The sequence below is a fragment of the Lissotriton vulgaris genome, chromosome 6 (genome assembly GCF_964263255.1).
Source record: "Lissotriton vulgaris chromosome 6, aLisVul1.2, whole genome shotgun sequence".
Lineage (NCBI taxonomy): Eukaryota > Metazoa > Chordata > Amphibia > Caudata > Salamandridae > Lissotriton > Lissotriton vulgaris.
In genome coordinates, this window is record NC_141694.1 from 616,378,070 (window position 1) to 616,512,996 (window position 134,927).

The window sequence follows — 134,927 nt, forward strand, 5'->3', positions numbered from 1 at the left end:
CATTTTATTACCGCTATCCCTGTGTATAATTGTATTGCTTTTAACAAGATCCTTACTAAAGGACCATTTTTAATAAGGCGCCCTGCTTCTGTTATGAATCCGTGATACTTCCACAGCTGGCCACAAATAAGAACTGAAAGCATAATGTGAGTCAGTGTAAATGTTAACAGTTTTACCCTTGACTAGTATTCATGCTTTGTTACAGCATACAGCTCATCTTATTGGGTAGATGCTCCAAGTGGCAGAGCTGCACTTCAGCTATTGCTATAGCATACCCTGCTCTGTAATCAGTGTCTATCATTCTGCTAGAGGAACCATCAGTGTATCACTCCTGTAGTCTGCCTTTTTTAATGGTGTGTAATCTTGGTGTGGTGCCGTTTTCTACAATCTCAACACCAACTTACTTAGGGGTCTTATTGTGAAGAATCAGTTCTCTTCAGAACAGGCAAAACAGGACTATTGCACACATTACCTCTTGTTTCCTCAATGACACCCTTGTCAATCAGATCATAAATAATCGCTAAAAGTGCACGCTCACCATCACTCAAGATACAATACTGTGGAATGCGCGGTAACTTATCATTCGCCTTCAGTGTCACAACATATGGGGGAATTTCCAGTAAGCCTACATCATTCGGACCAGTAGCCCACAATGAATTTGGTAAAGAAGACAATTCAGATGGAAGACTATCTTTCGATATATACATCGGAGAGATCACTCTCTCACCCAAGGTAAGATGAACTCCTGACGGAGAACAATACAGTGTCGCATACAATCTCTTCAATAAATCCAATCCCAACAGATTCTCATTACAACCTGTAGTCAAAAGAAGGGGTGCTTCGATCTTACACGGTCCAACAGAAAGAGACAATGGAGCAGAAATCGGATTCGTAACGGGGGCGCCAGAAAAACCTACAGACACATTATCAAAGCCAGACAAAGGTGCGCCAGGGAGTTTAGAGTGCATAATAGAACTCTTTATAGCACCAGTATCTATCAGAAAAGGTTCTGACACACCTGATGCAATCACTTCAACATAGGGTCCACTCTGATCTACTGGAACTGAAACAACTCCCTCTCTTTGTCCATGGCTGTCCTAACAATCATTACCATTTACTTCATCACCTTCAACATAGTAATCATCCATATAGTAGTGCGCTGTCCTAGAAGAACCTTGCTGCTGATCAAAACTATTCATTGAGTTCTGTGGAGGCAAAGGACGTACGTTCTGTCCGCGACCTCTACCTCTAGGCACTTATTGAGCACCTCGACCTCGTACACCAGAAGCACCATTCGTGCGCTGTAACAAAACCGGACAACTATTCTTGAAATGACTCTCTGCTTTGCAATACGCACACTGATTAGGCCCATACGGGAAACACTTTTGAGAAGACTCGTTTCTTTGTGAGGTTCTCGAGTATTGCTGAGGTTGCTGATAATCACGCTGACTATTAGTACGGGGTGGATAAGCTGTTGTAGAAGAACTTTAGTCTTCAATTCCTTAGTCTTCTTATCCGCTTTCTCTAACTCATCTTTGCGCCTATTTTCATAGTACTGGGCTGTAGCTAAAATCTGTGCTGACGTGGAAACAGCCCAAGCACTCTCGGAATCCTTCAACTTAGTGCACAACTCGAGAAGCAAATTATGCACAAATTTGTCAACAAACAATCTCTGGCCACCCTCGGTAGCCATATCCTGACCACTATGATCTACAAAAGTCTCTTCAAACCGCGTGAAGAAATCAGATACAGTCTCGTCTTTCTTCTGCTTACATGCAGACAACTTGTCCCAATTAACACGCACTTCTGGCATCAAAGTCTTCATGAAATTAATAATTCTACCAGGGAGTTGAGCAATTAGATCTTCAGGCTTAGCACCTCCAACTTGTCTATCATTCGCAGCAACAATGTTAACCCATGTATCACCCAATTCATTATCATGATCCGTATGTCGAATCACATTCCAGATAGGCTGTGGAACAACATTGCCAAACAACATGTCTATGTCTGCTAAATTCATGATGCACAAACCCACAGTTTGAGTGAGCTCTTTATAATATCCTGCCGGATTTTTGCGCGGATCAGGAAAAGTCTGCTTAATCACTAAAACTTCAACACGCTTCCAAGGAACATGCACCCATACTCGCTGAAAATGCGCAGGCGCAGCTACAATACCCTGTGCAGCATTAGCCTGGACTGCTTCCTTCCACACCGGAGGAGCCTCACGCATCGGATATTGACACGCTTTTCTCCTAACTGACGAATCAGGCTCAAATAATCGCTCGGAAGGAGCATTATTACGAAATGACAATAACGTCGACACCGCTCTCTCAATGTCGAGAAGACTCACAATCGTCCCTTTCGCAAACTCGAAACGCACTCAATATAATTCTTCAGGCGCTTTACCCACTTCGTCCATCCACTGTTCATGGAGGAACACACACATCATTTCAAAAACGTATCGTTGCTTTGGTGCTTTCCATTGTCGGAAACATCCATAATACCTTCAAGATCATACTGGGAAGTGTACGTAACCCATCTACGTGCCATGTGATCCAAAACTACACGCTCATCTGTGTCAGGCAATTGACTACGTGATTGTCTATCCTCATCCACTGGAGACATACCCAATTGTCCCAACAAAGGAGTCAGAAAACCAGAAAAAGCAGCAGTCATTCGCTGCCTAGTAGAAGGAGAAGATGGAAGAATAAGGGAAGACGGAACAATAGTAGAATAATCCAGAGTCGGAACAGAAGGAGTATTAGAAATAGGCGTAGGAGTAGCAGACAAAGTGGAAGGCAAAGTTGGAGGCCCCTGAGGAGGCTGCGCCAAAAGAACAGTAGCCAACGGAAGAGGCTGGCTGTGGAGGAATTACGGGCGGCACAACAATCGGATGTTGCACAGCCACAACTGGTGGCGGTGGTGCCGTAGCACTCTGTGCATAAGGGGGTGGCGAACTCAATAGATGCGACATCAAAGGATCTTTTGCAAGAACTTTCTTCTCTTCCTGCTCTTTAGGCGGCTTAACTGGGTAGCATCTATCTACCGCTAACTTCTTCGCCCTAAACATCTGTTCGCTCTCTCGCTCTTCCTCATTATCCCTAAACGCAACAGCAGCTTGTACCATTGACATACCTCGTTCTCGTTTATTCTTCTTCGCTAATTTAATTTCTTTCTGTTTGGCTTCTTTGCGCCATATGTGGAAAGAGTCAAACATTGCTGGCCGGGCTTTCTTCTTGAACAGCTTCGCTTCGAGATTATCTAAAATCTCACTTTCAAAACTACCGTAACGGGGCCTCTGTAGGACACAGTCTTTTCTCGTATACTCTACCCAGATCTCATTATAACTAATAGGACCTACACCATGCTTTACATATAATTCATATGTAGGAGTTCCAATTGGAGGAACCCGACACAAATCCTCTAACCGGGAATCCTTAGAACAACCACAGCCAAATATCCTTCCAAGTATGCTAAGACCAGGCATCTTGCTCACTAGTCTAGCTTCAAACAACAAGGGAAATCTCAAAATGATAGTCTCCCGAATACATGAGTCCCTTGGCTTTGGGGCCTGCAGGTACCAAATCAAAGCGATCCACTAAAGGGATACCAGAAACAAACTAAGGACTAGGAGACGCTCCACTCATACTTAACTGAAATGTCGATGGCGTCACCAGAAGACCCGTCAATCGTCTCGCTCTACAAACGTCTAAGGCTCCAAGACAGGGCGACAGTCAGGGCAGCAGTCCTTCGTAGCCATCGGAAAGCGGGAAACCTCGCAGCAAAGACTTTCGGACCACGCCGACATACAGGGGTCGATGAAGTGGTTGGCCTTCCTCCAGAATTTTCACAAGAAGCTCCTCACGATCTTCGGGCTTGGACCGGTACCGCTGAAGTCGCCCCACGTGGGGCGCCAACTGAAGGACCCGGTTTTAGAACCCAGCGGCGTCAGGGAAAAGGCCTGATGCCTTTGAGTTCCCCTGCCTTGGCAAACAGAGACACGGGATACTTCTTAATGACGTCAAAGACCAAAGTTTATTGGCTGCAACCAGGAACAGAGATCTACGAAGCACACACGGGTGGTTCGCTAGAGACTGCACAAATTCAATGAGAGGAGCATGGTCTTTTATGCCAAAAATCAAGCCTCAGGCAACATTCAAAATTAGCATTGGGTTCATACAAACTGACCAATGACAGCGTGACAATTTAAAAGTAGCGTATGACGACAATCCCACTTTCCGTTGTCCGGCCCACCAGAAATGACCAAGCATATTCCATTATCCTGTTCAGTCAGGCCGGACAAACCCATCATAAAAACCCTCAACCCAAATCAGTGATTATGTCGTATAGGAAGGAACAGAAATAGATTGGAAGCAAGATAGAAAGATGGGAGCAGTGTACTATAAACTCGGGCATTTCCTACCCTTTGATCTTTATCTGACCAGCTGCTTAACAAGGAACTGGCTCAGCGAGGTCAGCCTCGGGCAAGGAGTCAGTTCTCATAGATCGATAGTGTTCTCATAGATCGATTCATGCGAAAACACTCGTACACGCTACACTCGCCATTCGCGGTCTGCTGACACCAAAATCGTCTATTTCCGACGACCTTTATTGAACGGGTTTGGAACCACCGAACCAGACCCACAAACTCACAGGACTACATTATCTGTTTCTAAGAGAATGGATCTCATCAGAATAACCACCTATTGCAGGTAATACTTTTGCCAAATTAACAGGTGGACATCTTATTATGACAATTAGACAACATGGTGCCATTATTAACTTGTGTGCCAGCAGAAAATGTTGTGTTGACCAAGACAACAACAACAACCATACCAAATGAATGTAGCACCTAGACAATACAGGCATAGTCCAACACAATGAGAGCCGTCCTCTCCACCATCACAGCTGCTGACCCCTAATCACTGCAGAAAGCAAAGTCACATAGTTCTGTCCCACAGGCCTTTCTTTTCCAGCTGTTTCCGCACACCATTGGCAGCATCACTTCATTTGCAATTTTATTTTGCTCTGAAACAGAGATGTAAAGGCAGTTTGTAGTCAGGCGGTCCCCATAATGGCGCAGTACACCATGTCTTTTTCAATTTCTTGACACAGTTTGCAAGTTCATTTTGTAAAAGTCATAGCATCCACATTCATTGACCCATTGGTGGCAGCAGTTCATTATCCCCAGGAAGGACATCATTCCTTTCTTGGTGGGCAGGAGCTGAATGCCCTGAAACAATTTAATTCTGTCAGGTTATATGCGGTGTGTACCTTGGAATATCACAAAACCCAGGTAAGTCACCTCTTTGTGGCAGTACTGGCATTTTGACAATGAGGCGTCTCTTCTGGAGGTAGTTCAGCAGAGCTACAGTGTCTTTTTCCCAAGCTTTCACAGGCCTCGAGTGATGGAGATGTCACAAGGAGGTCATCAGCCTACTGCAAGACAATGCTACCACCTTCCAGGCATAGGTGGTCCAAGTCTCTCTTTACTGCCTGCGCATTGACATTGGGACTCACGGTGAACGAAGTGTATGATGGCAAAGAGGCTTTCACCCTGTGGATGGACTTTAATGCTAAAACCTACTGAGGAGAGAAAAATACTCTGCCTCTACAGGTATACATAATAATATAGAACTGGTGTCAGGCACAACAGGCTCTAAGGGAACCAAAAGTTCATAAGGTAATCATTTTATGGGGACAGCATAATATCACCACCTTCTCTTTTTTTATTTTATTTATTTTAAATATCACTTTATGGTGAGGGCATTTATCCAAAACCTCTCTGTTCCCTAGATCTATAACCTTATTGTTAGTTATGTGTACATCCATCCATTTCCTTTTCATATGTAACAAACTGCAGTCTAACAGCATCATTCATCATCTCTCAACACATCCCTAAAAGCGCTACAGAGGTTGTATACAACAGAGAATCCTTACAGAAGCTGTAAGCAGTACTTGCCCAGTTCTAACCTATCCTTAGGTATTTGCGAGTATATTCCATTTATTAAAATATATATATATATATATATACTGCTGCAAAAATTATATTTATTTATATTAAAATTGGGAAATGTATCCCTTTATCTCCCACATTAGTGGAAATTTCTTCCACCTTAGTGGAAACATGATATTCTCCTTGGGCATGTCTGATATCTTCATCCTGAAACACTGTGCAACAATAAAACTGATACCATTCTCTTATCTACTCTCTGGTATTTGCGCTGCACCCCTTGATAATGTTATTCAGTGGAATAAACCCACCCTGCATATCTCCTACAAAGATATTCTTTCTCAAGAAAACAGTGAATTCCTAAACAGATCTGTGGTGTCCAATCTAGTTCCAGGAAGTCTTAATCAAGGCCATAATTTCATTGCAACAACTAGGTAAATTCTTTCATTAATTAAATGTAGTTAAATTACTAATGGTGATATCCCTAATATTATTACAATGAATTGAGCATTAATTTGACCCTAACTTCTCTAGGCACATGATAGCCTCAGGCATCATCAGAGCCAAGTGTATTTTAACATTCTCATAAAGGAGCAATTTTTTAAAATGCTATGATCTTATTTGTAAATTACCAGTAGTGTTTAATCCTATAATGTTAGAATCAGGAAAATTAATTAACACAAAGGAACTTAGGTTGTTTAAACTACTCTTCAACATTACAAGCAGGTATTATATCTATGTTTTTTTCTATTTAGAACAAGTTGCACTGGAGTTTGCATTTGCTTAACACGTGTTATTTGCTGTAGGCCAAAATAGAAACAAATCTGCTGAAAAGGAATATGTTCTCCGTTCAATCAAACACATGCCTGTACACACAAACAGTTGCTAACCTCAGATAAAAATGCTCAAAAACTCCCTGCATGGACATTTTGCTTTCAGTAGTGGTGGTCACTTCTAAATATAGAACTTGGCCATGTGACCCTTAAACCTGTTGTCCACTGTCTGAGAGACGTTACCCCATGTGGCTTATTTGTTCAAAGAAACTTCTCCAGAAGCAAGACTGAGGGTGCGTGCCTCCGTGGTGATATTTTAAAAGGTACAATCCCATTTGAAAGTATCTCTCAGGAAGCATGACTGAAAATCTTTCCTGCTTCGTGCTTGTGTGCTCATAATTGAAAGGTATGGTGCACTTTTATATTTTATTTATTTCTTGTGCAAAAATTGGCTCAACATTTCAGTTTTCCACAGAAATGATCTATCAACAGAAAGGATAGTCTTAGAATACTTCCTAGTCTTGGGGGCGCCCCATACATTAGCAAGGCACCCAAGAACCACTTTCATCTATGTGAGAGTAAAAAAAAAACAACAGCCTGGACCTATTGGCAAGTATAAAAGAAACGTTTTGGTGAAGAGTAATAAGTCACCCAATCCCAAGCACCCAAGGAAGTCTGTGTTCATTTACTAAGTTCTGAGGTAAAGAGAAAAACAATACAGACATACTCCAAATCCTTACATATGTGTATTCCCATATTACTAATCTGAAGACCCTCAAGAAAAAGGAAATGTTCTACACTCTTACTCATAGACTTTACATTACTTGTACAGGACTGCAGACACTTCTAAAATTATTTCTCTTAATAAAAGCAACTACATGGTACGCTTAGAACCATGCTCTCATGTTATAGGATCAGCAGGAAAATCTAAAACTGCTAATTTTACAGATATTCTAGTGGGTACATTTTCTCCAGCAGAACATATTGTGACGAACAAACTCCTATAAAACAATATTTTCTATAAGAATGTTTGCTAAGGATCACATGGGCGTCTTTCCTGCATTCTACTTTTCACAATCCAAACTATGCAACATCAGCTACACTAAGGGCGGTCAGCTTATTTACACAGACTATCTAATAAAAACTAGCAATGCCCTTGCGAAACTATGTAGCATGAGAATAACCTACAATAATGGTGTTATCATCTGAGAATGTTAGAACAAAAAGTTCCCCTTAAAGGTAAAATAAGGGAACAGCAATCTAGACTACTCATCCTTTCATAATTTCATCAAACAGGATGGACAGTAACAGTTCATATACATTTATATTCATTTTATTAATGCTAACAATTTTTTTTTCTTTAATTCTTTTTATTAACACACAACAAGAGAAAAACAAAAAACATTGGGTGACACTCAATCATGTAACAACTGATGCTACCACTTCCAATTACAAAATACTTATCCCAGGATTCTGATAGGGATCAGATCGATTCCGACACTACACTGACTTCCTGTACAACTGGGGGAGCACAAATATCTCCTCTGTAAACATTCCAAGCGCGCCAGATTTTCCCCCATTTCTGGGGCCTCCCCCTGGTGATATATACTGATCTTTCTCTAAACATGCACCAGTCTAAGTCCTCCATCCATTTTCCTATCTGGGGGCCTGGCTAACTCCCCACAGCTGAGCAATATTACGCTTGGCTACTGCACATGCCAATGTAACCCATGTCTTTCGGTGTGAAGTGAGATCAGTCGGCTCCCAAACATTGAGGAGACATCGGCGTGCCTCCACCTCCAATTTCACACCCTACACTTCTCGTATCTTATCGTGGACTTTGACCCAATAACACCGTATGTCTGTACAATCCCATGAAATATGCATGAATGTTCCGGCCTCCCCGCAACCCCTCCTACACTCTCCATTCGCAGCCAAACCCATTTGCACCAGTTTCAATCCTGTTACATAAGAGCGATGAAGGATTTTCAACTTTACTAACCTAAGTCTCATTTGTATTGCAACCACTCTCGGGGAAGATACAGCCTCTCTCCAGTCCTCATCCTCCAATACTAGACCATCCGCCTCCCACTGTTCCCTGATAGTTACAAGTGGGTCCTCAGTGTGGTTAATAAGCTTTTTTATAAATCAAGGAAATCGTTTTAGTCGGAAGTGTCCATCTAGTACCCAGTCCTCCAACGGAGAGGCCTCTGGGGGAGTAACCCCAGGGGCGATATTGGCAAGCAACACATGGCGAATCTGCAGATACCGATACCGCTCGCTTTCCTGCAGTTGATGTAATTCCTGCAGAGCCTCAAATGTAAGAATCCCGTCCTTCCCCCACATATCTCTGACCTGTGAGATCCCGATGAGATCCCACTTGTCAAAACCTTTCATCTTCTATAATCCTCCCAAACAATCCGAGTTCCATAGTGGCGTAGCCAAAGTTATTTTCCCATCCCATTTAAGAGACCTAGTAGCCTCATGCTACACCCGTACCGCAATTGCTGCCGGCCCGACCAGGGGAACCCGCCCCCTGCTGTCGTAAAGAGCTCTAGTATAGTCACCACCCGGCAGCTGTCCACGGTCCATCGTGTATCCTGGGTCTAGTTGTGATCCATAGATTGCCTGATTGATAGGCGCCAATTGGGAAGCCCAGTAATACTTCTGGATGTCTTGCAGGCCAATCCCCCCATCATACCAGGGTAGCGTAAGTTTGGTAAACGCGATCCGTGGCCTGCCGTCCCAGAGAAGCTACTGCTGAAGGGACTTAATTTCCTTAAAATACGCGGGGGTATCGGGTCCAAGGTGTTTTGGAGTGCATACAGGAAACGGGGAAGGGCCATCATTTTGAACAGGACAGCACGTCCCAGCAGGGAGAGCGGCAGGGACCTCCATCTCGCCACATCCCTCCGGAACCTAGCCAGTTGTTAACAAATTGACCAACTTCCACGGGAACGAAGAAGAATCCCTCCACCTCCAGGACACAGAAGCAAGATTGCGATATGAAACACACTCCTGTCTACTGTCCCCTAAAAGTATGAGGGAATAACCCAAGGAGTGTCCACCACTCTCCTCATACGAGGGGGTCAGCTTGCAGTAGGAGGAGTCTCAGGTGGTGGTCCAGGCTAGGAAACAAAACCAGGTTGCACTATGTAATATACACTCTATCTAGATATTGCTGTAACTTTTAAAACATTGACATGCGTGGTTGTACCAGGTATTCTTACCCCAAATGAAGGTCAGGATCGCCTTATCGATGAGTTCAGTGAAGAGGGAATTCAGAAGACCCATATAACAGGTCAAGAAGGACAGAACTCACGAAGGACTCACACACGAAAAACAATAAGGAGTGAGGTGCACCGACCGGCTGTGTAGGGGTATGAACTGCGGAGCAGTAACACACTCAGGAGGAGAGACACCCGTCCCTGAGGGACGACCAGGGTGGAGCGCTCTCTCTCAGAAGGTATCAAATTCAACGGGGAGAAATAAAGGTTGCTTAGTGCCACAAAGCTGGAGGTTAAAGAACGGAGTCGAGCAGGACGCCCGCAAAATGCGTGAGGAAAGGTAGGGAAACAGCAAAAGCTTGCTCGAGCGATAACAGAGAAATGCCGAAGATCGGTGAGAACTTTCTCACAGCGCACAAGGAAAGCGGGACACTGCAGGAAGGGACGGCAGCCAGAGGCAGGCAGGATAATCTCCAAGAACGCCCGGAGGGATCTGTAGCACGCCACAGAGGATGTGATCAGGAACCAGGAAGTGGAGAGGGGGGCGTGGTACCGGAACAGTAAGCCAAGCAACGGCTACATTCCGCCACGCCTCTTTTACTCGCGCTAGGGAGCGTCAACAAATGTAATGAAAATTAGGGTTAGGGCTATGGGCTAAATACCGGACTTTCTGCAATCCCACATGCCAAGGTTTCTAATTCCTAACAGTACCCTTCCTCAAAGGCCTATTCCCAGGACCAGGCTTGGAGGGATGGAGTCTGTGAAATTGTCTGATTAATCTGGCTGCATGGATGTTTTCAGCAGGCTCCCAAGATCTGTCTTCCGGGGGGTACCCTACCCAATCTATAAGGTATTGGAGTTTGCCTCTAGATTTCCTGGAATCCAAAATTTTACGTACTTCGTATTCTGCTTCTCCATTGATTTGTACAGGGGGAGGAGGGATCACAGGGACAACGGAGGGGAGGGATTTTTTGATGAAGGAACTGTGGAAGACGGGATGTATTTTCATGCATGGGGGTAATTGCAGTTTCAGGGTGACAGGGAATATGATTTTCTCTATAGGAAAGGGTCCTATGAATCTAGGTTGGAATTTTTTCGAACCTTCCATCCTAAGGTTTCTAGTGGACAGCCACACTTTCTCTCCTACCGTGTACATGGGCTCTGTCCTTCTGTGTTTATCAGCTTGTTTTTTCATGGCTTCTTTGGCTTTGCCTAACTCTGTCTTTGCTGCTTCCCATACTTCCTGGATGTGTGCATGGTGTTCATCTAGTGCTGGTACAGATGTTTCATTCTGCTGTAACACAATAGGAATCATTCTAGGGTGTTTTGCATTCAAAAAGATAAAAGGGGAGACGTCTGTAGCGGAGTGACTAGAATTGTTGTAAGCAAATTCTGCCAATGGAAGAGCTTGAACGCAAGTAGAGGGAATGGCTGTTAATAAACACCGCAGGAACTGCTCTAGTGTCTGATTGGTCCTTTCTGTTTGCCCATCGGTTTGGGGGTGATAAGAGGTGGAAAGTCTGTGATCAATACCCAGAACGGAACACAGCCCCCGCCAGAATTTCGAGACAAACTGGGGACCTCTATCAGAGATGATGACTGTGGGTAAACCATGCAGTTTTACAATATTGTCCAAGAAGACAGACGCTAGTTCTTTAGAGGAAGGCAGTTTTTTCAGAGGAATAAAATGCCCCATTTTTGACAACAAATCCACGACCACATAAATAGTGGTGTAACCTTGACAGGAGGGCAGATCAGTCATAAAATCCATGCTTATGGTGTGCCAGGGTGATGGAGGAATGGCTAGGTGTCTAAGTAGCCCTGTAGGCGCAAATGCAAAGCCTTTTGACATGCACAGGTGGCGCAAGATTGCACATAGGCTAACACATCTTTTGACATGGATTCCCACCAAAACCATCTGTGGCACAACTCATTTGTTTTACGAATGCCAGGATGTCCTGCCAAGGTGCTGCTATGACACCACTCTATGACCTTTTGTTGAAGAGCGGGAGTAGGGACATACAGTTTGTTTTCATGATAATACAACCCTTCTCTGATGGTATGTAAGGGATTTTGCAACCATTCTTCAGATGGCCTGGCGAGGAGATGTTCCTTGATATCGTCAAGAAGTTTGAAGTCTTTTTCTCCCACCCCAAGTATCTTGTTCTCAGGAATAATAGGAAGGGGTTGTTCCTTGTCTGTGTTTTTTTCATGTCCTAAACGTGACAAAGCATCTGCCTTTCCCTGCTGCGACCCAGGTCGATAAGTGATAAGAAAATCGCATTCACTAAAGAATAACAGCCACCTCATTTGGCTGGGCGTAAGTGCTCTTGCTGATTTAAAGAACTGAAGGTTCTTGTGGTCTGAATAAATGGTGACCACATGGGGGGATCCTAACAAATGGTGTCTCCAATCCTGAAAGGATAGCTTGATGGCCAACAGTTATCTTTCTCCTATGGTATAATTTCTCTCAGCAGGCAATAAGGTTTTTGAGAAATATGCTATAGGATGCATTTGTCCTGTCTCTGTATCTCTCTGTGAAAGAATTCCCCTTACAGCATATTGAGAAGCATCCGCCTCTACAAAAAATGGTTGTGTGTTATCTGCGTGGTGAAGGATGGGTGCAGTGGTGAACTTGTCTTTTAAGTCACAGAAGGCTCGTTCTGCTTCGGCCGACCATACAAAAGGCACCCCTTTTCTCAAAAGTTTTGTCATTGGGGAAACAGAATCAGAAAAGCGGTCGATAAATCGCCGATAAAAATTGGCGAAGCCTAGAAAAGACTGTATTTCTTTGATGGAGGTAGGACTCGTCCACTTAACCAAGGCTTCCACCTTCTTGGGATCCATCTGAATGCCCCCCGGCTTGATTATGAAGCCCAGGAAGTCTACTTCGGTAGTGTGAAACACACTTTTATCCAATTTGGCGAACAAATGGTTTTCATGCAAATGGGGGTGGGGTCGCACACTACTCACACACCGGCGGTGTCGCCCCTAAGGACTCTGGTCAATGTAGGAAAGTGTTTGCGATGCATCATCTTTCGATCTTCTGCTATCTTCGCTGTCTTCGCCATCCCTGGACACGTGTTTCGGGGTATTACCCCTCATCAGCAGGGATAGGCAGTGTTCTGGGGTTGCCGATGGCTGCCAATATCTGCCAGGTATAGTACCACTCCGGCGCGTAGGTGCGGGATCCCAGGCTCGTCAGCCCGCTGCTCAAGGGAGCTTTAAAGTTACAAATGGGGGTGGGATCGCACACTACTCACACACCGGCGGTGTCGCCCCTAAGGACTCTGGTCAATGTAGGAAAGTGTTTGCGATGCATCATCTTTCGATCTTCTGCTATCTTCGCTGTCTTCGCCATCCCTGGACACGTGTTTCGGGGTATTACCCCTCATCAGCAGGGATAGGCAGTGTTCTGGGGTTGCCGATGGCTGCCAATATCTGCCAGGTATAGTACCACTCCGGCGCGTAGGTGCGGGATCCCAGGCTCGTCAGCCCGCTGCTCAAGGGAGCTTTAAAGTTATAAATGGGGGTGGGGTCGCACACTACTCACACACCGGCGGTGTCGCCCCTAAGGACTCTGGTCAATGTAGGAAAGTGTTTGCGATGCATCATCTTTCGATCTTCTGCTATCTTCGCTGTCTTCGCCATCCCTGGACACGTGTTTCGGGGTATTACCCCTCATCAGCAGGGATAGGCAGTGTTCTGGGGTTGCCGATGGCTGCCAATATCTGCCAGGTATAGTACCACTCCGGCGCGTAGGTGCGGGATCCCAGGCTCGTCAGCCCGCTGCTCAAGGGAGCTTTAAAGTTACAAATGGGGGTGGGGTCGCACACTACTCACACACCGGCGGTGTCGCCCCTAAGGACTCTGGTCAATGTAGGAAAGTGTTTGCGATGCATCATCTTTCGATCTTCTGCTATCTTCGCTGTCTTCGCCATCCCTGGACACGTGTTTCGGGGTATTACCCCTCATCAGCAGGGATAGGCAGTGTTCTGGGGTTGCCGATGGCTGCCAATATCTGCCAGGTATAGTACCACTCCGGCGCGTAGGTGCGGGATCCCAGGCTCGTCAGCCCGCTGCTCAAGGGAGCTTTAAAGTTACAAATGGGGGTGGGGTCGCACACTACTCACACACCGGCGGTGTCGCCCCTAAGGACTCTGGTCAATGTAGGAAAGTGTTTGCGATGCATCATCTTTCGATCTTCTGCTATCTTCGCTGTCTTCGCCATCCCTGGACACGTGTTTCGGGGTATTACCCCTCATCAGCAGGGATAGGCAGTGTTCTGGGGTTGCCGATGGCTGCCAATATCTGCCAGGTATAGTACCACTCCGGCGCGTAGGTGCGGGATCCCAGGCTCGTCAGCCCGCTGCTCAAGGGAGCTTTAAAGTTACAAATGGGGGTGGGGTCGCACACTACTCACACACCGGCGGTGTCGCCCCTAAGGACTCTGGTCAATGTAGGAAAGTGTTTGCGATGCATCATCTTTCGATCTTCTGCTATCTTCGCTGTCTTCGCCATCCCTGGACACGTGTTTCGGGGTATTACCCCTCATCAGCAGGGATAGGCAGTGTTCTGGGGTTGCCGATGGCTGCCAATATCTGCCAGGTATAGTACCACTCCGGCGCGTAGGTGCGGGATCCCAGGCTCGTCAGCCCGCTGCTCAAGGGAGCTTTAAAGTTACAAATGGGGATGGGGTCGCGCACTACTCACACACCGGCGGTGTCGCCCCTAAGGACTCTGGTCAATGTAGGAAAGTGTTTGCGATGCATCATCTTTCGATCTTCTGCTATCTTCGCTGTCTTCGCCATCCCTGGACACGTGTTTCGGGGTATTACCCCTCATCAGCAGGGATAGGCAGTGTTCTGGGGTTGCCGATGGCTGCCAATATCTGCCAGGTATAGTACCACTCCGGCGCGTAGGTGCGGGATCCCAGGCTCGTCAGCCCGCTGCTCAAGGGAGCTTTAAAGTTACAAATGGGGGTGGGGTCGCACACTACTCACACACCGGCGGTGTCACCCCTAAGGACTCTGGTCAATGTAGGAAAGTGTTTGCGATGCATCATCTTTCGATCTTCTGCTATCTTCGCTGTCTTCGCCATCCCTGGACACGTGTTTCGGGGTATTACCCCTCATCAGCAGGGATAGGCAGTGTTCTGGGGTTGCCGATGGCTGCCAATATCTGCCAGGTATAGTACCACTCCGGCGCGTAGGTGCGGGATCCCAGGCTCGTCAGCCCGCTGCTCAAAGGAGCTTTAAAGTTACAAATGGGTGTGGGGTCGCACACTACTCACACACCGGCGGTGTCGCCCCTAAGGACTCTGGTCAATGTAGGAAAGTGTTTGCGATGCATCATCTTTCGATCTTCTGCTATCTTCGCTGTCTTCGCCATCCCTGGACACGTGTTTCGGGGTATTACCCCTCATCAGCAGGGATAGGCAGTGTTCTGGGGTTGCCGATGGCTGCCAATATCTGCCAGGTATAGTACCACTCCGGCGCGTAGGTGCGGGATCCCAGGCTCGTCAGCCCGCTGCTCAAGGGAGCTTTAAAGTTACAAATGGGGGTGGGGTCGCACACTACTCACACACCGGCGGTGTCGCCCCTAAGGACTCTGGTCAATGTAGGAAAGTGTTTGCGATGCATCATCTTTCGATCTTCTGCTATCTTCGCTGTCTTCGCCATCCCTGGACACGTGTTTCGGGGTATTACCCCTCATCAGCAGGGATAGGCAGTGTTCTGGGGTTGCCGATGGCTGCCAATATCTGCCAGGTATAGTACCACTCCGGCACGTAGGTGCGGGATCCCAGGCTCGTCAGCCCGCTGCTCAAGGGAGCTTTAAAGTTACAAATGGGGGTGGGGTCGCACACTACTCACACACCGGCGGTGTCGCCCCTAAGGACTCTGGTCAATGTAGGAAAGTGTTTGCGATGCATCATCTTTCGATCTTCTGCTATCTTCGCTGTCTTCGCCATCCCTGGACACGTGTTTCGGGGTATTACCCCTCATCAGCAGGGATAGGCAGTGTTCTGGGGTTGCCGATGGCTGCCAATATCTGCCAGGTATAGTACCACTCCGGCGCGTAGGTGCGGGATCCCAGGCTCGTCAGCCCGCTGCTCAAGGGAGCTTTAAAGTTACAAATGGGGGTGGGGTCGCACACTACTCACACACCGGCAGTGTCGCCCCTAAGGACTCTGGTCAATGTAGGAAAGTGTTTGCGATGCATCATCTTTCGATCTTCTGCTATCTTCGCTGTCTTCGCCATCCCTGGACACGTGTTTCGGGGTATTACCCCTCATCAGCAGGGATAGGCAGTGTTCTGGGGTTGCCGATGGCTGCCAATATCTGCCAGGTATAGTACCACTCCAGCGCGTAGGTGCGGGATCCCAGGCTCGTCAGCCCGCTGCTCAAGGGAGCTTTAAAGTTACAAATGGGGGTGGGGTCGCACACTACTCACACACCGGCGGTGTCGCCCCTAAGGACTTTGGTCAATGTAGGAAAGTGTTTGCGATGCATCATCTTTCGATCTTCTGCTATCTTCGCTGTCTTCGCCATCCCTGGACACGTGTTTCGGGGTATTACCCCTCATCAGCAGGGATAGGCAGTGTTCTGGGGTTGCCGATGGCTGCCAATATCTGCCAGGTATAGTACCACTCCGGCGCATAGGTGCGGGATCCCAGGCTCGTCAGCCCGCTGCTCAAGGGAGCTTTAAAGTTACAAATGGGGGTGGGGTCGCACACTACTAACACACCAGCGGTGTCGCTCCTAAGGACTGGCAGCCATCGGCGACCCCAGAACACTGCCTATCCCTGCTGACGAGGGTTGAAAACCCGAAACACGTGTCCAGGGATGGCGAAGACAGCGAAGATAGCAAGATCGAAAGAAGATGCATCGCGAACACTCTACTACAATGACCAGAGTCCTTAGGGGCAACTTCCGCCGGTGTGTGAGTAGTGTGCGACCCCACCCCCTTTTTGTAACTTAAAGCTCCCTTGAGCAGCGGGCTGACGAGCCTGGGATCCCGCACCTACGCGCCAGAGTGGTACTATACCTGGCAGATATTGGCAGCCATCGGCGACCCCAGAACACTGCCTATCCCTGCTGACGAGGGTTGAAAACCCGAAACACGTGTCCAGGGATGGCGAAGACAGCGAAGATAGCAAGATCGAAAGAAGATGCATCGCGAACACTCTACTACAATGACCAGAGTCCTTAGGGGCAACTTCCGCCGGTGTGTGAGTAGTGTGCGACCCCACCCCCTTTTTGTAACTTAAAGCTCCCTTGAGCAGCGGGCTGACGAGCCTGGGATCCCGCACCTACGCGCCAGAGTGGTACTATACCTGGCAGATATTGGCAGCCATCGGCGACCCCAGAACACTGCCTATCCCTGCTGACGAGGGTTGAAAACCCGAAACACGTGTCCAGGGATGGCGAAGACAGCGAAGATAGCAAGAGCGAAAGATGATGCATCGCGAACACTCTACTACAATGACCAGAGTCCTTAGGGGCAACTTTCGCCGGTGTGTGAGTAGTGTGCGACCCCACCCCCTTTTTGTAACTTAAAGCTCCCTTGAGCAGCGGGCTGACGAGCCTGGGATCCCGCACCTACGCGCCAGAGTGGTACTATACCTGGCAGATATTGGCAGCCATCGGCGACCCCAGAACACTGCCTATCCCTGCTGACGAGGGTTGAAAACCCGAAACACGTGTCCAGGGATGGAGAAGACAGCGAAGATAGCAAGATCGAAAGATGATGCATCGCGAACACTCTACTACAATGACCAGAGTCCTTAGGGGCAACGTCCGCCGGTGTGTGAGTAGTGTGCGACCCCACCCCCTTTTTGTAACTTAAAGCTCCCTTGAGCAGCGGGCTGACAAGCCTGGGATCCCGCACCTACGCGCCAGAGTGGTACTATACCTGGCAGATATTGGCAGCCATCGGCGACCCCAGAACACTGCCTATCCCTGCTGACGAGGGTTGAAAACCCGAAACACGTGTCCAGGGATGGCGAAGACAGCGAAGATAGCAAGATCGAAAGATGATGCATCGCGAACACTCTACTACAATGACCAGAGTCCTTAGGGGCAACTTCCGCCGGTGTGTGAGTAGTGTGCGACCCCACCCCCTTTTTGTAACTTAAAGCTCCCTTGAGCAGCGGGCTGACGAGCCTGGGATCCCGCACCTACGTGCCAGAGTGGTACTATACCTGGCAGATATTGGCAGCCATCGGCGACCCCAGAACACTGCCTATCCCTGCTGACGAGGGTTGAAAACCCGAAACACGTGTCCAGGGATGGCGAAGACAGCGAAGATAGCAAGATCGAAAGATGATGCATCGCGAACACTCTACTACAATGACCAGAGTCCTTAGGGGCAACTTCCGCCGGTGTGTGAGTAGTGTGCGACCCCACCCCCTTTTTGTAACTTAAAGCTCCCTTGAGCAGCGGGCTGACAAGCCTGGGATCCCGCACCTACGCGCCAGAGTGGTACTATACCTGGCAGATATTGGCAGCTATCGGCGACCCCAGAACACTGCCTATCCCTGCTGACGAGGGTTGAAAACCCGAAACACGTGTCCAGGGATGGCGAAGACAGCGAAGATAGCAAGATCGAAAGATGATGCATCGCGAACACTCTACTACAATGACCAGAGTCCTTAGGGGCAACTTCCGCCGGTGTGTGAGTAGTGTGCGACCCACCCCCTTTTTGTAACTTAAAGCTCCCTTGAGCAGCGGGCTGACGAGCCTGGGATCCCGCACCTACGCGCCAGAGTGGTACTATACCTGGCAGATATTGGCAGCCATCGGCGACCCCAGAACACTGCCTATCCCTGCTGACGAGGGTTGAAAACCCGAAACACGTGTCCAGGGATGGCGAAGACAGCGAAGATAGCAAGATCGAAAGATGATGCATCGCGAACACTCTACTACAATGACCAGAGTCCTTAGGGGCAACTTCCGCCGGTGTGTGAGTAGTGTGCGACCCCACCCCCTTTTTGTAACTTAAAGCTCCCTTGAGCAGCGGGCTGACGAGCCTGGGATCCCGCACCTACGCGCCAGAGTGGTACTATACCTGGCAGATATTGGCAGCCATCGGCGACCCCAGAACACTGCCTATCCCTGCTGACGGGGGTTGAAAACCCGAAACACGTGTCCAGGGATGGCGAAGACAGCGAAGATAGCAAGATCGAAAGATGATGCATCGCGAACACTCTACTACAATGACCAGAGTCCTTAGGGGCAACTTCCGCCGGTGTGTGAGTAGTGTGCGACCCCACCCCCTTTTTGTAACTTAAAGCTCCCTTGAGCAGCGGGCTGACGAGCCTGGGATCCCGCACCTACGCGCCAGAGTGGTACTATACCTGGCAGATATTGGCAGCCATCGGCGACCCCAGAACACTGCCTATCCCTGCTGACGGGGGTTGAAAACCCGAAACACGTGTCCAGGGATGGCGAAGACAGCGAAGATAGCAAGATCAAAAGATGATGCATCGCGAACACTCTACTACAATGACCAGAGTCCTTAGGGGCAACTTCCGCCGGTGTGTGAGTAGTGTGCGACCCCACCCCCTTTTTGTAACTTAAAGCTCCCTTGAGCAGCGGGCTGACGAGCCTGCGATCCCGCACCTACGTGCCAGAGTGGTACGATACCTGGCAGATATTGGCAGCCATCGGCGACCCCAGAACACTGCCTATCCCTGCTGACGAGGGTTGAAAACCCGAAACACGTGTCCAGGGATGGCGAAGACAGCGAAGATAGCAAGATCGAAAGATGATGCATCGCGAACACTCTACTACAATGACCAGAGTCCTTAGGGGCAACTTCCGCCGGTGTGTGAGTAGTGTGCGACCCCACCCCCTTTTTGTAACTTAAAGCTCCCTTGAGCAGCGGGCTGACGAGCCTGGGATCCCGCACCTACGCGCCAGAGTGGTACTATACCTGGCAGATATTGGCAGCCATCGGCGACCCCAGAACACTGCCTATCCCTGCTGACGAGGGTTGAAAACCCGAAACACGTGTCCAGGGATGGCGAAGACAGCGAAGATAGCAAGATCGAAAGATGATGCATCGCGAACACTCTACTACAATGACCAGAGTCCTTAGGGGCAACTTCCGCCGGTGTGTGAGTAGTGTGCGACCCCACCCCCTTTTTGTAACTTAAAGCTCCCTTGAGCAGCGGGCTGACTAGCCTGGGATCCCGCACCTACGCGCCAGAGTGGTACTATACCTGGCAGATATTGGCAGCCATCGGCGACCCCAGAACACTGCCTATCCCTGCTGACGAGGGTTGAAAACCCGAAACACGTGTCCAGGGATGGCGAAGACAGCAAAGATAGCAAGATCGAAAGATGATGCATCGCGAACACTCTACTACAATGACCAGAGTCCTTAGGGGCAACTTCCGCCGGTGTGTGAGTAGTGTGCGACCCCACCCCCTTTTTGGTTTTCATGCAATTTGTTCAAGATTTTCCGGACAGGCTCCACATGATCGGTTTCATTCTGTGAGAATATAAGGATGTCGTCAATATAAACTATGACAAAAATATTGATATATTCCCTTAAAATGTCATTTATAAAATATTGAAACGCAGCAGGCGCGTTACAGAGATCAAACGGCATGACGCAATATTCATAAAGACCGAATTTGGTGCGAAAGGCGGTTTTCCATTCGTCACCCTGCTTGACACGGATCAAATGGTAAGCACCCCTGAGATCAATTTTGGTGAAGATTTTTGCTCCTTTAATTTGATCAAGGAGGACAGGAATAAGAGGAAGTGGGTATTTATTTTTTATGGTGATCTTATTCAATGCTCTGTAATCCAGGCATGCCCTGAGCCCACCTTCCTTCTTATCAATGAAAAACAGAGGGGATGACACAGGTGAAGTAGAGGGCCGGATAAACCCCTTGTTAAGCATGCCATCCAGATAATCCTTCAGATACTCAGTTTCTGAGGGAGTCAAGGCGTAAATGCGACTGCAGGGCAGGTCTTCCCCGGGTATTAAGTCGATGCGACAATCATAGCTCCTGTGCGGAGGCAGCTTAGTAGCTTCTTGTTCACTAAAAACGCCTTTATAATCCAGATAATGGTCAGGTACCCTCAGGTCAGTCCCTGTTTGAACAGCACAATATAACGGGAGTTCTTGTTCTATGGCTTCTTGGTAACAGTGAGCTTTACAATACGGGGATATCAAGGTGACAGTTCTTTTTACCCAGTCTATTAACGGGTTGTGTACCTGTAACCATGGAACTCCCAGAATGGCCCCGAAATTTGGAGCAGCTATTAAATCGAAAACAATACTCTCAGAATGTCCATTGTTAAAGACTATGACCATAGAAGAGGTTTGATAACTTATCAACCCAGAAGATAACTCGGACCCGTCTACAGCCCATATGGATTCAGGGTGAGGTTTAGCAAGAAAAGATAGACCCAGTTGTTTAGCGAGTCTTAGATCAAAAAAGTTTCCAGTAGCTCCGGAATCTAAAAGAATAGACATGTTGTACTGTTTTTGATTCATGTAAGTGAGACTGATGGGTAACGTAAAGTGTTTTACCACTTGGTGTGTTAGTAGTTTGTTGGTAGAGATCTGCTGGTGTTTGTAGCTTGAGGAATTGATCTCTCTGTTCCTCAAGCATTCTAGTTTTCTGAACTAGAAAGGCTACTGGCTGTTAGTCTAGGTGTCTTGGGGCGAACTGGGCAATCTTTTGCATAATGACCCCCTTTTCCACAATACAAGCATAGGTTCAGCTTTCTTCTCGTATCCTTTTCCTCAAGGGATAAAGGACCTCTTATTCCCCCTATTTGCATGGGTTCTGGAGTATCTTTTAGTGGGTGTTTCTCTGGTCTGGTCAAAACAAATCTGGGTACACTACTTCGACTCTTTTCCCCTTTCCTCTCATGTAATCGATGATCCAACTTTATGACTAGATCAATAAATGAGGCACAGTCTTCCGGTGTGTTAACTATTTGTGAGAGTAAGTCTTTTAACTCATCACATAACCCACGGTAAAACAAGGAGGTTCTCTTATCTTCTGGCCAATGTGTTTCAGAGACCAGGCGATTAAAAATAGTAATGTAAGAAATGAGGTCTTTGGATCCCTGTTTAAGATTTAGTAGAGCAGTATCGCTGGCTTGCATATAAGTATGCTTAGAGAAGAGGCTTCTCATCTTCTCTTGAAACAGGGAGAGATCGTATAATAAAGGATCATTATTCTGTACCAGTGGTACAGCCCATTCAGCTGCATTCCCCGCAAGATAAGAAATGATGAAGGCTACTTTGGCGGAATCATCTGGGAACGCTGCGGCTTTGCATAAGAACTGGAGCTGGCATTGGTTCATAAACACAATATGTTTGGTACTATCCCCTGTGAATCTCTCGGGCACGGCTAGAGGAACCGGGCTAGGAGTATGTACTGTGACTTGGACAGGAGATAAGGTGGAATCACCGCTAGCCCCTTTTTCTGGTTCTGTAGAACCCAAAGTGAATCTGGCTGGTTGTATGTAGCTCTTGCGGGATTTAGGGATAATTCCTGTTTCTCTATCAGCTGTTCTTAACTGATGAACCTCTGTCTGTAGTCTTTGGTTTTCCACACCCAATCTACCTACTTCTTACTGAAGGGCCATTAAAGCAGCAGTGAGGTCCTCCATGGTATGGGCCTGGAGGTTAAGGTCAGGAGCACCCAAAGAAGGGTCGGGATTCATCTTCGCTCGAGGGAAAGATATTTCGTGGGCTTGGCTTTCTGTTAACAAATTGACCAACTTCCACGGGAACGAAGAAGAATCCCTCCACCTCCAGGACACAAAAGCAAGAATGCGATATGAAACACACTCCTGTCTACTGTCCCCTAAAAGTATGAGGGAATAACCCAAGGAGTGTCCACCACTCTCCTCATACGAGGGGGTCATCTTGCAGTAGGAGGAGTCTCAGGTGGTGGTCCAGGCTAGGAAACAAAACCAGGTTGCACTATGTAATATACACTCTATCTAGATATTGCTGTAACTTTTAAAACATTGACATGCGTAGTTGTACCAGATATTCTTACCCCAAATGAAGGTCAGGATCGCCTTATCGATGATTTCAGTGAAGAGGGAATTCAGAAGACCCATATAACAGGTCAAGAAGGACAGAACTCACGAAGGACTCACACACCAGACACACAAAAGAAAAACAATAAGGAGTGAGGTGCACCGACCGGCTGTGTAGGGGTATGAACAGCGGAGCAGTAACACACTCAGGAGGAGAGACACCCGGCCCTGAGGGACGACCAGGGCGGAGCGCGCTCTCTCAGAAGGTATCAAATTTAACGGGGAGCAATAAAGGTTGCTTAGTGCCACAAAGCTGGAGGGTAAAGAATGGAGTCGAGCAGGACGCCCGCAAAATGCGTGAGGAAAGGTAGGGAAACAGCAAAAGCTTGCTCAAGCGATAACAGAGAAATGCCGAAGATCGGCAAGAACTTTCTCACAGCGCACAAGGAAAGCGGGACACTGCAGGAAGGGACGGCAGCCAGAGGCAGGCAGGATAATCTCCAAGAACGGCCGGAGGGATCTGTAGCACGCCACGGAGGACGCGATCAGGAACCAGGAAGTGGAGAGGGGGGCGTGGTACCAGAACAGTAAGCCAAGCAACGGCTACGTTCCGCCGCGCCTCTTTTACTCGCGCTAGGGAGCGTCAACAAATGTAATGAAAATTATGGTTGGGGCTATGGGCTATATACCGGACATTCAGCAATCCCACATGTCAAGGTTTCTAATTCCTAACACCAGTGGGGGCACCAGGTTAGCAGCAATCCGCATCTTGGGCTCCGTTGATACAAATATGCCCAGATATCGGAACCCCACCACCTCCAACCTCACCGGGCAGTTTGCGGGGATATCAGGGGGATGACCACTCAAAACAAAAAGAACTGACTTCAACCAATTGATGGCAAAGCCGGAGTACCTCCCGAATATGGCCAGGACATCCATAAATGCAATCAAGGAGTTTCGGGGAGCGGCCAAATACAGAAGGATGTCATCCGCATACAGCGATATTTTGTCTTCCCACTCCGACGTCCATCGCAACCCCCTAATCGACCTGTGCCATCGGACCCACGCCGTAAGCGGCTCAAGCGCCAGTGTAAACAACAGCGGGGATAGAGGACAACCCTGTCTAGTGCCCCTCCCCAAAGGGAAGTCTGCCGACCTGTGATTATCCACCACCACTCTAACCAGAAGACCGGAATACAAAAAGGTGGTCCCAGTTGACAAACTCCGATCCAATGCCCATCTTGCCCAGTACCGCAAAGAGATAAGGCCACTCAACTCTATCGAAGGCCATGGTAGCATCTAATGATAACAGAACTACCGGCTCATGTATTTAGGTTGGACGCACCACCCATGATCCCGTGCAACCTACGTATATTAAGGGCGGTATTGGGGCGCGGCATAAAGCTGGATTGATCCGGATGGATCAGTGTCGTAATGACTTTTACCAGTCGGGTCGCCAGTAGCTTAGCTAACACATTTGGTTCAGTGTTCAAGAGTTAGATCGCCGATAGGACGAACACTCTACCCTCGGTTTGCCCTCCTTGTGTATTACTATGATATTAGCTACTCTCTGATCATACAGAAGCTGACCCTCCTCTCTACTCTCAAGAAACATTTGTCTGAGAAATTGAGCCAGTTTATTGGCGTGCACTTTATTTAGCTCAATGGGGAGCCCGTTCGGACCAGAGGCCTTCTGGAATGGACCCCCCTGATGGCCTGCGCCACCTCGTCGTTCGTGAAAGGGGAGTCCAAGTAATCCCTATCTTCATCCGATAGAGTGGGCATCGGGATATCACGTATCATGTCCGCATTCTCAGTCTCAGTGTAGCCTCCCTCCGCTGTGTATACTGCCTTATAATATCTGGCAAATTAGTCCACTATTTGTTGTGGATCTGTTGTTTTACCCGAGTCTACCGTCAATAACTCCGGCACTAGGTGTGACGCCCACTACCCCTTTTCCAGCCAGGCAATCAACTTCCCGGCCTTATCACCATGCTCTTATATCCTACTCTGAGCATCTGCATGTTGCATCTGAGCCCTATCTCTAGCCAGACTCCTGTACTCATCCCTAAGGAGTCGGAGGCGGTGCATTCCCTCCGAGGTGGCATCTGCCGACACCTCCCTCTCTAAAGCCAGCAACTCTATCTCCACCCTGTTGACCCCCGCCAGGCTCTTCCTCTTTCTCCCAGAGATAATCGACAGTACTTCCCCTCTAATAACAGTCTTGTATGCTTCCCACAGGGAGCATTTTGAGGCCACTGTGCCCACGTTATCCTGGAAGTAACCATCTGTAATTCGCACAATCTCCTTCTCGGTGTTAGGGTCCCTCAGTCACCAAGTGCTAATTGGGGCAACTCTACCTACATCCCTCTGGCCCAACTCAACTCCAAGCCAGACCGGCGAGTGATCTGAGACTCCTCTAGCCAAGTGTCGCACATCATGGATCCCTGCTGCTTGCGACGCCGGCACCAAGATATAGTCTATCCTCGAAAGAGAGTTATGTGCCGCCGAGGCGTGCATATATTGGTTTACCCCAGGATTTTCAGTCTCCACCCATCCACCAGTCCAGTGGTCTCCACATAGTCTGACAACCACCTACGGGACGGCAACAAGGACCGGGCAGGGTGTCTATCCACTTCACCATCCATCACTGAGTTAAAATCTCCCCCCACTATCAATAACCCAACAGGCAATGTAAAAAAAAATTTGCACCGGTCTTGAAAGGTGTCGGACTGCAAGGCCGGAGAGACATAAACAGATACAAATGTGACGGTTCTCCCCTCCCACAACCCCGAGATCCTGATATACCTGCCTCTATTGTCAACCCACGTGGCCTGAATAGTTAGCAGAAAGGAGCTCTTGACTAATATCCCCACCCCTCTTGAGCCAGTAGTGAATCCTGCGTGCTCCACTAGCTTGTATCCTCCTTTATGTAGTGCCATACAACACTTCCCCATAAGATGTGTTTCCTGCAACAACACCACTTCCGGCGACTGTCTTCTAATCAACTGGCCAACTATTCCTCTTTTAATCTTATCTCCAAGCCCATTCACATTCCAACTGAGTGTGGAGATCCCCAATCCCTGTCTACCAGAAGACATTATGATAATACATCATTTCTGAATCAATCGGTGACACCCAATGCAAAAGAAAAAAACAAACATCAAAACCCAAATGAACCCAACATCTCTTCATCGCAACTGCTTTAACAAAACTCCAAATTCTCAACCCCCCACAAACCCCACTCCTCCACCCCCCACCCTGCACCTCTGCCTCTAGCTTACGCTCATCTCCAACTAGCAGTGTGCCTGTCGCCCCCAAACCTACATTACGACTAACTAAAAGTAGAAAATAAAGGAGGGCCCGTAGACAATCCCCCCCTCCCTCGCCCCTCTTCACTGCCTCTGTATGGATCAAAACCAAAAATAAACACATTTACCAACTTGGCAGCATCTATAGAGTGATACAATCCCACCCCACCTCCCGTGCATAGCAACCCAACGTTCAGGCCCGTTCATCCCCAAGTTCAGTTATTTATTGGCCATCCGCTTCTCCTCCATTTCGACTCTCAGATCCAGCTGAATGCGTGCTGTCCAACCAGTCCGCTGCCACCTCAGGATTATAAAAAAAACAAGGCCTTCCCATTATATTCCACTCGAAGAGAGGCCGGAAACATCATGGCATATTTCATACCTCTGTCACGGAGACTACTCTTCACAGACAAAAACCCCTGTCGCTGTTTTTGAACCGCTGGGGTAAAATCCGGGAAAAAGGAAAGTGTCGCATTTTCAAATTTCAACTGGGGCCTAGACCGAGACGCTTGCAAAATCACATCCCTATCGCGAAAATTCGAGACTCTTGCAATCAAAGGATGGGGAGGTGCCCCCGGTCTAGGCCTGCCCCCCGGGATCCTATGGGCACGCTTAACTGTAAAAAAGTTGCTGAGAACTTTGGGTTTGAGGTGATTAAGCACAATATTCTCGACAAACAGGTCAGGCGTTTGTTCCTCAGACTTCTCGTGTTCCCCTAAAATGCAAATGTTGTTGCGTCGCGCTCTACCTTCAAACTCATCCAAATTCCGGTCTGTGAGGGCTTTTGAGGCCTTCTGGTCCCGCATTTCTTGTTGCAACAAATTCAAGTCATCTATGAGGCTAGCGGTCTTGACCTCCAGTGACTTCACCTTCTCACTCGCTTAGTGAAATCCACTATTATCAGCCCGATGTCAATGGAGACGGTGTCAATCTTATCATCCAGAGCCTCTATCATTTGTCCCAGAGACGTATGGACAACAGTAATGGCCACCATGAGATCCGACAATGTTGGCTCCACCGGGGAGTGAGCATCGGTTTCCCCTCTCGCTTGAACACGTTTCGTCTCCGCCGGTGACACTTTGGGAAGGGTGTACCACTCCAACGTATTGGACTGTACAGTCCTGTTTCCTCTGGGGGCTCGGGCAAGGATTTATCCTGATCCATTTTCGTCGCCATCTTGGCGCACCCTCCTGTGTCGCACTACCACACAGTTTGATAGTAGTCCTCTCCACACCCGCACCCCTGAATCTCCGCTGGGCCGCGACTCAACTCCCAGTCCGCTACATAAACTGCACACCTATAGGGAGTAACGGCCACTGCAATGGGCCGACCACTTCTACTCTGAAATACACCCCCCAGAGTCAGGTAGCGGCCAGCTCAGACACTGTGAAATCCCTCCAGGTCAATTGCTTCACAGCGCTGAGTCTCCAGTTGGCCCCCCTGGGTCTCATCACCACTACAGCCATTATATAGGGGGATCCGCCTGGCTCTGTAGAGTAGTTCCTATTTTCCCAATAGGCTCCGCACATCAGAATAACATAAACAACAGTGTAGACGTAGGACTGAGGTCATCTAGGTCTCTACTGACTATGTTAAACTTAATTTAGGTTTGCGCGAGCTAGCTCAGAGGTCACTGGAAACTTTCTTGAATGAAATAGGGAGGGACAAGCTCCCCTGGCTCAGACAAGAAGGGATTCAGTTTCCGACAACCGCATAAACATGACAACTTTGCTCCCTCAGAATAAGAGTATATCTCTAGAGTCGTGTGAAAACAATAGACAGCTCTTTCACTCAATCAGCAGTGCATACTTAGTTTCACCAGAATGCAGAGAAATAGAGAAACGGGTGTTTTCAATAAACAGGTGTTATTTATTGAGCAGTCTTCTTTCTCATGCAAGAGAAATGATTTGCCACAATTGCAATACTTAAGCCCTTCGGCGCTCATGACGAGCCCAGCTCGTCATGAGGCACAGTGCTCGTGTGCTCATGGCGAGCTGAGCTCGTCATGACCACACCCATTAACATTATGGCCCAGCACAGCAGGGGAATATCTTCAGCAACCAAGGTGTTAAAGTAAAGTAAAGTGCGTACAGTAAAAGTAGTATTATGAAATAATACTGTAAAAGCATTGATACGGTTTCTTAGCCATATGATACTTTAAAATGGATAAAATATATACATACATAAATACATTGACTAAAGTACTCAACTGGTGCTTATAACTAAGCCTACCCGGTGTACCTGGCCTAAGCCTAATACTTGGGAAGGGATGAGTAAGTAGCAGTTTTAAGTTAAGTTGGTTAAGATAATTTTGCCAAGAATCTGCATCAAGAATTCTCTTAAGGGTTTAGTCAGCTCCGTACCTTGGTAATAGAATGTGGGAGGTCTAGTATCTCTTTCCTCAGGACTCGATATCCCAGCAACCTGCAAGGGTAGGCTGGAAACACCGGAGCTGGATTTTCTCGGCTGGAGAAAAAGACAGCGTCTCTCTCAGTGCGTCAAACAGAAGGGGCGGCTTCTGTGGGCACTCGTATCAGCTGGGCTCTCAGGCAAGTAGATGGCCGCTCTGCTCCAAAACACCGTGTGTTTGCTTAAGGCAACTGTTGGTATTTTATACCTGAAAGGTGCCGGGTTTGACGTAAGGTTGGACATAAGACGTCACCAAGAACTAACAGTTCTTGCTGAACTTCAGGAGTTCTTGTTCAAATCAAAACAAAAGCAGGGGTTTTTTCATGGGCTGCTGGAGGCTTGGTTTGTTTAAAGAACGCGTTGTGCTTTCTAGGAGTCGATGGGAATAGCCGTGCTGGGCTTTGGATTGCATGGGCTATTACTGAATATGAATCTGATTCTTATGCCTTTATCAGGATATTATTGATTGTAACCTCACAAGGGCATAAATCAGGAATATCGAATTAGGGTCCTAGATATGAACACGACACCCATTCCACGGATTGATGTCCATCATTACTAAAAACTAAGCAATAGTAAACATTCAATGATGCATGTGTTTTTTTCGACCCACCCCAAAATACATATTTCGCATTTGAAATGGTATAAGGTAAATACACGAAAAATTAGTATTTGTACTGTACGCTTTTCAAGCAGTGTCATCATTCAGATAAATGCATATATATATCAGCTGAATGAATTTGCGAAAATTACACATGAAATGGCTCTAAATAAAGAAAAAAAAGGTTGAGACCATTTCATCACATATTTCTACAAATTGCTGTATATGTGCTAGAGGCTGAGGTAAAATATTGTCTCTAGTATCCTAAAATAGAAGCTCTGTACTCTAAGAATAGTTCTACTTTAAGCAGAGTACCATGTGCTATGGGCAAAAATAATTTCGCTTTCAGGGGAAAAGTTCCAAATATTTTCTGTAGCTTTGTTTATCAAAAACTGAAGGCTGAATTCAGAGTTCAGGGAACACTGTGTGCTCATTGTTTTTATTAAGAGTTATTGGGCCAGATGTAGGTCGGTCGGAAACGGCGGAAAATCGGTATTTTCGGCTGTTACCGACCGGTATACATGATTTGGCATGTAGGGGCACAATTTTACAGAATCGGTAACTTTACCGATTCGGTAAAGTTACCGATTCTGTAAATACCGAATCAGTATTTTTACCTATTCGGTAAATCTCAGATGTAGGTGGGACTCTTCTGAGTCCCAAAGGCCCTACAAAATCGATATTTTGCCACACAATCCTATTGTGTGGTAAAATACCGATTTCAGGTGTGCATACACATGTGTGCATGCACAACTAGCCATGTGACAGACAGACATGCCCTTAGGGCATGTCTGTGTGCCACATGGCGCACATGCCTATTTGTGGGGTGTCAGAGGGTGTCAAAGTGACACCCCCTGCACCTTTGAAGCCCATAGGAATCAATGGTAAATACCGATTCTGTATTTACAGAATCGGTAAATACCGAATGTGACAGATTCGGTATTTACACATCTGGAAATACCTACATGTCCACCACATTGATTTACCGATTTTCAATTACCGAATCGGTAAAATTCAGTAATTGAAAATCGGTAAATCAATTTTACCTATATCGGGCCCATTCTCGTTGACTGGAGAGAACATTATCTCAGACAGACCTGCAAAAAATTGGTCTACCACATCAGGTGAAAGTTCGGCTAAGTTTGAAAATATTGCTACTGCGCAGTTCTCTGTGTGAGTGTTATCATCGATGGTTGTATTAGCAATGCTCACAGAAGGCTGTACCTGTTCAGTGCTGCTTTCCTCTCTTACCTCACCGCCACCTACTCGTAGTGGTGAAGTCTCAACGAATGCCGTCATCAGAATCTGTAGCCGCTGGGGACAACACGATGCATGAGTCGTTACCGGACCTAGCAAAGTATCGATATCCATTGGTACTGCTGATTGTAGTGTAAGACAGATGTCCACCATGCATTCTTCTCCACATAGCAGACATCGAAGCACAGGTATGACGCAATCTTGCCAGATCGGTCTGAATGAAAGAAACCAGGTGGTACTTAGATCTCTTAGCCAGGCCAATCCGAGGACCTGAGTTATACGGTCTCGGTGTCATATCGCTAGGATTGTTTCTTCCATCGTTGCTAGAGTCTTGCCTGTGGATTGGCTTGCCATATCGGTGCAGAAGGAGCAAAAATAAAATTCCTGCAGAACGAGCAAAAATAAAATTCCTGCCACGAGTCCCAAGATTGAGGGTATGCCGCCGAAGACAGAATGGACAAAATTCGGGAAGATGCCCAGAACTGTTCCAAAGGGTGCTAACAGTCCCGAAAAAATTGCCTTAAATACATGTGCGATGCCACTGGTATCAGACATGTTTAAGATTTGGCTTAACACTTCTACGAAATGTACGGGCAATTTGTTGATAAAAGGATATGTATCTCTGCTGCTGTCCTTGCAACTTGTAGATCATATGTTTCTTTTGATGACGTTAGAGGCACAGTTGTTTGTAAAAGAATAGACTTCATTCTGCTTAAAGTATCAATTCGAATAGAAGAGATATTCAACTGAGGCCATAACGCAGCCCCCATAGCTGGATTGCTGTGTGGATACAATACTTGCATACAGCAAATGGCCCTGGAAGTTATAGTTGTCAGATAGGCTTTTCCTGGCAGCATGCCACAACAGCTGTGGTCACTTATTAAAATGTAACTACCGTTTGAAAGTGGTCTAAAAAATGTTTTGCAGGCGTGCAATGCAGGTGACATGAAAGGTTGTTTGAAGACCCTTTGCAGGCCCCATGCAAATTAATTCCTTGACACAGAAGTGTACCGCTTAGTGATTTCTTACAATTTTTACCACTAAGAAATACCTCCTTGTTTCCTTCACTGTAACATCTGTGTGTATAAGGTAAATCTCAGGTTGATTTAATGTATTCTTTACCCAACCTTTCATACTGGCTTGCTGGTATATACTCTTGACAGTATTTAAACTGGATAGTTGTGATCGGAATTGTAATCGTTCCATGTATTATCCATTCGATGACAGGTCTCTCTGACATTGTAAATGGTAATCTCTCGAGTTTTTCAATGCTCAGAATCGTATAGTCTGCTCCTTTTTGTGCCAAACTGATTTGTTTATCAGTAAGGTTAAAGATACCGAATAATGACGTTGTGTTGATTAAACGCCAGGGTACGTAGCCTGAACGCAGATTTTGCAACGTCCACCCCAGCTGTACAGTAGAACGTAATTGAGACTGACCATGCTGTAACATTAGTAAGTCCTGCTCTATTATATAGGTCCCCGGGAGCTTGTTTCCTTCCCAGTGTAAGAATTGGCTTTTGTAGTTTGGTTTGCCCTGTTCCCATCATGCACTGGGACAGGAACAGACTAATTTGCATACAGCCAGGTTCTGAAACTGGGATGGTGCAGTGAGCTAAAAAACGGTGTTGGATCTAACCCTGATCTCTTGACTGGGTGAGAGCTTTCTGCTTAATTCAGAGACTCTGTCCCTCACCACCCCTTGTTGTAAATATTTTTGTCCACCCTAAGCGTGGAAGGGTATTCTCAGATGTGAGACCCTTGCTCATTGCACCATCAGGATTCAAGCAAACCGGGCCGAAGACGGCTGTAATGCCAGAAACCGGTCCCCGGGAGCTTGTTTCCTTCCCAGTGTAAGAATTGGCTTTTGTAGTTTGGTTTGCCCTGTTCCCATCATGCACTGGGACAGGAACAGACTAATTTGCATACAGCCAGGTTCTGAAACTGGGATGGTGCAGTGAGCTAAAAAACGGTGTTGGATCTAACCCTGATCTCTTGACTGGGTGAGAGCTTTCTGCTTAATTCAGAGACTCTGTCCCTCACCACCCCTTGTTGTAAATATTTTTGTCCACCCTAAGCGTGGAAGGGTATTCTCAGATGTGAGACCCTTGCTCATTGCACCATCAGGATTCAAGCAAACCGGGCCGAAGACGGCTGTAATGCCAGAAACCGGTCCCCGGGAGCTTGTTTCCTTCCCAGTGTAAGAATTGGCTTTTGTAGTTTGGTTTGCCCTGTTCCCATCATGCACTGGGACAGGAACAGACTAATTTGCATACAGCCAGGTTCTGAAACTGGGATGGTGCAGTGAGCTAAAAAACGGTGTTGGATCTAACCCTGATCTCTTGACTGGGTGAGAGCTTTCTGCTTAATTCAGAGACTCTGTCCCTCACCACCCCTTGTTGTAAATATTTTTGTCCACCCTAAGCGTGGAAGGGTATTCTCAGATGTGAGACCCTTGCTCATTGCACCATCAGGATTCAAGCAAACCGGGCCGAAGACGGCTGTAATGCCAGAAACCGGTCCCCGGGAGCTTGTTTCCTTCCCAGTGTAAGAATTGGCTTTTGTAGTTTGGTTTGCCCTGTTCCCATCATGCACTGGGACAGGAACAGACTAATTTGCATACAGCCAGGTTCTGAAACTGGGATGGTGCAGTGAGCTAAAAAACGGTGTTGGATCTAACCCTGATCTCTTGACTGGGTGAGAGCTTTCTGCTTAATTCAGAGACTCTGTCCCTCACCACCCCTTGTTGTAAATATTTTTGTCCACCCTAAGCGTGGAAGGGTATTCTCAGATGTGAGACCCTTGCTCATTGCACCATCAGGATTCAAGCAAACCGGGCCGAAGACGGCTGTAATGCCAGAAACCGGTCCCCGGGAGCTTGTTTCCTTCCCAGTGTAAGAATTGGCTTTTGTAGTTTGGTTTGCCCTGTTCCCATCATGCACTGGGACAGGAACAGACTAATTTGCATACAGCCAGGTTCTGAAACTGGGATGGTGCAGTGAGCTAAAAAACGGTGTTGGATCTAACCCTGATCTCTTGACTGGGTGAGAGCTTTCTGCTTAATTCAGAGACTCTGTCCCTCACCACCCCTTGTTGTAAATATTTTTGTCCACCCTAAGCGTGGAAGGGTATTCTCAGATGTGAGACCCTTGCTCATTGCACCATCAGGATTCAAGCAAACCGGGCCGAAGACGGCTGTAATGCCAGAAACCGGTCCCCGGGAGCTTGTTTCCTTCCCAGTGTAAGAATTGGCTTTTGTAGTTTGGTTTGCCCTGTTCCCATCATGCACTGGGACAGGAACAGACTAATTTGCATACAGCCAGGTTCTGAAACTGGGATGGTGCAGTGAGCTAAAAAACGGTGTTGGATCTAACCCTGATCTCTTGACTGGGTGAGAGCTTTCTGCTTAATTCAGAGACTCTGTCCCTCACCACCCCTTGTTGTAAATATTTTTGTCCACCCTAAGCGTGGAAGGGTATTCTCAGATGTGAGACCCTTGCTCATTGCACCATCAGGATTCAAGCAAACCGGGCCGAAGACGGCTGTAATGCCAGAAACCGGTCCCCGGGAGCTTGTTTCCTTCCCAGTGTAAGAATTGGCTTTTGTAGTTTGGTTTGCCCTGTTCCCATCATGCACTGGGACAGGAACAGACTAATTTGCATACCGCCAGGTTCTGAAACTGGGATGGTGCAGTGAGCTAAAAAACGGTGTTGGATCTAACCCTGATCTCTTGACTAGGGTGAGAGCTTTCTGCTTAATTCAGAGACTCTGTCCCTCACCACCCCTTGTTGTAAATATTTTTGTCCACCCTAAGCGTGGAAGGGTATTCTCAGATGTGAGACCCTTGCTCATTGCACCATCAGGATTCAAGCAAACCGGGCCGAAGACGGCTGTAATGCCAGAAACCGGTCCCCGGGAGCTTGTTTCCTTCCCAGTGTAAGAATTGGCTTTTGTAGTTTGGTTTGCCCTGTTCCCATCATGCACTGGGACAGGAACAGACTAATTTGCATACAGCCAGGTTCTGAAACTGGGATGGTGCAGTGAGCTAAAAAACGGTGTTGGATCTAACCCTGATCTCTTGACTGGGGTGAGAGCTTTCTGCTTAATTCAGAGACTCTGTCCCTCACCACCCCTTGTTGTAAATATTTTTGTCCACCCTAAGCGTGGAAGGGTATTCTCAGATGTGAGACCCTTGCTCATTGCACCATCAGGATTCAAGCAAACCGGGCCGAAGACGGCTGTAATGCCAGAAACCGGTCCCCGGGAGCTTGTTTCCTTCCCAGTGTAAGAATTGGCTTTTGTAGTTTGGTTTGCCCTGTTCCCATCATGCACTGGGACAGGAACCGACTAATTTGCATACAGCCAGGTTCTGAAACTGGGATGGTGCAGTGAGCTAAAAAAACGGTGTTGGATCTAACCCTGATCTCTTGACTGGGTGAGAGCTTTCTGCTTAATTCAGAGACTCTGTCCCTCACCACCCCTTGTTGTAAATATTTTTGTCCACCCTAAGCGTGGAAGGGTATTCTCAGATGTGAGACCCTTGCTCATTGCACCATCAGGATTCAAGCAAACCGGGCCGAAGACGGCTGTAATGCCAGAAACCGGTCCCCGGGAGCTTGTTTCCTTCCCAGTGTAAGAATTGGCTTTTGTAGTTTGGTTTGCCCTGTTCCCATCATGCACTGGGACAGGAACAGACTAATTTGCATACAGCCAGGTTCTGAAACTGGGATGGTGCAGTGAGCTAAAAAACGGTGTTGGATCTAACCCTGATCTCTTGACTGGGTGAGAGCTTTCTGCTTAATTCAGAGACTCTGTCCCTCACCACCCCTTGTTGTAAATATTTTTGTCCACCCTAAGCGTGGAAGGGTATTCTCAGATGTGAGACCCTTGCTCATTGCACCATCAGGATTCAAGCAAACCGGGCCGAAGACGGCTGTAATGCCAGAAACCGGTCCCCGGGAGCTTGTTTCCTTCCCAGTGTAAGAATTGGCTTTTGTAGTTTGGTTTGCCCTGTTCCCATCATGCACTGGGACAGGAACAGACTAATTTGCATACAGCCAGGTTCTGAAACTGGGATGGTGCAGTGAGCTAAAAAACGGTGTTGGATCTAACCCTGATCTCTTGACTGGGTGAGAGCTTTCTGCTTAATTCAGAGACTCTGTCCCTCACCACCCCTTGTTGTAAATATTTTTGTCCACCCTAAGCGTTGAAGGGTATTCTCAGATGTGAGACCCTTGCTCATTGCACCATCAGGATTCAAGCAAACCGGGCCGAAGACGGCTGTAATGCCAGAAACCGGTCCCCGGAAGCTTGTTTCCTTCCCAGTGTAAGAATTGGCTTTTGTAGTTTGGTTTGCCCTGTTCCCATCATGCACTGGGACAGGAACAGACTAATTTGCATACAGCCAGGTTCTGAAACTGGGATGGTGCAGTGAGCTAAAAAACGGTGTTGGATCTAACCCTGATCTCTTGACTGGGTGAGAGCTTTCTGCTTAATTCAGAGACTCTGTCCCTCACCACCCCTTGTTGTAAATACTATTATATCAAAGGCAGATGATACAATGCTGTCCAGTGAATATATTCTGGAAGACAGAGTTGTTAACCCATTGTCCACAACAGAAAGTGATTTTTCCAAATTTATACGATCAATTTCTCGTATTTTTTCTGCTGTCTCAATTTGCATTACTTTCCATGCTTCGTTGTATGCAGCGTATATACCGGCCGCTATGAAACGTTTTTGACGCTGTTTGTGTGGTCCCATTATGAAATCACGCAAGTCAGCCCCGTCTTTAAGTAAAGTCAAGTGTTGCTTAATTTCAGCCAGTGTGGATTTCTGTAGCCACTCAAGGCATAGTTTGCCTACACTGTATGTTGTAACTATCCCTGGATGTTGTCTCTGGGAATATCTAGGGTCTGGTCTGGTCATTTTGAACCCCTGTGTTTTGTTCAGGAATCTATCTTGACAGTTATTCGTGTCTGTTGGCCAGATCAACCACTTTTTCCAATCGGTATTCTGTTTTGGTGTAAAATATTAGAAACGTCTATCTCCACATCAGTAGTGCTGTCACTATCAGGCATGGGGTTTCGAAATAGACGGTGTATTCAAGTCTTTCATCTTAGCTAGTCCAAGACAAGTAGTTTGTTTAATAGTGTCATTCAAAAATATCATTTGTTCTGGGATCATGAAGGCCCTAAATAGGGCTTCTAGGCCTTGTACTTGCCAATCTTTGGACCCCAGATTGTTTTTGTTTCAATGGTGTTTTTCCAAAATTCGAAACCTAATGTAGACATCTTGTCATAAAATATTTCTGAAAAAAATAAATTTAGTATTAGTCAACATTGTTTTCATTCCTGTTCTATTTAACATTTTAAAATAAAACGTTCTTGGATCACTGTTATTAAACCCTGAGAAGTATTGGAATTTCTCAAAAAATGTTTTCGAACTGCCTTTTGGTGGAGTTGGACAGTGTTCCCACTGGTTAAAAGATAAAACATTTCTAGGCTGAGCAGTTTTATGCACATAGTGATCACCATAATGGTTGTAGCAGTATAGCTCTTCATAATTGGATGAACCCTGAAAGTAATCTTGTTCTGTAAATTTGGCTGATATTACTAAATCTGACATCATATTATTAATGTTTTCAAAGTCCCAGTCTTCAGAGAAGGTACTAGGTGTCACAAAATCACTTAATGAAATCTTGAGCTGGTGAGGATACTTCAAGAGCTCGACCGGGCCAAGAATGTCATAATCAGTTCTGTCCCAAGCTACCCCACCGGGTATTGGAATGGCTGTGATGTTCACTGATGACAGTTCTCTTTTCTCTATGTGAGAGGATGTGTGTGGCTTTAGGACCAAGTTGATGTTCGGACTTGCTGTGTTCATTGTACTATATTTTCCCTCAATGAATTTTCCCAAACATAGAACCATGCATTACTTTCCATGCTTCGTTGAATGCTTCATTGTATGCAGCGTATATACCGGCCGCTATGAAACGTTTTTGACGCTGTTTGCATGGTCCCATTATGAAATCATGCAAGTCAGCACCGTCTTTAAAAAAAGTCAAGTGTTGCTTAATTTCAGCCAGTGTGGATTTCTGTAGCCACTCAAGGCATAGTTTCCCTACACTGTATGTTGTAACTATCCCTGGATGTTGTCTCTGGGAATATCTAGGGTCTGGTCTGGTCATTTTGAACCCCTGTGTTTTGTTCAGGAATCTATCTTGACAGTTATTCGTGTCTGTTGGCCAGATCAACCACTTTTTCCAATCAGTATTCGGTTTTGGTGTAAAATATTAGAAACGTCTATCTCCACATCAGTAGTGCTGTCACTATCAGGCGTGGGTTTCGGAATAGCGCGGGGACACGTCGAGAGACGTCACCAGGCGCTCTATAAGCTCCTATAATAATAAATAATAATAAAATAATAATAATAGACGGTGTATTCAAGTCTTTTATCTTAGCTAGTCCAAGACAAGTAGTTTGTTGAATAGTGTCATTCAAAAATATCATTTGTTCTGGGATCATGAAGGCCCTAAATAGGGCTTCTAGGCCTTGTACTTGCCAATCTTTGGAACCCCAGATTGTTTTTGTTTCAATGGTGTTTTTCCAAAATTCGAAACCTAATGTAGACATCTTGTCATAAAAATGTTCTGAAAAAATCAATTTAGTATTAGTCAACATTGTTTTCATTCCTGTTCTATTTAACATTGTAAAATAAAACGTTCTTGGATCACTGTTATTAAACCCTGAGAAGTATTGGAATTTCTCAAAAAATGTTTTCGAACTGCCTTTTGGTGGAGTTGGACAGTGTTCCCACTGGTTAAAAGATAAAACATTTCTAGGCTGAGCAGTTTTATGCACATAGTGATCACCATAATGGTTGTAGCAGTATAGCTCTTCATAATTGGATGAACCCTGCAAGTAATCTTGTTCTGTAAATTTGGCTGACATTACTAAATCTGACATCATATTATTAATGTTTTCAAAGTCCCAGTCATCAGAGAAGGTACTAAGTGTCACAAAATCACTTAATGAAATCTTGAGCTGGTGAGGATACTTCAAGAGCTCGACCGGGCCAAGACTGTCATAATCAGTTCTGTCCCAAGCTACCCCACCGGGTATCGGAATGGCTGTGATGTTCACTGATGACAGTTCTCTCTGTGAGAGGATGTGTGTGGCTTTAGGACCAAGTTGATGTTCTGACTTGCTGTGTCCATTGTACTATATTTTCCCTCAATGAATTTTCCCAAACATAGAACCATGATGAGCCAAAGCAGGAGGAAAAGTACTCCTAACACAATCCAAAATTCAATCCATGGTGAAAATAGATATGTCTCTTTCAGTTGGTGAAAAAGTTCAATTACTTTGTTTTATAAAAGTTGTTGTAGGAGGCGTTTCTTCATGCTTGCTTGGGTCTTCAGAGAAATTGTCAAAATTGATGAAGTAGCCTGATGCAGTTCTGTCAATTGTTGGAATTGCTTCCGGATTTTCATTTGCTTTTGCATTTTGTTTTGTTTCATTAGAATACTCTGAGGCTACATCATTGTAGATTGGTGTTTCTTGACGAACTGTTATTATTTGGGTGTCAAGAGGCACAAGTTCCATGGCATTACTGCATAGTCCTTTTTTATTCATTGCAGATTTTTCAATTTTGATTAGTCTCTCAGAATGAGCCTCTTGGATTGTAGCAAACTTCGGTATTCTGCTATTTCTTGGGAGGCCACTTGGCCTACTATTTATTATTGGCCACATGATTGTGGTTTTACCAGGTCGATGGATACAACTCGGTTCTCCTTTTTACCAGCAAGGGGCGGTAGTACTACTGATCTTGTTCCGTTGATAGCTAAGACAGGTACTGCTTTTCTGTACGAAGGCCCAAATTCCTTCTTTACCGCGATCTTTTCTCTGACCAGATCCCCAATCTTTGGAATCCAGACAGGTCTTGCTGGGACAGGTGGTTTTTCTTCAGTGGCTGTCGACTGTTGTTTCAACTTTATGTTACTCAGGTTTTTTCTTTTTTCATTTAAATCCTGTAAAGCAGCCAAACGATCTTTCATATCAAAGGTTTTTTCTTCTACCACTGAAGTGTGACTATCAAGGTCCTGAATATGCATTCTAGTTCCGAACAATAGTTTGTATGGAGTGAGACCTTTTAGAGAGTTTCTTGGGAGATTATTAAGACTACTTTGGACACTTATTAAATGTTTGACCCACCCATCACCCGAACCTAATACCCTCGCCGTTATAGATTGCTTTATGTCCCGTTTTTTTCTTTCCACAACCGCATTTCCCTCAGGATGGAAGGGAGAAGTTACCGCAATGCGATGCCATACTGTTCATGGCCTCTTTGTAAGCTCGAGAGTTAAACGCAGGAACTTGATCCGAATGTAGCAAGCCAATTGCGTATGTGCCGATTAAGACTCGCAAATCTTTTATAACAGTTCTGGCGTCAGCCGAGCGCTGGGGCCTATATTTTTAAGTGAATCTAGTCTTAAATCTTATGGGTACACATTTCTCCGACTGGATTTCTGCATTATAGATAGCCTGATACTATCTAATAGTGGTATCCGGGCTACAGGCTGGACCGGTTCACAACTGCGATCTCTGTTGCAGTCCTTGCAATGTTTTGCAAAATAGTAGATATCTACGCTCATTCCCGGCCACCAGTACTCCGATTGTAGTTCCATCAGAGATTTCAGGATCTCTTGGTGCCTCAGATTCAACCCCATATGTGCTTCTTGTAGTAAGAAGATTCTCTGGTTCATGTTTGGAATTACCCTATCCCCCACTCCAGGGATTCGAGCAAATGGAACGGAGTTTGCATCAATTATGTATGTATTACTGAGTGGATAGTTGAGAGGTAATGCTGAATAATCGTCTTTTAATGAGGCTTTTACCGCTAGCATGGTTTCCCCATCTATGTGTTTTTCTGAACGCTTTTCAGTGGCTACTGTAGCCGGGTGAACCGCTTCCACTGTGGCTGTGTTAGCCAATGAATTCCCTGCAACGTGAACGCCATCACGTCGATGAGTTAATGCGTGTATCACGTGAGTCTTTCGTAGTTCTTTCTGTAAAAGAACTACTTGTTCCCAAAGCCTTTTATGCTTTATTGTAGCACCTGTGTCATCTTTGTAACCGTTTTTGATCCATGTCTGCATGTCACTGTTATAGGATTTGACGCAGAAATACGAATCACACACTATTAGTGTTGGGAATTTGCGATCAGCATTTTCAAGCGCCATCTTTAAAGTTCTTATTTCATCTCGCTGAGCTGAACATTTCCTGAGTGATTCTGTTTTGGTAATCATTGGTTTGAATTTACCAGAGCGCCAGCGACCTTTAACAATTGCGGAAGCTGCATCATAGGATTTATTTTCTGCATCATAGTGTTGTGTGAATCTGTCCATATAGATTACGCAGGTATATTTTTCTGGAGGCAGAATTTCAGCTGGCAGAGGATATTCACGTTCATATACTAGATCATCTATTTTTTTCAGTTTTTGGTCAAAATAGTATTTCACGTCTTCTGTAGCAAAAGAAGTTTCCCATTCTATCCATTTTGGATCTAATACCCCTTTAACCAGGTTACGAGGACTTGTTAACCCCTCAAGGGCTGATTCTGCTGAAAAAACAGATATTCTTCTGCCTTGGGCTAGGGCTCTTTCTTTATCTACAGCAGTTCTAACCGCAGTTAGAATTTTTTCTGTGGAGCCGAGTTTCATTTCAGCTTGAGTGTACAAATGTGATTTGTAAGCTATAGGTACCGTTTCTCCCTCATTAGAGGTCAGGTATGTGAATCTGCATCTTCCTGGGATGACTCGGATTGCAAGATTGCGTGTGTTCTCACACGTTTGCAATTTTGTTTTAGTTAACATGTCTGTTTGTAGTGGTCTCAAAATTTCTGTGTGTTTCTGAGTCCAATTGGTTTTTTTGAAATCTGGTTTTATTAATTCATAGAGAGGTTTAACCCTCTCAGCATAATTTAGAAAGTATGTTCTTCCGAAATTCAGGAAACCTACAAGTGATTGCAAATTCTTCAGCGTTTTTGGTGCTTGGAGTACAGCACATTTCTCTAAGAAATTGTCTGCCAGGCTTTTTGACTTCACTTGATAATTCATATCCTAAAAATAGGACAGTTAGATGGGCAATTCGTGACTTTTTAAAGTTGAATTTGTAACCCTCTGAGGCGAGTCCAAGTATTATGATGTTCACCCTTTTTAAGTGAGTCTCCAGGTCATCATCTGTGAGATAGATGTCATCGACATATGATAATGCTTCATCATCATATATCTGTAGTAACTCTGTTACTTGATCCTTCTTGACCTCTCCGCAGCTTTTGATACCATCTCACATAGGAAGCTGGCGGAGAGGTTAGGAGCTATTGGGATCGGTGGGTTGGCCCTCAAATGGCTTCAGAACTTCCTGACGGATAGGTCCCAAACAGTCATCATGGGCCACTATCGGGCAGTTAAAACTCCGTTGGATAAGGGCGTCCCCCAGGGCTCCTGCCTTAGCCCTACCATTTTTAACATCTATATGGCACCTCTGGCTAGGGTAGTGGAGGAAAAAAAACAAAAATACAACAGAGTATTGGGGGGTCCTAGGGGAGTTAGTTTATAGACAATGTGAGTACCTTGTCCCCCAACTACTACTACAAAAAACAAGAGAGGTACTGAGAGTCTGTGAAATGAAGAAATGACAGGACCAGGTTGTGTCCAGTATAAGTGTTCAGATCAAACCATTGATCTTGAGCACATGACACTATTATGTCATAGAGGTGAGGATAGGAAGATACAGGGTTTAGAAAGTAAGAACATAGTACCCATCTGCCCACTCAGTGGAATTTCGTCATCTGGGTTGGTGAAAAGAAAGGTGTCCTATGGGCTTCTCCTCAGGGAGAGTCTGAGGTAGCCAGATGTTGGACCCTTAAGAACCACATCCAACCAGCAGAGGATAGTGTGTGAGTGGAAGGGGCAAATAAATTTGCAGTGCTCAGAAAAGAAAAAGGAAACTAATCCTAGTGATTAAAAATACCTACTTTGATGACATAAGAAGACTTTTATTCGGTGTGACCATCAAAGTGGTATCGTTAAAAACAGTAAGCTGATAGCATGTAAGGAATTGCTATCTATCACGTGTATTAATCGGTCGACATGTTTCAGCCTATACCGGCTTTCTTCAGGACCTATGATAAGCTACTCCAACATATACTTATCGTGAGTTGGAGCTTGAACCTGAACAATCTCCAACAATTGAAGGTGTATCTCCTCCTGTGCATAGAAATGTGGGAAACAAAAAGACACAGTGTTAAATGTATACAAACTATGTAGTGTTTACCTCAACCTCTTGAAATGCAAAGAAAACATAGTCTTCACTCACCCCAATTGTAGGGAGAAAAAACCTCACCTCGCCTGGCAACAGCTCAGGTTGGAAGGAGGCCACGCACTAAAAAGATAAGTGCGAGAAAAGGAATTAGTAATGCAGTAACTAGATAAGTCCTGCATTTTGTTGTAGACTTTTACAAACAGTGACACCAAAAGGCATAAGGAGGCGGCTGGATTGAGAAGCTGATGTGAAATTCATCTCTAAAAATTATATCAAACCCCTTAATGTTTCAAGGTTGTACTATCAGTAGAGTTATTCAAGGGTGGCAAAAACCGCCATATTATGTTGTTAGCGTTAAGTTAAATCAAAGGGAGATGGAGTCTTCCTATTCAGAGCCCTCTCAGAAAGAAGCACAGCATAGAGCGCTAAAGAACTCACCTCTCCGTCGTTACCTCGGGTAGAATCCTGAGCCGAGGGGGAGGTGACTGGCTCACTGAGAATGGCTGTTAATAACAGCCGGTGGCGGACCTGAGAGAGAACTCTCAGTATATGCGTTGTGATAGGTTGTGAGAAATCGACCAATGGTGGCGATGCAAGTTAAGCCTGCAAAGGCACAGACCTCTTGGCGCGTTCTCATTGGTTGAGACTTAAACCAATGACAGCGGATGTAGGCTATTTTGCGGAGCTGTGTAAAATGCGTACCGCTAGTCTTTTTATCAGTCATTTATGGTGATCATAAGTCTGTTTAGGCGAACGACCTCATCTTAGGACTGCATGTAGAGCATTCAGCATGGAAAACGTATATCGCCCAATGACTCTGAGAATATCAGGGAAATGTCTAAATGGGCTTTGGCACAAGGTGCGTGATTGGTGAGCTTGCAACCAATCCCGCAATAACAGCCGGTGGCGGACCTGAGAGAGAACTCTCAGTATATGCGTTGTGATAGGTTGTGAGAAATCGACCAATGGTGGCGATGCAAGTTAAGCCTGCAAAGGCACAGACCTCTTGGCGCGTTCTCATTGGTTGAGACTTGAACCAATGACAGCGGATGTAGGCTATTTTGCGGAGCTGTGTAAAATGCGTACCGCTAGTCTTTTTATCAGTCATTTATGGTGATCATAAGTCTGTTTAGGCGAACGACCTCATCTTAGGACTGCATGTAGAGCATTCAGCATGGAAAACGTATATCGTCCAATGACTCTGAGAATATCAGGGAAATGTCTAAATGGGCTTTGGCACAAGGTGCGTGATTGGCGAGCTTCCAACCAATCACGCACTGTTGAGTAAAAAAGGGGTTTTTGATTTGTTTACTTTACGTAATGCCAGTGTAATATGTTACAGACCAAGTCCGCTTTCAATAAGAGCTCCGCAGTTGCAGAGAAGTGATAGAAAGCAAGGTGATGCACTCCGTGGTTACATCAGGTGGTGTGTAACAAAAGAAGTTATCATGTCTAACCGGTCGTATCCGAGTGTGAACAAATGAATAGACAGATCGACCGGTAAATTGCAACCAAGTCGTGTATACCAAAGGGAAGGCAGTATGTCGGAGGCTTGTCCAATATTATGTGCAATCCCTAGGTTACGGCTGCGTGTGACAGTAAAGTTGGGCAAGATTAAATTAACGTGGTGTCAATACCAAATGGGAAGTCAATTCTATGGACCAAAGAGAGCGGGCCTAGACGCTGACAACCTCCCGTGTGGGACCAATGAGGTGGAGGTGGTGTGCAACCATGTTTGAGATGTTAGCCCCAGGTGCCCAAAAGCCAAGGTGAACTGTAAATCTGATGATGTTTAAGATGGATGCTCACAGTTGCATCCAGGGTATATCATCGTTGAGCCCTTGTGTGTCGCTTCGCAGTTTGTAGACCCACCTTTGCTCTTTTCTTAGAAGGAACAATGAAATGTCTGTGATGTGACTGGGTATGTGTGGTTGTTCCAGGATTAGCCACCTCAGTTCATCAGGATGATGTTTTTTCTCCAGAAAATGTGAGGTAAGGCGGGTAGCCTGTTTTGTGCGTCTGATTGTACTTTTGTGCTCTTGGATGCGCAGTTTGATTTTTCTTGTTGTCATCCCTATGTACCTTAAGCCACAAGACAGGTGATCTGATAGATGACTTTGTCACTATTACAGTTTGTGTGACGTTTTAGTTTCCAGGGTGTAGTGGTGCCAATATCAACTTCCAGGATTTTGCTGGTTTGGGCACACACTGAGCAGTTGCCACAGGGATAATGGCCCTGCACTGGAGGAAGATTCCATAGGTTAGGAGTGGATTCTGCAATGTCATCACGAGGTCTTGTGTGTACAAGAGCATCTCTAAGATTAGCCCCTCTCTTAAAAGAGAACAGTGGTAGAGAAATGTGTTCACCAGAGCTATTTAAAATGCGCCATTTCTGTCTAATCATTTTCTGTATTTTAGACGAAGAGGTGTTGTATGTGGTGACACACACTATTCTGTCGAGGGGTGGTTTAGCAACTGGTGGTTCAAGTAGGGCCTCACGATGATTGTTGGCAGCACGTTTGAAAGACTTGTGAACCAGAGATTTAGGATATCGTTGCATTCTCAGTTTGCTAGTAAGATCCTTAGCTTTTGCACGGAAGTCTGCAGTGTCAGAGCAGTTCCTCCGGACCCTGAGGAACTGGCCAAAAGGAAGGTTTTCCCTCAGGGAGCGGGGATGATGGCTGTCGAATCTGAGCAATGAGTTCCGTGCCATAGGTTTTCGATATAGAGAACTGGCCAAGTGCCCTTCTTGTGGAAAGATTGTCAAATCAAGAAAGGGTAGTTTGGTTTTACTATGCTCTACAGTGAACCGAAGGTAAGGATTTTGTCCATTCAACCAGTCTTGAAAAAGCAAAAGGGATTGTGTATCTCCTTGCCAGACCACTATGATGTCATCAATGTACCGTTTCCACATCTTCAAATGATGAAGATGTGGATTGATGTTGTTCAGTACCTGTTGGGTCTCAAAATGATGGACATAAAGATTCGCTAAGCTGGGTGCGAATTTGCTGCCCATAGATGTCCCTGAGATCTGTAAATACAGAGAGTCCTCGAAGGCGAAAAAGTTTTCGGTCATGGCAATCCTTGCCAGTTCCATTATAAAATGGATGGGGGTTCCAATATCTGCCGAAAAATCTTCAAGAAGTGTTTTAACCGTCTCCAGTGTCTCAGTCTGTGGTATACACGTGTAGAGTGATTCGACATCAAAACTTGCTAGAATGTCAGTATTGATGTCGAAAGGGACATCGGGTAGTTTCCGTAAGATGTCCTTGGTATCTTGGAGATATGTTGGCATGGTTTTCACAATCGGACTGAGAAAAACATCAACAAAGCTTGATAGAGGCTCTAACAAAGATCCAATCCCAGAGATAATTGGACGGCCAGGCGGTGGTCTGGCCGGTTTATGAATCTTTGGAAGGGTGTAGAAATACGGAATGACGGGGCATTTCGTGACTAGAAAGTTGGCCTCTTGTGGGGTAATCCATCCCTCAGTGCTCGCTTCTTCCACTAGACATTTAATCTCATTGGAGAGTCTGGCAGTGGGATTGTCAGCAAGGAGGGTGTAGAACTGTGTATTGCCTAATTGTCTGAGACATTCATTACGATATGTAGTGATGTCTTGAACGACAATGGCTCCCCCCTTGTCCGCCGGTTTGATCACTATCGTGGTGTCTTTGGAAAGCGAATTAAGGGCGGCTCTGTCTTTCTTTGAAAGGTTCTGGTAGTTACCTTCTTTGGAGAAGTTTATAGAATTCAAATCTTGCAACACTGCTGCCTCAAAAGTGCCAACCTTGGATGGAACTTGTTGGAGTAAAGGCATGAAGTTGGATTTTACTTTCAGTCCTGTATTCGTGTCATTGTTCGGTATAGCAGGCTCTTTATCTTTGAAAAAATAGTGTAGCCTGATAGTCCTGAAAAATCGTTCGATTTCATTCCTTAACAGAAAGGGTTCTCCACGGTTAGTGGGAACAAACCCGAGACCTCTGTTGAGAACCTCTTGTTCACTGGGGGTGATGATCCGGCTGCTCAAGTTCACAACCAGATCTTCTTCAGGGGGCTGGGGTGTGTCGTCTACTGGCCTCGTTTGTTGTGGCTCGTCGAAGGATCTTGTTCGGCTGCCCATTGTACATGGCCTTGTCCCTGCCCTCTTCGTCTGCCTCGGTTCCAACCACGGCCCTGTCCTAAAAAAGCCTGGTTGTCAAAATACTGAGGCTGCATGGGGTAGTGAGACATAGGTGGGGGAAATTGAGGATAACCCCATGGGGCGGGTGGCCACCATGGTCCTGTCTGATACATATTGCCCCGTCCGTTATATCTCTTATTGGCTCGATTGTTACGGCCTCTGCCCCTAGGTTGGCTGGTATCCCCACTGTCTGAGCTAGAGGAATCAGTGTCTGTTGATGTGGCATAGGAAGAACCTTGAATGTTTTTCTGTTTATGAGAGTCAGTGGGAGTGTAATTATCACTGGTGTATGGGTATATTCTCTCATGTGAAAATTTGGCCAGGTCTTTCTTGAACTTCTCTATCTTAGCCAAAAAGATTGGTTCTTTATATTCCTTATTCGCCTTATTGGAATCTTCTTGTTGTTTCTCGAATTTCTTAGCTGTTAAGGTAGTCTGGATTTGTCCTTCAAGGACCTGTATTTCCACCAAGATGGCGTCTGCGATACGTTTGGCTGTAGTGATAATTAAAATCAGCCAGTCTCTTGTACAGCGCCATGCTATTAGCGACCAGTCCTTGATAAAGGCCTTGTCTGTGAGAAACAGCCTTGGCGCATTGGTCACTATGAGACCTGTAGGGGCACATTTTCCATGCAAATACTCCGCCATGATCTGTCCATGTATGACTGTGCGAGAATGGCTTTTCTTAAGGTTAAGGACTGTCTCCCAGTCTGCCACTACAGTGGGTGTCGGGGTTGGGAGTTGATCTAGCATGCTCGGATTCTCTGATAGAATGGATGATAAAGTCTCATCATCAAAACCCAAACCACCAAAGTCTGCCATGGTATCACTGAATGAAAATGTCAAGTAACATTCGCACAATGGTGCGAGATTATGGAAAGGTACGGACCCGCAGCCTGAGCTGCACAAATGAACAAAAATACAACAGAGTATTGGGGGGTCCTAGGGGAGTTAGTTTATAGACAATGTGAGTACCTTGTCCCCCAACTACTACTACAAAAAACAAGAGAGGTACTGAGAGTCTGTGAAATGAAGAAATGACAGGACCAGGTTGTGTCCAGTATAAGTGTTCAGATCAAACCATTGATCTTGAGCACATGACACTATTATGTCATAGAGGTGAGGATAGGAAGATACAGGGTTTAGAAAGTAAGAACATAGTACCCATCTGCCCACTCAGTGGAATTTCGTCATCTGGGTTGGTGAAAAGAAAGGTGTCCTGTGGGCTTCTCCTCAGGGAGAGTCTGAGGTAGCCAGATGTTGGACCCTTAAGAACCACATCCAACCAGCAGAGGATAGTGTGTGAGTGGAAGGGGCAAATAAATTTGCAGTGCTCAGAAAAGAAAAAGGAAACTAATTCTAGTGATTAAAAATACCTACTTTGATGACATAAGAAGACTTTTATTCGGTGTGACCATCAAAGTGGTATCGTTAAAAACAGTAAGCTGATAGCATGTAAGGAATTGCTATCTATCACGTGTATTAATCGGTCGACATGTTTCAGCCTATACCGGCTTTCTTCAGGACCTATGATAAGCTACTGCAACATATACTTATCGTGAGTTGGAGCTTGAACCTGAACAATCTCCAACAATTGAAGGTGTATCTCCTCCTGTGCATAGAAATGTGGGAAACAAAAAGACACAGTGTTAAATGTATACAAACTATGTAGTGTTTACCTCAACCTCTTGAAATGCAAAGAAAACATAGTCTTCACTCACCCCAATTGTAGGGAGAAAAAACCTCACCTCGCCTGACAACAGCTCAGGTTGGAAGGAGGCCACGCACTAAAAAGATAAGTGCGAGAAAAGGAATTAGTAATGCAGTAACTAGATAAGTCCTGCATTTTGTTGTAGACTTTTACAAACAGTGACACCAAAAGGCATAAGGAGGCGGCTGGATTGAGAAGCTGATGTGAAATTCATCTCTAAAAATTATATCAAACCCCTTAATGTTTCAAGGTTGTACTATCAGTAGAGTTATTCAAGGGTGGCAAAAACCGCCATATTATGTTGTTAGCGTTAAGTTAAATCAAAGGGAGATGGAGTCTTCCTATTCAGAGCCCTCTCAGAAACAAGCACAGCATAGAGCGCTAAAGAACTCACCTCTCCGTCGTTACCTCGGGTAGAATCCTGAGCCGAGGGGGAGGTGACTGGCTCACTGAGAATGGCTGTTAATAACAGCCGGTGGCGGACCTGAGAGAGAACTCTCAGTATATGCGTTGTGATAGGTTGTGAGAAATCGACCAATGGTGGCGATGCAAGTTAAGCCTGCAAAGGCACAGACCTCTTGGCGCGTTCTCATTGGTTGAGACTTGAACCAATGACAGCGGATGCGGAGCTGTGTAAAATGCGTACCGCTAGTCTTTTTATCAGTCATTTATGGTGATCATAAGTCTGTTTAGGCGAACGACCTCATCTTAGGACTGCATGTAGAGCATTCAGCATGGAAAACGTATATCGTCCAATGACTCTGAGAATATCAGGGAAATGTCTAAATGGGCTTTGGCACAAGGTGCGTGATTGGTGAGCTTGCAACCAATCACGCACTGTTTAGTAAAAAAGGGGTTTTTGTTTTGTTTACTTTACGTAATGCCAGTGTAATATGTTACAGACCAAGTCCGCTTTCAATAAGAGCTCCGCAGTTGCAGAGAAGTGATAGAAAGCAAGGTGATGCACTCCGTGGTTACATCAGGTGGTGTGTAACAAAAGAAGTTATCATGTCTAACCGGTCGTATCCGAGTGTGAACAAATGAATAGACAGATCGACCGGTAAATTGCAACCAAGTCGTGTATACCAAAGGGAAGGCAGTATGTCGGAGGCTTGTCCAATATTATGTGCAATCCCTAGGTTACGGCTGCGTGTGACAGTAAAGTTGGGCAAGATTAAATTAACGTGGTGTCAATACCAAATGGGAAGTCAATTCTATGGACCAAAGAGAGCGGGCCTAGACGCTGACAACCTCCCGTGTGGGACCAATGAGGTGGAGGTGGTGTGCACCCATGTTTGAGATGTTAGCCCCAGGTGCCCAAAAGCCAAGGTGAACTGTAAATCTGATGATGTTTAAGATGGATGCTCACAGTTGCATCCAGGGTATATCATCGTTGAGCCCTTGTGTGTCGCTTCGCAGTTTGTAGACCCACCTTTGCTCTTTTCTTAGAAGGAACAATGAAATGTCTGTGATGTGACTGGGTATGTGTGGTTGTTCCAGGATTAGCCACCTCAGTTCATCAGGATGATGTTTTTTCGCCAGAAAATGTGAGGTAAGGTGGGTAGCCTGTTTTGTGCGTCTGATTGTACTTTTGTGCTCTTGGATGCGCAGTTTGATTTTTCTTGTTGTCATCCCTATGTACCTTAAGCCACAAGGACAGGTGATCTGATAGATGACTTTGTCACTATTACAGTTTGTGTGACGTTTTAGTTTCCAGGGTGTAGTGGTGCCAATATCAACTTCGAGGATTTTGCTGGTTTGGGCACACACTGAGCAGTTGCCACAGGGATAATGGCCCTGCACTGGAGGAAGATTCCATAGGTTAGGAGTGGATTCTGCAATGTCATCACGAGGTCTTGTGTGTACAAGAGCATCTCTAAGATTAGCCCCTCTCTTAAAAGAGAACAGTGGTAGAGAAATGTGTTCACCAGAGCTATTTGAAATGCGCCATTTCTGTCTAATCATTTTCTGTATTTTAGACGAAGAGGTGTTGTATGTGGTGACACACACTATTCTGTCGAGGGGTGGTTTAGCAACTGGTGGTTCAAGTAGGGCCTCACGATGATTGTTGGCAGCACGTTTGAAAGACTTGTGAACCAGAGATTTAGGATATCGTCGCATTCTCAGTTTGCTAGTAAGATCCTTAGCTTTTGCACGGAAGTCTGCAGTGTCAGAGCAGTTCCTCCGGACCCTGAGGAACTGGCCAAAAGGAAGGTTTTCCCTCAGGGAGCGGGGATGATGGCTGTCGAATCTGAGCAATGAGTTCCGTGCCATAGGTTTTCGATATAGAGAACTGGCCAAGTGCCCTTCTTGTGGAAAGATTGTCAAATCAAGAAAGGGTAGTTCGGTTTTACTATGCTCTACAGTGAACCGAAGGTAAGGATTTTGTCCATTCAACCAGTCTTGAAAAAGCAAAAGGGATTGTGTATCTCCTTGCCAGACCAATATGATGTCATCAATGTACCGTTTCCACATCTTCAAATGATGAAGATGTGGATTGATGTTGTTCAGTACCTGTTGCAACTGTGAGCATCCATCTTAAACATCATCAGATTTACAGTTCACCTTGGCTTTTGGGCACCTGGGGCTAACATCTCAAACATGGGTGCACACCACCTCCACCTCATTGGTCCCACACGGGAGGTTGTCAGCGTCTAGGCCCGCTCTCTTTGGTCCATAGAATTGACTTCCCATTTGGTATTGACACCACGTTAATTTAATCTTGCCCAACTTTACTGTCACACGCAGCCGTAACCTAGGGATTGCACATAATATTGGACAAGCCTCCGACATACTGCCTTCCCTTTGGTATACACGACTTGGTTGCAATTTACCGGTCGATCTGTCTATTCATTTGTTCACACTCGGATACGACCGGTTAGACATGATAACTTCTTTTGTTACACACCACCTGATGTAACCACGGAGTGCATCACCTTGCTTTCTATCACTTCTCTGCAACTGCGGAGCTCTTATTGAAAGCGGACTTGGTCTGTAACATATTACACTGGCATTACGTAAAGTAAACAAAACAAAAACCCCTTTTTTACTAAACAGTGCGTGATTGGTTGCAAGCTCACCAATCACGCACCTTGTGCCAAAGCCCATTTAGACATTTCCCTGATATTCTCAGAGTCATTGGACGATATACGTTTTCCATGCTGAATGCTCTACATGCAGTCCTAAGATGAGGTCGTTCGCCTAAACAGACTTATGATCACCATAAATGACTGATAAAAAGACTAGCGGTACGCATTTTACACAGCTCCGCAAAATAGCCTACATCCGCTGTCATTGGTTCAAGTCTCAACCAATGAGAACGCGCCAAGAGGTCTGTGCCTTTGCAGGCTTAACTTGCATCGCCACCATTGGTCGATTTCTCACAACCTATCACAACGCATATACTGAGAGTTCTCTCTCAGGTCCGCCACCGGCTGTTATTGCGGGATTGGTTGCAAGCTCACCAATCACGCACCTTGTGCCAAAGCCCATTTAGACATTTCCCTGATATTCTCAGAGTCATTGGGCGATATACGTTTTCCATGCTGAATGCTCTACATGCAGTCCTAAGATGAGGTTGTTCGCCTAAACAGACTTATGATCACCATAAATGACTGATAAAAAGACTAGCGGTACGCATTTTACACAGCTCCGCAAAATAGCCTACATCCGCTGTCATTGGTTTAAGTCTCAACCAATGAGAACGCGCCAAGAGGTCTGTGCCTTTGCAGGCTTAACTTGCATCGCCACCATTGGTCGATTTCTCACAACCTATCACAACGCATATACTGAGAGTTCTCTCTCAGGTCCGCCACCGGCTGTTATTAACAGCCATTCTCAGTGAGCCAGTCACCTCCCCCTCGGCTCAGGATTCTACCCGAGGTAACGACGGAGAGGTGAGTTCTTTAGCGCTCTATGCTGTGCTTGTTTCTGAGAGGGCTCTGAATAGGAAGACTCCATCTCCCTTTGATTTAACTTAACGCTAACAACATAATATGGCGGTTTTTGCCACCCTTGAATAACTCTACTGATAGTACAACCTTGAAACATTAAGGGGTTTGATATAATTTTTAGAGATGAATTTCACATCAGCTTCTCAATCCAGCCGCCTCCTTATGCCTTTTGGTGTCACTGTTTGTAAAAGTCTACAACAAAATGCAGGACTTATCTAGTTACTGCATTACTAATTCCTTTTCTCGCACTTATCTTTTTAGTGCGTGGCCTCCTTCCAACCTGAGCTGTTGCCAGGCGAGGTGAGGTTTTTTCTCCCTACAATTGGGGTGAGTGAAGACTATGTTTTCTTTGCATTTCAAGAGGTTGAGGTAAACACTACATAGTTTGTATACATTTAACACTGTGTCTTTTTGTTTCCCACATTTCTATGCACAGGAGGAGATACACCTTCAATTGTTGGAGATTGTTCAGGTTCAAGCTCCAACTCACGATAAGTATATGTTGCAGTAGCTTATCATAGGTCCTGAAGAAAGCCGGTATAGGCTGAAACATGTCGACCGATTAATACACGTGATAGATAGCAATTCCTTACATGCTATCAGCTTACTGTTTTTAACGATACCACTTTGATGGTCACACCGAATAAAAGTCTTCTTATGTCATCAAAGTAGGTATTTTTAATCACTAGGATTAGTTTCCTTTTTCTTTTCTGAGCACTGCAAATTTATTTGCCCCTTCCACTCACACACTATCCTCTGCTGGTTGGATGTGGTTCTTAAGGGTCCAACATCTGGCTACCTCAGACTCTCCCTGAGGAGAAGCCCATAGGACACCTTTCTTTTCACCAACCCAGATGACGAAATTCCACTGAGTGGGCAGATGGGTACTATGTTCTTACTTTCTAAACCCTGTATCTTCCTATCCTCACCTCTATGACATAATAGTGTCATGTGCTCAAGATCAATGGTTTGATCTGAACACTTATACTGGACACAACCTGGTCCTGTCATTTCTTCATTTCACAGACTCTCAGTACCTCTCTTGTTTTTTGTAGGGTAGTGGAGGCCCTGGGGTTCGAAACCATTTCGTACGCCGATGTTACCCAGCTGCTGTTCAATATTGGCCCTGACCAGGAGGCGGATAGAGTCCATTTTTCCACAGGTATCATGGAAATCTGTAACTGGATGACAAACAACTTTCTCCAGCTGAACCCAGGGAAGACGGAAGTCATGCTGCTGGGAAAGGCCTCGCCAGCCTGGTCCAATGAGTGGTGGCCTACACAACTAGGGGACCCCCCCACACCCAAAGAGTGTGTGAATAACTTGGGGATCAAGATCAACCACTCTCTCTCCATGCAGAATCATGTAGCGGCCATTTCGGGATCCTGTTACAATAGGTTGAGACTCCTGAGAAAGATTTTCCCTTTTATCCCATTAGAGCAGTGGTTCCCAAACTGTGCGCCGCGGCACCCCGGTGCGCCGTCATGAGCATCCAGGGGCGCCGCGCGCACGTTAGGAAAATCAAGCTTAGTGTGAAACACTAAAGCTGCCAGAGAGTCGGGGAGACGCTTGGTGTGATTCTGCCTCAAGTTTAGCAACATAACCACAGCGTGCAATCCACAGAACAAAAGGTTATAGACTGTTCCCCGCTGGTAAAATAGCAGTTTAGCACCTGCAAATCTGCTTCCCATTTAATGTAAGCCCTTACCCGTCTCTGAGTGAATGGAGTTGCAATGGCAGCAGCGCGGTGCTCACACCGACTGAGTTGTGCCATTGTTATTTTATTATTTTAATCAGTCTGTCAGAAGCATAGCTGGTTGGGTCAGCTGAATCCCGCACGGACCGCCGCGCCTCTGGAATTGTTTCTCAGCAGCAGACCAGCCCCTCTTGTGCAGCTGCTGCTGAGCCATACTCCCTATCCTGCCCGGAAGGTGTTTGCTGTGGTGAGAATTGTTGCGGCAGCGGCGATGTGCGATCGGTAAAATTACTGTTCCTTGAGTTGCCTTAGAAAGTAAGTGTTGGGCCTCAGTGAGTTCTCATTTCTTGAAAATCTGATCTAAATGTTATTAATTGTGCAAGCGCGCCACCAGTGCTGCCGGTCCATTACAATTACTTTCAGCAACAGCAAGGTTAGTTCACACAGCTCACGTGGTCAATGCCTGCCCAAAAAAAATACCTTTTTTGTAAAGCAGCATGAAAACGGAAAAGGGAGAAATGGCCCCCTAAAAATCACACTTTGATTACTTACAGTTCACATATTTCTTAATTACCATGATTGATCGATTATCTGTGTGCAATATGGAATTTTAAAAGACAAGCCTGTTGCTAGCCTGAATTATAAAATGGCTCCTCTTGGATCCCCTTACTGTAACCGTCTGTTTGGAAAGGGACAGTAGGTTTGTGACATTTCAGGGGTTTTGCAGCAGCTTGAAAGTCTTTCAAAGTGAGGTATTATTGTTTTAAGGGCATACTTCCTGATATTGAGCTTTTTCCATGGACTTAAGAGCTTGGTTTTATTCGGGGAGGGGTGAGGGTGGGGAGTGGATGTCTGTGATTAAGAGCCGTCATGCAGTTTGTCTTTGGTTAGTGCCCTTCCGTTTCTGGTGCTTTGATGCAATTTTGAGATACTAGACTTTCTTGTTGCTGAAATGGGTGTAATTTCTGATATTAATTTGTTTCCCTCGTCTTCAATGCTTGATTTTACTTGCGTGAAAGAGTCACTCATAGTCATTGAAATGTCACTCATAATTACACTGACATTGTGGAAATGTCACACATAGCAATCTGAAACCTTGGCAGCTATGCACTAAAACTAATGCAGGTGATAACGGGTGTAAAACGGAGGTTGGGCGGAAGATCGGCATGGCATTTGATTATCATTAATTATTAATCAAATGCCATGCCGATCTTCTGCCCGCCCTTCGTTTTACACCCGTTATCACCTGCATTAGTTTTAGTGTAAAAATGCGGGCTCCACGGAGCTCGTTAAAGACTCAGAAAGAGGGCATTATGTCTCCCCCCCAGATCCTCACAGTGTACAGATGCACATTTGGCTCCCCTAGCATTTATTGGAAATGACCTGGTAGAAGAAGTTTTGGATGTTATGGTTGAGCAGCACGTATTGCAATCCTATTCTAACATGTTTGTTGCTTGACTTATATACCAAATATTGTTCAGACTTAGCTTGTGTGCAGGCTGTTAGAGCACACTCTCGACTCCCCTCTACCTCAACCCTTTCTGTTAATTTATTGTCTCACTTTCCTCAACTCTGAATGCTCACTGTCATCTGAATGCAGCCTCGGGTCTGAGAACACACTGACCTCTGCCTGAGGACTCCTCGATATTCATTATACTCCCACGAGGCTCTGCGGACACACTGTCCTCTGTTTGACTGCAGCCTCAAGTCTGAGGCCTCCTCTCCACATGTCTTGCTTCCACAAGGCCCTGCTGCTTCAGCTCTGAGATCCCACTGACCTCTGTCTGTGGTCTCCTTCGTTCTTGTCATACTCCCACAAAGCCCTGAGTCTCAATTTTGAGGACACACAGTCCTCTGTTTGACTACTACCTCAGGTCTGAGAAGCCACTGACCTCTGTCTGAGGCCAACTGAGGCCTACTCTGTGCATGTCATGCTTCCACGTGGCCCTGCTGCCTTATCGCTGAGGACATGCTGTCATCTGTCTTGTGCACCTAAAGATCTTCAAATGGTTGCCTCAGAACACCAGACGGACCTTCGTGCAAGCACTCATCACCAGCAGGCTGGACCACTGCAGCACTCTCTGTGCCGAAATCTCTAAACAACTCCTTCACAGACTCCAGACCACCCAGAACACTGCTGACTCAAACTCAATTTCCCATGCCGCACCCAGATCACACTGCACCTCAAGAAGATTTACTAGCTCCCTATTTACAAACACAGCCAATTCAAACATTTTACAAACACATACAAAGCCCTACACAACACATTAACAGAATATGATTTGTTTATCACTTAACAAGTTTTTATTAAACAAGTTATATTTTAGTTTTGTTACAAATATGATTATAATACCTTCATTCTTCGTTGCAACCCAATTAATTTACGGAAGACAACAGGAAGTACTCCAGAGGTCGGGCTTACATCCCCTCCCACCCGCCTACTGGTAAGAAAATAGTGGGGAGCCACGGCCAACTGCCAATTAGGTCAAGGGAGCCACAGGTCAAAAAAGTTTGGGAACCACTGCATTAGAGCATCGAAGAACCTTGACCCAAGCGATGGTCATTAGCCGGCTGGATTATGGCAACGCACTGTTAGCAGAAGCCGGAATAAAGTCCCTGAAAAAGCTGCAGGTGATCCAGAATACGGCAGCTAGGTTGCTGTTGAACATGCCGGCTAGATCCCCCTCTCTGCCTTTGTTGAAGAAATTGCACTGGTTGCCGATAAAGCAAAGATCGTTCTTCAAGGTCTACTGCCTAACTTTTAGGGCCCTGCAGGGTCTTGGCCCCAAATACTTGCAAAACAAGCTGGCAAAATATATTCCTAGTCGGCCGTTGAGATCAAGCTCGCAAATACTACTGCGGGTCCCCCGAATCAAACTTCATAGATGAGGAGGCAAAGCTTTCTCTTACCTCGCCACCAAATATTGGAACAGCCTGCCTGTCTCTTTGCGTGAGATTCCATCTTATCAAAGCTTCGGGAAACACCTAAAGGCTTTCCTATACTAGGGGTCTCTTTTTCTCCTTTCTTCTGTTCCCTCTTCTTTTTTTTTCACTTTTAGTGTGCGTTCTGAGTAGGCGCCGAGATGCCTCACGGTGATTCGAGCGATATAAAAGAAGGCATAACATAACATAACATAACTTTCTGAGAATAATCCTGGGCAATTCTTGAATCCCTGTGGGAGTCGGCAAAATTGTTTTTACGATCCAAATATTGAGAAAGTGGTCAAATACCTGCTTTCAGGTGCTATGTTTTGACAGAAGAATCCATTAGAGATGTCTAATGTCGTTTTATATTTTTTGCGCACAATGTTATTCATTAGTGCTGCACTATGTGAGTTTTGTACTGCAAATGTTTTACAACAGGAGTTAAGGTGTCTGTAGTCCAAAACTAGACGATATCAATCATCTGGCTTGGAGACAGGAAACAAAGGATTATTCATTTGAGAGTTGCATGTTTCGATCACCCCTTGGTATTCAAGTTGATCTAAGATCTCCCTGACTTGTTTTTTAGCTTCTTGTTTAACTGGGTACTGCCTTTGTGCAGTGGGCTGATTTTTTAACTGGATCTTGTGGTGAGGTGAGTCCTCATCCCATCCTACATGATTTTTGTACAAAGCAGGAGCTTGGGCAACTGCCCATTTTCTTGCATATGTGTATTTTTTTATGAATCGGGATATGATTCGAGAAGGCAGGCATAATCATTTCTTTGCCATGAGGGCACTCCCTGACAAACTCTGGTGGCCAGTATTTCACTTTTTATTTTCCTGGTTTTATCTTTTATCTCCCTCTATACGTAATGTTATTTCATATAGCTTATGGGGCACACTAACTCGTGTGTCTGCAGTTTCCACTTGAATGTACTAATTCGTGTCCACTGTCTCCAGAAGATTCATCAGGGTCTTGTGAGCTATGGTCACTTCTGCTCCACTGTCTAGCGTTGTCTGGGCCCACTCTCCGTTTTTCAGCTGTGTCCTCAGAATTCTCGGCATGTTTAATCTTAATACTTGCTACCTTCTTTCTGGGAAATTGTAATTTTTTACTTTGATGAGCAGGTTCCTTGTCTTTGGACTTGACGTGCTCTTCTCTGTGTTCTGACCGTCCTCTTCTTCCCGATTTCTGTGAGGAAGATCGAGAAAGATTCAGTGAGAAGGATCTAGAGGGACGTGCATCAACATCTTGATATCTGTCTGTTTTTCTTATTTTATCCCTATCTCTAAGGTTGTATCTTTTTTCAGAGGGTTCCCTTTGGGGAGACTTGTCTTCTCGGCCTGGAGATCTCTCTCTATGCTGAGGAGACCTTCCTCTGGACTCGAAACGTTTTTCCCTGAGAATGGTTTGTTTATTACCTTCCCAACTCTTTTTTGGAGTCTTTAAATTATTTTTAATAAATGTTTTTTCAGGATTTTCAGTTAGTTGGGGTTTTACCGGTTTCCCACCCAAGCTATCTCTTCCTAGCTCTTCATAGGATTTTTCTATGATTCTGGCAAGTTCCAATGGTTGGGCTGCTATATCTGTTTCCTTCAATTTCTGGAGGTTCTGTATATCATCTCTTGCCACTTGAACTAATTCTCTATATGCCTTTGTTAATTCTTTTAGTTTAACTAGGTGTTCTTTGCTTGACATTATTTCATAGTCTGGGTGTGTTGCATAATTGCATAGGACCGGCCCGTTGCTTCTGGTCTACCTAGTGGACCGAGTCAGGTGATGTGATCATTATGTTTTAGGGCGCATTTAAACCAGAGCAGGTGCTCTTGGTATTTTAGTGGAATTTCAATCTCCTCGAAAGGAGTGTATTCATCCGGAGGTTCCTCTATTTTGTAATAGTGAAAGTCTTTTGTCGTAGCATGTGCTGCTGGAAAATGTATCCATGAATAGAATACTTCTGTCTGCCGATATTCATGTGCCTCTATCACGAATATGACTGTACCACCTCGAGGTGTCAGTCCATTTTCTATAAGTTTTAGAGTAGTTCTTCTTACATTGACCGCAATGATTATAGCATTCGATTCGGTTTCATGGAGACTTGCGTTTTCCTCTAAGAGTCGAGCTGCTATTCTTGCTTGCTCCCTTTCTTCGTCACTTTCTGCCATTTAACTGACTGAAAGTTTTCTGTTGCAGATCGAGTTTCAAGGAAACAAAGATTAGGTGCACAATATTTTGGAACACTGTATCCTTCAACGTTGATCAAACCAAAAACTAATACATAGGATTCTTATCCTACTAAGTTCCGGTGGATATTAACCTTTCACCCACTGCAGACGTCTATTGGAGTTTTTACGGGGAAAGGGTTCTGTGTGAAAAAGTACGACTGAGTTACTCTAGTGTCTTGCGTTAGATTATCGCCTTACCAAACGTTGGGCGCCATGTAGTGTAGTTCCTATTTTCCCAATAGGCTCTGCGCATTGGAATAACATAAACAGCAGTGCAGATGTAGGACTGAGGTCATCTAGGTCTCTACTGACTATGTTAAATTTAATTTAGGTTTGCGCCAGCTAGCTCAGAGGTCACTGGAAACTTTCTTGAATGAAATAGGGAGGGACAAGCTCCCCTGGATCAGACAAGAAGGGATTCAGTTTCCGACAACCGCATAAACATGACAACTTTGCTCCCTCAGAATAAGAGTATATCTCTAGAGTCGTGTAAAAAACAATAGACAGCTATTTCACTCAGTCAGCAGTGCATACTTAGTTTCACCAGAATGCAGAGAAATAGAGAGACAGGTGTTTTCAATAAAAAGGTGTTATTTATTGAGCAGTCTTCTTTCTCATGCAAGAGAAATGAATTGCCACAATTGCAATACTTAAAGTAAAGTAAAGTGCGTACAGTAAAAGTAGTATTATGAAATAATACTGTAATAGCATTGATACAGTTTCTTAGCCATATGATACTTTAAAATGGATAAAATATATACATACATAAATACATTGACTAAAGTACTCAACTGGTGCTTCTAACTAAGCCTACCCCGGTGTACCTGACCTAAGCCTAATACTTGGGAAGGGATGAGTAAGTAGCAGTTTTAAGTTAAGTTGGTTAAGATAATTTTGCCAAGAATCTGCATCAAGAATTCTCTTAAGGGTTTAGTCAAGCTCCGTACCTTGGTAATAGAATGAAGAAGGTCTGGTATCTCTTTCCTCAGGACTCGATATCCCAGCAACGTGCAAGGGTAGGCTGGAAACACCGGAGCTGGATTTTCTCGGCTGGAGAAAAGGACAGCGTCTCTCTCAGTGCGTCAAACAGAAGGGGCGGCTTCTGTGGTCACTCGCATCAGCTGGGCTCTCGGGCAAGTAGATGGCTGCTCTGCTCCAAACCACTGTGTGTTTGCTTAAGGCAACTGTTGGTATTTTATACCTGAAAGGTGCCGGGTTTGATGTAAGGTTGGACATAAGACGTCACCAAGAACTAACAGTTCTTGCTGAACTTCAGGAGTTCTTGTTCAAACCAAAACAAAAGCAGGGGGGGTTTTCCGGGCTGCTGGAGGCTTGGTTTGTTTAAAGAACGTGTTGTGCTTTCTAGGAGTCGATGGGAATAGCCGTGCTTGGCTTTGGATTGCATGGGCTATTACTGAATATGAATCTGATTCTTATGCCTTTATCAGGACATTATTGATTATAACCTCACAAGGGCATAAATCGGGAATATCGAATTAGGGTCCTAGATATGAACACGACAGCTCCTCATTCATCACTCGAGCATCACCACACCGATGTTCTCTCCCATCGCCTCCAGTACCATCTTAGCCCCCACTGGTGTATCTGGGGTGGGGAAGCGTCCGTCAGGCTCCCCCGACAAGCAGCTGCATCATTGTCCGCCTCCGCCAGTCCCCTGGACCTTCCAAACAGTGGCCAGGAAATCACACCACCGCGTGGGCCCTGGCTCACACACAGTTCTGGGCGGTTCCCCACGGGGAGAGACACTCACCACCACCCTTTCTAGGATCGCTCCTCTCTGGTCATTCAGGGCAGCCCCACTCGCTGTCCCCGACACCGCTTTCAATGCGCTCCAATCATGCGCCAGCTGGGGTGTCACCTGAGCCCCCGACTAGTAGGCAGCAACATGTGACAGGGCTTATATGCAGTCCCGGGGGCCCTAACTACCGGAGGCAGCTCAATCAGTCAAGTATTCTTGGTCTCGAGGCCCCCACCCGCCTTACCCCACTGCAGCGTGGCTTTACGCCAGCTCGTCGTCCTCCAGCCGCCAATTAAGGAGAATTGGGGCAGACCGGGACCTCCCGGCCTTCCACCCCAATGTTATTGCACTCCCGGCGGGCCAGCACACTAATTGAGGCCCCGGCTGGGCCGCCGAACCAGACCTCAAACTGTCCGGTGATGTAGCTTCGCCACCGGACCTCTGAGGTGGGTGGCACAAACCCCAGCAGGGGTCGCTTTGTAAAAGGGTAGGCAGATTTCAACCGATAAACTTTAAGTATTGCCCGGCGATAGCCGCCTCTCAAACCACTCGAGATTATCTAACAAAGAGGCAGGCGCTGGAGACTGGAAGGCAGGAAACAGAAGTTTATTCCGACAGAGCAGAACACATCAAATCAGACAACAGGGTATCTTCTCGAGGTGCTCTAACTGCATCTCTGAGGCCTGGCCTCTTATACACAGGTTTATGGCTTTATTACATTAAACACATTCTTGTCAATACTTTGATGTACGCAATGACATCCTCGGAATCCCCGCTTCAAGCCTGTTCCCACACATATCTACAGTAGAAGTCCCCACCCCGATCTCAATAGTTGATGACTATTGCGCAGCTGGGCATTCCGTCGGTTCCCGGAATGTGTGTGGTTGATCGGATCTCATGGGGTGGGGGCTTTGATCAGTCGTAGATCCTTTGAAGAGGGACAGCTTCCTACTGTAGGGGGCAATAAACTGCATCCGCAGGACCAGGTGGTGGCCTGGGATCGGGTCTGACAATCGGGTACAGAGGAAAGGGGTTCATCAAAGGATGTGTGATCACAAAGTCTAAGTGGCCATCTTGGTCGCTGTTTAAGTTCCTCCCTCAATGCTAACAATTTTTAAAACAGTAATACTGAATAGCCAATTAAATGTCTCATGGCTATTTCATAGACAGTTTAGACAGGCTCGAAAGAGATTGATAAAAAGAGAAAGAAAACATAAATTTGCCTACCCTTAATTTGTAGAGGAGCTAGCCTCCTTCCCCCATTTTGACAGTAGAAAACCTGAAACAGATTTCAGTTCTGTCAACACTATCAACCCCTATTTGTAGCACCTGGGCATAAACAAACTCTGAGGAGGTAAATAGTACATTGAGAGCAAAAAAACATGAATACCCAACCACTCATCTCTTTAGTAAGTATACTAGTTGTAACATGAGGGCACATGAAGTCAAACTAAATCCTATTGCCTCAGCCCTTGTACAGTAATTGCCAAACTAAAAGCATTAGTGCTGTGTATATGGCAAATCTATCTGTTAATCAAAGCTCACATATAAAACTGTATTGCTGTTTGTTCATATGAGTGCATAAGAACTTGCTTTTGCCCCCCCCAAAAGTAAGCACAACTCCTCCTTCTTTCCCAGCGCTGCCAGCTTGTCTTTCAAAAGGTTTCAGAGGTCAAAATGTCAAAGACAAACCTTGCTGTGAGCCCTGCTAGGCTTCTAAATGTAGAACTCGACCTATAACCCATTAGCAGCTGTCCCATTTTGTGTGCAAGGGTTTTCATGCGGTTCTCCCCATTCAAAGTTTCCCTGGAGACAGAGAGCTGGAAAGCAGACCTATTCCCTTGTTTGCCAGTTTTAGAGGTAAGAAAATAACTTCTGCTGGTTTTTATATTAATTTTCAATTGTAAGCAGTGTGCAGTATACTTTTCTAGCAGTATAGAGGTCAGCTATTTGTGTTATACTTAAATGTGTGCATTTACTGAAGCCTAAGGCAGTTTAAAAGCTGCTCCGAATGGCAGAATTGTTTTTAAATAGTGAATTTTGCCCAATTTCGACTTTGGTGTTTGGAGCAGTTAAAAATGAATAACCTACAATGTTTTGGCATATTAGTCATCCCCAGAATGCTCTCTTATTATATGCAAATATTTGCAGATGCTTGAAAGCAAGTTTTATTATTCTTTGCTTTCAAAATAAAACGTTCACAGAAAATGCAAGCAGGAAAACATTTCGCTACACTACTGTAATATTTTAGGTACTATATCTTTGCAGCAATATTTAGTAACATGATGATGTATGCTAGTATTTCCCAAAAATATTCATAATGGAAAATTAGTTTTACCAGTTTAAATACATTTATAGAAAACAAGCATTGCCAAAGCCAGTAGGTCTGAAATTGGAGGTCAGTTTTTTTTTTTTTCAATGCATTACTTGTTTAGGCATGGTTTTTCTAAACCTATATCAGTGTTGGAGCTGCTGGGCCCTCAAAATTCTAACAAGCATTGGCAAACTCAAAAATTGTTTTTGGTCTCAAAAAGTACACATTACCACAGGAGTTCTGGGCACTGTACAAAACTACTTTGTGTGTCAATATGCTCCTTGTGAAAGAGCAGAATACTGTCACTCGCAGTGATGCCAGCTGATAGAGAGAGAGTGACAGGCATAATTTTAATATACACAAAATGTCATGGCTAACACCTGGCCTAGTTAGAGGCCCAATTATTACAGAAAGTCTCAAAAGTGCATGCATGGTATATATCCTTACATATATACGGTTTACTTGAGTTCACAAGAATTTACAGTAGTAGGCCAAGAAATAGTACTCCTAAAAAATATTTGTGAACTGCATTTTTCCATGAGCAAATTTGCATGTGTAGATTTGCTTATGTGAAAATCTGGATGTTTCCAAATTCACTTTTCCTCCAACCACCACTTTTTTCCTAACCCTGGAAGAGGTTTTATGTCACTGTCCTTAGTAGAGTGCAGCCACTTAACATATTTTCTATAATTCATATTCTTACCCTCATTTGAATTTTTATCTCCTGACGGTTTTTTAAACATCTTTCTAGTGAGCTCACCTTTATTTTCATCTGATATCCTGTCTTGTGAAATTTTGCTTTTTACTTACAATGTGCGCTTACATCCTGAAAATAAATTCAAAAGGTCTCCTACAAGGGAAAAGTTGTTAGGTGAGGGATAGAATCTGTTAAAAAGAGGGAAATCAACAGTACTGGACAAGCCAGAGACATCACATGTAAAAGCAATTTCCTTCTCTCATGCACCAATGCGCTCCATTTTTTATATAAATCAAGGAAACATAGAGGTCCAGTACTGAAGATCAATACCATATTCCAATTCAGTGATTCATCCATGACATAACTATGTATATTTCAAAATGATTCCCTGTGTTCCGGTGCAACCAGCAAATCAGAAGTTCCACTCACTATATTCTGGGAGTGTTTCTTTTTGTGGGTAAAATCAATACCCCCTACTAGCATAGGGTCTCCTGAAAATGGATTTTATAAAACCCCCAAAGGGTCTAGCCTTTTGTCAATATTTATTGACATAAAGTAACTTAGTTACTTATCAGTCACCTGCTTCACTACTTCTTATATGTGTAGGTACACATAAATTATTATCTAACCCAGGCTCTCCTGCAGTGTATGCCACATATCAATTAGTGTATTGATACAGAGAATATTTTTAAAAACATTCTCTACAGTCCCCTGTCTATTTTATATGCCAGTCTATGCCCCTTTTATTAATACTATGTGTTAAATACACATTTGAAAGACTGAAAGGTCACTTGCAGCAAGGCAAGTTAGTTATTTAGCTTACATCTCACTTACCAACTGGTGACAACACAGTCCTCCAATGATCCCACTTCTGACACCATTTTGATGGGGGAATACTGGCACCATCCCAGGAAGAATGAAATGAAACTATTTATTTGTACCAAAAGCATGCATCATTTCTAATTAGCAAGGAAGAAGTCAGATCTGCCACCTTAGGGGCTCTCAGACCGCTTCTTCCCAGAGACAGGTTTCTAGGTGTTATATACAGAATGAAATGCCATATCAGCTGAACTAGAAAAAGGCACCAAGCCAAATATGGCTAACATGGATGTGCAATGTTTGCACCATGCAAATTATAAATGCCAGATATGGGCAGACCAGAAAGGCTGGCTCAGCACTGTATACGCAACTTGCACAACCAGAATAAGAAATATCATGTAGTCAGGACAAGCAAGGTGCCCTCTAAGGGGGTACAGAATAGCTTTTTGAAGCTTATACAGTCAAGGTCAGATAGGAAGCCCTTTTGAGCTCCAGGCCTCATGTTAATGTGATCTATCTAAGCATGATATCTTTTGAAGTGCATACACATGAATTTATATGGATATTCATATATATTTTGTAACACCCTAGCTGTCCAAACAAAAAGAGTCCCACTAGTGCACCCTTAGGAAATGCGGTGATAAGTCTCCAGATAGGATTCCAAGTGAGCCCTGACCATGTCAGACAGCTAACCGAAACAATGTTAGTCTCTGAGGGTGGGGTGGACAACAGACACTTATAAATGGGACCAAAGTGAAAGCCCGGAGGCAAACACGTCCAAGTGTCACCATGGTGACTGAAAAAACAGTATCCCCAGGACAATACCTGACAGGTGAGACATACTCAGTTCACAATGCTGATAATCAGGCTAAGGTCCATTCCATGGTGATGCTGTACTTAGAACAAGGAGGGGTGACTGGTCAAAAGAAGGTGGTGGTATCCTCTGCAATTCCTGCAGAATGTCTGCTAGGTAATGATCTGGAGTCCTCAGCATGAACTGAGGTAAAAAGAAAAACCATGCAGTTATGCTAGGTATACTTGAATGAGTGTGTGTGAAAACCCGAGCACGTTGCAATGCACAGAATGAAACACAGACTCGGACAACAGGATGTGGGACCACACCACTGACCTCTCAGGCAATGTTCGCCCTTGGCATTCTGAGAAATGCGTCTCCTGTAGCTTGCTCCGACATTTGCGAGTATTTCGCCAAGTTGGCGCAGATAGTGCTGATCTCTAAACACGTGTTTCTGGTTTATTAACATTAAATCAGTAGAGAATACAGTCTTGTATTTTGGGGTTTGCTGAGTAGGCTGCCAAACATTATATCAGGTCCAGTACCTCTCACTGGCGCGCATGTGATTCATCCACAAGCTTGTCAGCTCAATTACTCACAGGAGTACTTTAAATAGACAACAAGATGGGGGAGCACACCGCTGACCTCTCAGGCAAGGTTCAACCCTGACATTCTGGGAAATGCAGTCTCTTATAGCTCACTCCGATATTTTCGAGTATTTTGCCAAGTTAGCGCAGATAGTGCTGATCTCTAGACACGTGTTTCTGGTTTACTAACCGGCATCAGTAGAGAATACAGTCTTGTATTTTGGGGTTTGTTGAGTAGGCTGCCAAACATTATATCAGGTCCGGTACCTCTCACTGGCGCGCAGGTGCTTCATCCACAAGCTCGTCAGCTCAGTGACTCAGGAGAGTACTAAATGGACAACAGGATGTGGGAGCACTCCGCTGATCTCTCAGGCAAGGTTCGCCACAGGCATTCTGGGAAATGCAGTCTCCTGTAGCTCGCTCCGATATTTTCGAGTATTTCGCCAAGTTGGCGCAGATAGAGCTGATCTCTAGACACGTGTTTCTGGTTTATTAACCGTCATCAGCAGAGAATACAGTCTTGTATTTTGGGGTTTGCTGAGTAGGCTGCCAAACATTATATCAGGTCCGGTACCTCTCAACTGCGTACAGGTGCTTCATCCACGAGCTTGTCAGCTCAATGACTCACTGGAGTACTTTAAATAGACAACAGGATGTGGGAGCACACCGCTGACTTCTCAGGCAAGGTTCACCCCTGGCATTCTGGGAAATGCAGTCTCTTGTAGCTCCCTCCGATATTTTCGAATATTTCACCAAGTTGGCGCAGATAGTGCTGATCTCTAGACACGTGTTTCTGGTTTACTAACCGGCATCAGTAGAGAATACAGTCTTGTACTTTGGGGTTTGTTGAGTAGGCTGCTAAACATTATAGCAGGTCCGGTACCTCTCATTGGCGCACAGGTGCTTCATCCACAGGAGTACTTAAAATAGACAACAGGATGTGGGAGCACACCACTGACCTCTCAGGCAAGGTTCGCCCCTGGCATTCTGGGATATGCAGTCGCTTGTAGCTCGCTCCGATATTTTTGATTATTTCGCCAAGTTGGCGCAGATAGTGCTGATCTCTTGACACATGTTTCTGATTTATTAACCATCACCAGTAGAGAATACAGTCTTGTATTTTGGGGTTAGCTGAGTAGGCTGCCAAACATTATATCAGTACTTAACTGCACCAACCTGGTTAAATACTCGAAAGACTTTTGCAAGTACACACGCTTGGCGAACTGCATGCACCATAATTTTTAGGGGTGAACCTGCTGGGAGGTGAAGCAGTGTGATCCCACATTGGTTTCCTGTTTAAAAGGCTCCCTCAAGCCATTTGAGCTGATGAGCTTGCAGAGAGGCACCTGCATGCCTTGAGAGGAACTGTGGCCCGAGAATACTTTGGCAGCCTGCTCAGCTACCCTAAATATTTGAAATGCCTAATCTCTACTGACGACGGATAATAAGATGGATAATAATCCAGAAACACATGTATAGAGATGGCCAGTACCTATCTGCACCAACCTGGTGAAATACTCGAAAGACTTTTGCAAGTACACACGCTTGGCGAACTGCATGCACCATAATGCTTAGGGGTGAACCTGCTGGGAGGTGAAGCAGTGTGATCCCATGTTGTTTTCCAAACACAGAGTTGGAGCCTGGAAGAATGGCCAAACCCTCCAAGGGAAAAAACAGGAAGATTAGGAAACCAGCTTCAATTCAACCATAAGCTAAGGGAGAAGACCTGTCAGCAACAGAGGGAACTGAACTCCCGGAAGTTGGGTCTTACACTGCCAAGCTCCTGGGTTCAGGGGGAACCTTTTGGGAAGACCTGTGCCACTCTTGTAAGCCTGAGATAGCAACCGGCTGATCAGTTAACAGGAGATGTCAGTGGCTCTCACAGAACCTATTGGGAGGAAGTACTCCTTTACACTGAGGCAGAGCATCCAACCCTGGTGTCACTAGGAGAGTGGTGGTGCCTCAGATGTATAGAGAGTTCTTACTCACTTTTGCTCATGACCTCCCCATAGCTGGGCATCTTGGCCAGGCCACATTTTGGAGTAGGTTAGTTATCCACTTCTACTGGTCAGGTATGTCTCAGAAGCTGAAGGAGTTTTGCAACTCCTGTGCTACCTGCCATGCCAGTGGCATTGCAGGGAGCCACCCAAGGTCCCCCTTAATTCCTCTTCCAAGGTTGGGGTAGTTGGGTTTCTCATTGAAAAGGCAGTGGTTGCTCTTGTTGGTTCTCTAGATCCCCCGACCACATCAAGTAATAGATTTATTCTGGTGGTGGGGGGTCACAACACCAGATACCTTCAACCAATACCCCTTAGGACTACTCCTGCACTTTGTGCCTGGTATTTGATGTGATTTTGACTAGAAGTGCTCTGGTTTCCTGCTAACTTGATCCCCAGTGCCAGATCTCTTTCCCCAAACTGTGCAATTGTTTTCCCCAATTGGCAATACCAACAGTACCCTCAGTAAGCCCCTAGTAAAAAGTACCTAAGGCCTGAGGCACTACAGACGGTTCCCCAAGGGTTGCAGAACAAATTGTACCACCTTAAAGGATCCCTCATCAAGGTCATATAAACTGCAGCTGCATGCCTTGGTGAAGACAAAAGTTAAAACAAGACATGGCACATATCCCTGTGTGCAATATCCCCTAACACGGCATACAATGTTTGAAAGTCACTCCTGCAGCAGGCCTTTCAACCCTAAGGAAGGGTGCCTTATATTACATATGCCCTTGTGTTGGTCAGTTCAATTACTGCCAGTACATGTGAATGGGGAAGCCATTTCAAAACATGTGTTGTACACTGGTAAAAACAAGTTCCCCAACTACATAATAGCTTCACTAAAAATAGGGATATTTGGTATCAAACATCTCGTAATAATAAACCCACGCTGATGCCAGTGTCAGATTTAGAAATACATGCACCCAGAGGGCACCTTAGAGGCACCCCCTTAAAACCTATCAGCCCCTGGTGTTGACTGACTGGCTTTTGTCAAACCGTTACCAGAGACGAGAGTCTGACCCCCAAAGGGGAAGGGTCTTTGCTCTCAGGAGGCCAAAAACCAGGCCTGCTTGGTCAGTGGGGTGCCTTTACCTCATCCCACAGGATGACCTGCAAATTATCATTCCAAGTCAGGGGAGCTTTAAAGAACCTACTGCCTTTGGTTTGGGAATCTGGTTTCTTTCACAGGAAAAGAAGCCGACCCCCCTTGTACACAGTCGTTCTGCACCCAGACAGGTGGGAGAATGATCTGGTCAGTTAGGCATGTCCACCCTCAGGCTAGTGCCACCCCTAAGGTAGGCTACCTGAAGTGGAGGTGACTTTTCAAAGTTAGCTATATTGGTGATGGCAAAATCAGGAATGAATTCTGGGACAGGGTTATGACCACCTCTCCCAGGAAGTGGTCACATAGGGGACAAAGTGACCCCATGGGAATGTTGCTCATTGGCTACTACCCTACACTTCCCTAACCCCCCTAAAATCAGTATTTAGAGGACCCTGGCACCAGAGAATCAGATCCTGCCAACCAAAAGAAGAAGAAGGGCCAAAGAGCCACAAAAGCAAGAACTGTGGAAGAAGCAACTGACTTGGCGAAAACTCTGCTGAACTGTCTGCTGTTCCCGATGATTGCACAAAAGTCAACTCATCCTGCTGGCTGCTGTGCCTCCAACTGCCTGGGAGGACCGCCATCACTTCTGCCAAGACTCAGAAACTCCTGGGGAGCAGCGGAGCCCCTTCACTGCATCTTGAAGGGACCCAAAGGGATCTATGACGCCGGACTGGCAAAATACAACACCAGAAATCTCCACTGCACCCATGCTGCCTAGCCCAAGCTGAAGTGGGCCAACGGTGCCAGAGTGGTCCCCCGGCCCTCTACAGACAAAGCCCACCCTGAACTTGCCCACTTTCCTTTACTGGACTTGCCCCCTTCACAGCTCAGCTCTGTCTGGTAGCTGCTGCTGCCCCCATTGCTGCTGCTGACCTTCAGTTCTGGAGTCCGAGGCCCTTCTACACCTGCAGGCTCCTGGCTATGCCCCATCCCTGGTGGTCTAGTGGCTCAGCATCATTGCTCTGCTGCTAGAGCTGCCCTTCTGTCTCACTTTCAGCTTGTTTGCTGTTTCTGCTTTTTTTGCTCTCTCTTTCTGCCTTTTTGCTATCTTTCTGCTTTTTTAGCTCTATTTACTTTTTAGTTGTCTTTCTTTCTGCTTTTTTCCCTCGCTATTTCTGCTTTTTTGCTGTATTTCTTTTGGCTTTTGGCGCTCTCTCTTTTTGCTATTCTCTTTTGTTATTTTTCAGCCTCTGGCTTCGGCTTTCCCCTTTCCACTTTGCACAGTTTTTCCCTTCATCGCCCCCTGCAATCCCCTGTGCCCCCCTCCAGGGTCCTTTCCTGCTACTGCAATGTTCTGGCTCCCAGCTGTACAGTACCCTAGCAACACTACTTAATGCTGGCTGCCCGCAGTGGGCACGCCGCTGGTGTGCCAAAGGCAAGCCCGTCTGCACCCGGACTCCGCCCAGTGCCAGGGACCCTTGTTCCTGGACCTTCCACTGCTAAAATGCCAGCACCCTCCTTGTCTTCAACCCTGTATGCCAAGCTGCCTGCCATCTAGCATCACCGAAGAAGACCCATGAACCCTTCACCCGCTGGAACTGCAACCGTGCTTTTAGCCACGCCAAAACGCAGCTCCTCTCGCCACCCAGCCAACTAACAGCGCACCTGAACGGCTCAACAGCATCCTCCTAAATGTGCAATCCCTCCACAAACATGCCACAGAAATCTGGGACTGCCTTGACACCACCTCACTCGACATCGCTTTCCTCACAGAAACCTGGACTGACCCCTGCTCTGGGTCGGACATCGGCATTGCCATCCCCGATGGCTACAACATCACCCGCAAGGACCATCTCGACCACCAAGGAGGAGGCTTCCTTATCGTCCACAAGAACACCCTCTGACTAACCACGTACTCTAATGACCCAATGACGACCATGAAACACCTCCATTTCCAGACCAATCCCACCACCACCCTCTTCGGCACCCTCAGCTACAGGCCCCCCGGACCTAGACCGGCAGTCACTGACGCCATGATAGACCTCATTGCATCCCAGGCTCTTGCATCCACCAACTACATCCTACTCAGAGACCTCAACTTCCACATGGACAGCCCTAGTGACCAGAACACTGCCTCCCTACTGGAGAACCTCGCCTGCAAACATCGGACTCAAGCATCTAGTCATCGCACGACCCACACAGCTGGACACACACTTGACCCCGTCTTCTCTGTCAGCTGTAACATCAGCATCAGCACACCACTGAAATCACCTGGAGCAACCACCACTATGTGCAGTTCGCCTTCCACTCCCTCCATACACCACCACCCTCACCGATCCCTCATCACAGTTAGGTCAAGGCCATGATGAACTGCTCGTTGACTCCTTCAAGAACATCAGTACGCCAACGGACACCAACACCGCAGCACATAACCTCCACCAATGAATCTCCAACTGCACTGATACTCTGGCACCCCTCAAGGAAAGACCAGGCAAGCAACACTCCAAGAAAGCCAGCTGGCTCACTCCGCCTTCCACAAGTCCAGATGCACCTGCAGACGACTCGAGAAGAGATGGAGGAATAACAAAACCCCAGAAACCCATGCTACCTTCAATTCCGCCCTCAGCGCACACCACCTACTCCTCAACACCACAAAGAAAACAGTCCTCCAAGACAGAATACGCACCAACGCACACACAGCATAGAACTCTTTGCCAATGTCAAGGAGTTTGCCAGACCCAACAGCAGGCCACAGACATACCTCTCTCCCAAGACCTCTGCAACAAACTCGGCATCTTCATCCACCACAATATTAGACAGATCTACAACAGCTTCAACACCTCATACCCTGTCACTACGCCCGCCACCACCACATACAACCACGCTGCACACCAACAGACTGTGCTCTGCTGAACCCCACTCACAACAGAGGATACACTCAAGAACATGAAGAGCATCCACTCAGGAGCCCGTTGGGTACTTTCCCTTACCACGTCTTCCACAGAGCAGCTGGAGCCATCACCCCTCAGCTTCCCCGCACCATCAACTGCTCCATAGAAACCACCACTTTCCCCGGTGACTGGAAACACACCAAGAATCAAGTCCCTGCTGAAGAAGCCAACTGCAGACCAAACGTACCTCAAAACGTCAAACCCATCTTCCTCTTCTCCTTCCCAGTCAAGGTCATCGAGAAAAACATCAATGCTCAACTCTCCACATTCATAGAAGAAAGCCATGTCCTGGACAGCTCCCAATCTTGCTTCTGAAACAACCACAGCATAGAGACCGCGCTCATCACAGCCACCAATGTCATCTGCTTCGTCCTAGACCGGGGTGAGATATCATAGCCCTCATCCTACTTGACCTATCGGCCGCCTTCAACACTGTCTCCCACTGCATCCTAATGGCGAGACTCCACAACGCCAGCAGCTGCGACAGCCTAGAATCCTAACAAAGTTTCAAGTTGAATGCCTAAAGTAAAATACAAAATAACAATAAAAGGAGATCAAAACAAAAAATTTATGAAGAAAGAAGAATAAAGACAATGATAGGAACAATTTTGCAAGTAACTTTCTCACAAGTGATACCCCTACACAAATTCACAACAATTTACAAAAATTTTAATAGGACAATAATTATCACAAAAATAACAATGGCGCTCAATAAGTTACACAAACAACCATACAGACAATACACTGTGTAAACGAAAAACGTGGCTGTGGAAAGTTACAGGTATGTAGTTTGTACAAAAAAAAAACATAACACGGAATGCATCCTCTACAATCAAGGCCACATGTAGTCGTCCCTGGCGTTTCGATCACATAAAAATTTGGTGGTCATTATTAGGACAGACAATAATGAGTCCCAGAGCATCCAATAAAGAATTCCAGTAATAAAATCTATTATGTCCATGGCGTGGGAACAGGTAGGCCCACTTGCTCCAAACCCAATTGCCCCAAGGCAAATTACGAATGAAAAAGTCAGCATATCCACTAGGGTTTATAATGATTCACAGCTCGTATAGGTCGCGTGTATGGTCACAATATAGTAGCGACAAGAGGCCAAACATTAATTGGCCCTTGAATCAAGCAAAGTTACTCTAACTTCGAACAAGTTTAAGCGGCGGTCCAGTTGTAGAATGGACCGTCCCACCAGTCAGGTTGAGCTGATCAGGCCACAAGCTAATCTACACAGAGTACACCATTCCGGTCGAGTGGCAATCTGGAATGAAGGCCAGAAAGTAACTAGGCACTCAACTGGATCCATTTCTTCCTCACCGGCTGGACTCTTCGAGTCTGACTAACCCTGTTCCACTCAGAACATACAGAGATCAGCTCCGGGGTGCCCCAGGGCTCCTTTCTGAGCACCACCCTCTGCAACGTCTACATGACCTCCCTCGTAGCCATCGCATCGTCAGAAGCCATGGACTCAACATCGCATCCTATGCCAACAACACCCAGCTGATCCTCACTATCACCTCAGATAACTCCACTGGCTCCCAGTCAACAAGAGAATCACCTTCAAGCTATTCACACATGCCTACAAAGCTCTCCACGATGAAAGACCAACATATCTGAACAACCGCCTTTGTCCAACTCGCCCTAGCCTCCGTCTACAAGATATACATGACCAGTACCGGTGGACGTTCATTCTCCTACCTCGCAGCCAATACTTGGAACACCCTGCCCTTTCACCTCAGGCAATCCAATTCGCTGACCCAATTCAAGAAGGACTGTAAGACCTGGCTCTTCGACTGATCCTACACCCAGAGGTACCAGCAGGCCCCCTACCCGTCCTGTGCCTTGAGACCCTTATGGATGAGTAGCTGTGCTTTACAAGCCCCTGATTGATTGATTGACTGTGGACTTCCTGATACCGCCAGCAGCCTCTGTTTGCAGGCCTCCTCTACCACAAGTGCTCCTGGTGATGAAAATCTGATGCCTGAAGACACCTCTGCACCCGTCACCCCTGGATCGTGGAGAAGGGGACCAAAGGTGTCCTCATGCATCTTCAGACCTGAGCCCAACTTGTTGTTCAGACTGCGTGGCTTCCCCGTTCAAGTGTGCAGCCTCTTTTTGACCATACCAATCCCCCTAGGATAACATTGGGCACACTGAAAAGCACCTCTGCACCTGGCTGCCCCAATGCAGCCCGAGATGACCTGCTGGTGCTGCTTTGGACCTTGCCCCATGCTCAACTTAAGTCCAAGAGATTGGCTACGTAGGTCGCTGCGAATCACCCGAATGCAGTACATGTTTTTCCCACATAGGATAACATTGGGCACCTGTCGCTGAAAAGCACCTCTGCACCCGGCCACCCTAGTGTTGTCCAAGATGGCCTGTTAGTGCTGCTTTAGACCTTGCCCCATACTCATCTTAAGTCCAATTCGCTGTACTGTACTTGAATGCCGTACTTGTTTTTCATTCTATAGGATAACATTGCAGCTTCTTAAAAATGCACTGTCAGCTTTTTAAATGCAAAAGTATTCCTCTTGAAAAACGTGGTTACCTGACCATATTGATTCTGGTGCCTAAATATATATATAGATATGGGTTATTTTTATAAATTGGTGTGGATCTATTTATTGATTCGTGTGCATCATTTATTGACTATTATGTTTATTCGCAGATGTCTAGCACTCCTCTCTGATAAGCCTAAGACTGCTTAACCACACTACCCCCTAGAAGCGCGCCTTGGGATTTCTAGAGCAATCTAGTGTCCACTGGTAAAGGAATACCTGGGCTATTTGCACGGAATACCTCTTTTGATATTCCATATTAAGAGCCAACTTCCGAGTTATTTCAACCTTTGTTTTTTTCCGTGAATTTCTATGTTTTTTTAATGAAAGGATGTATTTATAATTCTCAACTATAACGTCACTTCAACCTTTGATTTTTACAGTGAATTTCTAGAGGTTTTTTTATGTAAAGTATTATTCTATTACTATGCATAAAGCCAACCCCACTCCATGCACGGCCAGGCCTGGCATCCATTGTCCGTGCGAAGCCAAAAGCCTGCCACTCATGGCTTGTGTTAAAACCCCTACTGGCAGCCAACCCCCCTCCCCACAGCAGGCCAGGCCCTGTGTCCAACTCCCGCAGGGAGCCAACCCCCGCCATGATTGGCCTTTGGGCATGTGCGGTACAAAAGGAGGTGGTGATGGACGGAGCATCTGAACCAATCAAACACTCACACCCAGTCAAAAGATCTGGGTTTGATCCATCACCGTTCTTTAGCCCACTCTGCCACCCCAGTTTAGACATGGCTATATGCAAATCAGTCTGACCCTGTGCCTCATGGGAACAGTCCAGCCCGAACTGCCAAGCCATGCCTTCCCTGTACCGGAAACAAGCTTCCGAGGACTGGTTTCTGGCATTCCAGCCGTCTTTAGCCCGTCTTGCTTGAATCCAGTGGCAAAGTGAGCAAGGGACTCACTTCTGAGCATACCCTGCCACACTTATGGCGGCCAAAAGTGGTACGAAAGGGGGTGGTGATGGACGGAGCATCTGAACCAATCAAACACTCACACCCGGTCAAAAGATCTGTGTTTGATCCATCACCATTCTTTAGCCCACTCTGCCACCCCAGTTCAGACATGGCTATATGCAAATCAGTCTGACCCTGTGCCTCATGGGAACAGTCCAGCCCGAACTGCCAAGCCATGCCTTCCCTGGACCGGAAACAAGCTTCCGAGGACCGGTTTCTGGCATTCCAGCCATCTTCAGCCCGACTTGCTTGAATCCAGTGGTAAAGTGAGCAAGGGACTCATGTCTGAGCATACCCTGCCACACTTATGGCGGCCAAAAGCGGTACAAAAGGGGGTGGTGATGGACGGAGCATCTGAACCAATCAAACACTCACACCCAGTCAAAAGATCTGGGTTTGATCCATCACCGTTCTTTAGCCCACTCTGCCACCCCAGTTTAGACATGGATATATGCAAATCAGTCTGACCCTGTGCCTCATGGGAACAGTCCAGCCCGAACTGCCAAGCCATGCCTTCCCTGTACCGGAAACAAGCTTCCGAGGACTGGTTTCTGGCATTCCAGCCGTCTTTAGCCCGTCTTGCTTGAATCCAGTGGCAAAGTGAGCAAGGGACTCACTTCTGAGCATACCCTGCCACACTTATGGCGGCCAAAAGTGGTACGAAAGGGGGTGGTGATGGACGGAGCATCTGAACCAATCAAACACTCACACCCGGTCAAAAGATCTGTGTTTGATCCATCACCATTCTTTAGCCCACTCTGCCACCCCAGTTCAGACATGGCTATATGCAAATCAGTCTGACCCTGTGCCTCATGGGAACAGTCCAGCCCGAACTGCCAAGCCATGCCTTCCCTGGACCGGAAACAAGCTTCCGAGGACCGGTTTCTGGCATTCCAGCCATCTTCAGCCCGACTTGCTTGAATCCAGTGGTAAAGTGAGCAAGGGACTCATGTCTGAGCATACCCTGCCACACTTATGGCGGCCAAAAGCGGTACAAAAGGGGGTGGTGATGGACGGAGCATCTGAACCAATCAAACACTCACACCCAGTCAAAAGATCTGGGTTTGATCCATCACCGTTCTTTAGCCCACTCTGCCACCCCAGTTCAGACATGGCTATATGCAAATCTGTCTGACCCTGTGCCTCGTGGGAACAGTCCAGCCCGAACTGCCAAGCCATGCCTTCCCTGGACCGGAAACAAGCTTCCGAGGACTGGTTTCTGGCATTCGAGCCGTCTTCAGCCCGGCTTGCTTGAATCCAGTGGCAAAGTGAGCAAGGGACTCACGTCTGAGCATACCCTGCCACACTTATGGCGGCCAAAAGCGGTACAAAAGGGGGCGGTGATGGATGGAGCATCTGAACCAATCAAACACTCACACCCAGTCAAAAGATCTGGGTTTGATCCATCACCGTTCTTTAGCCCACTCTGCCACCCCAGTTCAGACATGGCTATATGCAAATCAGTCTGACCCAGTGCCTCATGGGAACAGTTCAGCCCGAACTGCCAAGCCAGGCCTTCCCTGGACCGGAAACAAGCTTCCGAGGACCGGTTTCTGGCATTCCAGCCGTCTTCAGCCCGGCTTGCTTGAATCCAGTGGCAAAGTGAGCAAGGGACTCACGTCTGAGCATACCCTGCCACACTTATGGTGGACAAAAGCGGTGCAAAAGGGGGTGGTGATGTACGGAGCATCTGAACCAATCAAACACTCACACCCAGTCAAAAGATCTGGGTTTGATCCATCACCGTTCTTTAGCCCACTCTGCCATCCCAGTTCAGACATGGCTATATGCAAATCAGTCTGACCCTGTGCCTCATGGGAACAGTCCAGCCCGAACTGCCAAGCCATGCCTTCCCTGGACCGGAAACAAGCTTCCGAGGACCGGTTTCTGGCATTCCAGCCGTCTTCAGCCGGGCTTGCTTGAATCCAGTGGCAAAGTGAGCAAGGGACTCACGTCTGAGCATACCCTGCCACACTTATGGCGGCCAAAAGCGGTACAAAAGGGGGTGGTGATGGACGGAGCATTTGAACCAATCAAACACTCACACCCAGTCAAAAGATCTGGGTTTGATCATCACCGTTCTGTAGCCCACTCTGCCACCCCAGTTTAGACATGGCTATATGCAGCGTGGTGTCCAGCCCTTTGCAGGCATACAGCACCACGCTATGCACTGCCTTCGACTGTGAGGTTGGCGCGTGACCAGACCCCTGTGAGCACACTACCTCACCAACTGTGGGCAGTGTTAGGTTGGTCACAAGGCCTGGTCTCCAGCAAGGCCCTTCTCCCAACCCCCTAGAAGTGCCCTAACTACTGCAGCATATGGCCTTCTGGCGGTTGGTCTCTTTGGTCCTGGGCGCACAAAGGCAGACTTACTGACTTTGTCAGAGTCACATCATCAGAATATAAAAAGTGGCCAAATGTCTTTATCAAAGGATGAGCATATCAATATATAAGGCAGATCTATAATCTTTGTCGGAAAAAAATGACCAATATTTTTTATAAAATGTATATTTCAGTAATACACATAATGCAATGTATCATACTTGTGATTATTATGAAAATGTTAAATAAAGTTTTAATTATAAAACATGTGTGCAAGTCTTTTTAACATACTAATTTTGTGATCTGAAAGATTTTAAAAGAAAGACTCAAGATATATTGTTCTTTTTTTAATTTAAATAACACCAACATGTCTCTACGTCTTTCTTATAAAAAATGTCAGCTTACAAAATGCAATCACAAAATCAACCACAAAAGTGCTTTGCATTCCTGCTGAAGAGCTTAGAGCTTCAGCTAGCAATGCTTTACAAAAATAAGGCAGGTTCTCCTCGGGACATGGATTCAATGACCCAGAATACGCATTGTTTTTTTTAATGTTTCATTTTGGGGAGGGCTGCTGCACTTTGCACTTCATGCAGCCTCCCAAAACATTTTAAAAAATTGATGGTGTCAAATCACCTTTTTGGGACACCAACAGGGACTAAAAATAACTATATCAAGCCCTTGCAGGGCATTATGAAGAGCTCCATGGCAGTAGCAGTGAATATTAAATAAGCAGCTACATCCCTCATTTCATGTAAAGTGCTATGGACTTTTTAAGCCAGTGTGGGGCACACACTCCTGTTTTCAAAATGTCTTTGTTTTTTTTTTTAAGCAGTGCAGGTAACCCACTCTTTTTTTTTCTCTTAATGTGAGGTAGTGTGGCTCACTGGTTAGAGGCGGCAGACCCGAGAGCAGAGGACGGCCCGGGACCAGGGTTCGATTCCCGGCGCGGCAGGTTTCTGGACCAGGGACAGCGGACTCGATAATTCTCTCGCCTCGGTGCCCACTCTGATCAGCGATCACATTCGGCAACTCTGGGCATTAGCTTGCCTCATCTTCACTAACGGCCCCACCAGACCGTCGGGGATGCCTGGTCTCACCCTGGAGATACCCATTAAGGGACCATCTCTCAGGGAAGCCAGGAAGGGTTTCGCAGCGGTCGAAGCGCGGAGATACTCCCCCGGGAGTGATTCTAGCGCTATATAAACACGCAAAATTAAAAATTAAAATGTAGGCAGAGCAGGGAGCCCGCTACCATGTCTTTTTAGGTTGAGCATTTAGTATATTCCTATATATATATATATATATACTTCTTTGTGGGTTCACAGCCCACCCACTGCTTTCATTTGTCTGTTTCACTGTCCTTAAAAAATCATTGCTTGCTAGTGGTCAATCCTTCCTCTTATCACTCCTTGTTCTCTTTAGTTTCCTTCCACTTGGAGCTTTGACTTGGTATCATATACTTACGCTTTTGGGGAACTATTGTTTTTAGTTCTACTGTTTGCCTGTGTTCATGTTTGGCGCCTGTAGCTGCTTGCATTTTAATGTAGCATTCGTCCCTTCCAACTTCCTCCATTTCCCTCTACAGACAAATGTTCCTGTGTTTCACTTGATTAGCACAGCGCCGCTTCACAGATGTCACACTTCAGCTATGACCTGGGGCCCGCTTTCGGATACCCTGCCTTTTCTTGATTTATGCATGGCATGGTGGCCACTTCAGCCATCCCACCACCCCATAAAGATATAAAAAATTGGCAAAATTAAACATCGTTTTTATTATTTCTTAGCAGTCAAAAGGTTAACACTCCACAGCTTCTCCCGATTGCCGTAGCGCTCAGCGATGTGGAGCGGTGTGATTTTATCGTCTCTTTGTGCATTCCTTCGCTCACCTCAAGCATGCACTTACAGTACCCCTGACCAGTGGTTGAAGTGGGGGAAAAAAAGTAGGGGAACTGTGGGCGGAGAATCAGAGGGCGGGAATAACCCATGGTTTGGGTCAGTGGGCGGATTCGGAGGTGTGGCAAAAGAGCAAAGTATCCCAATTTTTAGGATTTGTTTCCCATTTCACTAACCGGTTATAGATTGTTACATTACTTAATTTAGCCAATGGACACACATGTTTATTTAAAGTTTAATTTGAATTATTGACATTAAAATACATTCACAAAGTGGGATACGTTTCCAATCACAGAATGTCCCAAATATCTTTAAAAGTGGAATCGCAAGCCATTTGTCTCCCAGCCATAGAGTTTCTGTCATCATCACTTCTCCCTTTTTCCACAGAGCAGTTCTAACATGAATGGCAAAATATCCTAGTTTGCAAATGTTTTCCACAAAATTATGGCTTTTCTATATTTGCCACATAATACATCATCTGCTGCATAATATGACGATTTTAACTAATAAGTTGTTTATAGCTCAAACGGATCAAAAGTTACTAAACATTTTTACTTGTGCTGCTGTGAAGTGGAGGGCCCTTTGCAAAGGTTGACTGGTCATCTTTCTCACTGCTGCAGTTGTATGTTCCACTGGTACTAATAAGGAAAAATCTTTGCAGAGAGTGTTAACATGTGTAAAAATGTAAAAATAAAGTATCAGAAAATTTACATCACCACTAATGCGAGTGTAGGGTGTCAGAGCACTTTGCGTCACACATATTACACAGAGACAATCAATCATATGTATGTAAATAACTGTATAATTTTTTTTAAATAAGACAAAGGCCTACAAGGTGAAGGAGTCACATGACAACCATGCTAGTAGCCAGCATAGTTTAATAGTGATTGGTCTGGAGAAACACAAACTCAGAATTTAAAACGTAATACCATGGTTAGGGAGTCTCTTTAATAATCAGAATTGATTTCCACCCAAATGAACCCTTTTTTGCAACATTAGGGTAATCAAAGACTGGGGAAAAAACATAAAGCTCTAATTTATACCTTGCAGTTTGAATGCAGCTCTTACATGACAGTTAATAGCTACCTGTTCTATGTTAGAGTGTTGACTTATCAACTGCAAGTAACAATAGGGTCTCTCTGTCAAAAGCAGTAACCCACTGATCTATTTACATTATGTGCCCTTTGTGATCTGCATGGTACATGTTCTTAGCAGCAGGCACATTAAACCTCTGCGCTTCCTTTCTATGAGTGAAAACGTCCACTAGACAAAACACAATCTCTCTCTATTAAAAACATTAATCACTGGGGTTATCATGACATTTTTATTGTTGCCGTAAATTGTTGGAGGCCAGGAAGGAGGCAGTAAGTTCTTTTAAAACCATATTATACTTGCAAACATGACGCCCCCACTTGAAGTCAGCGCCAGCCGTGATCCTTGCAGGTAACAGCGATGGGGCGGTGGGGCAAGGTAAGGGGAAATTTCGAGGGACGACGCCGAGGGAAAATTATTTCTTTCTTTAATTTTTCCTCTGCATCGTCCCGCGAAATGCCCTCTTACCCGACCCCTCTACCCCACCGCTGTTACCTGCATGGACCATGGCTATTCAGCGCCTTGTGCGGTCGCACAGCCCTACAGCCACCCTGCTCAAAGGTCCTGTGACCTCAGTGACAGAGTCACTGTCACTCTATGGTGTGCTGCTTCCTAGGCCGACCTGCAAGACTAGAGGTGAACTTCAGAATGAATTGTGGCGGACAGGCCTTCAAGATTAACCCACATTTGCTGCTGCTAGGCTCCACCTGCTGGTGCTAAGACACCAGGGCTTTTAAGATCTTGCGGGCTTTATAAGATCTAGCAAGGGAATGTGCTCCCTCAAGGGGAGTGGTCTGGTGGACTGCTCATGAACCTGGTTCCCCAGTTCCAAATTCAGCAGATCTGACCATAGTGCCACATCGTCTCCTCCACTGAACACCATACTGCCCCACTGAGAGAAACTTGCATTGCACCGACTCGCTATAAACACCTGGATGTGACTCCATTCAAATTAAGCACTAAACAAGAGCAATATGCTGTCAAAAAGTTTTTTTTTACAACATCACAGAAAAAGAAAACACTCCTAGGGAATGCAAAATTAAGTAAAGCATGTGAAATGTAAGCAAGAACAACATGGTTACCTTTTTCTTTTTACACTCAGAAACCAGTTAGTGCTTTTGCCTGAAAAGTTAAGGCCATGACTACAGGGCCCAGGAGGGACCCGTTTCAATACCCTTTGCTTATATCCTTACAAAACAGAAGCAGTATGGTGTAACAAGCATTTGCAATGCAATAGGGCTTGCATTAGTAAAGTTAGAGGTATTAGTATTGTAAATGACACATTTTTTATTTATGTTTTTGTTTTGAAAATAGTGAAATTAATAACTTTGTCATTTACAATGCCAATAGTGTTAACTTTTGCAAACGTGACACCTATAGCATTTGTAATGCAATACGTGTTGTATTTACATGACTTAGATGTATTAATATTAAAAATAACAATGGGTTGTATTTTTTTCAATATTTAATACTTAAATAATAGTTATTGTAATTTATAATGGCAATAGCTTAAACTTTTGCAAATAACTTTTTGGAAGATTATGTTTAGTGTATTTTATTGTGATGAAAATACAAGAACAGAAGTGAAATATTAACATTTTTTTGTGACATTTGTAATAAAGTTTGAAACATTGAGAGAACATATTTGAATCAGTTGTTGTTGAATGGTTGCACAGATTGATGCTGTGGTGGCTCTGAATGATGTTGTGGCGGCGACGAGTGATGCTGTGGCATTCAGTGATGCTCTGGTAGCGCATAGTGATGTTGTGGTGCCCCTGAGTGATGCTGTGGTGATGCGATGGATAGTGAGGGCAATAGATAGAGGGAGGGCAAAAGATAGATAGAGGGATGGCGAGAGATAGAGGCAGGGTGAGAGATAGAGATAGGGCAAGAGGGCAAGGGATGGAGTGTGTGCGAGGGATGGAGTGTGGAGTTGAGCGGTGATGTGGAGTTGAGCGGTGGTGTGGAGTTGAGCGGTGGTGTGGAGTTGAGCGGTGGTGTAGAGTTGAGCGGTGGTGTAGAGTTGAGCGGTGGTGTGGAGTTGAGCGGTGATGTGGAGTTGAGCGGTGGTGTGGAGTTGAGCGGTGGTGTGGAGTTGAGTGGTGGTGTGGAGTTGCGCGGTGGTGTGGAGTTGAGCGGGGGTGTGGAGTTGAGCGGGGGTGTGGAGTTGAGCGGGGATGAGGAGTTGAGCGGGGATGTGGAGTTGAGCGGGGATGTGGAGTTGGGCGGGGTGTGGAGTTGAGCGGTGGTGTGGAGTTGAGCGGTGGTGTGCAGTTGAGCGGTGATGTGGAGCTGAGGGGTGATGTGGAGTTGAGCGGTGATGTGGAGTTGAGCGGTGATGTGGAGTTGAGCATATTCCTGGGTTCTTGACAACTTTTAAGTAGGTTCTCTGGTAAATGCCTACAACCGGAATTTGTAACAATTGAATTGTTTAAGTTATACAGCAGTGTTTATTACTTTATTTATAAAAATCACTAGAGCAAAAGGTTGTGCAGCTTTATTTTCCTTTTTCCAATATGAGAATTTTCTAACAAAGTACCAGTCTTCTATCAGCATTGTGTGGCGGGGACATTTCTACACTGCAGCCAGACCTGCTGGGGGAGGGCTATTAAATGAAGTGGGCGGAGAGGAGCCGAAGCAAACTAAGTGAAAGTAGCGCGCACGCGGCCGTGGGCAGTGAATAATTAGGGGAGGAGAAATGCCTGAGGCCGAGCGCACGCTGGGGGAAGCTTCAGATGCCTGTGGGAGGGAGGCAGATGGCTTTAATGTGGAGGCGCTTTCCACTTCACTGCTCCACAGGCACTGTATGAAATGCGGCCCATGGTTTAGCCCTTGGTTTACCCACAAAACTTTTGTCCTATTATCCCTTGCGGGATTAATAGGACGAGCCCTAAAAAGGGGTGGGAGACAGAAAGGGCGCCAAAGGGAGTGGGGGGGATGGGTCACAAACTCAAATAAAAAGGGGCGGTCAAGGAAGACACGGCGTAGGGGAAGGGACAAGGAAAAGGGGGGCATCAGCAGGAAGGAATGTTTAGGAGGAGAACAAGGAGGACGGCCGATATACGGGCTGGCGATTGGGGGGGCGGAGGCTGCTCCACCAGGCACAGCAGGGAGCGAGAGATAAGGGGGTGGGGGGGGGAGGCAAGGATCAACACAACAGCGTTGGATGTCCAAATGGGGGCGTGGTGAAGGGGCCAGGCAAGCGAGAAGAGGAGGATGCCCAATGGGGCAAGAATAGGACGTTGAGCGAGATAGATCGAGGCTGCCACGGTGCGCACAAGGGGATGTGCGTCGGGTTAGGCCCCTAATAAAGTGCCGTGGCCAGGGGAGGGGTTGAAGCAGCGCGAGAGGGCAGGGCTGCGAGGAGGGAGTCCTGGGAGGGGGGAGCCCGGGCGGGGCAGCATCTCTACCAAGTTAGCCGAGGGGACAGGTGGGGGTGGTGAAGGGGGTTGCTGAGGCCAGATTAGGGAGAGTGATGCGTAAGGAGACGGGGGTGATAGTTTGTTTGTTGGTTTTGGTAGAGCGGACTTTGCAGTGGGTTGGCGGGGCGCATCGCGATGGGAGCATTAAGGATGCGTGAGGAGAAAATTACAGGTGAAGGAAGGCAACGTTGAGTCGCGTGAATGAATAGTGACAATGGTGAGCAGCAAAAATACATGAAGTAGCAATCGGTACATTATAGGAGGAAAAGTGATATGTGTGCAGGTTTCAGAAGCGTACAAAGTGCAGGTAGAGGTACAATACTGCAATAAATGGCAGACACTTCAGAACAAAAGGGGTACAAAACTTTGGGACATTAGCAGGAGTCCTGCTCACTGTGGTACAAGGAACAGAGGAAGAACAGGACGCGCAGGGGATAAATGCAGATAGAAGGTAGAAGAGTCGGGGGCCTAGCAAAGAATGAGTAGGGCTATTACGGAAGGAAAAGAAGTTTTGAGGAGGGGAATAATGAGAGGAGTAGTGATTGGGTTTTTCATACTTTTCATTACACCATAACTTTCAATATGGATATGCATGATGTCTGCGCTCTGCCAGAAAGAAGAGTTATTTTTGCAGGAATTTCTAACACTTTAAATGAAGGCATATGTATAGTCCACAGTGTTTCAGTCAGAAAAGGAATATTTTGGCTTTGTCCCTCATTACGAGTTGCTAAATAGTTTTCCGAACAACCCGCAAATCCCAGTTTCCACAGAGGTCGAAATGATATGTTATGCAAATATTATTTCACTTGCATGATAACTGCATGAAGTGCTGTCTGGTGGGGGGGGAGAGAGAAGGAGGCGCTATACAGGAAACAAAGCCGTAGTTAAACATGGGGCCCCTCGGGGGCGGGTGATACGATGGACGCACTGGGAGGTTGGTGCAGTCTTGTGGGTGGGGGAGGGTGCTGTCTGGTCGGGGGGAGGGAGAAGGAGGAGCTATACAGGAAACAAAGCCGTAGTTAAACATGGGGCCCCTCGGGGCGGGTGATACGATGGACGCACTGGGAGGTTGGTGCAGTCTTGTGGGTGGGGGAGGGAGGAGAAGGGTGGCTGAGATGCGTGCAGCGCGAGATTATAGAGTTCTAAATGCCTTTTATGTAGCGCGGAATTTGCTTGGAGGAAGGGTTAAGTTTGCGAGGCAGGACGACGATGGTGGGCACAAATGCAAGAGGTAGCAAACGGTACATGGTAGGAGGAATACGGGACATGGGTGCAGGTTACAAAAGTGTACAAAGTACAAGAAGAGGTTTGATACTGCAATAAAGTGCAGACGCTAAAACACAAGAACAAACGTTACGTAGGCAATGGTGGTACTTGTTGTGCAAGGATCTAAAGCAGATAAAATGAGTGGTAGCAAACAGTGTAATGCAAGAGGAAAGTGACGTGGGCAAGTTATAATGGAGTGCCCAAGACAGGTACAAGGATAATACTGCAATGAATGGTAAACATTCCAACAACAAGAAAGAACGCACTGGGAAGGCACTTCCATAATCAGGGGAAGGCACCTCCATGGGCAGGGGGTTGTTGGGAGGGGGGAGGGAGGGGGTGCCTACAGGAGAGACCTTGGTAGCATGCAGGGGCCTTTCATCATCTGGAGGTATTTTGGGCACTGTGAGAACAGAGAGGGGGTCGGGCTAAGTCTGTTCCAAGAGGGGACAAAAAAAAAACGAGACGCATGGGGAGCAGCAGCCTTTGATGTGCCGGCCGGCCATGCAGTGAATAATTAGGGGAGGAAAAATGCCGGCCTGAGGCCGAGCGCAAAGCAACAGATGGCTTTGATGTGGAGGCAGGCAGCTCGGGCGGATAGAAGCGCGTTCACGAGACCTCATCGAGGTCTCGTGCACTTCTGTAAATCCCCATTTTCAAGAGCTTAGTTTAGCTCTTAGTTTAGCCCCAATAGGGCTCCTCCTATTCATTCCTTGCGGAATGGAATAGGACGAGCCCTAAAAAGGCCACATTTGTGAATACAGAGCCGCTGTACACATTTTTTTCTCAATTCACCCATCAAGCAGGTATTTCAGTACCTCCAGGAATAATGCACTTTCCCACACAGGGTAAAAACAATGTTGTTCAAAGAGAGACGAGAAAACAAAAGTAGTGCTTCATTGGCAAATATTGTAAAGTGTCGCTAATGTGTTTAGGTGTGAATAAATCAATTGGGCCGCCTTGCAGCCACTCTGTCTTGCTTTAGTTAGTTATTTTTCACATTTTTAATGTTTTATATCTCTCCACCCCGAGGCTGCAATTAGAAATTGAAAAATGTCAGAAAAGGACAACATTTCCAGCAAAAGTGTTTTTTTCTATTTTGGGTCCATTTCATAGGGGAGCAAATAAACAAAAGGAAAAAATTGGAGGTTATACCTGTTTCTGGGAGTCTCGGTTTCACTAAATGAGGAGGAGTGAGACAGAATGAGAGGGAAGGTGGGGAACAAAGAGAGACAGGGGCAACCAGGGGCTTGAGAACTGGACACTCTCCTTGTCTTCTTTGGGCACAAAGGAAAAGACAGAGTCCTTTTTCTTTGCTGCCCGTTCCGCCTGTCCCCAAAAGAGGTCAGTAAAATACCAGAATTGCTTTCTGCTGAGGGACTTTCTTTTTTTATTATTCTGGCAACTGCCTCTATTTAACTTTCTTGTAGAAAACGACCAGCAGAGATCAGTAAAATACTACAATCACTTTAGCATTTTCTAGATTCCAGTCCATAGAAATGGTCTTCCACTAGCACCCGTAGACAATAATATCTGTTCCAAATCTTGTATTTTCAGTGATATGACCACCAAAGGTCCTGCTTTTATATTAAAAACAGAGCTTTGGAATATACCATTTCCCTCTGTAAGGCAATATTTTTCTCCATGTGTTCCCATACCTGGCGTGTCACACAGTTTTGTGCTTACTTTCCCTCCATGTTAAAGAACAGTAGATGTTTCAGCACCCAGGCTAATGTGCTGCATATCTAAGTACATATAAGGTCCCAAAGGCGAGACCGATTGCATTGCAAATGCTTGTGGTCCTTGACTATCTCTCTCTACGGAATCATGGGCAGTGGTATGCAACAAGAAACAAGGTTGTACAACTAGTGTGTATTCCTCCACACAGCGTTGAGTGCTAATCTTTTGTTTAACATGTACATCTCTGACAGTAAAATGCACAAATCCACTCTCCACCACACAAATCCAATCCAACCCACATCATTCCACTACACACCACATACGTAAACTCCATAACACATGGGCAAAATACATTGTCATTTACAACTGCAATAGCTCTAACTCAAGTAAATATGAGACCTATTGCATTTCCAAATGCTTGCTTTTTTCCAGGTAGGCAGCGCAGGGAGCCTACTCATGTGTTGCCATGTTTTTTGATTTTTACTTTAATGTACGCAGGTCAGGGAGCTCACTCCCACACTGCCATGTCTTTTTTTTTATTTTATTGTAGGCAGCGCAGGGAGCACAAGCCCATGCTGCCATGTCTTTTTTTAAATGTCTTAATGGGGAGCATAGGGAGGTAAATCATGCGCTGCCATGTTCTTTTATTTTCTTGCATGCAGCATGGGAAGCCCACTCCTGTGCTGTTATGTCCTGCCAAGGGCTGGTGGGGAGACCCATGTCCCTTACCAGCTCTCCGAGCAACCTTCTTGGTGCTGGGTGAGCTGGCTTCTCTGGTTTGCTTCCCTGCGGGTTGGAGCTTTTCTGCTGCTCCTGCTGGGGGAGCAAACCTCAATTCCCTGTCAGGTAGAGCATGGGTAGGGGTAAACAATTCCGATCCAGCATGGGGAGGCTTTCTGCTCTCGCTGGCTGCAATCTCCGGGCAGGGGAGCTAACTGTGTCCTAGGGATTAAGGTCCCTGGGACACTACTTCACAAGGGCCCCAGGGTATAGATCCCGCGGGCTGAAAGTGGCTTTGACGCCATGCCCTTGCTCACACCGGGGGTCACTTTTTTAAATCAGAGAAATGGTTGATTGCCATTTCCCTTTTTGTTCAAACTCAATCCAGAGTGAGTACTGCGTGATCACTTTAAAAACAGGTATTTTTTACTTGGTGGGGGGTCCTCTGGGACTCTCGCCACCACACAGGGCTTAGGGGGGTAGGATATCTCTACCCTGCCCCTTATACCATTGTTTAAGATCAAACTCAGGATAGGGGAGAAAGTCCCTGAGTCCTTTAATGTCTGATTGAACCATTTTGCACCAACTTAAGCTGCCCTGATCAAGCAGCCAGTGTGGCACCCAGCAGAAAGTGGCATAGTGGCAAACAACCTCTCTCTGAGCACTGAAATCTCCAACGCTATGTTCAAGGACTGTCACCAGCAGGTTTCTGCAGCCGCCACAGCCTAAATTATTAGTACTGTCACCCAGTGGCCTCCAGCCTGCAGCTACCATTATTACCCCTTGAGCCTTCTCCTGTTTTATCTTCAAATAACCTTAAATGCAGTGGAAATAATGAGAAGGGAAACAATAATTCCTTTGACTACTTCAGAAGAAGAGTATTCACCCACAGGCTCCTTGTCTGGAGCAGAACCTCGGAAGAAGAGATTAAGTCTTAGATGCAAAAAGGTCAATGAATAGGATGCTAAATTTATCAGTATAAAGGTTGCCTTCAACAGAGTCATATTCTGAGATGAAGCTACACCCTGCTTAACAGATCTGCTTCCAAATTGTCTGATCCCTTGATATGCACTGTTGCAATTGAGAGAAGATGTTCCTCTGCCCACAGACCTAAGGAATATGGTATCTCATTCAGGGATTGAGAGGGTGTGCTGCCTTGATGATTGTGACCAAATTGCTCTTGGTCACCAATATATTCTTAAGGACCAAACGAGGTTTGAAGTGGAGCAGAGCTCTGAACTCTGCTGTTAACTCCCGCCAATTTGACGATTTTACTGACTCTAATCTAATCCATCTCATCTGATATGACTGGCATATGTTGGTAGTGCCAACCGTGTAGCAGTCTGAAAGGGAATCACCAGGACACCAGCCACCAGTGCAGCTTCTACCTTATATCCTTAAATAGTTTTTAAATTGGAGATATAAAAACAAATATAATCATCCACGTTAAATCATAATTACATTGAGCAAAGACAAATAAACCTCAACTATGTGGTCCTTTATGCCTGTCATCGGCATATGCGCTAAAGCCAACATTTTTTATAAAGTGAGTGAGTGAACAAAAAAAGGCCTATCAATCTGCACATGCCTATAATCCATTAATAAAATTATTAATATTTATCTTCTCATTAATAAATATCAGGATATTCTCTTACAGTACTAAAGTGACATAGTGGCTTTCTATTCAACAATCAATTCATTTCATAATTTAAAATACCTTTGGCTTGCTCCTGCCCTTTATGAACGTAATCCTTGTAGTTGTTGTCCTCTTAACATATTCTTGTACACATCTATACACTAAGGAATTCATTGCTCCATTTTTTTTAATATAAATGAAAGTGCTACCAATATTGAAAAATAAATCAATTTATGACCACTGCAATATATTCCCAAATTTGCTTAATAACCCAATATGGGTATAATCCAATTTTGAGGAATTTGACTTCAAATTAAACCTTCTAGATATCCAAATATGGCATGCCAAAATGTGTTTAATCTAGTTCATCAGATAATAGGGAACCAAGTAGTTCCTTATATAGATTCACATTTAAAGTACTTTGTTGAGCTTTCTGGGTAGATTTCGCTTAAATAAGCAGGAGTTCAATAAATCTGCCATTTAGAATATAATTTTATTTTTCAGAAATTTGCACCTTTAAGCACAGAAGAAAATCAGGTCATAAATTCTGCTGCATATTTCTGCTGATAAAAGAATATCTTCCTGTTTCTTCAATTTATTAGATATTTATGAAAATAGATTTTGCTGCTCAGCATTCCTCGAGTATTGTTTCCAATTGCTTGCTTTTTTATTACCATATCTTCAATTAATTTGGCAACTAATTCCTTCTGATCATATTGCAAAGCAGGAGAGATCATCTAAGGGGTAAAATATTTAACATTATAAGACCATTTCCAAAAAGGATTATGAACTTGTGGTAATTATGTTAAAGGATAATAATATTAAGTGCATTCACATATTAACAAAATCACCAAACTAAAATGTTGAGTTTTAAGGTAAACAATTCGAGTTATTCAATGCTTTCTGGAAAGAAAAGCTCAGTTTTATATGAATGTTGAAATTCTACACATTATTGCTACAGTTCATTCGGAAGACCCGGTGTCAAAATAACAGATTGGGGATAGATACAACAATCAGAGCAGTGACAGCTGTTGAAGTGCTGGGCTTGCAACAACCAGTCCTCCAGGTACAGGAATATTAATACACATTGCAGATCAAGAAGATCAAACAGTGGTGCTACCATCTTTGTGAAGACTGTGGGTGATGATCTCAACCCAAATGGAAGGACTCGGAATTGCCAATGCTGGTTTTTCACACAAAATATAAGATATCTCTGATGGGTTGTCTCCATCAGCACATGCAAAAATGCAACCAGTCCAGGGTTGCTAGATAATGTGCAGTGTATGCTCCATACACCCCAGAAAGCAAAGCCAAATGTGATCCCGCCTATACCTTCATATGGACAGCTTCTACTTTTTTTCAATGGGTCTTTGAGGATGGTATTTTCAGCCATTTGAAGATCTGCCAACAAGGCTTGCCACCACCGAATCTACATGAACTGTAAAAGAGAAGTCTTTAGTGGCTAGTAAAGGGTATGATTCCCCCATAAATCTTGGAAAGTTAATCCGGTCAGGGTTTTTACATTCACTCAGTACAACATTCATCATGCGTCAATGAATAGGCAATCCAACACTCTGTTTTTTTATTTTATTGCCATAACACAATGTCTCTGGAGAAACCAGCCACCTACTCCAGACATAATCCCATGTTCTCTCTAACGTAGCTCAACACCTCTGGTACTAACGCCTTTGAGATATATTGCCCCTTTTGCTCAGGCACAGAAGCACAAGCATCCTCGGATCAATCTGGCTCAGATAAGTCAGAGTAGCTTGACTCCTGTTCAGAAGCTTTTGGTCCCTTTCTTCTTCATTAAGGAAGATAATGCCTCTGCGTTAACCTTTAATCTTTTTTATCTTCCTTTTCGCCACCCCTGCTTCTCTTGGTAGGAGAAGAAGACTGAGAGGAACCATTCAAGAACAAAAGAGGTGGAGAACAATCTCTCCATTTCCAGCAAGCTTCCCCATTATCACAACATGAAATACCCTTCAATCCCTTCAATTCAACTATAATCACTCAGTATCTTACCTTTGAATGTAATCTAAAACAACTTCACCCGCGCAGTCTCCCTCACACCAAAATTAAAGTAAGTATGCGCATGCACAAACTGACCCAGTTTTGCGCATGCTCAAATAAACCCAGTTTTGCACATGTGCTTACAGTCAATCCCCACTCCTTCTCCCAAAGACAATGCATATGAGGTGGTCAACGTTGAAATGAAAATACGCGTAAGCACAACCCATCTGGTTTCATGCCTGCATGGACATAGATCAGACTCGCTCTTATTTCCTGATTGATTACAATCATGAATTGGTCCATTTCAAAAACACGGCATTTCGAAAAGTCTGACCCCTTACGGAACTGCTGAACCTTCCATATATCCAGGCAAGGCACGTCTTCCCCGAGTTGAGACACACTAGCAGTAAAATGGCAACATATTTACTTGTGTTAGACTTGGGTATCCCTTCCACCATTCCCCACCATTAGTTGCTCTAAGGTAGGCGCTCACCATTTCCTCAAGCCCAGCAGGGGGTGAAATATTAGAGCTCAGCTAAAACTTCTGCATCCCCGTTCCTTATCCCTTTGCAATATGAAACAAACAAGAAGCCCTCTGGAAAGCAAAATTATATAGCATACAGCTGAGGATGGGTGGGGTTAACATTTCCTGTTTTTGTCTCTTACCCTGCCAATGGTGACGGTCCTCAACATGTTATGATTGGGACAAGGACGAGGGACATAGAGGTAATGCTCAATTCACAGACTATATTTTCAGAATGTAAACATTTTCAGTTCTAATTATTCACAGCAAAACCATTCTTATTAATCATTCTTGTGATTCTTCTACCAAGCACTGGCAATGCCAACACGTCTGGCTTGTTTTAGGGGTATGTTCATTGTTGTGTTATAAGTCTGGATGCAACTGAAAAAAACTAACAAAGAGGCACCCAAGTTTTGGTTATTGCTTTGATTTACTCATGAGGAAGCATCACTCAAAGTGTCACACATTTGGCCGTAGAATGTCACTCATACGCACACTGAAGCCACATGATGGGACGAAAAAGTCCCCTGTATGGTTACGGACATGCACAACTGCCAGGAGTGTCCAAGCTGCATGGATATTTGGACCGCTGGTTATGATTTTTGCGTTCATGGGCAAACATGGATTATAAGTATGTGCCATGACCAAGGTCTCTCCCACCGTAATGCGGTCTTGGTTGGACCAATTGGGGTACACCAAGCACTACTGTACTGATGGTAGTGGGCCAGTGACTACCGGGAGCTAAGTGGCACAAGCAAGTTGGTGGCAGCATAACCGCTTTGTGTTCAATAGTACTCAGAAGTGTGAAAGGCCTTTTAACCAGTGCCACTGGAATGGTTCCTACTGCTTACTCATGAACAGTTCTGTGGTTGTGTACTGAACACACCCTTGACCTGCATGGATTGTGTGTAGTGTTGGGCACCGTGTGTGCATGCTGGGAAGCATGTGTATGCTTGTGTATAGTATATGACGTGGAGGCCTGTGGCATCTATTTTGGAAACTCATGCCTGGGGAGGCCAGAAGTGAGGACTGCATCTACCACCGGAGATTTGCACTGCCAAAATCCCCGAGGGCTGTGGTGGGAGCGCACACTGAAGGAAGGGGATAAGAGCTTCCTCTGTGTACATTGCAGGTGACTTTGATTCCAAAATCAAATGGGGAATAGCCTTCCTCTCTTGACAGAGACAGAGGGACTCAGGGATACCTCCCAGGACAACACTTGTGAGCCAACCCTAAGAGATTGTGGTTATTTAGTGTATTGCCTCTATGCTTTGTGTGCTCACATTAAAATATTCATTTTTTCAATAAAGCAAGTATTTGGCAGGACAATCATCTTATTTCAGCTACTATGTGTATGTTGAGTCTTGAGCCTGTGTGTACCTCATACTAATCTCCTTGTTCTTTCATAGGGCCATGGGGTAAACAGGTGTTACTCGGTGCAACCATGGAGGGGGAGGCCTTTCACTCTTAATGTCCCAGGGCCTGGCCTACTAAGGGCTCTGAGCAACTGGGCTAACTCACTCTCAGTAGTAGTGCGGCTACAGCAGTCTCAGGCTTATCGGGGAGGAGGTAGGTGCAGGGGGAATACAAGCTCACAACTCAAAATACATTCAACACCACAACATATGATTTTCCAGTCCAATACTTGCTTTTATGGAAAAAGGAGTATTTGTCTACTAACACAAAGTACAATACAGCACATTGCAAACAATATACACCGCGTCATGAGGCAGGCATGCTAGTGTTATCCGGGTCTGCTTTCGAGTCTCACCTCCCAGTCTAAGAATTATAGTTGTTCCCCATTTATGTGTGATGTTTTCCAAGCTAGGCCTCAATAGTGAGTACAAGTCTTAGAAGTTCTGCGATGGCTTTACAAAATTCAAAGTGTCCCTGTGCCATAGCACGTCAGTCTGAGTAATTTCCCCCACTGTCAGTCAGCCAGCTAATCAGTCCCACCTGTTCTTGCTGGAGTGGCAGATTGGAGTCCCCTGGCATGCGTAGCAGTGAACAAAACTCAGAATGCTCTGGTATAAATGGCAGATGTGCACTGCACTTCTCTGGTCATGCAGTAAGTCTCACTCGGAGTCCAGTGGAAGGTCTTGATGACCTGATTCAGGAAGTTGAATTGTAGCTCTTTTCTTCATAGGGCGCAACTCACTTCTTCTTTAAGTTTACATGCCGGTTCCGGGTGACAGTCCTTCCACTTCATCATGGCCCGCTCCTGGGATACAAGGGTCATATCAAGGGTCATTGGGGGAGAGGATGTATCCTTACGGCTAGAGCAGTCAACCTCGAAGCTGGGGAAACGGGTTCGAGTTTGGGCAGGGACTCTCAACTTCCTGTGATTCTGGACAAATCACTTAATGTGTCCATCTGTAACACACCTGGTGCTTATGTAAAGTGCTCTGATACCTTATATCTTCGGGTCGAGTTTGCGCTATATAAAACTCTAAAAAAAAAAAATATGTATATATCAGCATACATAGGGCGACGGCCGTTTAAGGCTACATCACTACCCAGGGCAATGCCCCTTCTCTCCATATAGCGCTGGAACATGGGGACCTCCCTCATTATATCACTCTTTACCGCGTCCTTACATGGCATACATGGTGTCACAAATGGCACAAACAAGGTGACAGCCCTCTTAGGGTTGCTGCACAGGGCGGCAGGCTTTATCGTGACACAGTGTGCCACCAAGGGATATGGCCCTCGTTCTTCACTGCAGGCCTCCAAGTGGCAAGGGGGAGGACGCAAACTCTGCCCACAAGCAGACAGCCCAATCGGTGTGACTGCGCCTACAGGCAGACAGACCAATCAATGCGTTGCTCCCAATGGACATCTCATTCTTTCACTCCCGAGATTCACTCATCAGTATCCCCACTAGACCTTGCACCCTCAAGGCAATCCACTTCTCCTCAAAGGGACTTGGATCAGTGTTAGAAATGGGGGTCTCATATTGGCAATGGTTTACACCTTTGTCTAAGTAGGGACCCTTGCTTCTAGTCAGAGTAAAAGAATTACGCCCTTAGACAACCCCTGCTTATCCCCCTGGTAGCTTGGCATGAGGAGGCAGGCTTATCTCAGAGGCATTGTGTAAAGCATATGTACACACATACATTAATACAGTGACAACACAACAAATTGACACCGCACCAGTTTATAACAAGCATTTGCAATGCAATAGGTCTCGCATTAGGAAAGTTTGAGCTATTGGTCTTGGAAATGACCAGTATTTTATTTATGTTTTTTTTTAAATTTTTGAAATTAGTTGCTTTGTCATTTACAATGCCAATACGTTTACATTTTTAAAATGTGAAACCTATAGCATTTGTAATGCAAAACGTTTTGTATGTACGTGACATAGATGCATTGATTTTTCAAATAACAATGTTTTTTTTTGTGAACTAATTAATACTAAAAATAAAGTGATTGTAATATATAATGGAAATAGCTTAATCTTTTGTAGTAACGTCTGTGAAGATTATGTTCTGTGTATTTAACTGTGTGAAGAGAAATATTAACTTTTTTTTGACTTTTGTAATAAAGTTTGAAACATTGAGAGAACAATTTGAAACAGTTGTTGTTGAATTGTTGGCCAGATTGATGCTGTGGTGGTGCCGGGTGATGTTGGGGATGGCAACGAGTGATGCTGTGTCGTTTAGTGAAGCTGTGGTAGCGCATAGTGATGTTGTTGTGCCCCTGAGTGATGCTGTGGTTGTGCTGAGTGATGGTGTGGTGATGCGATAGATAGATAGAGGGAGTGCGATATATAGATAGAGGGAGGGCGATAGATAGATAGAGGGTGGGCGATAGATAGATAGAGGGAGGGGGAAAAATAGATAGAGTGAGGGCTATAGATAGAGTGATGGCGATAGATAGATAGAGGGAGGGCGAAAGATAGATAAATAGTTAGATAGATAGATAGATAGATAGATAGATAGATAGATAGATAGATAGATAGATAGATAGATAGATAGATAGATAGATAGATAGATAGATAGATAGATAGATAGATAGATAGATATCTAGTGAGGGTGATAGGTAGATAGAGTGACGGTAATAGGTATATATAGTGAGGGCAATAGATAGATAGATAGATAGATAGATAGATAGATAGATAGATAGATAGATAGATAGATAGATAGATAGATAGATAGATAGATAGATAGATAGATAGATAGATAGATATCTAGTGAGGGTGATAGGTAGATAGAGTGACGGTAATAGGTATATATAGTGAGGGCAATAGATAGATAGATAGATAGATAGATAGATAGATAGATAGATAGATAGATAGATAGATAGATAGATAGATAGATAGATAGATAGATAGATAGATAGATAGATAGATAGATAGAATGCTATTTGGTTTGCTTTTATGTGACTTACATGTATTGATATAACAAACTACAATTGTTTTGAGTTGTAGGGTGGATTTGGAGGGTGTATTTAGAGGATGGATTTGGAGGGTGGATTTTGTGTGTGGTTTTTGAGGGTGGATTAGGAAAGTGCATTTGGAGTGTCTTTTTTACGGTGGATTTGGAGGGTGGATTTGGATGGCTGATGAGTCGGGTGGATTAGGAGGGTGGATTTGGAGTGCGGAGTTACAGGGTGGATTTGGAGTGTGGATATGGAGCGTGGATTTGTAGGGTGGATTTTGAGGTTGTATTTGGAGTGTGGATTTGGATATTGTATTTTGAGTGTGGATTTTGAGTGTGGATTTGGAGTGTCGATTTGGAGGGTTGATTTGGCAGGTGTATTTGGAGGGTTGTTTTGGAGGGTTAATTATTAGGGTTGATTAGGAGGGTACATTTGGAGAGTGGATTTTGCGTGTTGATTTGGAGGCTGGATTTTGAGGGTGGATTTTGACGTTGGATTTTGAGCGTGGATTTGGATGGGCGATTTGGACGGTGGATTTTGATTTTGTGTTTGGCGGGTGTTGTTGTATTTGGTGGATGTTTTTTTGGGGGGGGATGGTGGAGTTGTAAGGTGTGTGCATGTGCCTTTGTATGATGTATTATGGTGTTGTTGTGTGTGTGTGATGTGTTATGAGTTTGATGGTGTGTGAGGGTGAGCATGTGTGATTGTGAGTGTAGGTGCGTCTGTTTGATAGTATGTGTGAGTGTGAGATAGTGTGTGAGACGTAAAGTATGTGTGATGGTAACATTCTTTGTGAGTGTGAGGTGCTTGTGATCTTTGGTGCTTGTGTGATGTTGATGCAGTGTGTGTAGCTGAGCATTCTTGAGTGTGTTGTTGTTTGTGGGGTTGTAATAGTCTGAGTGGGTGACGTTTTATGATGTTGAGGATGTGAGGGGGTGTGAGTGTGAGGGTGTTGTAAGTGTGTGTGTGGGTGTGTGGGTGTGAGCTTGTGTGTCTGTGTGTGTATGTTATTGACTGTATGTTTTGTAATGTTTTTCTCAGTATAAATTATAATATTTTCTTTGTGTGTTTTGATTAAGGACAGTGTTGTAGTATGTGATTTTTTTTCAGTGTTTTAACTAGTGTTTTTTGTTTTAAAATGGCGTCCATGATCCGGTCCCCTAATGCTACCTACGTATTTTAGGTTAGCAGTCTAGTCATTTTTAGTTATTTTCCTTTTGTTTTGATTGACGTTTCTTTCCTCCAATCGCATTGCTCCGTTGTGTTACGTAGTGTTGCAATTGCTGTTCCTCATTAGGGAAATTCCCAGATCTTCGTGGCCGGCGTTTGTGGAAGGCGTGTCGTGTTTCCCGTGTTGTTGGTGACTTGTTTGACAGGTAAGCTGTAGTTATTTCAATGTATTTTAGTTTTTGCTTATCTATTCTTTCTCCTGTATTATATTTTGTACGTTTTGTTTTTTAATGTATTTTATCGTTTGCTTTTACCTATTGTACTTGGAATGTGTATGTACATAATGTATACCTGTAGAATGTTTATAATATAATATTTGATATGTATTTGTGTTTTCTTTTTATTAATATAGTCCAATGTTTTTATGATCTTAGATGTACGCTTGCCACATGTTGTTATACATTTTATTTTGACAATGTTTGTTTGATGTTCCTTTTTTATAAGAATAACTGTGTATTTATGTTGCTAAAATATTTCTTCTCCTGTTTCTGCTTGTTCTTTCACACGTATACTTTGCGATTTCATCTCTCCCTTATTTATTATTAGTCATTGTAATTGTTTTGAGAATGTAATGTTTTAATTTATTGTGTAAGCATACATGTTTTGATGAGCTTGAGCGTAAACTCCATATTTGTGTCTTGTGACTTTTTTCTTTTTGGAGGCATGGTAGTTGTCACTTGTTTTGCGTTGTGTTTGAGGTAAATACACATTTCCATTTTTTGTTTAATTTTAGTTATGCTGTGAAGTGCTTTTGCCTATTTGATTACGTACTTGTTTTGTTTTTTTGTTTTTTTGTTTGTTGTAATCCCCTCTAGTGTTTGAGGCGTATTTATTTTTTTAAATATTAGATGTACTATCTCGCCTAACTATATTTGTTTTATTGTTCACCTGCTCTATGTTGTGATTCCGTGTTTCTTACATGGCTAGGCTTTCATTCAATTTCCCCAACTAATGTCTGTGTATTTGTATTGTTATGTATTTGGTTTGATGGTGAAGGTGTGTGCGTGTGCCTTTGTATGATGTATAGGGTGTTATGGTGACGGTGTGTGTGTATGAGGTGGTTTGAGGCTGAGGGTGTGTGTAGGTGAGTGTGTGGGAGTGTTTATTTGTATTTTATTTATGTTTTATTTATATAGCGTGTACTTTACCCGTATGCGTCAGAGCGCTTCACAATAGGAATGGAATTTTAAATCGAACAAATTGCAAAAGCTGTGAGATGCTGTGTGTGATGTAAAGTGTGTTTGATGGTAACATTGTGAGTGTGAGGTGTTTGTGATTGTGTGATGTTGATGGACTGTGTGAAGCTGAGCATTACTTGAGTGTGTTGTTGTTTGTGTTTTTGTAAGATGCTGAGTTTGTGAGGTTGTTTGATGTTGAGGATGTGTGGAGGTGTGAGTGTGTTGTAAGTTTGTGTGGGTGTAACTTTGTATGTGTGTCTGTGTGTGTGTGTATTTGTGAGTGTATGTTTTTTTAATGTTTTTTTTTAAATAGATATAATTTTTGGTTGTGTGTTTTGAATACGCGAAGTGGCATAGTATGTAAATGAGCCCTTTTTCCCTTTCTTTTTTTTTATATCCAAAATGGTGGACGTTGTCGAGTCCCCTAACGCTACCTCCGTGTTTTAGGTTTGCGCTCTAGTTTTTTTTTTGCATATTATGTATTTTCTTTTGATTGACGTGTTTCCCCGCCAATGCGATAGCTACGTTGTCTGATGTAGCATCGTAATTGATGCGCGTCAATCCTGAACTTTATAGTGAAAATTCTTCATTCCCACACATATGACCATACACATTTGTAGTTATATTCAAATACTTTTGTAATATGAAATAAAGCAGTCTTAATAATTATTTGCCTTAGTTAAAAAGTGTGAAGCATGGCAACAGTAAAGTTTCATTCTCAGTCTATAAGTTTCTCTGTTTTCTGTGATAGAGTTCATTTCCGTGTTGGATAGTGATGTTACGAGTTCCTGATGTAAGTTCCTGATGTATAGTGATGTTGGTAGTGATGGAGAGTGTTGTTTATAGTCAATGTTGTTCATTCATACCATATGACCAAACATAATTTTTTCTTTTAACCAAACTTTTATTATTATTAAAAACACTGTAATAATTATTATTTGCCTTTCTACAAAAGCAAAACATGTCAACAGTAACGTTTCATCGGTTATGCTATTTCTTCTTCTGTTTTCTCTTTTAAATTTTTTCCCTTCACCAAAAATGACATCACATCTTTGTGGCAAATAACCTCTTCATCAGGCATTAACCAATCTATGAGTAGATGATTTTGTATGTCCATAGACTGAACAGTGTCAGTGTTTGCAACTTGTGTCTTTATTGTATTGTAGTCTCCTTTGGGTTTTTCCACTCCATATATTTCCGTCATTTATTTCCTTAGGTGCTGTTGTTACCTGTTGTTCCAAAATCGACATAATCCAAACATTAGTATTTTCTTTTGTAGTATTATAAAGGTTTTTCATCTACAGCCTGATGGTGTGCGTGAGAGTGTGTGTGTGAGAGTGTGTGTGTGAGAGTGTGTGCGTGAGAGTGTGTGTGTGCGAGAGTGTGTGTGTGTGTGAGAGAGTGTGTGAGAGTGTGTGTGTGTGAGAGTGTGTGTGAGAGAGTGTGGGTGAGAGAGTGTGTGTTTTTTTGTGAGGTGTTGTGTGTGTTTGTGTGAGGTGTTGTGTGTGTTTGTGTGAGGGCGTGTGTGTGTGAGGGTGTGTGCGTGTGTGTGAGGGTGTGTGAGAGTGTGAGTGTGTGAGAGTGTGTGTGAGAGAGTGTGGGTGAGAGAGTGTGTTTTTTTTGTGAGGTGTTGTGTGTGTTTGTGTGAGGTGTTGTGTGTGTTTGTGTGAGGTGTTGTGTGTGTTTGTGTGAGGGTGTGTGTGTGTGTGTGAGGGTGTGTGTGTGTGTGAGGGTGTTTATGAGGGAGATCGAGTGCAAGAGAGAGAGGTGGGGAGAGAGAGAGAGAGAGAGAGAGAGAGAGAGAGAGAGAGGTGGTGAGTGAGATACAGAGATAGTTTTTGACTGAGAGAGTTGTAGAGAGAGAGCGAGGTGGTGAGGGATAGAGATAGAGACAGTCCGGCTTCCGTGCATCACATAGCACAGAGACCGCACTGTTGGAGGTGACGGACACCATAAGATTGACTCTGGACAGAGGAACCCCAGTGATCCTAGTCCTCCTTGATCTGTCAGCGGCATTTGATACCATCTCGCATAAGCAGCTGCTGGACAGATTAGGGGGGATTGGGGTGAAGGGTAGGGCACTTAAGTGGATAGAAAGCTTCATAACGGGCCGCACACAGAGCATTCAGTTAGACACTTTTGTATCGCAAACCATAGAGTTGGACAGGGGGGTGCCGCAAGGGCCCGTCCTGAGTCCTACCCTGTTCAATGCATACATGACCCCCCTGGCCGATATCATCAGAGGCTACGGCTTTGCGACCATCTCTTACACGGATGATACGCAACTAATCATCCCTATTGAGGAGGACATTTTGGCAACTCCATTAAAATTTAGGAGCTGCATGTCTAGCATCGCCAGTTGGATGAGGAAACATTTTTTACAACTTAATTCCTCAAAAACAGAGATTCTACTGATTGGGAAGGCCAAAACCATCTGGTCTCCGGAATGGTGGCCCTCTGAGCTGGGCGAAGCCCCCCCCCTAGGAGCTGGGCCAAGAATCTGGGCGTAAGAATAAACAATAAATTGTCTATGGAGGAGCAGGTCAAGAATGTGGCTGGGACCTGTTTTGGCACCATGAGGATGCTTAGGAAGATTTTCCCCTGGGTTCCCTTATCAGCAAGAAAAATCCTTACCCAGTCACTCCTTGTCAGTCGGCTGGACTATGGTAATTCACTGCCGGGGGTGGGCGAGGGAGGATCTCCTATTAAGGCTCCAGGTGGTGCAGAACTTTGCAGCTTGTCTTGCCCTTAACAAACCAGCACGGACGCCTTCTGCTCCTTTGTTGAATCAGCTACACAGGCTCCCAGTTAAGAAGCGAGCCATTTTCAAGATGCTTTGTGTGGCTTTTAGCTCACTTCAAGGTAGGGGCCCGGCGTATTTCAAAAACAAAATCTGTTGGTATCAGCCTGTGCGACATTTAAGATCTGGTAATGCTAACTTTCTGTGCTCTCACAGAATACACAAGGCAAAGATGGGCGGCAAAGCGTTTTCCCATTTGGCAGCCAGCCACTGGAACAAACTACCTCAGAACATCAGAGCCTGTAACGATATCATCTTGTTCAAGAAACTTCTAAAGACATGGCTCTTTTAGTAGCATTCGCCTAGTCTGACCTCTTCCTCGAAGCGCCAAGAGATCCTTTCGGGGATGATTCGTTGTGCTATATAAATCCACAAGTAAAGTAAAGTAAAGTAAAGAGAGAGAGAGAGAGAGAGAGGTGGTGAGGGAGAGAGAGATGTAGAGAGAGAGAGAGAGAGATGGTGAGTGAGAGAGAGGTGTTGAGGGAGGGAGTGAGATAGAGAGGTGGTGTGCGAGAGAGAGAGATAGAGGGAGAGAAGTTGTGATGGAGAGAGAGCGAGAGAGATAACTTGTGTGGGAGAAAGAGAGAGTGAGAGAGAGAGATATGTGGTGATGGTGAGAGAGAGAGAGCTTGAGAGACCTGGGATGAGTGAGAGAGATATATAGATAGAGATGTGTGGTGTGTGAGAGATGTATATAGAGAGAGAGGTGGTGAGGGATAGAGAGAGGTGTTAAGGGACATAGATGTTGAGAGAGTGTGAGAGTGCGAGTTGGTGAGGGAGAGAGACGTAGAGAGTTAGAGAGTGGTGTTTATTGATAGAGATTGAGCGTGACTGTTGGTGTGGCCGACCGATAGAGAGAGTTTTAGTGAGATAAATATATTCATATATTTAGATCTAGAGAGAGATATTGAAAAATCTAGAGGTATCTATATGATATTGCAAATTATGGATTTTTTGAGGGTGAGAGACAGAGTGATGTATGGAGTGTGAGGGAGAGAGTGAGATATAGAGAGAGAGTTGGTGTGGGAGAGAGAGAAATAGAGAGAGAGAGAAATGTTGTTATGAAGAGAGAGAGAGAGAGTGATAGAGCGAGTTGGTGATGGTGATAGGGATAGTTTGAGAGAGCGGGTATGATTGAAAGAGATGTAGAGAGAGAGAGATGTTGTGAGTGAGAGAGATGTAGAGAGAGAGAGAGAGGTAGTGAGGGAGAGAGATGTAGAGAGAGAGAGTGAGACAGAGAGGTGTTGAGGGATATAGATGTGAAGAGAGTGAGAGAGAGAGGTGGTGATGGAGAGAGATGTAAAGAGTCTGCAAGAGTTGGTGAGAGAGAGAGATGTTGTGAGATAGAGGGAGTTGGTGAGGGAGAGAGATGTAGTAATTGAGAGAGAGGTGTTTAGTTAAAGTTTTTTTCGTGTTAGAGAGTTGTTTCGAGTTATCGTTTTTTTTTTTCAAAAGAGAGGTGTTGAGGTTTTTTTTGACAGAGAGAGGTGTTGAGTTATAGATGTTTTTGAGAAGGAGAGCATTGTCGAGCTCAAGAATATTTGTGCAGCTAGCGGGGTGTTGAGTTAGAGAGATGTAGTGAGAGAGAGAGAGGTGTTGAGGGATATAGAGGTGGTGAATGATATAGATGTAGAGAGAGATAGAGGTGGTGAATGATATAGATTGTGAGACAAAGGTTGTGTTGTATTTAACTAGAGTGCGATAGAGTGATTGAGTGATATATGTTGAGTTATGTTTGTAATGACAAAAATAGAGTATTACAGAGTCTGAGAGATAGAGTGATGTATGTAGTGTGATCCAGAGTGAGGTATGTAGGGTGAGTATGCATGAGGTATGGAGTTAGAGCCAGAGTGAGGTATGTAGTGCGCACATGAGTGTGTTTCTGATTTCGAGTGAGTGACTTTGCGACAGAGAGATATTGAGGTGGTGATTGAGAGAGACTGAGACAATGAGTTGTTGTTTGAGATAGAGAGTGATAGAGTGAGGTAGGTAGGGGGATAGAGAGAGAGAGAGTGAGAGAGTGAGTAATGTGGTGATTAAGAGACTTTGAAAGTGAGGTGGTGATGGACATACTGAAAGTGTGCTGTTGATGGAGAGGAAGAGTGATGTATGGAGGGAGACTGTGAGTGATGTATGGAATGAGAGAGTGTGTGAGTTTTGGAGTGAGAGAGAGTGATGTATGGATGGTGTGAGATACTGATGGATTGAGTGACAGATAGAGTGAGGCGTTGAGGGAGAGAGAGTGTTATGTCGGGTGATAGTGTTTGAGGTGTTGTAGGGATTGAGAGAGTGATGTATTGATTTATATACACTGTGAATAATTTCTATATTGATTGTGATAGAGTCTGTGTGAGAGTTAGTGTGATACTGAGGGTTTCAGGGTGACTGAGATAAGGATATATGTATATATCTTAAGTTTGTTAGTGTGAGTTATGTTGCTAGTGTTTGAGTTCGTTTCCGTGTTGGATAGTGATGATATGAGTTCATGATGTATAGTGATGTTGGTGGTGATAGAGAGTGTTGTTTATAGGCTATGTTGTTCATTCAAACCATATGACCATACGCAATTTTATTTTTAACCCAACATTTTATTATTATTAAAAACACTGCAATCATTATTATTTGCCTTTGTACAAAAGTGAAATATGTCATCAGTAACGTTTCATCGTTTACGCTATTTCTTCTTCTGTCTTCTCTTTTACCATTTTTATTATTTTTCCATTGCAAAAAACGACTTCACATCTTAGTAGCAAATAATGGATACGTGCTTCTCAATGTCGTCAACCTCTTCATCCAGAATAAACCAATCTATGAGTAGATGATTTTGTATGTCCATAGACTGAAAAGTGTCAGTGTTTGCAACTTGTGTCGTTATTGTACTGTAGTCTCCTTTGGTGTTTTCCACTCCATATATTTCCACATCAATTATTTCCTGTGGTGCTGGTGTTACCTGTTGTTCCAAAATCGACATAATCAAAACATTAGCATTTTCTTTTGTAATATTATAAGCAATTTCATCTACAGCCTGATGGTGTGTGTGAGAGTGTGTGTGAGAGTGTGTGCGTGTGTGTGTGAGCGTGTGTGTGAGAGTGTGTGTGTGAGAGTGTGTGTGTGAGAGTGTGTGGGTGAGTGTGTGTGTGAGAGTGTGTGTGTGAGAGTGTGTGTGTTTTTGTGTGTGGTTTTGTGTGTGTGTGAGGTGTTGTGTGTGTTTGTGTGAGGTGTTGTGTGTGTGTGTGTGTGAGGGTGTGTGTGTGTGTGAGGGTGTGTGTGTGCGTGAGGGTGTTTATGAGGGAAATTGAGTGTGAGAGAGAGAGGTGGGGAGAGAGAGAGAGAGAGGTGGTGAGTGAGATAGAGAGAGAGTTGTTGACTGGGAGAGATGTAGGGAGAGAGCAAGGTGGTGAGGGATAGAGATGTATAGAGAGAGTGAGGGAGAGGTGGTGAGGGAGAGAGATGTAGAGAGAGAGAGATGTAGAGAGAGAGAGAGAGATGGTAAGTGAGAGACAGGTGTTGAGGGAGAGAGTGAGATAGAGATGTGGTGTGGGAGAGAGAGAGATAGAGAGAGAGAAGTTGTGATGGAGAGAGAGCGAGAGAGAGAACTTTTGAGGGGGGAGAGAGAGAGAGAGAGAGAGAGTGACAGGTGGTGATGGTGAGAGAGAGAGCTTGAGAAATCGTGGATGAGTGAGAGAGATGTATAGATAGAGATAAGTGGTGTGTGAGAGATGTATAGAGAGAGAGAGGTGGTGAGAGAGAGAGATGTAGATAGAGAGATAGAGAGAGGTGTTAAGGGACATAGATGTGGAGAGAGTGTGAGAGAGCGAGTTGGTGAGGGAGAGCGATGTAGAGAGTGAGAGAGTGGTGTTTATTGATAGAGATTGAGCTTGAGTGTTGGTGTGGCCGACCTTTAGAGTGAGATTTAGTGAGATAAATGCTGTTTTTATGGAGTGCATCTCTGAAGCTTGGGGATTTGTTTAGAAGACGTTTACACGTGGCTGCTTTGGCCGTGGGAGCTTGCACCACCATCATCACTGGAAGGAGTTCTGTGTGGCTGTAAACCTGATTACAGCCTGTTCCAGCACGAGAGTTTTACAATTAAAAGCAGCGCTTCGAACTTGGAGCCCACTGGAGGGCTGTAAATAATGAAGGAAGATGAAATTGGGCAATTTTAAAATTTGTAATAAACACGGACCTCGCCTGTGGGAAAAATCAGGACTACTACTCCCGGCATGCTGCTCACCGGAGAGCACATGCCTCATGGGTAATAAATGTGGCAGTCCATTGCTGTGTGTTGCGACGTGGCCCGCCCCATGATTAAGGTGCAGGAGCACCGAAACGCGTAGGGGACATTATTGGACTGGGCTCGGAATGCTGTTTTTATAAATAAAGGCTTTGTTGAGATTTCTCTCGTGGAGTGCATCTCTGAAGCTTGGGGATTTGTTTGGAAGACGTTTAAACGCGGCTGCTCCGGCCGTGGGACCTTGCACCGCCATCATCACCGGAAGGAGTTCTGTGTGGCTGTAAACCTGATTACAGCCTGTTCCAGCATGAGAGTTTTACAATTAAAAGCAGCGCTTCGAACCTGGAGCCCACTGGAGGGCTGTAAAGAATGAAGGAAGATGAAATTGGGCAATTTTAAAATTCGTAATAAACACGGACCTCACCTGTGGGAAAAATCAGGACTACTACTCCTGGCATGCTGCTCACCGGAGAGCACATGCCTCATGGGTAATAGATGTGGCAGTCCATTGCTGTGTGTTGCAACGTGGCCTGCCCCATGATTAAGGTGCAGGAGCACCGAAACGCGTAGGGGACATTATTGGACTGGGCTTGGAATGCTGTTTTCATAAATGAAGGCTTTGTTGAACTTTCTCTCGTGGAGTGCATCTCTGAAGCTTGGGGATTTGTTTGGAAGATTATATATATATATATATATATATATATATATATATATATATATATATATATATATATATATATATATATATATTTAGATCAAGAGGGAGATTTTGAAAAATCTAGAGGTATCTAGATGATATTGAAAATTATGGATTTTTTGAGGGCGAGAGACAGCGTGATGTATGGAGTGTGAGGGAGAGAGTGAGTTATAGAGAGAGAGTTGGTGTGGGAGAGAGAGAAATAGAGAAAGAGAGAAATGTTGTTAGGAAGATAGAGAGAGAGAGAGAGAGAGTTGGTGATGGTGATAGAGATAGCTTGAAAGAGCTGGTATGATTGAGTGAGATGTAGAGAGAGAGAGATGTTGTGAGTGAGAGAGATGTAGAGAGAGAGCGAGGTAGTGAGGGAGAGAGATGTAGAGAGAGAGAGTGAGAGAGAGAGAGAGAGAGAGAGGTGTTAAGGGATATAGATGTGAAGAGAGTGAGAGAGAGAGAGAGGTGGTGATGGAGAGAGATGTAGAGAGTCAGCGAGAGTTGCTGAGAGAGAGAGATGTTGAGAGATAGAGGTAGTTGGTGAGGGAGAGAGATGCCGTGAGTGAGAGAGTGGTGTTGAGTGAGAGAGATTGAGCGTGAGCGGTGGTGAGGTAGAGCGTTAGAGAGAGATATAGTGAGACAAATATATATATAGATAGATATAGAGAGAGATATTGAAAAATCTATAGATATGTAGATGATAGATCAAAAAATGTATTTTTAGCGGGTGAGAGATAGAGTGATGTATGTAGTGTGAGCATGATCGAGGTATGGATGGTGAGCACGATTGAGGTATTGGAGTGTGAGCAAGATTGAGGTATGGATATTGATCGATACTGTTTTATTGATGTAGATTAACATTGATGTATGTAGTGAGAGCAAGAGTGAGTTGTGGATTTTTATTGAGTGATGTTGCGATTTTTTTTGAGTGTGGTGTTTGAGAGAGAGAGTGATTTGGCGATTGAGAGAGAGAGAGGTGCTGATTGAGAGAGAGAGAGAGAGAGGTGGTGAGTGTGAGAGACAGAGGTGGTGTTTGCAAGAGAGGTATGGTGTGTTCAATCGAGTGATGTATGGATGTGTGGTATAGTGATGTATGAAGTGTCTGATAGAGTGAGGTGTTGAGGCAGATATAGAGAGAGAGTGAGGTATGGTGGGAGAGAGTGTGTAAGGTTTTGAAGTAGATGGGCTTCAGCTTAATGTATGTATGTACTTAAATACTTACTTGTATTTTGCTTTGCCTTTTAGTATTTAGTATTTTCTGTGCATTAAATTCATGTACTGTTACATGAGTTAACGTAACATAATCTCCAATCTTTATCTGAAATAGAGTTGCTTCTCTCCATAATGTTACTTTAATGTCATCCGTGGCATCTTTTAAAGCTTTTGATTTGAGTGCAGTTTGTTGTCCGTTGATGAACACATTTTTAATTTCCTCTTCTTAAAATAGAAAGAAATTTGTTATTTTTTTACAATTAATACAGAGTGAGAGAGAGATATATTGTGTTGTGTAAAAAGAGAGAGCGGATGCTGAGCAAGTGAATTAAATTATTGTTACATGTCGAATTAAGGCGTGTATATAGCTAAAGAGAGAGGATAGTTTCTGTTGTTCTATCACAGTGTTTCTGTTTTTAGAGAGCTAGAGCTGAGATTGTTGTGTGTTTACTATTTGTTAGACTGTATAGAATGATGTTTTAGATTTTGAATGAGGTGTTGATTGATAGAGGTGAGTATAGAGTGTCACAGCTAAGGAGATATCTAGATTTTCATTTTACTTTGACTTTTAGAGTGTCTAGTGAGATAGCGTTATGTAATTTATGAGATAGATGTTTAGAGGTGGTGTTTTTTTTAGACTGAGATTGAGTAAAGAGTTGATAGAGAGTGTGTTAGTTTTGTTTATTTTGAGTTATAGTATAAAGAGTTATATAGAGAGAGTGCTCCTGCTATGTGTAGATTCCGCCAGAGAGTGATGTGTGAATATATCTTACTATGTAGATTGCTGTGTGTTGAGTTTTCATAATATTAGAAATAGATAGAGAGGTATATGTGTGTGTCTAGAAAGAGATACAGAGCTGTGTTCTTAGACCTAGACATTTGTTTACAGTGAGATCAAATGGAAGAGTACTGTGTATAGAAGGAGTGTTATATCTTGCGAGTTTAATTTGTTATTGAGAAGGTTCGATTTAAATTGAGATTTGCCTATAGATAGTTAATAACAAATAGGCCTTTATAGTTTGTGAGTGTTCTAGATAGAGATCGAGTGTTTAGTGATATGTGTTGCAAGCTGTAGAGCTTTGTTTACAGAGAGCAAATTATAGAGAAACATGAGTTGCTATGGTGTGTTAGAGAGAGATAGACAGATTATTTTAAGTTGTTACTTCAGCAATGGTTCCGCAAACAGTCATAAGAGTTTTTAAAGTTGCATGCTTGATTTCCTTAATTGGTGAAGCTGATGGTGCAGGCGGTTGTAAAATGTTTTCTGCTTCTTTGATTATTAACTCTTTTAGTGGCATTGCTGGAAATCTTGTGACTTTTCTTTGCTTTGTAATGAGAATTGTTTTGTTTGTGAATAGAAAATTCAGAATGAGTAGTCCATAGTTGTTTTTTGTTTGTTGGTATAAATCTTCTTGATAGCAAGAAGCTTTCATTGTCCCAGTTTTATCTGCTAGAGCCAAATAAAATAGTACCTTATTTTCTTGTTTTGCATTTTTGTGTTTTGTTTTCCCAGAACATTTGATGACATTGACTCTTATGGGTTTCTGATAAGGTTTGTTTTCATTGGCGCTAATGTTACTGATTTCTTCTATAGACATCATCTGAAATGAAAAATATGTTAAAAACAATGCTAAATAGATACCCATAATGCTTTATGATCACTGTAATAGCATTCTAATGTACCATAGGTTTGCATTATGTCATTAGTATATATATGATCTAAGATGGATTGGTAGTTAGTTGTGTAATTGTCTATGAGTTGTTTACATTGTAACTTAGTTTCAAAGTACCCAATTAGTTCGTTAGTGTGTGAATTTTTCTGTGCTAATCTACATTAAAATCGCCCTAATGATACATTTGTGTGTTGGGTAAAAATTACTTATATTTGTGATGAAATCTAAAAGTAAAGTAATTACTTTATGTGGGGGTTTGTATACTATAATAAGCAGGTAATCTGTGCTATTAATATGTATTGTAAAATGTAGAATGTCTATCCCTTCGTGTGTAAATAGGTAATATGAAAAGATCCTTTTTGCAGTACAGTATCATCCCATGGTTTGTGTTATATGTATGGAATTTATCAAAGATAATGTGATTATATTGTTCTACAGTAAAATCTTGCCCTGTTGCCTTTCTTGTAGTGTTGATCTCAGTTAAACAAGTAATATCCGCTTTCAACAAGTTTTTATCAGCTATCATTGATGTGAAATTTTTCTGAAGTGATTGTATATTGTGTGTGATGATATTAAAATGTGCATTGTATGTTTCTAACTGTGGAATTGATATTTGTAGTGGCGTATGTGTCCTTAATCTTTGCATTTCCTCATTAACTTGTGGATGTACTATAATTTTCCCCTCATCACAATTTTGGACATATATGTTTTCAATATGTTTTGCTCTGCTTAAAGCTACATAATGCAAATGATGAATTTTACTGTTATTAAAGTGTAAATAAAGTGGTTCTATAGTTTCACCTTGTGTCCAATGTATAGTTTGTGCCGATGCTTGGAGCAAAGGAAATTGTTTCCGTATAATCGTTATAAATTTCCTTGTATATTGAAAATGTCTAGCTATAGCATATATTGGTGTCCATGTTTTTTCTATTTGTGAATTATATAAGTGTTTATATTCCTGCCGTGTTGTTTTGCCTACACTCATATTGTCAAATGCTACCCAAACAATAAATCGTGTATTGTTAATTATTTCAACTAATTGCACTACACCAGTTGCGCCATTTGTTAATCCATCATTAACATTCACATTACAAGTTAAATCATAACGTAGTTGTAAAGCTATGTGTAATGTATGTGCAAGTCCCATTGTTTTTGTGGGATCCTTGGGCAATTGTCTAAGTATAGTTTTCTTAACATTTTCAGACTGATCTGAACTAACAGTATCGTTAGCTACTGTTATGTAAACTGGATATTGCTCGCTATGTTGCTCCAAAACTTGTCTGTTAATTTCATTTACTTCAACATTAGTAGACATAATATATGGTATTGTTTTTTAAAGACTCTCATTAGGTGGTATTTCCCTTTGCTTAATTTTTAAAATATCTTCCTGCGTATGTTTCCCCTCTCATAATCAGTTTGGTAGTTCTGCAAATTGAAGATCATCTTTTTGCCGCATAATCTTAGTTAGTTCAAATAGTTTGAAATGTTCTTGCCATAAGTTTTTACTTAAAGGGCCATACAACAGATTAGCGTCTTGAAAAATGTATCTGTCAAAAACTGGTTTCAATTGGTTGAAGTCGCTGAGAGGGCAAGATGGCCGCTGAGCTGTTGTGCTGAGAGGTCGCATTCTCCCTCTCTCGCAAAATGAACGGAAGAAGAACTTTGTGCCACCCATGAAGGAAGGATCTAATGGAAACCGGGCATTACTGGCTTGAAAGGATATCCTTCAAGAAGAAACTGCTACGGATTGGGCAGGTTTGGAGTCAGCTGAAAGAAGGACTCTTGTACTTTGCTAAAACGTGCCGGCATATGGCTCCCAAACCGCCCACACGAATGGTCAATCAAGAAAAAGAGAAGGAAAAGGTAAACGATAGAACCAGGAAACCCCCCGACACTCCGATGGCAATGAAGACAGGGGGAGCTGGTAGTGGGAAAGGGGATCCCCTGTCAGCAAGGAATACAGGCGCGATCAAGAAATTAATCCCTCCACCATCGGAAAAAAGCAAGAAGAATGACATGCGGAAACAGAACATGATCGGTAAAGTAACCAATACGGCGAGTAAAAGCATGTTACAGCCGGCGAAGGGAGACGAGCAAAAGGCTCGGGATACAATTATGCGTCAACCTACTATGGCAGAGATGCTAGCAGGGAAACCCTCGGAATCAGCGACGGAATCTGTAGCTGCAGGAAACCCGAGTATTCTCCACAATCCAGACGCTGATACCCCCGCTGCTGCTGGAAACGTCCTCGAGGACGTAACTGACATGGACACGGAAGACGCGAAGGTGGTTGCTAGGCAACGGGCTGAGTCAGCACGGAGAGAGGCACAGAAGGCTGAAACACCGCAGACAGACGGTGAACATGCAGGAGTTCGCGCTGAGGACGAAATACCAGCGGAAGATAGAGGTAAAGGGGTGAATGTCAGTGAAAAAGTGGAAGAAGTGGAAAAAGCGAATACAAGCACCAGGGGAGGCACTACAGCAGACATGCTTGGTACATTAATGCAGGTTGAGAAAGAAATCAATGAGTCCCGGAAAGTGACTGGCTCCTGGGGGAGCAGAGAAAGTATAGCAGGCTCTGCAAAAACAAGCCTCGAAGAGGGGATCAATGTAACTAAACAGCCCCATGGGGGAGACTGTACTTCCCTAGAAGGGGAGGGAGAGTTTTTCTCTGTAAATGAAGATTCTGAGTCATTGTCATCAGCAGAATCAAGTACAGAGGAAGATGAAGGTACAGAGTCAGGTATAAGCACCTCTGGTAAAGAGTCTACCATGAAAAAGAGGAAACACACTAAAGTAGAGAAACGTCTCCTATGGGATTACTCAGCAACTTCTCAAGTGTATCAGGAGGAAGACACGCATGCTAATATGACTGAGAGAGCCACAAGTGGCAATATCCCTCCCCCACAAGACCCTTTCCAGACTTTATTCTCAACGCTGAGGCAGATGCAACACGAAGCAAGAACAGAAAGCCGCAGAGCAAGGCAGGCGTCAAAGAAAATACAGAATAGCCTAAGGAAGGTCAATAAACTGTATGATGAGCTGGTTGATAGAGTTACAGAGGTGGAGGAGCGGACAGGGAAGCTCGAGGACGACGTGGGGAGTTGGCAATCATTTAAGACTGAACATGAGAAAATGGCAGAGGATATGTGCTGGAAGATGGAGGATTTTGAGAATCGGCAGAGGAGGAATAATGTCCGCCTTTTGGGTGTGGAGGAAGGGGCAGAAGGGCAGGATGTCAGGCAGTTCGTGATAAATCTTTTGAGTGGCGCATTCCCAGAGTCCCAGTGGCAGTGGGAAACAGAAATACAGAGGGCGCACAGGTTCCCTTTTGCATTAAAGAGGGTTGGAGAAGTAGGGGGAGCAGGTAGAGGTGGGCAAAAAAACCAGCCAAGGGCTATACTAGTCTATGTTGGGAACTTTTTGCTCAGGGAAGAGATCCTAGCTAAAGCAAGGCCAGAGAGTAGGAGAACTTTTGAGAATAATACTTTTTTTGCCAGGCCTGACTTCTGCCATTTCACTGTAGAGAGGAGGTGGAAGATGAGGCAGCTGATTGCACCATTTCAGGCTCTTGGTTTTGAGGCGTACTTACTTTACCCTGCTAGATTGAAGGTAATTGTTAGAGGGAAAACTTGGATGTTCAACTCAGAAATTAAAGCGGGGATCTTTCTAGAGGAAATGAAGAAACAAAAAGGAGCATGAGTACCCGGGGAGTATATAGGATATAGTGGGGTCAGTGGGTGACACGAAAAAGTAAATGGCTGGCTGAGAGAGGGAAGCGATTTGCACAACACAAGGCGGGCACACATAGGTCGGCTGACCTATTTGCCTGTGAAGGGGGGGGATGGGGGGGGATGAGCAGAGCAGGGGCGGCAAGGGAGGGGGGTGTGGGGGGGGAGAATAACAATTGTTTGATTATGATTTTGCACATTGTCATGTTTTTGGGATACAGAGGAGATATGCAGACTGGTTTGAGGCTGACAAAGTCTGCTTTTTGTGGTTGGTATCTACACATGTTAACACAATGGCATGTAGGATAGCGTCAATTAATGTGTGTGGCTTAAATGATTTGAATAAGAGAATGAGGGTAGCTGCATATCTAAAAACCCTGCGGTTGGATTTGGTATGTTTGCAGGAAACCCATATTGAGGCGAGTAAGATGTATCTTTTGGAACAACTTGGGTTCAGGGTATTGGCTAGTTCTAAACAAGAAACTAGGACCAGAGGAGTGGCAATCTTGGGTAGACACAGGGATATGGTAGTGGGGAAAATGAAGGAGGATAAATGGGGAAGATGGGCTATAGCGGAAATTTCCTTCCGGGGTCAGAAATTATCATTAGCCACAATCTATGGATCTACTGAAGACGATCCTGAGGTATTTCAGGTTCTTGATGCGGAGCTGGCTCAGTGGCCTGAACCCATAATCTGTTGTGGTGATTTTAACATACATGATTTAGAGAGTTCATTTACACAGATAGATGCAATTTATAGAGGGAGAAAAAGGAAGGTGTTCAGGGCTCTGGCTGATATGGTTATGAATAACTCTTTGATTGATCCTTGGATAAAACTACATCCTCATCTTGATGGAAGTACTTTTTTTTCGGCCCCACATAAAATATTGGTTAGGCTAGACTATTTCTTAATAACTAGTTGCTTGTTAGCTGGGACACAGATTGAGAAACTCCCAAGGGTGATTTCAGACCACAGCCCGGTAATACTTACCATCAAAAATAATTACTTGCAAAGAGCACCCGCACAATGGACGTTTGAGAGGGGACTCTTAAGAGATCTTGCATATAAGGAGCACATGTCAAAATGGATTAAAGGGTTTTGGGATATCAATAGGGGAACAGCAGCTATAGGAGTAGTTTGGGATGCATTTAAGGCGGGAATAAGGGGTGAAACATTGAGTTTTGTGCTGGGAAGACAAAAAAGAGAAAGGGAAAGGAGAGAGCTGATAGAGCATAAATTGTTAAGGGAGGAGGAGAATCTAAGTAGGTCAATAAGAAATAATAGTCCTTTAGAGGATTGTCTGCTTAGAATAATAGCATTAAAAGCAGAGGCAGTGGAAGGCCTGGCTAGTCAGGCGGTAGACAAATTTCTGTCTAACAAGGAAAAGACATATGAGCTTAGTGAGAAGGTAGGGCGGGTGTTGGCAGCTAGAACTAGGCAGAGAGCAGCTGAAGCAGGAGTAAAAGAAATACGGGATATACAGGGAAATCTGGTTATGGAAACTGATGCAGTAAGAGAGGTATTTAGGAAATTCTACGCAGATTTATATACTCCAGAAGAGGTATCAAACTTGGGGGAGATTGGGGAGTATTTGGATAACATACCCACTCCGGCGATTTCAGATGAGGATAAAGAAATACTGGATAGTCCAATACTGCTAACAGAGGTGGAGGAAGCTCTTGATAGCCTGCCGAAAGGCAAAGCAACAGGGCCAGACCAAATTCCGCTAGAATTTTATCAGATTTTTAAAAACGAACTCTTAGCAGATATGTGTATAATTATGCAACAAGCACAGGTAGGAGACCTTAGCCCAGAGTCTTGGGGGGGGGCTAATATAATAGTAATCTTAAAAAAAGGAAAGCCATCAGAAATGCCAGGATCGTATAGGCCAATTACGTTAATGAACTCGGATATCAAAGTATATTCCAAGATTTTAGCAAAGAGACTGGCAGGAGTAATTGAGCAGTTAGTGACCCCTATCCAGCACGGCTTTATACCTGGGAAAGGGACTACGCAGCACGTAAGAACTGTGATTACAGTATTTGATCACGCAGAAATATTAGGAGATCCTGTAGCAGCACTTTTCCTCGATGCCGAGAAGGCATTCGATAGGGTGGACTGGAAATATCTTTGGTGTGTAATGAGATGGTGTGGGTTGGGTGACTCCTTTATAAAAGCGATCCAGGTATTGTATAAGAATCCAGCAGCAAGGATAAGGGTGAATGGGGGGCTCTCAGATGAAGTAAAAATCGCCAGGGGGACCAGACAGGGATGCCCATCCTCTCCCCTATTGTTCGCATTATACCTGGAACCCCTACTACGTAGGTTGGAGGAGAATGTAAGGATACCTCCAATGAAAAGAAATGAAAATGTGGTGAAGTCCTTAGCCTATGCAGACGATGTGGCAATTTTAACTCCAAACCCTACTCTAGCTATAAAGGAGATAGAGTTAGAGGCTCAGAAATTTGGGAAACTATCAGGGTACAGCTTAAATAGAAGAAAGACCCAGATTATTAAGAATAGATATACTCCGTGCGCGGATAGTAGGGTGGTGGACTCAGCAGTATATCTAGGAGTAGCACTAACTGCAAGGTTGGAGAGAGTAGTAGAGATGAATCTGGATCCTCTAATAGGTAAAGTTAAAAAAGAACTTGAAAGAATGAATAACCTACACCTTTCCCTTATGGGATGCACAAACGTTGTTAAAATGTTAATCCTACCGAAATTCTTATATTTTTTTCGTACTATTCCTTTAGTTTTTGAAGCTAGATGGTTTAATTTAATAGAAAGGATACTGAACAGATTTATCTGGGCACATGGAAAGACTCGTAGAGCGTACAGGTACATGACTTTACCCAGAGAGAGGGGGGGCTGGGGAGCCCCTGACTTTAGGTTGTACCAGATGGCTGCTGCATTACAATACATGCAGGGAATAATCGGGGGTGGAGGAAGCGATACAAGGGTTGGGACCATGTCCACGGAAGTGTATGCTATTATACTGGGGGCGGAGGCAGAAAATAATTTGTTAAATAGAGTAGAATTTGGATACTATAAAAGAACAAGGTTTAAGACCATGATGGCAGCATCTAGAATATGGAATACATTCCTTAAAAGAATGGGAATGGGCAGATATAATAGGTATGTAAGGCTTTATAGAAACTGTTCCTTTCCGATAGAAATTTTTGGTGACTCAACAATGTTGGGATGGACACAGAAAGGGATAGAACAGATTGGGGATATAATGGATGGGGATGGGGTAATCCAGTTCTTAGATCTTTGTGCTAAATATGGGGTTGAGAGAAAGGATTTCTTCAAATACTTGCAGGTAAGGAGTTTTCTATCACACAAGCAAGGTGGTAGGGAGGGGTTTAATAAAAATGAGCTCTTGGAAAAGATAAAAGCAGGAGGGGATTGCACAATCAGATCCTTTTATGCAATACTAACCAAAGGGAAGATGGATGATTTGGAGAAAGTTAGCACTAAGTGGGTTGGAAAGTTGGGAGAGGATGCAGGAAGCTTTCAAGAATCACTAAATTTTGGATGTACCATTTTGCGCTCTGGACCCCTGCAATCGCAACACTACAAGACGCTATTTTCGCTGTATTACACCCCAGCTAGAATAGCTAAGTGGGGAGGGTCCACTGGAATTACTTGCCCACGGTGTAATGCAGCAGCTGCCGATATTATTCATATGTTTGCTACTTGCCCCCAGTTATATACCTTGATCCGAAGTATAGAAGATTTTATTAATAATACTCTTGATCTAAGAGTTAAACTAACATCTAGGATGATCTTGTTTGGAGTAGATAATCAAGTTGGATTGGACCACAAAGAATTTATGTTTGTAGCAACGGCAGTATTGAGATTAACAATTGCAAGAGTTTGGTTGGATAAGGTATCCCCTGATTTACAAGTATGGCTGTCAAATCTGCTAGCTAGCTATAATCTTGAGAGAGCTATATATGCTCGGAAGGGGAAGAGGGGAAGGAGACTTGGGTTGAAAATTTGGGAACCAATAAACAAATGGAAAGAGAGGATGGTACCGTAACTTGATGAATAGCAAAGGTTAGGTTGTTGATATATGATTTTGTGATATAAATGTATCTTAGATACTGTTTGTATTGTTTTGAAAAGCTTCAAACCAGTGATAATCTGTAAAATGTATAAAAAAAAAAAAAAAATTGTTTTGTAATTCAATGTGCAAGTTAACAAGAAAAAGGGGAAAAATAAAAATATATTTAAAATAAAAAAGGAATTTTGTGAACCAAAAAAAATAAAAATAAAAAAAAATAAAAAAAATCAATTGGTTGAAGTCACCTATAGCTAAAATAGAAATTCCTCCAAACGGTTCATTAGATGATTTTATTTCTTGTAGCCTGTTATGGATAAAATTGAATATATTTTGACCGACCATTGAAATTTCATCTATAATAACTACTTTTACATGCATCATTTCAATTTGAAGAGCAGTTCTATGTTCATGAGTTAGTGTGTTATAATTTAACGTTTGTGACACAGGTATTTTAAAAGTACTATGCAGTGTTTTCCCATTCATATTATGTGCTGCTTTGCCTGTTTGAGCTGTAAGTAAAATATAAATATTATCAGGATTTTCACCTGCCTTTGTGTTATAATAGCGTAGTAATGTTTGATATAGTGCAGTTATTAGAAAGCTTTTCCCAACACCAGCCCCTCCCGTGCAAAAAGTATAGCATGGAGTGCTTTTAGTTTTTAACCAATGCAAATGATGGTAAACAAAGTTTAGTTGTTCCTCAGTTACATTTTGCATAATATTTTGGTATTTATCATCAGCAAAATATAGTTTGTCAAGCTTTGTTCTTCTGTGATTGTTACAATTCCTAAATCTAATGACAAATCATATAGATGTTGTTGTTCTTTACTGTTGCCTTCAGCACATATAGTTTCTGACGGTATTAAAAAAGGTGATAGAGGAGGTGGTATTAGAATTTCCTTACTATGTTCATTAGTAAAGTTTGTAATCTCCCCATGATGATGGTTATAAATTTTAACTTGTGCATCAACAAAGTTTTTATTTTTCAGATACCTATCATAGTAAGTGTTCTTGTTTAATATTATTTTATGTTCTTCCCTCCATGGATAGTGCAGCAATAACATTTCTCGATAATAATCTTCAGGTTCATTGTTTTTGTTAAATCTGCAGAAGCGTATTATTTTGCACCGTGTTCGCTTACTTAAGGCATATTTTTTTGCGCTATCTCTATTTTCTCCCTCTTCTTCAGTACGTTCTATTTCTATTTCTTCCTCATCAGAGCTGTAAAAGTTTGTTTCTGCAAGTAAGTTTTCGCAATCATTTATTTCTCGGTTATAAATATTTTTCTTTAGATAGTTAAAATTTGCTGCATATTGAGCTAAAGTACATGCCTCCAATGTTTTTGGCCTCTTGCAGTGTTTTACAATAATATTTTCACATTGAATGTTAGTAGAAGTATCTGGCAAAGCCTTAATAGTTTCCATATCATGCATTAAATAAGTTCTTTTTTCCGGACGACTAGTATTAATAAATATAAATGACTGTGACATTTTCCTTAATGGAATTTGAAGAATGAGATATGCAGCTTCTTGAGCACTAATTTCTGTACAGTTGAGGAATTTGTTTCCTATGTGTTTAAGTTGGTCTTTGACATTACTATTGCTTTTAACCTCTTTAGGAGCTTGTGCAATGAGTTTGCTAATTCTTCTTTGTGATTTACTGATTTAGGAAATAATGTAGACAGCACAAGCATAAGCATCTAGTATGAACTGCAAGTCTATGTTTGCTCACCAAGCTTTTAAAATAGTATTATTATAGTATTTAATAAAGCATTCCCCTGGTGTTCTTTGTGAAAAATGTGTAGTTTTTTTCTAGCGTTGTTTGTATAGAAGTAATATATTCTTGATTACCCTCTTAATTACGTCTTACAATTCTCCAAAAGTAAGTGTATTAAAGGTAGTAGTATTCATTGCTTCATGGATAAGTTTTATATTCTCTTTCCATTACTTATCAGTGCTCTCAAGTGTTAATGATTCAGAAAAGGGGGTGGTAATGAACAGAGTGTCTGAATTAAGCAGACCGCTCTTACCCAGTCCAAAGATCAGGGCTTGATCCATCACCGTTTTTTAGCTCACTGCAGTGAGATAAATAACGGTGATGGATCAAGCCCTGATCTTTGGACTGGGTAAGAGTGGTCTGCTTAATTCAGACACTCTGTTCATCACCACCCCCTTTTCTGAATCGTTTTTGGCCACTATAGGTGTGGCAGGGTATACTCAGACATGAGTCCTTTTCTCACTGCACCATCAGGATTCAAGCAAGCCGGGCCGAAGACGGCTGAAATGCCAGAAACCGGTCCCCGGTAGCTTGTCTCCTTTCTGGTGAAGGATTGGCTTGGTAGTTTAGTCTGCCCTGTTCCCATGATGCACTGGGCCAGGGACAGACTGATTTGCAGTTTGTTCCCTACGGAGGCACTAGCGCAAAGACAGAAATACAGCGGCGTTCCTGACATTAACTAAGCCCACACCTTGCCGCACCCGCTTCGCGGGTGCCGCATCGCCTTGTTGGGTGCAGAGCAGCAGAGTAGGCGGAGACTCGAAGAAAGGCGGTACCGGGTGAGAGGCTTCAGCGGGGCTGCGAGTGTGCGGGGACTCCAACAACCAGGAGTCCCTGCGAGACCGACAGCCAGCTTCCGGTCCGCTCTCCCTGCTGGCCCGCCCCAGCCCACCTGAGGATATTACAAAACGTCCCTCACCTTTCCCTCTGTGGGTTTGCAGTTTGTTCCCTACGGAGGCACTAGCGCAAGGACAGAAATACAGCGGCGTTCCTGACATCAACTAAGCCCACACCTCGCCGCACCCGCTTTGCGGGTGCCGCATCGCGGGTGCCGCATCGCCTTGTTGGGTGCAGAGCAGCAGAGTCGGCGGAGACTCGAGGAAAGGCGGTACCGGGTGAGAGGCTTCAGCGGGGCTTCAAGTGTGCGGGGACTCCAACAACCAGGAGTCCCTGCGAGACCGACAGTCAGCTTCCGGTCCGCTCTCCCTGCTGGCCCGCCCCCCGCCCACCTGAGGATTTGCATATAGCCAGGTTCTGAGCTGGGATGGTGAAGTGAGATAAATAACGGTGATGGATCAAGCCCTGATCTTTGGACTGGGTAAGAGTGGTCTGCTTAATTCAGACACTCTGTTCATCACCACCCCCTTTTCTGAATCGTTTTTGGCCACTATAGGTGTGGCAGGGTATACTCAGACATGAGTCCCTTTCTCACTGCACCATCAGGATTCAAGCAAGCCAGGCCGAAGACGGCTGAAATGCCAGAAACCGGTCCCCGGTAGCTTGTCTCCTTTCTGGTGAAGAATTGGCTTGGTAGTTTAGTCTGCCCTGTTCCCATGATGCACAGGGCCAGGGACAGACTGATTTGCATATAGCCAGGTTCTGAGCTGGGATGGTGCAGTGAGATAAATAACGGTGATGGATCAAGCCCTGATCTTTGGACTGGGTAAGAGTGGTCTGCTTAATTCAGACACTTTGTTCATCACCACCCCCTTTTCTGAATCGCTCAAGTGTTAATGGCACTAGTATGAGAGTATTTGACATTGGATATTTTGGATATTGATATTTGCATGTTCTTTTATTTTTACGTCTGCAATTTTTAGTGTGGCCATGCCTTTGTAGAGTTATTAAAGGCTGTAAAAGTGTTTCATCTGACTTATTACATGTGATATATTTGTCAATAAAGCTATTGACTTCCTCTACTGGTGATACACCATATAGGGGTGCATTTTTTATCCTTAGTAATGCATGTATATGTGGTGAACCTCTCCGTTGAAATTCGAGTCTGTAGAAGTAGTCTACTATTTTCCCAATGGGATTTATTCCGTGCATTAAAACACAATTAAACAATTTCCTAACTTGATAGTCAAACTGCCTTGCACATGTAATAGGATCTTGTATTCATTTACATTTTGTTTCCCAAGACATGTTTGGGAATTCTTCCTCTGTGCATTCTTTTAAATTTTGAACTCACAGTAGTATATTTATTAAATGGTGCCATATTGTTTCAGCAGCAGATAAATTCTGAAAAATTGTTGGTATTCCAAGTTGTCTTATCATAGCAAACAGATCTTTTTTCCAACTTTCCCAATATGGAGGGGAACTCCGTATAGTTTTTAAGACTTTGTAACCTTCATTATACTGGAATACAATTTCAATATTATATTTTATATCTTTAGCAGTAATACTTTTCCCATCGGTAAAATTTTTCCTTATTGAAATGTTGATTTTACCTTGGATTTGCTTAATATGTAATTTTTTAAGTTTAAAGTACACATTAGTAATAGATTTAGCTACTCTTCTATCATGACTTCTTAATTCCCATTGACAAATAGTACTATAATGTACCGGTATGTGTCTTTCCTTATTGTTTGGCCTTCATTTCACACAAAAAATTGTTGGAAAAGCCAAAAACTCTGAATCTTTGTCTTCATATAAACCTCTTGGCCTGTTATGTTCAGCTGGAGCTAAACTTAACACATCTACACTATTAGTGGTAATAGTTTCATTTGTTAACATAGTATCTAAATTCCCTGCGTCCATGTTGTCTGATGTATCGGAAGAATTGTTTGTCTCTGATGTATCATTATGATTTTCTATTTCTTGAGGTATATACTCCCAGTCGGGGTTAATAGTCACCCCATATTCATTAAACATGACACTATTGGTTGCTAGCCATATAGCTGCCTTTTTAACGGCATTTGGTCTAATATTTTCATAATGTGTGTGTGATTTGTAAACTAATATCCGTTTTAATTTCACTGGAATTGTCATGATGTCATTAATTTGCCTTGGTAAAATGGTAACAGTTGCCATAACATCTGCAGGTACATTAACCACTGAACCGGATAAAGATTTCTAAAATCCGCATGGTAAACTCTGAATTTGTAGAAATGGTATCCTCTGCGAAACTAATCGTTCTTCTAAATTATGCTAGTGTAATTCTATTGGTACATTTGGAAACCCCATGCCATCTACAACTGAACATGGTGGTATTTTTTTTTTATGTAACGGTAGCAAGTCATACAAATAGATTTTGTTTTCTTGTTACTAATGTCACAACTTCTAAAAATGTCAGTCTTGCAAACAGAGCGTGTATTTCTTAACATCCGTTTATGCCACAACTGATTGTAAAGAGTTCAAATGTACTCTGGTCAATGCAATAGTTCCCGATGGAATTTACTAATTATTTGATGCATGTGTTTACTCGCTTTACGGATTTGCGCCTGCGTAATCTTAATCTTCCTATGTTAGGTTCAACACATCTTTTTTTTATGGTGGCAAAGTCTTCCAGTGGGACATTTGAAGTTTTTCTTTTTTTAACACTTGCTGCAGATATGCTCAGGTTATCTGTGTTTATTTGAGACTGTTTATTTATTTGCAGTGTAGAACTACTTGTTGCTGCAAACTGAGCTTCATTAATGGTATTGCTAGTACTCCCCTCACTTTGAATTCCTAAAGTATCTGAAGGAATAATTATTTGATTAAAACTAGTATTTAGAGTAACTTCAGTAGTATGTACAAACAGGTTTTTGACTCGGGTTAAATGATTGTTTCTTAATGTTCTTTATATCTATTGGTGTTAATTCAAATGGTACACATTGCTGAGACTGATTTGTAAATGTCTCTGCTAGTTTAAAAACATATCCCATAAGTCCCTTAAAAGTTTTAATTTCAAGCGTAACACATGTTCCATTTGAATGCGGCATGCCTTCATTGTCCCTGCTATGTGAATCAAATACAAAGTATGTTTGCATATGTTTAAAAATAGAAACGACATATACACTCATACAAATTAGTATGCCACAGTGCTTATTAAGAGTTGCATGTAATGCTGTGGTAATATCGGGATAGTCTTTATCAAAACGTTTAAGGGCATCACCATAATAAGGGTTTCGTAGCATAAGCGTATTTATCTGTTGATTGTGCTCTATATATTTTGGCAAATCATCTGGATGCATAAGTGTTTCTTTGTTAATGGAATGAATTTCCATATATAAAGGATCCCCAAGGTCCATAATGTAATGGAGATCATTTGAGTTCTATGTATTTACTGGTTTGCATAAATTATGCAAAACAGCAAAAGTACTATTGGGTAAGCATTGCTTCCTTTGTGAATTGCTATTAAATATTGTATTCCCTTGATGATAACCGGCTTTCAAGCATCTATGCATGTTATATGTTTTTCTATGAAAAGGATGCTGAAAATTAATTTTTTTGTCTGCCTGTTTAGAATCTAGAGTTGTGAATTATGTATAAAGCAAGTACTTACTAAATTACTTGTTTGCCAAGTAATAGCAATTTATGTTACCGTACCTTGGTAACGATTTGAGTCCGTCCGAAGTATCTGAATGGAGTAAAAAAAATATAGGTATTTTGCTAAAATTTTCTTTCTAATTATTAATATAAATGCACTTGTGTAAATGCAATTGTATGTAAACAATTTTGTATAGTAATGAACAGTAATGATATTTTAGTGAGAGTGTGATAGAGTGTGATAGAGTGAAAGGGCGTTATGGGTAGAGGGTGTGATGGTGATAGATGGAGAGAGGGTGTGATGGAGATACCTAGAGTATGTGTGAGGCGGAGTGTGTGTGAGGCAGAGTGTGTGTGAGGCAGAGTGTGTGTGAGGCAGAGTGTGTGTGAGGCAGAGTGTGTGTGAGGTATTGTGTGTGATGCAGAGTGTGTGCGAGGCAGAGTGTGTGTGAGGCAGATTGTGTGTGAGGCAGAGTGTGTGTGAGGTATAGTGTGTGTGAGGCAGAGTGTGTGTGAGGCAGAGTGTGTGTGAGGCAGAGTGGGTGTGAGGCAGAGTGTGTGTGTGAGGCAGAGTGTGTGTGAGTTAGATATAGAGAGAGAGAAAGAGAGAGAGAAAAAGTGAGAGACAGAGAAAGAGAGAGAGAAAGAGTGAGAGAGAAAAAGTGAGAGAGAGAAAGAGAGAGAGAGAAAGAAAGAGAGTGAGAGAAAGTGAGAGAGAAAGCAAGAGAGAGAGAGAAAGAGTAAGAGAAAGAGAGAGAGAAAGAGAGTGAGAGAAAGAGAGTGAGAGAAAGAGAGTGTGAGAAGGAGAGTGAGATAAAGAGCGAGTGAGAAAGATAGAGATATAGAGCGAGAGAAAGAGAAAGAGAAATATATAGAGAGAGATATAGAGAGAAATATAGAGAGCGATAGAGAGAGATAGAGAGAGAGATATAGAGAGAGATATAGTGTGAGATATAGAGCGAGATATAGAGAGATAGATAGAGATAGAGAGATATTGATAGATAGTTATATAGAGATAGATATAGAGAGATCAATATAGAGATAGAGAGAGACATAGATAGTTTGAGAGATATAGCGAGAGATATAGAGATATATAGAGGCATATAGAGAGAGAGATATAGAGAGAGATACAGAGAGAGATATAGAGAGAGATATATATAAGATATATATAGAGATAGATTGAGAGATAGATTGAGATAGATAGAGAGATAAATAGAGAGAGAGATATAGAGCGAGGTATAGAGCGAGATATAGAGAGAGATATAGAGCGAGATATAGAGTGAGATATAGAGCAAGATATAGTGCGAGATATAGAGAGAGATATAGAGAGAGAGATATAGAGAGATATAGAGAGAGATATATAGAGAGATAGACAGAGAGATAGAGAGAGATAGAGAGAGATAGAGAGAGAGATAAAGAGAGAGATAGAGAGATAGATAGAGAGAGAGAGGTAGAGAGAGAGATAAAGAGAGAGATGGTGAGAGAGTTAGAGAGAGATACAGTGAGAGATACAGTGAAAGATATAGAGATAGAGACATAGAGAGATAGATATAAAGAGATAGATATAGAGAGATAGAGATAGAGATAGATAGAGAGAAAAATGTATAGAGAGAGATTTAGAGAGATAGAGAGAGATATAGAGAGAGAGATAGAGAGAGAGGTAGAGAGAGAGCTAAAGAGATATTGAGAGAGATAGAGAGAGGTATAGAAAGATATAGAGAGATAGAGAGAGATAGAGAGATAGAGAGAGATAGAGAGATAGATAGAGAGAGAGAGAGAGAGAGAGAGAGAGAGATGAATGGAGAGAGAGAGAGATTGAGAGATGTATATAGAGAGAGAGTTGGAGATGGAGATATAGACAGAGAGAAATAGAGATGAGATGGAGAGAGAGATAGATAGATAGATATATAGAGAGATAGAGTAAGTTAGAGATAGTTTTAGAGAAAGAGAGAGATATGGAGTTCTATATATATGTATAGAGAGAGGGAGAGCAAGAGAGATGTAGAGATGGAGATAGAGATAGAGTGTGAGAAATGGAGTTGGTGATGGAGATAGAGAAAGAGAGAGATGGAGATGTAGATATAGAGAGTGAGAGATGGAGAGATGTAGAGAGAGAGTGGAACAGAGAGAGATAGAGAGAGGGAAAGATAGAGACAGAGCGAGAGATAGAGAGATACAGTGAAAGATATAGAGAGATATATAGAGATATAGAGAGAAATAGAGAGATAGAGAGAGATAGAGAGAGATAGAGGGAGATATATATAGAGAGAGATAGAGAGATAAAGAGATATAGAGAGATAGAGTGAGATAGAGAACGATAGAGAGATATATAGAGAGAGAGATAGAGAGATAGAGAGAGATACTTATATAGAGATATAGAGATCTTGAGATATAAAGATATCCAGAGAGATCTAGAGATATATATATATAGAGAGAGAGTGAGATAGCGAGATAGAGATATAGAGAGAAAGAGAGGGAGAGAGAGTGAGAGAGAGGGAGAGAGAGGGAGAGAGACTGAGAGAGAGGGAGAGATGGAGAGATTGATATTTAGAGAGAGAGAAATGGAGATGGAGAGATGGAGAGAGAGAGTGAAAGTCAGAGAGAGAGAGAGAGAGAGAGAGATAGAGGGGGAGAGGGAGAGAGAGAGAGAGAGAGGAGGGTGATAGAGGGATAGAGGAGGAGAGGGAGATAGGGGAGAGTGAGAGAGAGGGGGAGAGGATTAGAGGGAGAGAGGAGGAGAGGGATATAGGGGGAGAGGGATAGAGGGAGAGAGGGGGAGGGGGAGAGTGAGAGAGGGGGAGAGGGGGAGAGAGAGAGGGGGGAGATGGCAAGAGGGAGGGATGGAGAGATCTAGAGATATATAGATTGAGAGATCTAGAGAGATATATATTGAGAGAGAGATAGAGAGAGAGAGCGATAGAGATATAGAGATATAGAGAGATATAGATAAAGAGAGGGAGAGTGAGGGGGAGAGATGGAGAGATTGAGATTTTGAGAGATATAGAGCGAGATATAGAGCGAGATATAGTGAGAGATAGAGAGAGATATAGAGAGAGATATAGAGAGATATAGAGAGAGATAGGGATAGCGAGAGAGAGATAGAAAGAGAGAGAGAGAGAGAGAGAGCAAGATAGAGAGAGAGAGATAGAGAGAAAGATAGAAAGAGAGAGAGAGCAAGATAGAGAGAGAGAGATAGAGAGAGAGATAGAGAGAGAGAGATAGAGAGAGATAGATGGTGAGAGAGTTAGAGAGAGATACAGTGAGAGATACAGTGAGAGCTATAGAGATCGAAAGATAGAGAGATAGATATAGATAGATAGATATATAGCTATAGAGATAGAGATAGATAGAGAGAAAGATTTAGAGAGAGAGATTTAGAGAGAGAGAGATATAGAGAGAGAGATAGAGAGAGAGATACAGAGAGATAAAGATATATATATATATATATATATATATATATATATATATATATATATATATATATATATATATATATATATATAGAGAGAGAGAGAGAGAGAGAGAGAGAGATAGAGAGATGTAGAAAGATATATATATATATATATATATATATATATATATAGAGAGAGAGAGAGAGAGAGAGAGAGAGAGAGATAGAGAGAGAGACGAATGGAGAGAGAGAGATTGATAGATGTATATAGAGAGAGAGTGGGAGATGGAGATATAGACAGAGAGAGATAGAGATGAGACAGAGCGGGAGATAGAGAGATACAGTGAAAGATATAGAGAGATATATAGAGATAGAGAGAGATAGAGAGAGATGGAGAGATAGAGAGAGAGATAAAGAGATAGAGAGAGATAGAGAGCGATAGAGACAGATATAGAGAGATAGAGAGAGAGAGAGATAGAGAGAGATACTTATATAGAGATATAGAGATATCTAGAGAGATCTAGAGAAATCTATATTGAGAGAGAGTGAGATAGAGAGATAGAGAGAAAGAGAGGGAGAGAGAGGGAGAAAGAGTGAGAGAGAGGGAGAGAGACTGAGAGCAAGTGAGAGAGAGGGAGAGATGGAGAGATTGATATTTAAAGAGAGAGAAATGGAGATGGAGATAGAGAGATGGAGAGAGCGAGCGAAAGTCAGAGAGAGAGAGAGGGAGAGGGAGAGATGGCGGGATATATATATATATATATATATATATATATATATATATATATATATATATATATATATATATATATATATATATATATATATATATATATATATATATATTCACTGAAAAAACCATAGGACATCATCCAGTGACTGTATGTTTCTGTAAAGTTAAAATATGTCTTACATATTGAAGAATGAGTGGATGTATAAGTGTCTGGATGAAGGATTTAGTAGGTGCATGACTGACTGTATGAGAGAGTGATTAAATGTGTCTCACTGAGTGCATGGGTTAGCGACTAAACTGTCTTAATTTGTGCATCATTATGTCTGTTGTTCTGTAACTGCTGCATGTGTTAATCAGTAGTATATGAGTAACTATATGGGTTATTGATTGGTTACCCAAGTATTTGTATGGGAGACTGAGTATGTGTGTGGGTGGCTGGGAGGTGTATGACTCTGTGCATAGATGTGTGAGCAGTTGATTCACTAGATGTATGGGTTCAAAAGTGCATGTGGAAACAGTTGTATGGGCAGTTGACTGTGTGCATGAGTGTATTGGTGAGTGAATGGATATCTCAGTGCTACATGTCAAAGTAGGTACATATGTAAAACACAGTACATGTGAGAGCTGACATATATAAATAACTGTGCATAAGAGCCAGTGAATGTGTGAGTGACTGTATGAATCATTGTGAACTTCAATCAAGGATTGTATAAAAGAGTAAATATGTGTTAGTATATGTTTGAATAAGTAAGGTGTGTATAACTGTATAGTTGAGGAAATGGAGGTGTGATTGATTCTTTGCATGACTGACTAAGTGTATGAGTAACTCCATGGATGAGTGACAGTCTGTGAGTATCTGTTTACACTGAGTGTATCTAAGGTTATATTAGAGTCTGAATAGGTTCATCGTATTATCACATGAATGATGTCATCAGTGATGTTGTCAGTGAAGTCATTTGAGTTGTCATCAGTGATGTCATCAGTGATGTCACTGACCATGTCATGAAGGATGTAATATGTGACATCATCAGCAGTGGATTGCGGGTGCGCAATATATAGTTAGTGCAACTAACTATATATGCGAATTTCAATGGTTTTGTGCGAGTAAAATAAGGTTTTGTAAATGCTAATCCCTAACTATATATGGTCTATAACCTATGGTTTTTTCAGTGAATTTTTAAGGTTTTGTAAATGCTAACTCCTAACTATATATGGTCTATAACCTATGGTTTTTTCAGTGAATTTCAATGGTTTTTTAATAGCAAATATCAAAAGCTGTAAAATGTATTCTTATTTTAATGCAAAAATATATTTGATATGTTTGTAATATAATTTTTTTATGTATATATTTTTTTTATAATTTTTTTTTGTTTCACTACCGGTCCTCGCACTGGGTAGCTTCCCGTTAGCTCAATTTGGTGCCGCGACCCGGTCCGCGAACCGGGAAATGTTCCGTTAGCGCAACTGCCGCGCAAGAAAACAACATCGTGATGCGTCGCGTAAACGAGACGTATCGCATTGCCGCGTAATGCGTCTTAAGACGCGCCGCGTTAGCGCACCCGGAAGTTCTCCGGAGCGCGAACCGAGGCACGAAGCGCAGCGCCCCAGAAGCGCTCCGGGTGCGTAGCGGGACGCGTAACGTAAGCATAACAGGTCATGTGACTTGTTCATAAAACTTTTCATTGTTTCATTTTACTTTTGGTTTCCTAATGATGTAAGGCTAGGTCATATGACCTAAAAATAACACTTTTGATTGGTTTAGAACATTTTTTTCCCAAATGATGAAAGGCCCCACCTTTTTCTCACTCTGACTTTCAACTTTCTGAGAGGAAGACCTATTTTGATTCTAAAGAAATGGCTTCATTAGTAGCTGCAGCTGGTGGACCCCCACCACCACCACCACCACCTCCTAGGAAGAGAGGACCACCTCCTCAGGTTATCCTTCAGCAAGAGGAGGAAGAAGAGGAAGAGCAGCAAGGGACTAGGGAGTTTTTACAGGAACAGCCGAGGAGGTCCCATGTAAAAGTAAACTACATCTGGCAATTTTTCACGTTTCCCCGGGGCCAAAAAAGGTAATTGCCCGCTACGTTACCTGTCTGATCTGCAAAAAAGATCTGTCAAGAGGGACTGATAAGAAATACAGCTATGGCAATTATACCATGCATCGGCACATGGACAGGTGGCACCCTATAAATTATAGTGCTGCGCAAGTACGTGACCTGCAGGATAACCCCCCACGTGTGGCCAGTATATCCAATGAAGAGGCACTGACGGGACCAGAGGCGAGGGAGGCGGTCCCAAATATCCAACTGAAGTTTGGGAATGTGAAGCATGTGTGCATTTTTTGTGGACAATTGATTTGCTACAGGGAGAGTAGCATACATTTAATCAACACAGCTATTGACAATCACAAACGTCCAAAACGCCCCAGAAAATAAATTATCTTTTTTTTTGTTGCTCCTGTTGAGCCCTTTATAATGAATCATTTTTGTTACCCCCCCAAAAAAAACAAAAAAAATATAAAACCGTTCAAAAAATACAAAAAAAGTAAAAACAAATTCAGAAAAATAATTAAAAAAATATAAAACAACAAAAATAATTTAAAAAAAGTTCTTTTCAGAACTACCTCCCCTTTATAAGAAATTGCTAGAATGTTTAGCACTCTGGCAACCTATATTTCTTTTGATTCGCTCCCCGGTTCGCGCGCCGGTACGCGAACCGGAAGCGAACCAGAATTTTTTTTTATTTTTTTTAAAAAGGAGTAAGTATAAGGGAAGTAAACAGAGAGTAATGTTAAAAGAAAGACAGCTAGAGGGAGTAACACAGAGATACTGTTTAAAGAGGGACTGAGAAAAGGAGTGGAAGGAGTAGAGTAAGTAAGTAATAGAAAAAGGAATGAGGGAAGTAGCAAAGGCAGGAAACTGAGGGTTAAAGAAATGAAGCAGTGGAACTAATAGAAATTAAATGTGATAGAGATGTAACGGAAAGAGTACAAAACACTTACCTTATAATTGTCGTTAACTTAGTCACTTGTTATTTTTATACTTTCAATCTGTGAAAGAAAGAACAAAAATTTAAAAATTGATAGAAAGTAGTAAAAGATGAGTGAGCATGAGACAAGATGAGTACTTATTAAAAATTCACAATTCAAAGTACAGAATAATTATACATATTAAATGGTTTATTTTTGCTGTTCTCAGAGGGAGTAACACAGAGATACTGTTTAAAGAGGGACTGAGAAAAGGAGTGGAAGGAGTAGAGTAAGTAAGTAATAGAAAAAGGAATGAGGGAAGTAGCAAAGGCAGGAAACTGAGGGTTAAAGAAATGAAGCAGTGGAACTAATAGAAATTAAATGTGATAGAGATGTAACGGAAAGAGTACAAAACACTTACCTTATAATTGTCGTTAACTTAGTCACTTGTTATTTTTATACTTTCAATCTGTGAAAGAAAGAACAAAAATTTAAAAATTGATAGAAAGTAGTAAAAGATGAGTGAGCATGAGACAAGATGAGTACTTATTAAAAATTCACAATTCAAAGTACAGAATAATTATACATATTAAATGGTTTATTTTTGCTGTTCTCAGAATATATCAAATTTCACTAAAAACAGTGAGTTGAAGGTATTCATCATATAACAGCGGGAGAAAAAAACCACAATCAAAATGATTGTGTTTAAAAAACCCATATAATATAACCAATCAGAAATCAGAACTCCTCAAAAGTAACTTACTTTCCATGACGTAAAAGGATGTCCTATGAACAGCTTATACTCTGTTGTGCTGTTATTATTTTCTGCCCGCCACTTTCTGAAAGATAAGCTCCATCGTTTTAAGAAAAATGAGACATACAAAGCAATTTAAAACAGAACACTAAATTACAGCAACACCTAGAATCATTATAATCCAGTTACCTACCCTAAATTCTCACTTCTGAAAACAAGTCAAAAGGCAACATTGCTTCATAGTCAAATAGTAATCATTGCCGAAAGACCAGCCTTTTTTACATTTCAAATAAGCTGTGTAATATCCTGATGTTGTCAAAGGACCATCATGTCATATAATAGCTACAGTTACAAATGTTCTTCCTGAAATCGACAACTATGTAGCCAAAACATTTTTAATTAGACTTGATAACTTATTTACATCCGGTTTATAGAGTTGGAATTGTAAAATGACATTTCACCCATAAGTTTCTATAAATAATGTGGACAGCATTGCAGACTTACATTACCTCTAATCCTTCTTTTGATCTGCTGCTGGAATTAGCTTATTAAAACAAACAATTTTCGCTCTGTGCTACACTTATCCACAAGGCTATATAGTGTAGGAGCCATTAGAACCTCTTGAAATTCCTCAGAACAAATCCCGAGATTCCTTCCCTAAAATTTTGGTTGTAAGAACACCAGGTAAGAATTTTTAAGGTGAAAAGGCAATCTTTTTTTGAAAGTTAAAACAGAATCATTGCAGAATGACCAGCCGTTTCCAGACTTCAAATAAGTAGTGTAATGTCCTGATGTTGTTGAAGGACCCTCATGATATATAATTGCTGCAGTTAGAAAAGTCCTTCCTGATATTGAAAACTGAGAAGCCACAAAATTTTTTATTAAAGTTGTCAATTTTGTTCCATCAGGCCTACATCGTTGGAACATTAAAATGACATACTGGCCATATCTTCGTATAAATAATGTGGACAGCATTGCAGACTTACATTGGCTACACTCCATGTTTTGATCGGCTGCTTTTACTAACTTATTAAAGGATACCGATTTAGTGTCTGGCAAAGTTAAATATATAAATCTTTCTGAGTCTACACTAGTAGTACTTGATAACGTACAATTCTCGCAGTCATGCTGCCATTGATAAGAAAGGCCAAACAGATGATCTACATCTACACCTTCATCTTGCAATACATTAAGCATATACATTAAAAACTCCTGACAATCTTGCTGAATATTTTGAGAGAATTGTGTTTGACCTGAACATTTGTCTAACAGATTTCGAATTTCAGACACACTTTCTACTCTTGTTCTATCAGTGCTACATTTCTCTAACACAGAATACAACAAACAGCAAAAACTTTGATCCGAATTGATCACAATCTGTTCTTTTAAAGTTTCTAGAGAAAAGACAACATTAACCATTACATTAGCATAGCAGTTCACACCAGAACTATTTTCAAATTGAAAACCAACAACATCTTCAACAGAATTCATTTTCTTTCTGCTTACAATTTTGGGTTCATCGACTTTTGGTCTTTTTGCTACAACCTCCCTACTATTGATGATATTTCTTCGTTTCCGGCCTACCACACGTTTCTCAAACAAAGGATATTGAGGCAAATGTGGCGCATACTCTCTTCTTAACCTATTGTATACCATAACACAATCTAGATCCGCACAAATGTTTGTGACATCACACTCAATCAAGTACAAACCCGATAAAGTTCTGACTCGTGACAATGCTACATAAGCCATACCCTCCTTGAACACAGAACTGCCAATATTCACCAAAGCACTGTCTACACTTAAACCTTGTGATTTATGGATTGTCACCGCATATGCCAAGCAAACAGGAAATTGCTTATGGCGAACATATAAGTCTTTTACAAGCAAAAACCTAGCTGTGCAACGACCAAATAGCTGTACTTCCTTAATGCCATCAAATTCAATTTTTAAAAATTCAATACCATCTCTATTTCTGTATTTCTCAAAATCAACAACATTACCCATTGATCCATTTACCAGACCTCTTTCAACATGTAAATTCCTTCTCAAAATGATACGGCAATTTAAGCACACATTCAGAGTCTTTTCAAAACCAGCAGTTTTAGATATAGTCTTCTCTAATGAATCCAATTTAGATTTCAAATTCTCAGACAAAACAATTGTTGCACCCATATGCTCTATTCTGTCAATAGCTTCCAGTTTCACAATCTCTTTGTTTTCTAAATTCAACATTTTGTTGTTGAAGATGGAACATTCTGCAGGAGTTGGCATCAAACATATTCCCGATTTCTTCTCAGTAATTTTATGAAAAATATTCTCTGGCAGAACGTCTTCTTCTGGATATAAATTTGACAGTAATCGTGCATGTAAAGCTTCTTTCCCACGCTCAGTCGCTTTCCCGATTCTAACATCTTGTAGAATATTCTTGTAATCTTCATCCTTCGCCTGACGCATATTTTCACGCAGCTCAGCATAATTGAAGTTTAACCATATGTTAACGTTGCCAATGCTCCCTAGGCACTTCCTGGTATCTTCATGCGTAAGCAGTTTAAACACTGGTTGTCCTTTCACTGGTGTCAGCTGCAGAAGATCACCGAAAACAATTATGTGTTTGCCACCAAATAACACATCATACTCTGTTTTAAGAACTTCCTGCATTCTCAAATGCACAAAGGCAAGCATGACATCGGAAACCATGCTTACTTCGTAAATGATAAGAAGTTTCATCTTCTTCAGGACTCTAGATACTTCACAACAAGCATCTCCCGATAACTTGTGGTATTGTAATTTGTTATCATGCTCCACTGGCAGCATCAGTAGCCGATGCAAAGTAATACCTTTAATATTATGTGCTGCCAGTCCAGTTGGAGCGGTGACAACACAAGACAGTGATGACTCAGTTCTTTTCTGCAGATAACATGAAATTGCTTTAATGAGGAAACTTTTTCCAGTTCTTTCTTCTCCACTGACGTACAGTCGGACAGGCTTC

The 134,927-nt window shown here is 43.8% G+C and overlaps 1 protein-coding gene across 1 annotated transcript; it reads right to left on the minus strand.

Moving 5' to 3' along the window:
• Positions 1-66,025: 66,025 nt before the first annotated feature.
• Positions 66,026-109,961, minus strand: LOC147707783 (uncharacterized). The gene is made up of 5 exons (XM_086925668.1): positions 109,524-109,961; positions 108,371-108,580; positions 104,991-105,176; positions 72,573-72,905; positions 66,026-66,154 (listed from the first exon to the last, which is right to left on the minus strand). The coding sequence occupies exons 1-5, from the start codon at positions 109,959-109,961 to the stop codon at positions 66,026-66,028; spliced, it is 1,296 nt and encodes a 431-aa protein (XP_086781794.1).
• Between the last annotated feature and the right edge of the window lie 24,966 nt (positions 109,962-134,927).

What these genes read in the sequence shown, in the direction of transcription:
- LOC147707783 (XM_086925668.1), bottom strand. Translation starts at nt 109,961, where the DNA reads ATGATGTCTATAGAAGAAATCAGTAACATTAGCGCCAATGAAAACAAA. An exon ending in TTGACGACATTGAGAAGCAC is followed by an intron (nt 72,906 to 104,990) that starts GTATCCATTATT and finishes ACCCCGGTCTAG; the next exon opens with GACGAAGCAGATGACATTGG. An exon ending in GCTGCTCTGTGGAAGACGTG is followed by an intron (nt 66,155 to 72,572) that starts GTAAGGGAAAGT and finishes TTTTTACCTCAG; the next exon opens with TTCATGCTGAGGACTCCAGA.